Here is a 120,671-nt window from a genome sequence, read left to right on the forward strand (position 1 = left end):
TTATAAACTTTCCGACTTCTCGGAGTTGGTAAAACGCGATTTAAATCGTTAATAAATGAGCTTAATTGGAAAGGCATAATTGTTTTCTTTTTTTAATTTAAATAATGGAGAGAAATCAAAATAACATTTACGAAATAATTTCCTTATGTAGGCTCTATTCAACCTCAAAACGCGTTTAGCTTATTATGGGACTATGCAACCTTGCATAAGTTTTGTAAATAGCATTTTTGCGTTTAGAGGAATTATAGAGATTACATAACTTTATGTAGGCTCTATACAGCGTTTTTAAATAAGACTGCCAATGATTTTCGTCAGACATGCTGAAAATTGAATATACCAGAAAATAAAATCCCGTTTCATCGAACACACCTTAAAAATTAAATTATTTGTATTGAGTAATCGAACGTAACTTTTGGGCGAATTCATAAATAAAACTTTTGTTGTTGTTGACAATTTGATTTAATCTGACAAGTGACATCACACCTATGAGCTGCGAACTGCAAACCACCCTACCCAGCTAAATCCGTCCAAATCTATTTGTTTTTGTTTACTATATTTTTTCTTAAGATTTTATCAATTTGTTAAAAAAATTGACCTTATAAATAAACCATATTTTTGCATTTATAATTAAAAATACTAAGAATTATCGTATAACTTACAAAAATAAAAGTTAAGTTAAAAGTAAGTAAATTTAATATAGGCACCTAATTAATATGACGGCATCAATTTTCTTTTAAACTTTTATAATTAATTATTCACAAGGTCTATACTGTTGTTTGCTTTTCATTAATATAATTAGAAAAGCACTTGATTTAGGAGCATGAATCTTTGAAGAAAATATGATTCTAACCAAATACAATTGGGAAACAATTGAATATTAATTTATATTACTAAATGCGCTCTTGAATATAATAGAGGATTGGATCAATGATCTTTATCGAAAATGATAATGTTGATAGGACGATATAATTAGAAGGTGTTTTGAAAGCATAATACAACAGTTTAAAATTCTACTTTGTTAATTTAGCTTAGCGAATACATTTTTATTGGTAGTCCATCTCAAAGGATATGAAATAAAAAAAAATGTCTTGTAGTACTTACATCCTTTAAAAAACGATTTTATTGTTAAGTTGCAACCAAGATGTAGAATTAAAGTCGAGCCCGACTTCAAAATATCTCCATGCACCTAGCTGATTACAATAGGAACAATTTAATTCTTCATGAAATATATAAAATATAAAACATTTGATCCTAGTTTATTTAAATTTGAAAAATGTTTTTTTTTAAGTTTTCGGTAGCTCATTCAAGCAAACTCACATTGTATACCTTATACTTAATCATTTATATAGGTCTCTTTTCTGGACCCTTGGTAGACCAGGTCCCAGGTGTCATTTCTCCTTTGTCCAAAATATTATTTATGGAATCACAAAAGGTGCAAAATTGAAACTAGAAACAATAATTTACATAGTTGCTTGTTAAATTTTGCATAGATAACTCTTATTTTTGAAACAAACCCTATATCTTATAAAAACACTACCGGCCAATTTCTTGACAAAGTTCTAGTCTTTAAAACTCGCTTTATTGATAAATAAGAACTCAAGTTCTTAAGTTCTAAAACTTTAATTAAAATAGACATAAGAGCTATTTAAATTATTACTAAACTTTTAGCAATAGTGTTGCATTTTTCTTATTCTGAATTTACTGATAGTAGGATTTCTTGAAACTTTAAAAATAATTCAATTAAATTATTCCATAATTTCCATAAATTTAATCGCTTTCTGAAATAGTTTTAATTTATCTGGAAAGTGCTTTCTATATCCTTATATTCTAAAAGCCAGCAGCAAATTTTGTGAGTGGAGTAATAACCAAAATTCATTCACATGTATCTGTAGATATTCGTAGCATTATATCAGATTTAATAGTATGATAGGTTTTTTTTTTCAGCCGTGGTCGGAGGTCGAATGATAGAAACTTGTTTTATACATAAAAAAATCATCTTTTAAGTATGTATGAAACGTATTTTTGACCTAATAAGAATGGAAGACCAAAATACTAGAAAACTTTTCCTGATTACAAAAAGGTGTGGCCAAGACGCTTTGGTTGCAGCCTCTTTCTTGTCAGACTCATTTTTATTAATTTTTTAATTGTAAATCTACGTTACTTTATTCCTACATTAGAACACTTCTCCTGGTTGAAATGTGCATCTGAGACGATCTTAAGGGATGCATCTTTTATACATACAATAATCAAATTACATCATGGCAATCACACATTTTATTTGTAAATTAATTTTATATAAAAAACCATTCATCATCAGATTATCTTTTACTTTCGATTACAAAGATATTTTCAATAGTTTCTGGGGCTAAGCCACTTTTACAAAGTTATTCTCCATTGTCCAGCCACAGGAAATGGCTTTATTCCTGTTTTTTTTGTTTTCTTTTTTTTTCTCCAAATTTGGGATACTTTTTTTAACTAACTTCTATTGTTTTTAAACTTCTTTTCCGAAGTAGGTTTGCAAGTTTTGTAAAACAACTGATATCGTGATTCATTTACTTTAAAGGTTCTTTTATTTAATGTGCGAACAAATGTTTGTACTATCAAAATGTCATCAGCGCTTATGTAGGAACACTTTCGAATAATGTCAATACTTTGTATCAAAGTAAAACTCGTAAGACGCAAAAGTTTTTATCGGAAAATGGCTCAATTTAAATAAGAAACAAAATGCATAATTAAAATTAACATTTATTACAGGAATTGCACATCAAAGCTAAACTCTAAATTTTTAACCCATTCTTCCGGAAGCAATTTTTTGACATTATTTTTATTGGAAATAAGAAGCAGTCCTATGCTGTCCTCCAAATAACTCCATACATTTTTAATTACATTAATGTCTGATATACAAGTTTCCCACACCTAAATTAACGGTTGCTTTAACATTTGTTTCCATTTGTTCCAGCTTGAATAATAAATCTTAATTTTTTCACAAATCGTTATTCAATATGGCAAACTTAAATAAAAAATACTGTTTCTTAGAGTTTAACTTTTAAGTTGTTTTTTTTTTTTTTTTTTACTAATTTTGAAAGTCCTAGCTAATGGTACTTTCAAGATGGATTTTCTTTAAGTGACTGTTCTAACTGTTAAACAGCTGTATACAAATGATCTAAAATATATCCGTTTCATATATCTTATTTTTTCGTTTTGCTGTATGTCTAACAAAATTAGGTCCTAATGAAAAAAGTCTGTTTGTGCAAAATCATCAATTCGTGTCCAATGAAAAGTAAATAACTTCATTGTTAAGTTCATAAATTATAGGAAACAGCATTCAAATTTCAAGTCTATTGGATAGATGCTCGATCAGGGAAACATCGTAGTAGCACCGCAGTCGATGCGGAGAATATGGAAAGACCACTTCTCCAAATTATATAACGGCGATGACCTAGGCAACGTAGATCAATATTTCCGTCTATCCGACCTTGACGAAGTGAAGATAGCTATATCTAAATTTAAGTCAAACAAAGCTGCTGAAGCTGGCTGCGGTATCGCTGCCGAACTATTCAAAGCAGCAGGCGATGATTTGGTAGGGAGCATGCACCAACTCATCTGCAAAATATGGTCGGAAGAAAGCATGCCCGATGAGTGGAATCTCAGCATAGTGTGCCCGATACATAAGAAAGGAGATGCTCTAAAATGCGCCAACTACAGAGGCATCAGTCTCCTTAACATTGCATATAAGATCCTCTCTGCTGTATTATGTAAATGTCTGAAGCCGTTCGTCAACAACCTGATAGGTCCTTATCAGTGAGGCTTCAGACCAGGAAAGTCCACTATCGACCAAATATTCACACTACGGCACCACCTCTTCATCGATTTTAAAGTCGCGTATGACAGCATCTATAGGGAAGAGCTCTACAGAGCAATATCTAGTTTTGGCACCCCTGTCAAACTTATCCGTGCAGAATGACGATGGAGAATGCACGCTGCTCTATCAAGGTCGGAAAAGATCTCACCGATGCATTTGATGTCGAAAAAGGTTTAAGACAAGGCGATGCACTGTCATGCGACATCTTCAACATCGTTCTGGATAAAATTATGCAAAACTCAACCATCAACACTAGAGGCACAATCTTCCAAAGGTCCATCCAATTACTCGGATACGCAGATGATATTGACATAATTGGAAGATCAAAGCGTGATGTCAGTGGAGCGTTTTTGAGCATTGCGACGGAAGCGAAGAAGATGGGTTAAGTGGTCAATGAGGGCAAGACCAAGTATATGCTGTCATCAAAAAAGGACATTGAACAACGACGTCTTGGACAAAAAGTCACTATGGACAGCTATAACTTTGAGGTAGTTAAGGACTTTTGTAGTACCCGTGGCATGATGGTTAGTGCGTTGGACTGTCATGCAAGGGGTCTTGGGTTCAATCCCTGCCTGTACCACCTTAATTTAAAAAAAAATAATGTTCGCGGGTACTACCTCTTGCGAGGAATTGACAAATCCCTTAAGAGTAATCCTTGTCATGAAAAAGTGCTTTCTCAAACTAGCCGTTCGGATTCGGCCTTAAATTGTAGGTCCCTTCCATTCCTGACAACAGTACTCGCACACAGGAATGGTTGAGAGTTGTAAGTCACTAGGCCCTGGTTCACAACGGACTGTTGCGCCACCCCATTTGATTTGATTTGAGTTAAGGACTTTGTCTACCTAGGCACCGCTACTAACACAGACAAAGACCCCAGCGCTGAAATCAAACGAGGAATAACTCTTGCAAGTCGCTGCTTCTTTGGACCCAGAAGGCATCTAAAATCGCCATCTATAAGACACTCATCATTCCGGTTCTCATTTATGGCGTTGAGGCCTGGACCCTGTTAAAGAAAGATGAGAGCGTCTTAGGATGCTTCGAGAGAAAAATTCTTGTTAGTAGAGTTAAAATCCAACGGCTTAGATGGCTAGGTCATGTATAACGAATGGACATCAACGATCCAGCCTGGAAGGTCTTCGAATCCAATCCCGAGGGACGACGCAGTAGAGGAAAACCGCGACTCAGTGGCGCACCAAGGTGGGAGAGGACTTCAACCAACTTGGCGTGCGAAACTGGAGACAGCTAGTTAGAGACCGAGCTGGCTTTAGACGCATGTTGGTTGAGGCCAAGGTCCGCCCGGACTGTAGCGCCACCTTAAGTAAGTAAGTAGGATAGATGCTCATTGTCAGGACACTTACAAAAAAAAAACATTTCGAAAGAAACGAATTTAAATAGATATTAGAAATGCGGCCTCCAAATTTTAACAGAATATTCTTAAAAATATACAATCCAAAAAAAATCTGATACTTTGAAAATTCTACACTGGTTGCACCAAGAATGCTATAAAGTAATAATATGCATGTGAGGCAATCATGCTTTTAAAATTACCTTACTAATGCACATTTCTGGTCAAGACTCTAAAATACACGAATTCGCTACTAAATAAATACATACCTTGAGTTTGTTATACTTTATTATTTGGGGGAAATAAAATGACCACAACATAAACATGTTTTGACCCATCTACAAAAAGTTATATTCCTCTTTACATACAAATATATTTCAATTAACATTAAAGTGTTTTGACTTTAATATTGTAAACTCTACAAAAAAGTCCAGTTTGTTAATTTTTCTTGAGTTTCATTAGTACTTATTGTTATTATTCATTTTACAGTAAATTAAACAAAAAAATGTCAAATGAAAATTGGATGGGTCAATTATCGGAAAATGCCAGAAGCTTATCAATTATAAACATAGCGATACCAGGTAATAATATAGAATCTTTTGAATTCTGTAATTATTAATGTGTTTTTTAAGGATCGCACAATTCGATGACTTATGGCATTAATTCAAAATCAAAACCTGCACCTGATGCTGAACAATCTACACGACGATTAAATTATATATTTCCATGGTTTGTTCGACGTTGGGCTATAACGCAGTCTGCCGACGTATTACAACAACTTAAACTAGGAGTCAGGTAAACAAAATTAGACTTTCGATATTTCTTCAGAAAAAAATTAATACATTTTATATATTTTTCTAATAAAGATTCTTCGATTTGCGTATTTGCCAGAATGAAGAAAAATTTTACTATTGCCATGGATTATATTCCATGACAATCATCGATCCACTTTTAGAAATCATTAATTTTCTAGAAAGTCATCCAAAGGAATTTGTAATTTTGGATTTTCAGCATTTTTACGCAATGCAACCGCAGCATCATATCCGATTACATAATTATCTGAAGCAAATGTTTGGATCACGGCTATATACAAGAAACGACGGACCACTATCTAAATGCACACTTAACTATTGCCATCCAAATGGCAAGCAAGTAATAATAATTTATCGTCGTTTTGTTAATTTACCTCAAGATTTTTGGCCGAGTTTGAGTTGGCCAACACCATGGCCGAATGTTTGCAGTGTCAAGAAGCTTGAAGAATATCTGGACACAGCTTTGTTAACACGTCAGCCAATGAATGGATATGTTTCACAGTGCATTTTTACACCGACCGTTAGATACATAACACTCAGGTATGCAAAGAGTATACAAAATTAGTACAAATTCCGAACAAACACCTTTTAAATAGCATAAAATAGTTTTCTGTCTGACCAACGCACAGTGGGGTAGATCGCAAATTCAGCTGCACCAAAAGTTAAGCCACATGACTTCTGATCATTTGTTTAGCTTCTCAATACAATAGGTAACTGTTATTCATGTTTTGTTTTTTTATTTTGTACACTGATTAGGAAAAATTAAGATTCAAAGTCAGTTGTTGTCAACAGGTGCATTCACATAACAGAGAGAAGTGTTTTTTGGTATAACTTTGGTTTACGATTAAAAAGACTACAGTAATTTTATTGTTATAATTTTGTTTGTTATTTTTAATCTATATTTCAAGGTAAAATATTATAATTTGTATTTAATTATTTTCATTGGAAATATTAAAAAAAATATTTTGGTGAGATGGCGAGACAAAATTAAATATTTTCTTTTTTTAAGTAGAGTTAAAATTAATTATTGTGTAGTACTCGTGGCATGATGGTTAGTGGTTGGACTGTCATGACAGAGGTCTTGGGATCGATGTCTGCCTATGCCATCTAAAGCCTTTTCACGGGTACTGCCTCTTGCGGAATTGACAAATTCTCCAATATTAACTCTTGTCATGAAAAAGTGCTTCCTCAAATTAGCCGTTCGAATTCGGCATATAAACTGTAGGTCCCCTGAATTCATGACAACATTACTCGCACACAGGAATGGTTGAGAGTTGTAAGTCACTAGGCCCTAGTTCTCAACGGACTGTTGCGCTACCCAAATTATTTATTTAAAGTTAATTATTTCGCATAATTCCGCTGCAAGACTATACTTAAATTAATTTGTTTAGTGTTCACTTTAAGGTAAATAAAAAATATCTTACGCGTTTTTGCGACCGCCATACATTTTTTTTCGCTTTTCCAATATGACCTCCACTCTATCTAAGCTAAGAAATTTTTGACGAATGGGAAAAAACTCCCAAAATACTTCGAAAAGACGTCGTATTGTCAATAATAATGGAAAGATATGGTCTCCAGGACATATCAGAAAAAGTTAAAACAAATCTTAAAGCAAATATTAATATTGTTTGCTTTAAGCTAAGCGAAAAATGGGAAAAAAGTAGAAGACATCGCAACCGGTTTTTTGACATCAAATGAAGTTTGGCTTGATAATCTTGATAAAGCTGTAAGAAAACCAAAAGTCTTTAATGACTGTTCTGAAAAATCAAAAAACGGAAGATTCATAGTCTTTTAGATTCAACTGACCCTCAAGAAATTGTTAAGGCTAGTGAGATAGTGCTTCGAAAAATGGGAAAGCTAGATTCAGCCAAGCTTTTGAAAGATTTGTCGGAAGCCTCGTCCAGAATTCATAAAACTTTGTAAAAGATAAAGCTAAGAAAAACTGTTATCCAGCTGAGTTAACAATCATTGAGGTATATGCAAAAAGTTAACTGCAGTCATACTATTGAGAGGCTTTGCTGGGCTCAACAAGAGGTTTCACTCGGAATAGACGAATTGAAAACTGGCGAAAATCGTATTAATATTTTGATAAACAGAAATTTGTTTTGGAGGAGGGCCATACTGATGAAAGTTTATTCAGTATTTCAATAGTGCCCATTCAAATGAATTTTAGTTCTTCTTACAAATATACAATTATTATAGATTGAACTTAGATTTATTAATCGCTTTTCAACATTTCTTCTTCATTTGGTGAGGGAGATATTAATAATTCAACGGGTTCTTGAGGCAGATATTGTAGTTTTTTAGGGAGCTTTTGCATACTTGTCAAAACTGGATCTGATAATAATAAAAAAAATTGAATATGCCTGCATTAGTGTTTTCTCTGGTATTTTTCCTTGAATGATGCTGCCTATATTTTTTAAAATCTTTATTCCGGGTTTTCAGCGTTTTCGAAAAACCTTCTGGCAGTATTTCCATCATTGGAATTTAAAAATCTAGGCTTAGGTTTGTTCACGATTAAACCCAAACGCTCTCGAAACTTTTTTTTGTTTCATTAATAATCATCTTATTTTCTTCTCCTCTAATTTGCAGTTTTTAATTTGTATGAGAGATAAAGAAGACATTCAAAAAATCGGATCCATCCACGCAACACGGATAAACCAAATTGTAAATGGTTGGTTTTTACTGGCCTTCGTATCATTTCTTCTAATAGATTAAATTCGTTTTGCTTGGCATTACAAATATAACATTTTTGGAAGGATGTATTTCCCGAAATGGCATTACACACTTTTCCGTCAACCATGAAATTGTATTGCCCCTTTCATTTACAATACTAGGTTGAAGGTCGGTAATTTCTTTACAGAAACTGATGAATTTTCTCTTAAAAATTCAATCTTTAAAGGAATACAATACCTGGTTGAGGTTGGACGAGGATTTTGCCATATTATTTTTGCACCAGATACTAAGCGAAGTGGAACGAAGCAAGTAAGAAAAACAGCAAACGTTCAATCCATGAAAGGCTTGCTTATATGAGCTGTGCCCAGAACTAATATCAAATCCCCATTTAGAGCACAAGCACACATTTTGCAACTCTTCGGTACTTAGTGTTTTAATCACGTATTTTTGGACAGTTATCAAACGCTTTACTGTTCAGTTTAACAAACTTTGCAAATCTGTACTCACAGAAGTCTCCGATACATTCATAAATTCAAGATTTGGAAAAGCAGCTTTTTTTGCAGTCCTGAAATATTTTATAAGAGGGAAATACTTAAGGAGTTTTTGATCTTATAATTTCATATTGAAAGCGAGATAAGTCTGCTCTAATAATTAAAGCTAAGACTTCTTCACCAGTCATTGAAGTAGCTTCATCAATAGGCTCTCTTAAATCTTTCCTACACGTTTCAAATTTTCCAGGACTGGTGGTTACATCGTGAATTAGTTTCGCAACTCCCGACTGCCCAGATGCTCGCAAACTCATTTCAATCGCAAGTTTTAATTCAGAAAGAAACGTTGTTTTTCTCAGCTTTTCAATTTTTTTTTTTTCAAAACACACAGACGGACGACCACGTTTATATTTTAAGGGACATTTAAAGGTGAAGAGAAGATGAAAAAAAATTAACATTTAAACACACACCTGAGCTTACTGATTCCACTGCAATAAGATTTGATTTGATACACGTAAAAAATACAAAAAAATACAAAATTTACTAAAACAACACAAGCGGCACAAAAAGGTCTGTGACGATCTCCACTGGATCACGTGATGCAAATAAACTTTTTTTTTTGTCTCACTTGTAATAATGTGTTATATCTCGGAAAGAAATAGAACGGTTATTTAAAATAAAGCTCAACTTTATAATTTGATTAAATGCCAGCTTTTTTTGGATTTTGGAAGAAAGAAAATTGTCTCTTGGGAATGGGCACGAGACGACGCGACGTTGTTCAAAATTCGTCACTCAGTCGGGAGTAGTAGGGTTGTACAGATCTTGGTCAGATAAATTCATTTTGTTTGATATTTAGATTATTACTTTGACTATAATTATTGAATTTTTTATTTATAGGTTTCTTTCATCTCTACGCAGCAGCGCAAAAAAGGTCGATAAGGAACTTTGTTCTTGGATTAAATCTCAACAACCAGGCCCATTCAATAAAAACAAGCCTACTGTTAACGTATTCCTGGGAGATTTTGTCAATTTAAAGGATGGACAATTTTGTCAGTGGGTTATTGATTTGAACTCTTGTTTAGAATGTGATACGTAAATTTGTCTCAATTACTCAAAATACTCAAAATTATGTCGAATGCAGAAAATATAATACATGTATAAGCTTTAAAGTTATAGGCTTTTTTTTAAAGGCCTTGCACTTATTTTTTATTTATAGCTTTATATTTTTTTTAAACTAACGAATTTTATACACTATATTGTTATATTGTTAACTGGGTAAATAAGCTCATTTCTATTTTATAAATAAAGAATTTTACATAAATAACGAAAATACCTTTAAGCATCTCTGAACATAAAATTACTTTAATGATTCAAATGAGCTAGACGTCAACACAAATGTTGAAATAGACAACAATTGATGATATCTTATTCAAAACGCTCAAATCATCTGTTGGTTATAAAGAAATATATAAATATTTCCTTGATGATGAATTATATTGAATTCAATGTCCATTTTGCTTACCAGATCGTTCTCAGTTAATCTTACTTGTAACTTCAAAGCAAAGAAAAAACATAAATAAAGACAATGTTTGTATAACATTCCAATAAAATTGCATATATTAATAACTAAACATTACAAAACTAGCATAAAAATAAAATAATAATAAAATAAAAAAAAACTAAACATTTATTTAGTTAGGAAACATTGGCATTAAGAATAAAATGCTCCCTTATGTATATTCTTACATAAAGTAAAATTAAGTATCAGTTCATTATTCATTCGATTAAAAATCGCACAGACTTAGGAGTCTTTGTTGGCGATGTCTCATTGTGCAAACCCTCGTTAAGCGTTATTCGTAATCCTTGCAAAACACCATCGAGTTTTTCCACTGATTTACGAACTTGATCAACAGTCGTCACTTTAGATATATTTTTGGAATTATTTTCATCTGACTCAAATGAATCACACAGTTTCTTTATTTTCATAAGTGATCGATGAATATCTCGAACTTGAACATTGACGGATGAGCTAAAATCCAATTCAGGAGCTTGTGGAGTTAATTTGCTCTCATCAACAGCACTACCGACATCTTGTTCATCATATGTGAGCATCTTCTTTGTGTTACGCAAGGAACAATTCATAACAGCAGATTTACCTAAGGTCTCTTTTTTGTTACTACTGTTCGAGGAAAATATATTCGGAAACTTTTGATAAGGTTGCTTTAACATAACTTCTTTAACAAGACTCAAGTTAAGAGATATACGACTTGAGTTTAAAGAATCACTCAGAGTGTTGTCCAGATCTTCTGCTAAGGGTTTCCAATCAATGTCCATGCATCGAAAGACATCTTTTCTATCGACTTCATTGTCTCGCAGCATGTTAAGCCAAACATCCAGACGTGCTGTGGGCCATTCAGCCTTTTGTTTTTTCTCCCGATCTATGATAAGAACAACTGCATGGAAAAATCCAAATTCATCAAGTATCTGCGATTGTTTAAAATCCAGCTGGAGACCTAGTTGTCGGCACCGTTGGGTAGCTTCTTTGACCTGATAAGAGAAATAAATAATTAATAGGTGATGATTGGTTATCACTTATCAGTGTTATCATGTTTTCATGTCAATAAGGAACCTTAAGGCATACAAGGTGATAATGACTGCATGCCGGTGCTCACTGTATTTGAACTCTCAGTGACTGATTTATTGAAACAATATCAGAAAAGATTAAGAATGTGTAATAAATAAACAAACAAAAATCTTCATGGAATTATTTGAAAATGAACATTACAATTGATAAACTCTGGTTTAATTTTTATTTCACATTGAATGAAAATGGGCAGATCGCTTTTAAAAAATATTTCAAGTCTGTGTAGGGCATTTAATTACCACATGAATTTTGAGGTATTCCTCTAAGCTCAATGAAACCAATTTGAGTCCCCTACGAAACGTGATTTTTGCAGAGACAGAGTCCAGAGACTAGATAGTTTCCTGACTATCTTGAGTAAATACGGATTTTTGTATTTGTAGACGTATGCACAGTTGTGTTCATAAAAATAGCAGTGCTGGTCACATTTTATTAGGTTGTCAATTATTTAAACAACAGAAATCCTGACAAAAAAAAATATCATACTTGCATCTAACGGTCTTTCGTTTTCATATTAGACACTTTTAGCTTGAAGTTATACTCTACTTTATCTTTAAAAACTGTTAAAAATTCAATTTTGTTTTATTTTTTGGTAAGTAATTTTTTAAAGTTTTAAATATTTGCATACACAAAATTAATAATAGCTCAAAAATTAACAATGGGAAGGTGAAGACACTGCACCAAAGAAATTAGAAAACTGCGTTTGGATGGAAAAACCTACCAAAATATTTAAGACAGCCAAGGCTGCTCAGCAAAAATTATCAGTAACGCCTTAAAATGGCAAAATAAACCGAAAACGCTTGGCCTAAAAAGTATGATTACTGAAAGAACTGACAGAAAAATTGTTCAGTTAGCAACAACTGTTAACTGTCTGTTAAGCGAAGTTACCAGCCTTAAGTCCACGGAAGGTACCATTCTTGACGAAAAGGCATGTGGTAAAAAAATGGAGTTTGCCAAAGCGCTTAGAGATTAGGCAAAAGAGAAATGGTGGAATGTTCTGTGTAGCGATAAAAGAAAAGTCGTCTTTTTTGCGTCCAAGGGTCGTCGGGAATATGTGACAAGACATTAAAATGCAGCACTCGATCCACGGTACACTATAAAAGCAGTGAAGCATGGTGGAGGAAAAATTATGATATGAGCTTGCCTTTCATATTACAGGCTCAGGCTTATTTATCCTATCGGGGGTATAAGGGATGCAACCGACTATGTGAAAATTATTGAGGAGGTTATGTTACCCTATGGTGAAGAGGAAATGCCGTTGGTTTGGGTATATATGGTTTGCGCAGAAGAAGTTATCCGTTATGGAATAGCCCTCTCGATCCCCCGACTTTAACCTCATCGAAAATTTGTGGGGGATGTTAAGAACGCAGTTCATAAAGCAAAACCCAAGAATTCTAAAGAAATGTGTTAAGCAGTGCGTGATTCGTGGAACGCAATAAAAGTCGAGAGGTGTCAGGTTTTAGTGAACTCGATGCCACGTAGATGCGAAGCAGTCATAAAAAACAATGGTTATGCAACAAAGTACTAATTGTAAACTAACATTATTTGTATACTTCCATATAACTTATTACAGTTTGTCTTACTTCTTACGTAATAGATCCAGTACTTTGTCATGCACTGCTATTTTTATGAACAGCCAACCGTTTTTACTGTGCCAAAGCTAACGGTAAAAAGTCGATAATACTTATTTTCTGTTATTATGAATAAAATATTTTAGTTTGTTATTAGAAGCTTAATGAAATATATTATAACGTTGATATTGAAGGCCTTGTTGTTTTATTTGCAGAGCACTGCTATTTTTATGAACACAATTGTATATACTTAACGAGCTTTCAATCTATTTACGAACATTTCCATTCCTTATTGAGAGATTGCAGGTGGTCAATTAGCACCACGAATCTTAAACAAACATCGTGGTTCGCATTTAAATTAATCTGTTCGATCAAATCAATCTATATACGTCCAACTGAATTAAGTCGACGGAAACAATAAAACCTATTTAAGAACACAATTTAAGGAGAATCTTAACTTCTCTTTTATGTGAAAACAAAACAAAGCTAATACGTTTGAAGAAAGAAATGAAATGAATTTAAATCTTAAAAAAAAAGACATGAAACTCATAATTTTACTTACCATAAGCTGTGTTTTGTGAAGACTTTCCTCACTGGGATGCTGCATAATTCGATTAATGTCATCGAGCAAAGTTGACTTATACGATGGTGTGTAAACAAATTGATCTTCGGTTTCTTCTTTTAAAGCTTTTTTCTCAGTCTCAAGTAATTCTTTGTTACATTTGAATTTGAATTGTTCAAGTTCTAACATTTCCATACGTTCTTTGTAGTTGCGTTCGTTAGCAGCTCGTTCCATTTCAATTTGTGATAAGGCAACACGTTTTTCTTCATCCAATTCACGTCGTAGCTGTTGTTCTTGCTTATGTAAAATTTCTTGATGTGCCAATTGGAAGTCGACTACCTATAGAGATACATTTAATACAGATAAATAAGGCTTTAATTGAAACTAATTAGAAGGATTATGAATAATCAAAGTTTTAAACTATAAGGGCAGTAAGTGAGGGTCGCAAATAATTTATAGAGGTTAAATGTTATTTATTTTTGGCTGACTTAACGCCGACTTATTTTCTTAATGTTTGTATAGTGTAACACACATTAATGATCTTAAATTAGTTTTTTTCTTTTATAAGCGCACACTTAAAGGGATATTACTTCTCTTATTATGCAGACATAGTGTGAGCACTAGGAAAGGGAGAGAGGGGTTGAAAGGAGGTGTCGATGCACATTGGTTTTGAATCCCTGAATATTGCAATGGCTGGGAAAGACAGAGTGTGGTAAGGAATTCCACATTCGCGTAGTACGGTTAAAGAACGAATCTCTGTACTTGACGGTACGACCGAAGTTGGGCTCGAGGATATACTGATGAGCATTCCTAGAAGTGCGAGTATTACGTTTGAACTGTTTAGGGGGAGAAATGCAGCTGGCTATTTCTCGAGAGCATCAACCGTTAAAATAACGGTAAAAGAGGGTGAGACAGGAAACTTTACGACGATGTTCGAGCGACGTAAATGATTCTACGATGATATTATCACCAATCAATCTAAATGCTCTACGTTCAATACTGTCCAAGAGGTTTAAGTAAGTTGCAGGAGCACCAGAGTTATACTCAAGCTTTGGACGTGTCTTGTCAATAACATCCAGATCAGAGGGAGAGAAAAACTTCTTGCATCGCCTTAGAAAACCCAAACATCTTGCGGCAGTTTTGGCGACATCGCGTATGTGATCGTTCCACAAAAGGTGGTTGGTGATACGCATACCGAGATGTACAGTCTCCTCGACGCAAGTGCCATCTATTGATAATGCCAGGGGGGGTATATCTCGCTTTAACGATACAAGACAATATTGGGTTTTGGAAGCATTAAATTCCACGCGGTTTTTTATTTCCCATTGTACAATGCTCTTTAGATCAGAATTTAATGAACTTATCATACTTTGTAGTTGCAGTTCCACATTTGAAGGTGAGGGATGTAATTCTGAAAACGAATATGAAAAGCTAAGAGTAATATCGTCAGCGAAACAATGTATTGGATTAGAAGTTGCAGACAGAAGATCTTTAATAAAAATGAGAAAGAGTGTTGAAGATAAAACAGAGCCCTGGGGCACACCAGCATTTATTTTGTGGTTTTCAAACTTGAATCCATCCAATACAACTTGTATTGAATGATTCGAAAGGTTATTAGTAATTACTAATCCAATGAGTAGTTCTATTTTTTGAGAGATAACTAAAACCCTTTAGATGAAAATATACAAAAAGCAATAGGTACTTTAATTTATTAATCAATCTTACCAAACTCTTACTCCTTCGCTTCGAACAGAAGGGATTGGATATTCGAAAGTAATGAGATCCACCAATGACCAACCGATCCCCGTGAAACATTTGCATCGATGCGGTGACTAATTCTCCATTCAAGTATGTTTCAAACTCCTCATTGTCAGGAGTTATGTAAAGTTTTCCACTTTTATTGTCGATCGTGCTGAAAAGTCAAAATATATATAATTTATTTCCTATGAAAATTTAATACTTTTCTTTGAATTATCAAGCTTACCAATGATGATAGCCAACAAGCGGTCCATCTAGTACTATGTCTGGTTGACTGCAATATATTGATGTTCTAGTTCGACCAATTTTAACAGTCCCAGGTGGCAAGATATAGAATAAGGTGCCCGATAATATTGGATCTGCAGTCAAATTAACTAAACAGGCTTGTTTTTGTTCTGTAGATAGCTCCATAGCTAAACCCTTTCTTTTTAACAATCTTAGTTCGGATTTTCTTTGATCTTCAGCTTCCTTCAAACGTTCCATCCAGGATTTCTGGGCCCGATTAAGTTGTTTTTCTGTTTCGGCCAATTGTTGTCGCAGGGCTTCTACTTCACTCTCATCCACGGAAGTTTCAATAATTATTTTTCGAGTTGGAGCCATGTTCGATGCCGAATGACGCTTTTGACGTTCATAATCTTGCCGCAGAGCTTGAAGCCTTTCAACTTCGGCACGCAGTTCTCGGATAATTTTATCCTGTGGATCTTCATTTACTTTAACCCGATTGATTATTGTACGTGCTTGGCAAGCATAACGTAATGTGGCAAGAGTTTCATCAATATGTATACTGGCAGGTGATATAGTTGCTAACATCAAAGTCTTGGAATTTCCTCCGAGGCTCTCCTAAAAGTATAGAAAATAATTTGTTTACTGAAAAAGTGGTTTCTTATTCTGCTGGATGGGACTCAATCGAACAATAACACTGGTCGACAAGAATAAAATATACTTTTCCAAAAAGTCCTTAGTTCAAATCCGTCTTAATTAATATTTCACGTCAGGATTTTGAGAAATTCGAAATAAGGCTTTTTAAGGCCACTTAAACTTGTGAAGTAGGTTTTTTCAATAAAAACCGTTTACCTCCTTTATTCAATATTCAGTTGAAATATTTATATTATTACAAATGGTATACGAAAAATCCTTATAAGTTGTTAGATTTCTTCTGCTAACTATTTATACTAAAACGGGTTTCAACAGAAAAAGGCGAAACGATTTAAAAGTAAGCTTGGTTCTTGTAATGAAAATGTTGTCTTAAAAATTCTACTATTCCTAGGTTTTGAAACATGTAAAAAAAAAATTATGCATATCGACAACGGTTATTTTTAAAACTTGAGCAAATAGTTAAAATTAAAGTTCGGATTAGAAATCAGCAAAAGCTATGAGAGTTTCAAATTCAAGGTTTTCTAAAAACTTCATATAGACTCAAAAAGAATGAGAATTTTCAAAAACTAAATGGGATACGAAAATGATGGAAATTGTATCTAGAACAAAAAGATGTGTACTTTGAAAAATGTTCATACAATAATTGTTAAGTGATAATTTTTATTTCAACTTAAACTTAAAAACTTCGGTTTTGATTGTTTGTTGATTTTAAAAACCTGGGATGGAATCGGCTAAGCTGATTGTTGATAATTGACAATCAAATAAACGTGATAGTCGTTTTCAAGCAAATATGTGTATTCCGAATAGAGCTACCAGACGCTTACACAAACGACTTGGTTAGCTTAGCTTTTATTTAGATGTTTTATAGGAATCAATTTAAAATTTTACCATTCAATCGAATTGCGTTGAATAATTTTACACAGACGGATGAAAATGGACATGTTCAACCAAGAGCGGATCCAGACTTTTCATCAGGGGGGGGTCACACAGTTAGATGAGTTTTTACTCAGCGCTTGAAAATGTTCTTCAATGTTTTGTAAAGGATCCTAACAAAATTTAATAATTGCTAAAATGACCACTTTTGTTATCAAATTATTTAGAACATTGTTGTCCAGCAAGGTATGGTCTTACTATATTTTTGCCATATTTTAGAGCTAAAATACAATAGTTTAGAGGGTTTTTGGTGCATTTCGCGCAGAAATGTAGGAAATTGTTTTAAAACGTTACTTTTTTCCAAAAACAAAACGAACTTTTCTTGTTTTCATTTCTATTAATGCAAAGAACGCTGCAAAAATTTAAATATCCAGAAAATGAGAGAGGATCTGATATGTAAAAATGTCGGGCTTTTTTTGATGTAGTTCTTTCGAAATCAATCTCCGGGAGTCTCTTATTACTATCGTTATCAATCTGCTTACTCGTATTTTGATCTTATAAAGGCGTCAAAAAAAACTTAAAAATTGTAGAGACAAACAGGTTTGATTTTCAAATTCAAGAAAATAGTTGCATTTAAGTACATAAATTCTCTAAAAAAATTAGATTTAAAAAAAGTAAGGTAAGTAAAAAAAATAAGTTGGGAAGAACATTTTTGTAGTACTCACAAATTACATTTCAAAGCTTTTATATCAAAAGATATGAAACTTTTAGGGGGACTTTTGTAGTATCCATGGCATGATGGTTAGTGCGTTGGACTGCCATGCAAGGGGTCTTGGGTTCAATCCCTGTCTGTGCCACCTTAATTCAAAAAAATTAATTTTCGCGGGTACTGCCTCTTGCGAGGAATTGACAAATCCTTCAAGAGTAATTCTTGTCATGAAAAAGTGCTTTCTCAAAACTAGCCGTTCGGATTCGGCATTAAATTGTAGGTCCCTTCCATTCCTGACAACAGTACTCGCACACAGGAATGGTTGAGAGTTGTAAGTCACTAGGCCCTGGTTCACAACGGACTGTTGCGCCCCCCCATTTGATTTGATGAAACTTTTATTATGTTTTTCACTTAGCCATTAATTTAACAAAAGTGTCACTTGATTTTTTTGGGACATTTGTATTATTGAAATTCTAGTTTGAATCTTAGTTCTAAAGCATCCAAAGAAAAATTCACTTCAAAAGTAGATTTAATTAACTTTTTAAAATCTTTTGTATTCAACAGAAAACGAATTTTGAAAGAAATGAAACGCACGAACTTGATAATTTCTTCCAAAAAGTCTGTTTTAATATTCCCTATATTTTAAGATTTAAAAATGTACCTGCAAAATAAGTTTTTCTCAAAAAATCTAGATTAACCTATTTTTTTCGAAAGTCATTTTAAATTTTGTCTTAAGAAATTTTTTGGTATAAGCATATGAACATTTTACATTAAAATTTCTTCAAAAAATGTTGTCCCTGAAATATCAAGTTTTTAGTTTAGTATTTTATTAAAAATAATTTTATAAAAAATCATCATCAATTTGATCATTGACGAGATCTTGCACAGGAAGAGAAGAATTTTGAAATCGTTCCATTAGTTCTTGAGAAAACTTAAAAACAAAATTAAGATTTTTTGAATGGTACCCTTCTGGAGCAATACGAAAATATGTTTTTCTTGTAGAAAGAAGCCAAATTAAGAACCCAAAATTTAGAGAAAGTCTTAGAAAAATCACATCTTGAACCAAAAAATGTGTGTGAGGACTGCTGTTAATGAAAAAAACGCCTTACACTAATCGGCTGAAAATCTTAATTTCAATCAACACAATTGTTTCTACTGTTGGTGCCAGGAAAGACAGACAGACGAAAGGAATCGGGGTACCCATTTTTTTCGGATTCTATACCGTCGTAATGTCATATTTGCAAGACTTGCTATATAGTTCTTATATGTAATCACTTCAATAATCACTATTTATGTGTGTCAAAAAATGTAATAATAAAATTGAAGGCTAGTTTAAGGAATTCAAAGGCAGCTTAATATAAAATTCATGATAACTTATTCAAGGTTTCTTCTTAAGAACCGGAATATTTGTTCTTTTTCTTAGAAACAATTTTTATGAAATAATTTAAAGCATATCTAAAGTTTTTTTCAAATTCTAAACTGAGCGAACATTAAAATTTGAGTTGTTTTCGACCGCAAACCACTCTTTGGAGCATTTCGTTAAATTACTAATAAATCTATAGATGAAATCCTTACTTATACAACTTAGCTGTATAAGCTTTTTGGCTCATGTGACCCCCCCCTGGATCGTCAATTGGTCAAAACTTGATGAATTTGTGCTGTGTTTTTGGAATAAGGCTGAATATCCGATTCATATTATATTCTTGGTCCAATTTTCAGTCAAAAGTAGTACTTTTAGCAATAAAATTTAAGGAAGTAAAATACAAATGTTGTTTTCATATACACAAAATAAATGATTCAAAATATAATGGGGGTCAAATCCATTAACGCAATACGATTAGTTTTGAATTGAAGGGAATTCCTACGAAAAAAGCAAACAAATGATCTCCCAGGGGGTCGTGACCCCTACGACCCCCCCCCCCCCCCCCCCCTTGGATCCGCCATTGGGTTCAACCAACATAAGGGACTTCATTTGCAGTCAACTTCATTCTTTGAACGTACATTTTGACCAAGGCAGCTAGTTAATTTTTCAAGTGACATAAATTTCAAATTCAGAACTTTACTTCACAAATCTCTACGTTTAGTTCATAGTACAAAAAAGTACCAACAAAATTACTGTCTTCAAAACACTCCTCAGACAAGCTACAAGTCCACCATGATTTGTATTTTGTATTGTAAAGAAATATTAGTTATTTCTTAAAGCATTATTAGTTATTTTCAGAAAGCATTAAATAAAGTAAAAAAAAATAAATAAAAAGAGTAATAAAGTTCAGCTTTCAGTTGAATGAAAAACAATATCAACTGTCATTTTGATAGAAGTAGCCTTTACTTGATAGTTAGGGAGATTTTTCTTGACTAACTTTTTAGTCATCTTTCAATTAAAGTTGCCTTAATTGGGAGGTAATTTTTGGCAACTTTCAAGTCACTTATGTCGTCTGAATCTGCCTAGTGAAAATGTCAATTATCACCTTAGCCCATTCCACCCCTGATTTGATAGCAAAATTTGTTCGAATTTAGGACCGTTTAATCTTTTAATGTAATGTATTGTTTTATTTGTGCTCCCGAGTAAAAACCTTTATTTTGTCCACTAATGTAATAAACACAAAAACTACAAAAGTTTTTCCGTTTCTCGTTAAACAGTTTTTATTATTCGAAGCAAAGTAAGGACGGTCTGCTTTTTTGATTACAAGTAAAATACATAAAATAAACATACAAATTTGAAATAAGCAATCTAAGAAATTAAAAAATAATTCACTTAGATCATCATAGAAGAAATAAAATATTATGTAGTTTCATAATTATTTAACTTGAGCGACCGACATGATAAGCCACAAGGAATATTTCAAATTTTGGCCTGAACTCGAAAGACCCCCTTGATAGTGTTCTGATTATATTTAGTAGTTTGATTATTTTGCTACCACGAGTTTTAGAGGTATCAAATATTAAATTAACGTCATGAACTTAACCAGATAAGTAAATATAAACAATATATGTATGTATAGAAACGTTAAGCATCTAAATATAGAGCTACGAGTACACCTTTAATACATACACTCCGTTTCAAATGAATATGCACAAACATTTTCGAAAATGATGTTTATAATTTTTAGAAATATTGAGGGTTTTGTGACATCTGTAGATGAAAACTACTCCCTTAAGATTTTGAGACAAAGTCTTGTTTGTGAGTCTTGTTTTTCGCCCAATCGTAAAGTAATTCATACTTAAAGAAGAAGTTTGTTTTTGAGTCAACCGAAAAGGTACAATGACAATTTATAAGTTGGTTATGAGCGTTTTTAAGTTCTCAATAGTTTAAACCAATAATTTTAGTGTTTTAAGTGGAATTCAGTTTCTGATATAAGCTTTGGCAAGGTTTTTATTGTTACTGCGTAAAGCGTGAGCTGTTATATTGTGACTTAAAAGATAGTCATTTCAAACAAAAAATACTTTATAAAAATGATGGTGTTTGAGAGGAAGAATACCAGAGTTTACAAACAATGGAAAGCTATGTTTATATTTTGCCAATACAATCGCAACAAAACACGTGAGTAGGGGAACACCCCAGGGTGGTGTCCTTTCGCCTCTTCTATGGCTTCTGGTCATGGATACAATTCTCGTTAAATTAGAGAGATGTGATCCTATGCGGATGGTGCTATTGGTGTCAGGAAAGTACACCTCTGTGATTAGTGAAATCACGGAGTCAGCTTTGAAGAAACTTAGCAGCTGGGCCACGAGTTGTGGACTAGGAGTTAACCAAAGTATAACTGAACTGTTGCTCTTTACCACCAAAACTAAAGTACCGCCCTTCACGCTACCTCGACTCAACGGTCAAATCCTATCATTGTCTTCCAGTGCAAAATATTTGGGAGTTATACTCGACCCTAAACTAAAGCCTATAATATTGATAAGGGTAAGCCTATAATATTGAAGAGGGTTCAGAGAACAGCTTGCGTGGGCACCACAGGCGCCATGCGTACTTGCCCAATGGACGCATTAAACGTTATTTTGGATTTTATACCAATCGACCTTTTTATTAAATACATAGTTTGGTGCGGCGCTTTTAGGCTGAAGTAATCAAACAGCTAGTTGTCAAAACCTTATGGTCACAGCAACACAACGAAGTTGATTTCCTCAGATATTATCTCGGTAGACACTGACTAATGCACTCCTACTTTGAGCCTTAGTAAGGGTTTTAAGGTTATTTTCCCATCCAGAGAAGATCGGGAGGATGACATCGTGTCGATAGGTTTCGACACAACCATCTTTACTGACGGCTCAAAGATGGAGTGTGGAGTTGCTTCTGGGATCTTTTCTGAGTCCCTTAATGTAGCCAAATCCTTTAGGCTTCCTGACTTTGCTAACGATTTTCAGGCTGAATTGCTGGCAATAAGGAAGGCATGTAAGATACTTAAACAAAACCCAAACCAAAACCGAAATGCGGCTATCTTTACAGACAGTCAGGCAGCTGTCTAAGCCATTAACTCGGCCATATCCTCATCTAAATTGGTCCAGCAATGTCGCGATGAGCTTGCGAGCCTGAATATTAACGTCGGTGTCACCCTGATCTGGGTTCCGGGCCATAGTGGTATCGTGGGAAATAACCAGGCTGACGAGCTAGCCACACAAGGATCGGCCCTTCATAGCTCACTTGCCGAAATGGTTAACATTCCTCTTGATGCTATGAAGGGTAAAATCTTTTCTATCTACGAATCAAACCGAAGGTGTAGCAATTTACCCAACTGCATTATATCTAGGAAGATATGGCCCACCTATAATAAAACCCGTACAAACGATCTTCTATGCAGGCCAAGGCAAGACATAGCCAGGATTGTTGCGGTTTGCACCGGACATTGGCCTATAGGAGTTCATGCAGAGAAGTTGGGTATCTTTTACAACACCTTTTGCCGTAGTTGTAGTGACCAAAGAGAAAGTGAAACGATAATCCATTTCCTCTGCAAATGTCCTGCTTTTGCAAACACTAGAATGAAATACTTTGGAAAAGCATTCTTCACAAACTTGATGATTAGAGACCTAATCTTTTTTCTCAATGCGACAAAATGGCTCTAACATAATCGCTATGAAGCTTCTCTATAAATCTGTCCCTTTAAATCAAAGGTCAAACGAGTTTTTGGTACCAAAACGGCGCACTACAGCGCTAATTGGATCTCAGGATAGGTTGCCTTAAGATCGCCATTTCTACCTACCTACCTATACCTACCATGTTTATATTTGCTTTTCTTCCAAATTTTTCTAATTAAGTTCTTTTGCGTTACCAAAGGAGGTTGCCAAAAATTTTTGAAACAACCATCCCAACAGATTATATCGTATTGTAGTTCCGATTGTACAAACCCATAATATTTTGTTTCCATTAATTTTCTACAACATAGTTTTTTTTTCAAATGAAACAAGATATAAGTGGTTGAAAGTAGGTATTTCTTTAATGGTTGAGTGTGAATTTTCCAGTCCATATTACTGTCAATGTATATTCCAAGATATTTATATTCGCTAACTGGTTCAATAAAAAAACAGTTTGGAGAGCAATTATTTAGCAACGCATTAGCTTGTATATCTGCGGAGGTAAAACAAGAGATACTATTTAGTGGGACTTTTTTGCAGTCATAACTATGCTAAACAAGAAGAGGAAGACTCAAATTTACAGAGTTTATGTTTGCCAAACCAATGTCTTAATAACTCTAAGTCATGAATGTTTGAAAACAAATCAAGCAATGTGGGACTAGAACAAACACACGCTATATCATCAGCAAAGCCAACTACTTTACCTTTTAAATTAAGAGCAAATATACTATTAATATAAATAAGAAATAATATTGGACCTAAGACAGAACCTTGTAGGACTCCTATGTTAACATTTTTTACTTCACTGAATTTCCACCTATTTTGACAATTTCTTTTCTATTTTTAAGGTAAGAACAATACCAATCTAACATCAAGCCTCGGAATCCAGCTTTCACTAACTTTCTTAATAAGCTATTTTTATGTCGATATGTAGAGCACATGTTAATTTGTTTTGGTTTACACTTTCATAAATTACAGTGGGCTAAGAGCGCATCTTCCGTCGATTTTCCAGCTCTGAACCCAAACTGCTTATCATTGAAAAACGAAATACTATCTAAAAAGCTCACAACTCTTGATTGATTTCACAACTTTTTCAAAAAAAAAAATTCAAAACCGGTTAAATAGAAATAGGTCTATAATTAGAAATACTTTTTTATCCCCTTTTTTTTTTAAATTGGAGTAATCTCAGCTAGTTTTAAACTATCCGGGAAAATCCCTTGATAAATACTCTTGTTAAATAAGTGGAGTAAGGTATCAACTATAGTAAGACTTATTTTTTTAATAAAATTATTTGAAAAACCGTTAGATGTAGTTGAAAAGGAACTATTTAGATTTTGAATAGCTCTGTACATTTCAAAAGAGGAAATAGGTGAGAAAAAGAAATTTCGAGACCGAAAATTTTCTTTGATACAAGCTTCAGAACATTTAAAGGTGGAGTTAACAATACCTTGATTAACGATGGTATCAGTAGCTATATTAAAAACATTATCATTAAAGATTTTTGCCATGTCACCATGATCAAATATGTTTTAAGAATCATAAGTCAAAAAAGGAGGAGTATCAGACACATTTTTTTTATCGAACAGTTAATTTATTCCAAACCATTTCTTTCTACGGTCACCTTTTGCTTTATGAAACTTATTTATATACACATTTTCTTTACAAATCGATATTTTATGTCTAATTTCTTCTTCATAATCTTTGTCTTTTACCGTCTCCTTCGACTTCAATTTTTGGATATATCTCATGGAAAATTGTTGGAATTAGTGGTAAAAGGGAAATTTTTTAATTTTTTTCTTGAGATAAAGGTGGCGGTACCACATTTTCTAAAACAAAGTTCGACCAATTTTTTCCTCTTCGTTTGAAACTTTTACGTCGAAAATCCTTTTCTTCATTTATTGTTGTCTTCAAAAACATTATTCTTGAATCTGATTTTAAATATCTTATCCATTTGATTGTTTGGAAACCAAACATATTCCCGTCTTGGTTTTTTTTGTTGGACAACAAAGTTTGAAAAATTCCAAACTTCTTCAGGTTTCAATTAATGAACCAAGAATTTTTACTTTTTCCCACATGATTTCACAAGCTGAGATCAATCATCCATATGCGTGTGACCAGGAACTAAAAATGTATACTCAGCTATTTCTATTCCAATTGTGGATGTTTGCACAGCCAGAAGAAACACCTGTCTGAATAAAACTTTACTGATTTGATTGTTGTTGCAAGATTTTTAAGATTCAGAAAAAGACACGAAGCTATTACATTTGCCCATTGCAAATCCTTCATGCCACATAATTTTGCGATTTTCCATCTGATAAGTCATGTATGGTAAGATTAAATGTCTAAAGCTGCCTTTTATAAAAGTCAACTGATGTGGATAAGCTTGGTGTTGGAAGGCATTGTTGCAAATCGAAGACAAAACAAGCTTTCGTTCGGTCTTCTTGAGCTTCAATCATGTCTCTTTTTTTCCCGTTCATATGCCATATCTGCCTCCTCATGATGGCTTTCCAGCAACACAGCACCTTGAGCAACTAAGGCTATGTAAGGTGATAACAACACAAGACATTAATACAAGACAGAAGGACAGAAGAGAAAGAACAACAGAAAGAAAGAACACATGACAACAGCACGCGGTAGGTTTCGAGACGGTGCCCCATCTTTCTACTAACCACGCTCACTGATGCTTGATTTCGGTGATCGATGGGAACCGAAGCTTTATCAGTGACTAGGCCGTTGCCCAAAGTGCGATTAGGACCATCGAATATCTTTTCAATCGGTTAAGATGGACTTTCACTGTTAAAGCCTATCCAATCGGAAACTCAGGATGATATTGGTGATGTGCAAGAAGTGATGAAGACAAGCAGTGAACTTCAACTGCAGTGAAGACAACAAGCAGTGAACTTCAACTCAGGAAAATAAGAAACTGGTCTCGTTGGTCGAAGCCAGTGAAGCTATTTGGAAGTTGGACCATAGGCTTCACAAAAATAATATAGCCGTTGCGAGCCTCTAGAGTAATATAGCTGAAGAAATGAAAAAAACCAGGTACTAACTGCTCAATAAAATGTTAATAAATAGAATTCCGGTTTTAGTTTTCATTTTGCTCTGCACTTGGAGACCGCCGCCAAACGAAAGTAATTTTTGTTTGTACAGTTCTGTATACTTAACTCAAATTTGATAAAAATGGACTTATGCCGTTTAGACCAGACTCCATAGAAATGTTCCTAAACAATCTAAAATTTGTTGACTCATAAAACTGGGTTCTCATAATAAAAGCCTGGACAGATTAGCAGAATTTGCACTTCCACCCAAATTTGCCGTTCTAATCTGATCTAAACATTATTACATATACTTGGGTATCGTTGAACCATATCCAAAGACTGTTTGGACAACGCTATTAATAGGGGAGATACAGTAAAGCATTTGACTCAGTAGAACTTGACGAAATATGAACAGCGTTGACAAACCAAGGAATTCATCCTATCTTTATAAGGACGTTGAAAATATATATACAGACAGCGTGGCGAAAATAAAAACCGAATAAAAATAAAGAAAGGCGTAAGACAGGAGGATCCAATGTCACCACCATTATTCTCTGCCATACTGGAAGATATGGAATAAATATTTGTGGACAATATTTGGGCAACTGATGATTCGCTGATGATAAAGTTCTCATTTCATCAACTTCCGGACAAATCCAAAATATGCTCATAGAATTGACAAATGAATGCAAGAAAGTTGGACTTCATATCAATAAGTCAAAAACTAAGATAATGACTAACCATACTAAAGATGACATATTGCTGGATAACGAACACATAGAATATGTAGAAGACTATACTTATCTAGGACAGACTAAGTCATTCATTAACCAAGCGAAAAAAGAAGTTTCTAGACGCATTACCCATAGTTGGAAACAATTTTGGAGTCTAAAACAAATATTACAATCGAATCTAAGGGACGAAACACGAAAATATATACTCGACTCTACTATTCTACCTGTTATGACGTATGGGTTACAGACTATATCCTTGACTTCAAGTTTACTTGACAAAATAAGAATATGCCAAACCTAGATGGAAAGAAAACTACTTAACCTACGAATTACCTAGAGAGTGAGAAATAGAGAAATAAGACGAAGAACTGGTTTAACGGACGTGGTTGAACGAGCAAAACTCCTAAAATGGAATTGGGCAGGACATATATCTAGAATACAGGACCAAAGATGGATAAAAATCATTACAAAATGGACACCACCAGAAAGCAGAAGACCAATTGGCAAGCTTAAAGAAAGACGAAGTTGGTACAATGACGTAAAAGATAGAGACCTTTGGGCAACATTGCGGGAGGCTTATGCCAGATCATAGAATTTTGACACGCATCCATTTATTTATTTAAACTTTGCTCACATATTAAAGTTGATTAAAAAAAATTATGTCAATTTATATAGTAATTAATTCAAAAGAAACAGAAAATGTAAATAAATATTGTACAAAATATCAATAATGGCAAATAAAAGCTTATAATAATAATAATATCCAAAGACTGTAGGATTCATACCTGAACTAGCTTGCGGAATGACCAAAAGTAAAGGTTTAAGCACCAACTACCAAACTTAACAGAAACTTGTTTTATTCCAATCCGATAACAATTTTAATTTTTACACCTATACAGTTAATTCAAAAAAGTATGAAATTCTTCCTAGTAGAAAGCTTTGCAAGTGTTCGAAAGAAATACTAGGGGTTGATTTTTGATAATTAATTCCTTAAAGTCTTAATGGAGTAGTTTGTAAAAGATTTGTGTACGTATTCAGTTGAAGCGGAGTGTATTTGTTTGATTATAGTTTCAGAAAACTGGGTGAGAATTATGTTTTGTGTGTGTGTTAGAGATAAAGTTTAAATTGTTATCATAATACATATGCTTCTTTTTTTAAACAAATGATTTCACCTTTAACTAATGTCGGATTAAAAAATACAGAATAGTTCTTTTATTGATTAGGTTTTGTTTTTGTTTTTGTTTTTAGTCTATTAGATTATTTGTGGGCAGTAAAAAATTATGAAGGTTTACTTAATCGAAATTCCATCAAATCAAAGCAAAATAGATTACAGGTTCTTTACACTTTTTTTAACTGATCTGCTAGAATTAAAAATGCAACTTTGACAGCTTCTTAAGCCAGGTTGAATATACAAAGAATATTTTAAAAGAAAAAAATACTTATTTTTAAGGAAAAATACCTTCACAACGACTTGAACTACAAACATTTACACTACTGTCTCTGAATGAAAATACGGGACCGATGGTCTGGTCACCATAGATATATTGCACTTGTACTGCAAACCGAAAGACAAAATAAATTACAGGAAATCCGCTTTTTATTTTTGTATTTAATTTATAAAAACACTTCACAAAACCAGTTAAACAGCCTAAAAGGTTTAAATGTATACTTTCTTTTATTGTTTAAAAATTTCTTAAATGAATTATAAGATTTACTACCGAAAAGGTTGATTTCTTTTTTACTTAACTACCGATTTTTCAACATAAGGTCTTTTTTTTAAATGTCCTTATATAACGACGTGAGTTAAGATGAAATAATAATCAGGAACTTCTCTGCCCGTTCTTTTCTACATTCAAGGTAGTACTTGTCCGACGACGACGACGCACAACCAGAAACTTCAATCTATGTAAGACTTGTCTATGGAATGTATTCGGGTTTGAGAGTCCAGAGTCAGTATTAAGGAAAGTCATTAAAAAACAAGTTGACGAGTCGTTTGAGTAATAGTTTGCATGTTTAAGGCATTTTATTTTTGTCTGTAAAAAAATATCTGAAAATAATAATTATTATTATTTTTGACATGAATTACTTGAAGGTCTAAGGAAAATTATAAATCGGACATAATATAAACGATATTCAAGGTAAGAAATATCTAAAGTTTTGAAAAGAGATTCAAAATTAGGAGAAGAGTTTGAAGCCTATCTAATATATAAAATTCTCCTGTCACAGTGTTAGTGGCCATAAGCCTCTGAAACCGCTTAACCAAGTTCAATGAAATGTTGCATATAAAGGGTGATTTTTTTGAGGTTAGGATTTTCATGCATTAGTATTTGACAGATCACGCGGGATTTCAGACATGGTGTCAAAGAGAAAGATGCTCAGTATGCTTTGACATTTCATCATGAATAGACTTACTAACGAGCAACGCTTGCAAATCATTGAATTTTATTACCAAAATCAGTGTTCGGTTCGAAATGTGTTTCGCGCTTTACGTCCGATTTATGGTCTACATAGTCGACCAAGTGAGCAAACAATTAATGCGATTGTGACCAAGTTTCGCACTCAGTTTACTTTATTGGACATTAAACCAACCACACGAATGCGTACAGTGCGTACAGAAGAGAATATTGCGTCTGTTTCTGAGAGTGTTGCTGAAGACCGTGAAATGTCGATTCGTCGCCGCCGTTCGCAGCAATTGGGTTTGTGTTATTCGACCACATGGAAGATTTTACGCAAAGATCTTGGTGTAAAACCGTATAAAATACAGCTCGTGCAAGAACTGAAGCCGAACGTTCTGCCACAACGTCGAATTTTCAGTGAATGGGCCCTAGAAAAGTTGGCAGAAAATGCGCTTTTTTATCGACAAATTTTGTTCAGCGATGGAGCTCATTTCTGGTTGAATGGCTACGTAAATAAGCAAAATTGCCACATTTGGAGTGAAGAGCAACCAGAAGCCGTTCAAGAACTGCCCATGCATCCCGAAAAATGCACTGTTTGGTGTGGTTTGTACGCTGGTGGAATCATTGGACCGTATTTTTTCAAAGATGCTGTTGGACGCAACGTTACGGTGAATGGCGATCGCTATCGTTCAATGCTAACAAACTTTTTGTTGCCAAAACTGGAAGAACTGAACTTGGTTGACATGTGGTTTCAACAAGATGGCGCTACATACCACACAGCTCGCGATTCTATGGCCATTTTGAGGGAAAACTTCGGAGAACAATTCATCTCAAGGAATGGACCGGTAAGTTGGCCACCAAGATCATGCGATTTGACGCCTTTAGACTATTTTTTGTGGGGCTACGTCAAGTCTAAAGTCTACACAAATAAGCCAGCAACTATTCCAGCTTTGGAAGACAACATTTCCGAAGAAATTCGGGCTATTCCGGCGAAATGCTCGAAAAAGTTACCCAAAATTGGACTTTCCGAATGGACCACCTAAGACGCAGCCGCGGTCAACATTTAAATGAAATTATCTTCAAAAAGTAAATGTCATGGACCAATCTAACGTTTCAAATAAAGAATCGATGAGATTTTACAAGTTTTATGCGTTTTTTTTTTTTAAAGTTCTCAAGCTCTTAAAAAATCTCCGTTTACATTCGGTAGGTCTGAGAATAGGTTTTTATCTATATTTTATATTCCTAAGTGCTATGGTTTAATTGCATCAACATCGTACATGGTGCAACGTTCTTACGATAGTGTTCAGTGACGCTATGTGCAATGAAGCATTGATTGCTATTGAGGATCTTTGCATTATCACTGCCAACTTACCCCTCAGTCTTTTTTAATAAAATCGAAATGCATCTTATTTAATAGCATTGAATTCAATCGATTGTTGCTCGCAATGTCCCACTAATTAATGAAGAACAAAGAACCATTTATGACCACATCATGCCCCCAGTTTCAACAGGACAAGGTGCATTCTTTGTTTTGGATGCACCAGGTGTAACTGCACTGTCATGCGACTTCTTCAACATCGTTCTGGAAAGAATTGTGCAAAACTCAACCGTCAACACTAGAGGCACAATCTTCCAATGGTCCATCCAATTACTCGGATACGCAGATGATATTGACATAATTGGAAGATCAAAGCGTGATGTCAGTGGAGCGTTTTTGAGCATTGCGACGGAAGCGAAGAAGATGGGTTTAGTGATCAATGAGGGCAAGACCAAGTATATGCTGTCATCAAAAAAGGACAATGAACAACGACGTGTTGGACAAAACGTCAACATGGACAGTTATAACTTTGGGGTAGTTAAGGACATTGTCTACCTAGGCACCGCTATTAACACAGACAACGACACCAGCGCTGAAATCAAACGAAGAATAACTCTTGCAAATCGCTGCTTCTTTGGACTTAGAAGGCAATTGAGAAGTAAAGTCCTCTTTTGAGCATCTAAAATCACCATCTATAAGACACTCATCATCCCGGTTCTCATTTATGGCGCTTAGGCCTGGACCCTGCCAAAGAAAGATGAGAGCTTCTTAGGATGCTTCGAGAGAAAAATTCTTCGGGTGATTTTCGGTCCCGTACGCTTAGATGGAGAATGGGAAGAAAATATAACGACGAACCGTACGGATTGTACAGCGAAACTGACATAGTTAGCAGAATTAAAGTCCAACGGCTTAGATGGCTAGGTCATGTAGAGCGAATGGACATCAACGCTTCAGCCCGGAAGGTTTTCGAACCAAATCCCGAGGGACGGCGCAGTAGAGGAAAACCGCGACTCAGTGGCGCACCCAGGTGGGAGAGGACCTCAACCAACTTTGCGTGCGAAACTGGAGACAGGTAGCTAGGTACCGAGCTGGCTGGAGACGCATGTTGGTTGAGGCCAAGTCCGCCCGGACTGTAGCGCCACCTTAAGTAAGTAAGTAGGTGGAACTGCAAAACATTTAAACACGATCAAATAGTGGTATCGCATTGGCTGTTGCATCTTCTGAGATTGCGTCAACTTTATTGGATGGAGGCAGAACACTCCATTCAGTATTTAAACTGCCACTAAATATTCCATATAACCCCCGGCAATATAAAAAACAAATCATCCATGGCCACAGTGCTGAAACAGCGTAAAATTATCATCTGGGATGAAAACACTATGTCAAACAAACATTCGGTTGAGGCTTTGAACGGGACATTGAAAGATATACAAAAGAACGGCTGACTATTTGGCGGCATTCTTTTCAGGTGATTTCAGACAAACACTTCCCGTAATTCTGCGTTCAACGTACGCTAATGAGATCAATGATTTTTGATTAAAATCATCGCCAGTACAACTGAAAGTAAATATGCGTGTTCAAATGCTTCAAGATACATCCGCTGAAACATTCTCAAAACAACTGTTAGATTTAGGCTACGGAAAAGTTACTACAGATGAAACTGCTTGCATAAAATTACCGGTCGATTTCAGCACGATTATTGATTAGATATTTCTTGATGTACACAAGCAATATGCAATATCATGAGTGGCCGGCTGAAAGAACAATTTTAGCAGCAAAAAATGTGGATGTCAACGAATGAAATCTCAAGATCAACATGTGTTACCAGGGGACTTGGTGTCATACAAACCTTTTGAACTCATTAAATTAACCGCACAATTTACAACTGACGGTTGGATCTTCGGTAATTTTTTTTGTTTTTTTGAGCCTACCACGGTTGGGCAACGGCACGCGATTTGTAATTAAAAAATTAAAGAACAAATTTATCAAAGCCATGGCAAATTCCAAGGTGAAAATATATTATTACCTCTAATCCCTATAATTCCCACAGATGTGCCAATTTAATTCAAACGCCTTCAATTTCCAATAAAATTGGCATTTGCAATGACTATCAATAAGTCTCAAGGCCAAACGATGTCTGTCTGTTTGTTGATTTGTTATTTTAATATTTTGTCACCGTTTACAGTGCTCTATACCTCTCCCACTTATATACCACATCCTTACACACTTACAATAAGTTATTAAGTTATTTATTTCTAACAAAATATTCTCTAGAAATTATTTATATGACAAAACAACGTTTGTCGGGTCAGCTAGTAAGATTATAAAAACAATTGTGAAACGCACTGGAGTCAGTCGAGACCATATTAAGGTCATTCCCGTTTTCTAGGGCTCTTAGGGTTAATAGTAGTAAGTCTCCAAGGTGGAGTCTTCGTCTTTGAGAGAGGGCAGGACATTAACATAAAAAGTGAGACACTGTCTCCTTTTCTTCTTCAAAGACGCAGCTTTTGCAAAAAACGTTTGCAGGAGCTCCAAGTCGAAAAGCATGCCTTGTTATTAACAAGTGTCCTGTAGAGATTCCTACAACAGACCTAATGCGCAATCTTCGAACCGCAATGATCGTTTAGCATAAGAAGATGCGTACACATAAAGGTAGTCGATATCACGTTTTCTCGGATCTAAGGGAAGGCTTTTTTGATGGCCAGAAGTTCTTATTGAAACACGCTACAGTGATTGTGAAAACGAAAACGTTGAAGTACACGCCTCCACCAACCTATTCAAAAACGCTGCTTCAGTTTACTCCATCTTGAGGATTTGTTGTCTTATCTTCGTTTGTTTCAGAAAATCCCGAACTAAATATATGTTAAACCCTCTACCACATCTCTATCGTACACCTTTTCACATTCGTTCGCAGGAATGACAAAATGGGACAATTTGAAAAAAGACTTCTCAGAAATGTTTCATGCGATTTTTGTGTTTTAAAGTATCGAACAATATTTTTTTAGTTTTATAAAACTACTCTTTTACTTACTTCGGTTAACGTACATTTTTAGTTGTATTTTTAATTTTATTTTTAATTTATATAAAATTGACATGTTCTACGAGTAGATTTTAAGCACGAAAAGTCAGATAAGATTTGTTATCACTAAATTATTAAAAAAGTGTTTTTTTTTTATATACAATTCGCACGTCAAGTTGTTTACAAAAAATAAACAACCAGTGTAACAAAATTTATAATTTTATAAATGGTGAGAAGGCAAAACTTAAGTGTATGAAAGCCTAACATTTTGACCAAGATCACTGTTTTAACGTATGCTATGTACAATGTACATACATACCAGAGGCCCTTTTCCCTTGTAAAAAGATATTGGTAGTAAAAGGAGTCTACAAACCCATATCTCGATTATAAGGCCGATACTTAGAAATGGAGTAGTACTACGGTCCACTGCGCTGGACGAAGCAACAAGCTGTGACAAACTCAGCAAAGTGCAACGAACAGCCGGCTTATATAGGGTCCACCATCTAACTTTTTTTTCAACTAGTGCTTATTTCGTGAATGGTAACACCTTAGCTCATGTCTTATTTGAGAGATAATTAGTTTTAACCTTCCGCTGAACGAATATGGTGTCTATACGCCTGAAAAAGGCTTAGAAAAGATGCCGATTTTGCCAAAAAAATCATCTTTTCAGATGAAGCTCATTTTAATCTTGGCAGATATGTTAACAAGCAAAATTGTCGCATTTCGGGCACAGAAAACCCGCACGCATACATTGAAAACCCGATACAGTGGCATAATTGGGCAATTTTTTTTTTTAAATGAGCAAGGAGTGGCCGTTACAGTCAATGGCGATCGTTATCGAGCCATGTTCACCGAATTTTTGTTCACAAAACGAGGAGGATATTGTTGGCAACATTTGGTTTCAACAGGACGGCGATACGTGCCCCACAGCCGAAGCTACACTCGATGTTTTTAAACCTTTTTTTAAAAAAAAGAAGTAATTTGGCCGACCCACTATAGTATGTTCAGTAAGGCTTTTATTTTTTGTAGGCCCTTTATAAATTCGCTTCAAAGAATTCTAAAACTTATCAAAAATGGGAACGGGACTACTTCTTTACTATGATGAAAGAAAAATGTTGCTGCCTTATATGCAATGCATAGTAAATATCAAGCCGAATTTCCACTTAACAGTGAAACAAGAAAGAGTAAATTGCAACATTGAAATCGCTTACATGTTTTCTGGGCCAATTGAGCAAAGTAAAGCTGCAACTGAAACTTCTTTCCAAGAATTGCACAAAAGTGCAAACCTTTTTCCGATGGAGAATACATCAAGGAAATCTTCGAAGCAGTGTCAGATTCGATGTTCATGAATTTCAAAAACAAAAACGAAATTAAAAAAGCTATTCAAATTTATTAATTTATACACCTGTCTCGAAATACTGTGATGCGCTGCATAGAAACGATAAGTTAAGACATAACAGAACAACTACAAAAAATATCGTCCGCTGCGTTGCTTTTTCGCTACAACTTGATATAACTGATACTGCACAATTACTTATTTTTATTCGGATGGTCTGCGATGATTTTCCGAAGAAATAGGAACTCCTTAGTATGATTTCCTTAAAGGGAAAAACTCGCGGCCTTGATATTTTCACGGAATTCAAAACATATATATTCACCAGATTAAACTACCTTTGTTTAAACTCGTATCAATCGCAACTAATGAGGCTCCTGCAATGACAAGTATTCATAATGGTTTATTGCTCTTTTTCACAAAGACGAATATTTTCTAGACTTCATTAGCTACCACTGCATTATTCATCGACAAGTACTGGCGAGTAAGCGACTAAACACAAAGCATGTGATGGATACTCTTTCAAGATTGTAAAATCCATAAAAGGAAAATCTCTTCAATGGCGGCTTTTTAAACAACAATTAGATGAGAAAGAACCAGATTTGGCATTAAACACTCGCGTAAGGTGGCTAAGTCAAAGCTAGTTTTTACAAAGATTTCGAGAACTATTGGATGAAATAATAAAATTTCTTGATGAGAGGGGTGATGATTATCAGCAATTGCATGATTTTGACTGGAAATGTGACTTGGCGTGTTCAGAAAATTTTACTGGAAAACTGAACATATTAAATCTGGAACTACAAGGCAAGAATAAAACACTAACAGAAATGATGAGTTCTATTGCAGCTTTTCAAACTCAGGCAGCGACTATGATAGTTGACCTAGAAAAGTAAAAATTTCAACAATTTTTAAACATCAAGGATCATATGGAAAAACCTACTACCTACAATTTTATTCCTCACAAGTATACAATTAAGGCAGTGGTATCAGACTTCAAAATTCGCTTTAGTGGTTTCAAAAAAAATGCGAGAACTTGGTGGAATTTATTAGTTTCCCTTTTAATACTTCAATTGATCGCAGTGATATCTATGAATTGGATACAAAATTTCCAGATACATTTCAAGTGGACCACATGACACTTCAAAACCAAATTATTACTCTGCGCTGCGTCATATTTCTAAAAAGATCGCGTCCTCGGGTCTAGATTTCTGGGTATTGGTCTCAAACAAGAAATATTCAAATTTGAAGAAATGTGTTGAACAGCTGCATTCTTGTTTTGGTCCAACATATTTATGTGAGTTAGCATTTTCCTACCTAAAACAAACAAAAAATAAGAACCGTGCTCGCTTAACAGACGCTTATACATTGGATTCTTTAAGGGTGGCAACTTCAAACTACAAACTTGATTTTGCTAATCTAACGGAAGATGTTGAGACGAAATGCTCACACTAATATTATTAATAAGTTAGAATAATTTTGAGTTTTATGTTTTTACTAAAAAAATGACATAATTGTGTAAGAACTATGCTGTTTCATTTAAGATTTCAAGAAGTATGAATTTGATTCCCGGATAGCTCCCAATCCGTTAATACAACAAACAGTCCTGGGTCGGATATTAAGTTAATTTTTCCTCAAGGTCTGGTTACAAAAGAAAAATTGACATGGGCTCTGAATAGTTTCAAACCTTACAAATCTCCAGGTCCAGATCAAATCATACCAGCTGAGCTACAATATACCATTGATATAACTTCGCCCATCATTGAGATGATCTTTAATAAAAGTTGTATAAATCTCTGGTCTATATACCTCATCGATGGAGAGATATAAAGGTAGTTTTCATTCCCAAGGCGGGCAAATGATCGCATGTCAACCCTAAGGACCAACCCTAAGACCTATTAGCCTATCATCTTTCGTTCTCAAAACTATAGAACGATTGATCGATATCCATATGCGTAACAACATTGAGAAGAGACTATCAATGTCTCAGCATGCTTACTGCAAAGGGAAATCGGTAGAAACAGTCTTGCACACTCTGGTAAGAACTATCGAATACTCCCTAGAGAAAAAGGAATACACTATGGTGACCTTCTTGGATATTGAGAGCGCTTTCAACAACGTTGACACATCCGCTATCACTTCTGCTATGACGACCTTAAACGTCGAATACTCAATCTGTGAGTTGATTAATCTAATGCTAAAAAGCAGGATGATCAACTCTAGTTTGGGAGATTTTTGCACGAAAAGGTCTGTCAGTAGAGGCACTCCGCAAGGTGGTGTTCTGTCCCCTCTCCTGTGGAACATAGTGGTTAACCAACTACTAATATCTACAGAGTGGTTGCGTATGCCGATGATGTTGCTATCGCCATCACAGAGAACATCCTAATACACTGAGAGACCTCCTCCAAAATGCACTCAATATGCTCACTAGATGGGCTGATCACTGCGGACTTAGTATTAATCCTAAAAAAACAGACCTCGTCCTTTTCACACGGAAATACAAGATCCCAGTAATTGTACCTCCTTTAATAAAAGGTATACCACTAATTTTTACCAATGAAGCCAAATACCTTGGTCTGATATTGGACAACAAATTAAGTTGGAAATCCAATATTCAGGAAAGAGTTAAAAAAGCAACAGTAGCTCTTTTCCTTTCCAAGAAAGCTATAAGAAGCAAATGGGGTTTTTAACCTCGCATAACTTACTGGCTATACACATCGGTCATCCGACCAATACTTATGTATATACGATCGATTGTCGATCGTCTCTTATGGAGATGGCGCAGCAATTTAACATTCACCTATGTTGGGTGCCGAGTCACAGAGACATCACAGGTAATTGTAGAGCCGATGAACTCGCTAAAAATGGAACCGTCATACCTATTTCACCTAAAGGGAGAAGATAGGTATACCGATAGCTACATGTAAACTTCTGCTAAAAAAACAGCTTTTGTGATAGCTAACTCTAATTGGCACAATTTACCAACATGCGCAGTAACAAAACTCATATGGGCTTCACTGGACCTAAAGCGCTCTTAAGACTTGTTATTTCGAAGCAGACTTCATATAAGCTCCCTAAAAGGTGTCCTTACGGGACACTGTCTTATAGGCAGACACGCAATACGACTTGGCGTAGCCTCAAATGACTTCTGTATGAGCTGTATGGACGAAGAAGAAGAGGAAACAATCTCTCATCTCCTATGCACTTGCCCTGCTCTTTCACTCAGACGCAAACTTAATCTGGGGGACTACTCTTTTGATAATCCCAGTGAACTAGCTTAAAAGGATATCAAATATCTTCTTCGCTTTATAAAAAGCTCAAAATGGTTCGGCTAGTTAGAAGTTATTCTCTAGATTCATGTGGTATCACAACGGGCCTTTCTCTTGGCGTAAGTGTGTGGATTTTTAATCCGCAGCCACGTTAACCTACCCTAACCTAAGCTAGCCTTAAAACATAGTTTTTGGTTATCTTATTCGTTTTTAAGAAGGTTTATTTTAAAAACATTATGCGATAAAAAAATTGTAAACCGAAATTTAAATCTCAAACCTTTAAAAACGTATTGTTTTGTTTGTAGGAATGAAAAATAGTTTATTTTTAAAAAAAATCGAAATAATATTTTGACATTTAAAGTAACAGCTAATTTTTAAAGGTCTTAAATGTCAGATGCTAAAACTAGAAACCACGAATTGGATAACCCAATATCAACAAATAAATATTATAAATAATAAGTCTGTAATTCTGTAGGAAACTGGGCAAAGTAGCCTCGTCCAACGATACATACAATTTTCGAATGTGTTCTTCTTTAAATAAAAAAATATAATTTAAAAAATTTAGTTTTGAACAAACAATTAGTTTAAGAACTAATTCTCTTCTTCTAAATAAATTGGGTGGCGTATCAGTCCGTTGAGAACTAGGGCCTAGTGACTTTCAACACCCAACCATTCCTGTGTGCGAGTACTGTTGTCAGGAATGGAAGAAACCTACAGTTTATATGCCAATTCCGAACGGCTAATTTGAGAAAGCACTTTTTAATGACAATAGTTACTCTTGGAGAATTTGTCAATTCCTCGCAAGAGGCAGTACCCGTGAAAAGAAAAGGCAGGGATCGAACACAAGACCTCTGACATGACAGTCCAACGAACTTTTTTTGTTTTTAAATTCATTTTTATTAATTCATTCTTAAACCTATCTTAAAGCTAGACAAAAATTCTTAAAACTAGTCTAATTATCCATAACTTACAACTATTTTTAATTTTTTTTTTTAATATTTTTTTTATATTCCATGTTTTTTTTTTTAAATTTTATTTTTTGTATTTTTTTTTTGTGTGCCACCATGCCTATTCTATTTAAAACTAAACCCTAAAACTTTAAAACAAGTATGTAGCCGGCTCAGGTTTAAAACCCCATCCCGACTACCCACTATCAAGTGCCGATTGAAGCCACCAAAACTGATTTTCCTGCTTCACCCTATCAGTTCGGTCACGTTCGGACACAGCCCTACTGAACCGAAGGAGCTTCGCTCCACCTTGTGCCATGACGTCCCGATTGTACAGGAGTCGCCTATCCACGGTTCGTCGTCTGACGTGGTAGATTAACTGAACAGCCAATCTATCCTGTATCAGACCGCATCTATCTAAAAAGAGGAATGCCTCTGGTGGAATACAGCCTCTCAAGCGTGCACTTTCAAAATACTCGTCGTTCGGATAGAACGCCCCGAAAATTAAATTTTTGGTCGAAGACATAGCTCTCTCTCTCTCTCTATCTGGGAAGGGGCAACGTTGAACCACACAGGACAACCATAAACGATCATTGGCCCTATGAGGGCCATGTAGCAAATTACCTTCACTCTGGGGTCAAGCCGACTGCTAAAAAACAGCCGTTTCGTCAGAGCGAAGGCTCCTCTGGCCCTGGTCAGAGCAGCATTTATATGTCTGTCGAAATATAAATACTGATCTAACCAGATACCGAGGTACTTCACTACACTTTGGCTCACTAATGGCTGCCCGTGAAGATCAACGATGACCATCTTGCGCCAATTCTTACACGTATCCCCCGTGGCCCTAGCCAACGGAGTCCGGAACAGAATTGTCTCAGATTTCTGGACATTTATTTTCAGTTTCCAGTCGTCGCAATATCGCTGAATCTTGTCGAAATCACGATGCAAGAGAATTCTAATAACCTCAACCTTTCGGTTGCCTTTGTAAGACTACCTATCAGATTGCTGGGTTAAATGCTGAAGAGAATCGGCGAATTCACCGCTCCCTGCTGAAGACCATTTTTAATTGAGAATGTTGTGGCAGAAGTTACATTGCCACTTTTGACAACAAACTTTCTACCGTTAAGCATATCATATACAACAATGGCTTGCTAATGCCAAGCCTGCTCAGTTTTAGGTAAAGACCCTCTAACCATACGGTGTCAAAGGCCTTTTCCAAATCAACCAGAACAGCACCTGTGCATTGTTGTTTTGATTTATTTAATTGGATATCAGAAACGAGTTTAGACGCAGCATGAATTGTGTCATGACCCGCCTTGAACCCGAACTGTTTATCCGGAATAATTTTGTTGTCCGCAGCCCACTTAGTCAGATCTCTTTTAATGATCTTTTCGAAAACTTTGCTGATGCTCGAAAGAAGACTTATCGACCGAAGATTTGACGGGACAGTCCAACGCACTAACCATCATGCCACGGGTACTTATTCTCTTCTTGCTTAAACGTTTTTACTTTTAGACTAACCTACAAGTTTGTCGTTTCTAATAAGATAATTTTATAGATGTAGGCAAAAGCTCTCATCCATACATTTCCTTTCCAATTCATGGTCCATACTTCGCAGGCATTAATAATTTCAATACTCCTATCTGCAAAATTATATCGGTACGCAAATTAAATCTTTCCAAGTCACAAAATTTTATGTGCAAAAGAAAATTCATAAATTAGTTCTTTAACTTCTTCAAATAAAAACAAATCAAATTTGTGTGATAATTTTTAATTATCTATCTCAAAAAAAAAAATAATAAATTGTTTTTGTTCTTAAGTATTTGTTGTTTAATCTTGAAGCGAATTAAATTAATCATAAATAAACAAAAGCTATAAATTATATTATAATATAAAAATATAATTGCTCAACAGTAACAACAACAACAACTGATAAAGATGTACATAATAATAAAGTAGAAAAATAAAAAATGAACCAGAGCAAAACAGGTAGGTATGTAATCGATAAAGACGTTTGTTTTTCATTTTCAACACAAAGCTTTTCGCTTTGAGTGTAAATAACACAATAACAACAAAATAAAGTACATTTTTCTTTAAAAATAAAAAAAAAATTAAAAAAAAGTAAGGCACAAGTATCAGACTTAGTTTAGAGCGATACCAGCTCTTAGTGTTGTTCAAGCTCAAAACATGAAATCATCATCACACTCTCCATGCCCACTCCAATGTGTCTACTTCAATGGACAATCTCGTTCCAGATACGACTTTCACATTTCATAGCAGTTACGCTACTTAAAAGAACAAAAATCAAAAAAGGGCGCCAGGAACAAAAACTGGAAACACATTTTAGACTATTCAAAAGAGAGCCTTAAAACAATGTCATTTTTCCATTTTTTTCATGTGAAAGATCAGAGGTGTTAGCCGAAATTTTAATAGTTATAAAAGTTTTACAATTTTGCTCAAACAGAAGCAATTTTAAAATTATTCGTTCTTCACAATGTAGTTCAAAAACGAGCAGAGATATCGACTACCAACACATTTTACTCTACAAATAATTGCATCAAGATTTAAAGAAAGGGATTTTAAAATTTTTATTATTACAGATAATAAACAAAATTTAAATCTTAGTTCATCCGGAATATGTGACGAATGCAAACAACAACATTATTTGGGGCTAAGTAACTGCCCTATAGTTAAAAAAAATATTTAGATAAAAACTATAAAAATAAAATCAAAAGTGTACTTACTACAAACTTTAACTTAAAATTCAGCTTATTTAGAAAAATATCAGGGGGGTAATTCCGTAAAACGATTATCTTCAAACGATAACGTTTTGACGATAGTCTCACTTCACCTAAGACGATAATCGTGATATTGCCAAAACGATAGTGTTTGCTTGATAGCTAAATAGGTATCAACTGTCATTTGATGAAATGTTTCGGCGTTGTTACAAAGTAAAAATGAAATCTCAGAAAAAAAATGAAAATGGTTATGGAGGCAATAAGGAGATAAATCAGACCCTCTATTTCTTCTAACCTATGTATATGTAAGCATTTATGTTTTTTTTTCTCACTTGTAAAATAATCTAAACCATTACAGTTTTGTTTAAAGTTTTTCAAAAAAGGCCTTTATAATTTCAATATCAGACTTAAATAACATCGTCGACGGAAAATATAAAAACAGTAACAGTAACAATAACAATAACAATAAACACCACAAAATAGTTGGTTCAGAACTACTTATAGACAAAAACCAAGTTTAATAACATTTTCAAGTTATTTTGACATTTCTGTAATGAAAATAACGAAAACGATAGACGAGACGATAGTGACAAAGTTACGTAAAGCAAATTATTGACGATATCGTTATTAAAACTACGGAATGACTCCCCATGTAAAAGTTTTCACGTTGGTGCGTTTAGATAGTATTGAGCTTTTTATAAGTTCAATAACGTCAGTCGAACATCACCTTTTTTACCGTTAATCAAACGTACTATTCTTTGACAAAATAGCCAGTTGCATTCATCCTCTTTAACATTTCAACAAAATGCAGATATTCGTTGTTGAACCGTACTAGGCGAATGTGGAATGCCTTACCACATTCTTAGCAGCGCTTCTTGAAAATTTTATCTCTACAGATTGGATTTTTCTAAAACATTTGTCATACCTTAATTTATTCACGAGATATCGAGAATCGAACATCAATTTTTACCAATTTTGCGTACTACTTTTTTGGATTTTAAATTTTGGCAAGAGTACGATAACTCAGGCAGCAAAATATTAAAACAGATTTTTGAAGAACAATTATTTTCAATTTTCTGAAGAACTAGAAAACGTAAAATTATCTTGCTTCCAGTTTTTGATAAAAAACAAATCAGAGCAATGAATTCTAAAAAAAGTAGCAGGTAATCTGAAAGTTTAAAAAAATAACACTTTGAAGCTTTTTTTTTAACTTTTTTTGCACAAATTTTGAGTTAAAAACAATTTTCTTCAAAAACTATGCATAGTTTTGACTTGTTTTAAAAACAAGCAACAACTTAATTTTAAGTATTAAAAAAAAAATAAATTGGGTGGCGCAACAGTCCGTTGAGAACTAAGGCCTAGTGACTTACAACTCTTAACCATTTTTTTCCTTTCAACGTACATATTTTTTTAAATTGCCCTTACCGCTTAAACGTGGGGAAATAGACCCCCCTCCCATAGTAAAAACTGCTTGTTTTTAACTGTTTTATATAAATCCGTCATTAAATTTTGTCGTCTGAGTTATCGTACTCTCCCCTTAATTTGTATAAAAAAAAAAAACTGAACGTAGAATTTTTATAAAAATGTTACAGTATGTCGAAAAAAAATGTTTTCTACAATATGAAATTAGTTTAAAGCCAATATTTAATCTTTAACAGATATTTAAGTCGAAAAACAATTTTAAATAGGAATGGGTTACATATTTTGATTTTTTGTAAAAGAAACTGTCAATATTCGAGGTGACAATTATTTTTTTTTACTTTTATTGATTTGTAAAAAAAAGGTAAATTGCATTTTGGAAAGTTGGATTTTATCTCACAGTACCGCTCACCATTCACAGTTACGTTACGATTGGCATCATCTTTGAAGAAGTACGGTTCAATGATGCCACCAGCCAAAAAAAACCGCACCAAACTGCGACTTTTCCTGGAAGCATTGGTAGCTCCAATGCTTCTGGCTGATATTCACTCTAAAATTGACAATTCTGCATTGACGTAACTATTGAGCCAAAAAATTAGCTTCGTCGCTGAACACAATTTTTCCGTGAACCAAAAATTTTACGTAGCAGTAGGTCGTTAGGCTTTAATTCTTGCACCAGCTCTATTTTGAAAGGCATCACACCTAAATCGTTCCGCAAAATTTTCTACGTTGTTGAGTCACAGAGGCTCAATTGCTTTTAACGGCGACGAATGGATAATAACTGATGGTCATCATTAACACTGGGGTGCCAGCACGTAACTTGATACAACCGAGTTAAGTCGATATAATCGAGCAGTCCTCGATTGTTTCGCCAGATTTGGCAGCACACGAACTTCAAATTGACGTTTGAAACAAAAGTTTTCACTCGACAGAAATTAGTTATCGTTTCCGATAACTAATTTTTGTATGAGAAAAATGGAAAAACTAAATAATATGTAAATAAATTAAAAACAGACTGAGATTTTGACCAATTATATGAAATCTGACGTTGTTTTAACGAGGGGAATTCTTAAAACTGCCCAAGGGAGAAAAAATAGCAATATGCTGTGGGGAAAACTGATTGAATCCCTAAAGCGGTAGAACTGTTGTTCTTCTTCTGTCTTCTGGAAGATCTAACGAGCTGTGTATCGTGTGAAAACATTGTTTTACAAATGTTATACATGATCTTTCTTTTCTTTTTGAATATATACTCATTTTCACTCAATTCGAATGTGTGGCTATTATCTCTCAACTATCTTCTTTTGATTTTAATACAGGACACTTCTTCGTCTTCACTTTCACTCTCCGTATTAAAACATTTCGAAAAAAAACTTAAAATTGAAACTAGAATGAAATAAATTAATAGAAAACCCATTTTTCATTTTATAGTTCACAATGACTTTTTTAAGCAAAAGTCACAATGGAACTCGTCACAAATTATGTGCTGTCAAAAACAATTTGTTTCGAGTTGATCGACGATCGACAATCCTCGATTATTACGTGCTGGCACCCCTGGCCGATACAGCTGCGATATTTTTTTCAGTTCGCACTCTACGTAGGCGTCTTGGTGGTTTAATGTCCAACAATGTAAATTTGGTGCAAAGTTTAGTCACAATAGCCTGATAGCCGCTTCAGTGGATCGATTAAACCGACTATAAAATGGACGAAACGCGCGATGAACTTTTTTAACAGAGCACGCATTTTGATAATATAGTTCAATAATTTGCAAGCCTTGTTCGCTTGTAAGACGATTCATGTTTAAATTATAGATCAAACTGAAGATTTTTGACAGTGAAACACAACATGAAACGCGCGTTAGCTGTTTAAACCAGTGTTGCCAAAAAGATAATAGCTAACAAATCATCTAAACGTAAAAACGTACCTACTCTCACACACACACACATACAGATATGGACATTAAAATAGAAACACCAAACAGAGTCGTTTTAAAAATTAATTTTTTTATTGACTTAAAAAGATTTTTTTTTTAAGTTTGGTCTTCATTTTCTTTCTTTCAAACTTAAATTATTCATTATTTTTAGAAAAATTATTACGTAAAATGTAAAATACATTCATAAATGGAAAAAAAGGAATTAATTTCGTGGACATTAAAATAGATACACTGATTTAAAAAAAAAAATTAAATGCAAAGCTATTCTGGATTTCAAAATAATTTTAATATTTGGTAGCCTGCCTGGCCCTTAGCTTTAATTACAGTGTGATATCTTTTGGACATTGAGTCAAATAATCGGCGGCATCTGTCATTTGAAATATTGTACCACTCCTGTTGAACCAACTTTCACAGTTCGGCTTTATTTTTTGTTAAAGGTTTCACAACCGGGCATTTTAAATCTCCCGCAAAATGTTATATGGGATTTAAGTCAGGCGATTGGGATGTCCACTACAATGCGCTGAGTTTTTGGTCTTTAAAATACTTTTGAGCAGATTCGGATGTGTGTGCTAAGGGTCGTTGTCCTGCTGTAGACAACTTTAAGAGGCATGTTCTCGTCCGTATAAGGCAGCATTGTATACTTTATGATATGCACCTTCATATTTTGATCCATTTTACCCTCAATGAAATGTATTGGTCCAACGCCATATCAACAAAATTAACCCCAAAGTATGAAACTACCGCCATCATTCTTGAACGTTTTCTAGAGAATTTGGGATACCGTTCTTTCAAAGGAAGCCTTTTAACGGTTTGTCTACCATCACTTCCGAACAATTTTATCTTTGTTCCGTCCATTCACAAAACATTCCTCCAATTTTTGCTTTCTTTTGGCCCTCTCCAAACAAAATGATTGTGTGCGACTTTGAACCGCGTTGTTATATTTTTTTTTCTTTAGAAAGGGTACTATTCTTGCGATCTTTCTGAACAAGTTAGCTTCAACAAACAATTCTGGAAGATATTAAAAGCTGTATTTTGTTTTTTATTTCCCTTGAAGACTTCCAAGTATGCTTGGTTTTCCCAGCTGTTTTTTTGCTCAATTTGTCAAATTGCTTTTGCAATCAACTTGAGAGATTTGCTCATTATTCTTACAGCTTTCTCTTCTAGGGAACAATGCTAATGCTAACGCGACCCATGTTTTCCTTAGAATTAATTGTAATATTATTAAAATAATGTAAATTTACTTCCTTAAGTGATCTTATTATACAGGGTGGGCCAAGAAATCGTTGACATTTAAATGTAACTTAACGCGCAAACTATTGCCGCGCGGAGCGCGGCCGGGGGCACTAGCTCGCTTCTTGGAAATTTAGTTGCAATGGATCGCTTTGCGGAAGCGCAACGCGCTTACTGCGTGAAAAAGTTTTATTTAAACTACTTTTCGCTCATTACTGTGAGACGCTTATTTCGCGTTGAATATGATTTACACGACTTAAGTCAGTGTCCAAGTGCTCCTTTAATAAAGAAATGGGTGAAGGAGTTCGAAGAGACGGGATCTACACTAAATGTGAAACAAACCGGGTGGCCCGCGGACTTCTCGGAGCGAAGAGAACGTGCAGCAAGTTTCTGCTTCTGTTCGACGTGATCCAGATTTATCGACGCCTAAACGTTCGGCTGAATTAAGATTATCCCGCACATCATTACGCCGTATTTTGAAATTAGATTTGAAATTACATGCATATAAGATCCAGGTAGTGCAAGAACTAAATCCTAATGATTTAAATTTGCGTAAGTCATATGCCGAAACAATGTTAACTCGATTTAGTAATTTTGACAACATCTTATTCTCTGACGAAGCCCATTTCCACCTAAATGGACATGTAAACAAACAGAATTGCAGGTGTTGGAGCAGCGAAAATCCTAAAGCTAAAAAAAGAGAGGCGACTTCACTCTCCCAAGGTAACTGTATAGGCTGCAATTTCAGCAAAAGGAATCATCGGACCTTATTTTTTGAAGATTCTCGAGGCCGTTCAGTTACTGTTAATTCTACCGAGTATGTGAAAATGTTACTAGAGTGCTTAGCACCGATGCTACTGGAATTTGCTGGCTATATTCGTAACACATGGTTTCAACAAGATCGAGCCACATGCCACACATCGAACGAGTCCTTGCCCGTGGTCAAAGAAATGTTTCCGGAAAAGCTGATTTCCAGACGAGGTGACATCCCATGGCAACCCAGAAGTCCAGAACTATCCCCAGCAGACTTCTTTTTATGGGGTTGTTTAAAGAGTAGTGTCTTCATTGATAAACCGAATACACTCCGTCAAATTAAAGAAAAAATAATCGAAAAGATGGCGGTGATCTCGCGATCTCTTCGCAGAAGAGTATTCGAAAACTTCAGGACTCGCTTAGATGAATGCAAAAACCGAAACGGTGGCCATTTTTAAACGATATAATTTTTAAAAAATTACAACTAATTAGCTTTCTCCTAAATTAACTAATTCATGGCCCACCCTGTATAAGTAAACAAAATTATAAATACTAATATTTTTGATCCTAGTTAAAAGTGTTACAATGTATTTCTATTTTAATGTCCACTTAAAACATAGTCTTTCCAAAGGAACGGTTCATCTCCCAACAAGCAACAGACAAAAAAAACGTAACGGTTAAAACTACTTCTAATGGATGTTGTTGTTTTAAATAACTTCCCATAAGGAAGTTATTGTAATGGGTCCGATTTGTCAAATTGAAAATTTTGAAATTTCTCGACGTTTCAACGACATCCCTAGAGTCGAAATAAAAGATTTTTAGAAAGATGTACGTGCGTCCGTACGTTCGCGACGTTTTTTTCGTTCTCCATAGCTCAAGAACCAGAAGACATATCGACTTCAAATACATTTTGTTATACAGATAATAAGGCAGAAAGATGCAGAAAGGGCTCTCAAGAAAATTGCGTGGGTGGTTTTTTTTACCATAGCATTTTGAAAAAAAGGTGAAAATCTTGGTTAACCCTAAATATCTTACGAACCAAAAACGCTAGGGACTTGGATTAAATTTTATATAAGATATTGTAACGTGATATCAAAGGAATATATTTTTTGAAAAAAATCTATTTAACGGTTTTTTTATAAACCAAAAAAAAAACTGAAAACAAAAATTTGTCACCTTCAAAATTTTACGACTAAAATATGATTTCATTTCTAAAACAATTTTGTGCAACGAAAAATAATGTTTTGACATCTCTTAAAATTTTGAAAAAAATCGAAGTGACAGTTTTTTTATAAAAAATAAAAAAACAAAAAAAAACATTACTCAAAGTTAGTAAAAATTGAATATCGACTCAAATATCTTTTCAAAAATTTGAGATATTGGCTTTAATTTACTCTTATCTATTGTTGTCACCATTCAGTCACATTTTGAAAAAAAAAACGAACTGACAGTTTTTTTTACAAAAAATTGAAAACTGAAAAAAAAAAATTAACAAAAGTTGGTAGAAAATGATTTTCGACTCAAATATCTTTTCTAAAATTTTATATTTAAGGCTTCAGACTAATTTTTACTTATAAAAAAGATTGTTTTCAACATTAGGCCAAATTTTGAGTAAAATCGAATTGACAGTTTTTTTTACAAAAAATAAAAACCTAAAAAAAATGTATAAAAGTTGGTAAAAATTGTTTTTCGACTTAAATATCTTTTCAGATATTGTAGATATTGGCTTTAAACTACTTTTATCTTTCAAAAAATATTGTTGTCAACATTCAGTCAAATTTTGAAAAAAATCGAATTGACAGTTTTTTTTACAAAAAAATGAAAACTGAAAAAAAAAATAACAAAAGTTGGTAAAAAATGATTTTCGACTCAAATATCTTTTTAAAACTTTGAGATATTGGCTTTAATTTACTTTTATCTTTCAAAAAATATTGTTGTCAACATTCAGTCAAATTTAAAAAAAAAAACGGATTGACAGTTTTTTTTACAAAAAAATGAAAACTGAAAAAAAAATTAACAAAAGTTGGTAAAAAATGATTTTCGACTCAAATATCTTTTCAAAATTTGTTTATAATAGCTTCAGACTAATTTTTACTTATAAAAAAGATTGTTTTCAACATTAGGCCAAATTTTAAGTAAAATCGAATTGACAGTTTTTTTTACAAAAAAATAAAAACTTAAAAAAAAATTGTATAAAAGTTGGTAAAAATTGATTTTCGACTCAAATATCTTTTCAAAAATTGTAGATATTGGCTTTAAACTACTTTTATCTTTAAAAAATATTGTTGTCAACATTCAGTCACATTTTGAAAAAAAATCGAATTGACAGTTTTTTTTTACAAAAAATTGAAAACTGGACAAAAATTAACAAAAGTTGGTAAAAATTGATTTTCGACTCAAATATCTTTTCAAAAATTTGAAATATTGGCTTATTTTATTTTACAGAAAATATTGTTTTAAATTTTCAGTAATTTTTATATAAAAATCCAACAGTCCGTTTTTTCATGAAAAATTAAATCTACATAAAATAGTACGCAAATTTGGTAAAAATCGACAAATGGACAAATCGACAGACGGGATGGGAAGTTATCAGTGTGGGTCTCACCCAAGCCTCTTTTTTGGTTTAATTCCTAGCAACTGTCTCTGTGTCTATTTAAATGTCCATATCTGTATCTCTAACAATCTTATAAAGGGTGTCCCAAAATTAACGCAAGATTTGAATTAAATAGAAAACGCCGTTTTTAGTCTTTTGATAGTTATATTTTTATTGACTCGTAAAGTACATAGGATAGGGTTATGTATGGAATAACACATCGGACAAATGGCCTCCACGGCTTTGCATGCACATGCGCACTCTTTTGTTGAAATTTTCCATAACCATTCTGCATAAATGTGGCTGAATTTCGTTGATGCAGCGTTGAATCTCCTCCTTTGATGCACGGGTGGTTGTGGGCTTGTTGACATAGACTTGTAATTTCAAATAACCCCATAAAAAGAAGTCTAATGGTGTTAAATCACACGATCTAGGAGACCAATTTTGATCACCGAAACGAGAGAGTACACGACCTGGAAATGTCTCATGCAGTAATTGAATTGTTTCGGCTGTATGATAAGTGGCACCGTCTTGTTGAAACCACATATTGGACACATCAATATCATCCAATTTTGGCAGAAAGAACTGTGTAATCATGTCGCGATATCGAGCACCAGTAACAGACACTGCTTGACCAGCACCATTTTCAAAAAAATATGGCCCAATTATGCCTCCAGCCCAAAATCTACACCATACAGTCACGCGTTGTGGATGCATTTGTTTTTCAACAATCACATGTGGGTTCTCCGAACCCCAAATGCGGCAATTTTGGCGATTGACAAAGCCATCAAGATGAAAATGTGCTTCATCGCTTAGGATGATTTTGCTCGAAAAATCAGGGTCCATTTATTGATGTTCAATAATCCATTCAACGAACTCTCTTCTCTGTCCATGGCCATTAGGCTTCAATTGTTGTGTTAATTGAATTTTGTAAGCATGAAGACACAGATCTTTGGTGAGTATACGCTGTAGAGAGGTTCTTAAAATTTGCAATTCTTGTCCACGATGTCGAATTGAGGTTCCTGGATTGTCAGCAACACTCTCACGCACTGTTTCGACATTCACATTTGAACGGCTTGTTTTTGGACGACCAGTGTGTTTGGCGTCTCCAACGGATCCAGTCTCCATGAATTTTTCAATTAATCTCTTCACAGTTGACGAAGTTAAAACACTATTCCGACCATAAGCTTTCACTATTTTTTAAAATATTCTTTAATAATGAAGACACGTTGTTTTATCGTGTAACGCTCCATTTTTAATAACCCTATACTGTTAGCTGTCAAATTGCTTTTTTTCAGGGTTGCCAACACTTCACTGCACAAATGGCGGCAAATTCAAATCTTGCGTTAATTTTGGGACACCCTATATTTAGATTTAAGGGACCTTGAAACCTCGAGAAATGTAAACAATATTAAATTCTACCGATTACAATAAATTCCTCAGGGGAAGTTCATAAATACCACCCATGGGAAGATGTCTGTTTAGTCAACAGCCTCTCTTCATGAATAAAAATAAAAATTGCACTCAAGGCGCCGACATCCATATAACCACCTCTGGCATCTTACTACATCGCCATCTTTCTCTGTCTACCAATTTTTCTCTCTCACTTCAGCCCCTTCATTCTTTAGGGTTCAAAAAGAGTCTTCCATCTGCTCAAACCTACACGTCTCGCAAACCATTTATCCGTTTCTCTATCTACCCACCCAGAACCGAGGTCCACCACTGCTTAGCTCATATTCATATTATACGAGGGCGATGATGATGACGACGACGACGACGACGAGCGACGCCACCACCACCGTCCAACAAAAACAAAAAAACATTATTTTTCTGTACAAACAAAACGCGGGATTTTATTCCGTAGCAAATGATTGTAGGCTTTCAGTTTCAATAAAACTTTCGATGGTGAACTACAACGCCGCCGAGCCTCAGTTAATCTTTAATAGAAAACAAACTCAAACCAAGAAAACACGAAGAAAATAATAAACAACATTTTACTCAAAGTGGAATTTAAACAACAACAAAAAGAAAAGTTCTTTTTTGTGCATTGTATTTTCTTTAAAAATAAATTAAATTTTCTTTTTTTTTATTTGTTTGGTATACAAAAGTATCAAATAACTTGAGTGCCAAATAAGAGAATTAATATTAAAACAGCTTAAAGGAGTCAATGAACGTTTGTGTTACGTTACGTGTGTCCTAAATTCAGTTGAAGAAAGAGAAACTATAAATAAAATAAAAACTTAAAAACTCTTGAATTAAAGTGACAATTATAATTTTGTTATAATTTGATATCAGTTTAGTAGCAGTGATGGATGTTTGCGGAGTTTATGTCGGAGACGGGAGCATGGCCTTTGGCAGCATGCGGAATACCTACTATCGAGACTATGAACAATTTCCTTATGGATCTCTCGAAAATCAGCCTAGTCTGATGTTGAAGGATTCCTACAGTAAAGTTAAAGGTACACATTTCACCTTTTATTCTCAAAGCTTAGTACATTCAAAACATCCATAACATATGTCTATCCTTGCATTGCCTCCAAAATAGCATCTCTTATAAAAATAGAACTTTGTTTCGAGATTAGCAGATGTTATAGGAATTTATTTTGCGTCTAATGTTAACAAAATAAAGGGGTGTGGTCTTGGATTGCCTCAAAGATTTGTTTTTTTTTTCTTTTGTTTGGTTTCTACGACGCACAAAGTTAAGAAAAAAACAAAAACATGACCAACTTTTTGTTGCATTTTTAAATATACATTTTAATGGTCGTCTTATTTATGAAAGACTGTAGGTAGGTGTTTTATTTTCAAAATGCACACAAGTTGATTCGAAAACAGGTTTTTTGTGCACAGCGGGTTTAAAAAACAACGACACATTTTATGTAGACTGTGTAGTGAAGTTTGGGATATAAATAAAACTCTAATGTGGATGACCTTTCTCAAAACATACTGGTACACAGTTTTCGAAAGGAAAGAAATTGTAGCAGAGAAATAGGTATACGGCTTGGCTTGGTTTTTGTATGACTTTAGCATAAACAAAACATATACCAAATTTAAGTTGGTGTATTCTGATAACTTTTGTTGTTGTTTTTGAGGTAGGTACATTACCAGAGCTTAGTTATAGCAATCTATTAAAAGTTTTGGACTCACAGTAATGGAAAAAATAATAGAAACAAGCTTCGTGTTCATTCTTTTTAACACATAAAAAGGTGTTTGTGATGAGTAGGAAAATAAAAAAAGATTTTTAATGTTGCTTAAATGCAACAATTTTTTTAACAATATAATAATGGAAAAAAAGAGGCTGGGATGCGACCCACACTGATAACTTCCCATCCCGTCTGTGGATTGTCTTGCTTAAAAGTTTGTCTATATGTACTCGTATCAATTTTAACCAAATTTGAGTACTTTTTTATGTAAATTTAATTTTTTATGAAAAAACAGACTGTTGGATTTTTATATAAAAATTACTGAATATCGAAAACAATATTTTCTGTGAAATAAAATAAGTTTGAAGCCAATATTTCAAATTTTTGAAAAGATATTTGAGTCGAAAATCAATTTTTACCAACTTTTGTTTAATGTTTTTTAGGTTTTTAATTTTTTGTACAAATACTGTCTATCCGATTTTTTTCAAAATTTGTCTTAATGTTGAAAACAATATTTCTTATAAGCAAAAATTCATCAGAAGCTATTATATAATATTTTTGAAAAGATATTTGAGTCGAAAATCATTTCTTAACAACTTTTTTATAATTTTTTTTCGGTTTTTAATTTTTTGTAAAAAAACTGTCTATTCGATTTTTTTCAAAATGGTACTGAATGTTAAAAACAATATTTTTTCAAAGATAAAAGTAGTTTAAAGCCAATATCTACAATTTTTGAAAAGATGTTTGAGCCGAAAATCAATTTTTACCAACTTTTATAAATTTTTTTTTAGGTTTTTATTTTTTGTACAAATACTGTCTATCCGATTTTTTCTCAAAATTTGTCTTAATGTTGAAAACAATATTTCTTATAAGCAAAAATTCGTCAGAAGCTATTATATAATATTTTTGAAAAGATATTTGAGTCGAAAATCATTTCTTAACAACTTTTTTTTAATTTTTTTTTCGGTTTTCAATTTTTTGTAAAAAAAACTGTCTATTCGATTTTTTTCAAAATGGTACTGAATGTTGACAACAATGTTTTTTGAAAGTTAGAGGTATATTAAAGCCAATATCTTAAAGTTTTAAAAAGATGTTTGAGTCGAAAATCAATTTTTACCAACTTTTATTCATTTTTTTTAGGTTTTTATTTTTTGTAATAAAAACTGTCAATTCAATTTTTCTCAAAACTTTATCAGATGTCAAAAACATTATTCTTCGTTGCACAAAATTGTTTTGGAGAAGAAATCATATTTTAGTAGTAAAATTTTGGAGGTGACGCATTTTTTTTTCAATTTTCTTGATTTATAAAAAATCCGTTAAATGGATTTTTTTCAAAAAATATACTTCTTTGATATCACGTTACAATATATTATATAAAATTTAATTCAAGTCTCTAGCGTTTTTGGTTCGTAAGATATTTAGGGTTAACCACAATTTTCACCTTTTTTTCAAACTGCTATGGTGAAAGAGCCCTTTCTGCGTCTTTCTGCCTTATTATCTGTATAACAAAATTTATTTGAAGTCGATATCTCTTCTGGTTCTTGAGCTATGGACGACGAAAAAAACGTCGAGAACGTACGGACGTACAAACGTACGTACACACGCACGCACAGACATCTTTCTAAATATCTTTTATTTTGACTCTAGGGACCTTGAAACGTCGAGAAATGTCAAAATTTTCAATTTGACAAATCGGACCCATTACAATAACTTCCTATGGGAAGTTAATAATGATAAAAAGTAGATTTGTTACTATAATGTTGTTTCATCCTGGAAAAATAATAGAAACAAAATATTAGAATGGCACTCATTTTGTAGCGAGAAAATAACTTGAAAAAAAAAAAGAAAATAACGATAAAAGTATGTGAAATTCTTTGAGTATTTTGTAGTGGCCCACTTATTAATCAAAAATGCCTATACTGTTCGGGACATCGAACCAATTCGGCACATGTCTCTACTGGTATGGAGTAATATTCGCTTTAAATTTTCGACCATAACTCGTATTTCTTTTTGGTTTTACAATCTTCGATCCTTCGCTTTAAGATGCCCCTTAGTGTCCAATTGGGTTTAGGCCGGGGGATTGTGATGGCCAATTTTGAAGGGTGCTTCGCGTCATTATCCTGCAATAACTCTCATTTGATTGGTACCGCCTCTTTAATTAATGTTAGCATAACTGAATTTGAGATGTAGAAAAAATCCACATCGCCCATTTTAACCTTGATCCAAAATATTAGACCTACACCAGATGCTGAAAAGTACCATCAAATCATTATATTCAAACCACCAAAAAAAATGGCAATTTTCGTGGACTTCTACTTGGAAGACTTGCTTCTATAAGTTTTTGAGTTGTCTTAAAGAAAGAAATTGTTTCTTCTTATATATTCTTACCAATGGTGTATCAAAACGCGAAGAAGTTTATCTTTTGTAATCAAATACTTGTTTCTTCAAACAGTTTAGGGTTTTTAAAATTTCAACCATCACTTTTCCAGCTTGTCCTATTTTTTTCATCACTTCGCGTTCAAAATGAGTAGAATGTAATTCACGAGCCATACTTATTAAAATTATGGACTACTTTTAAAAAATTCAGTTAGTATCGAAAATGAAATATCTGACAAACTTATAAACAAAGTCAAAAACCCTGTTTGCATAAATTAAAAACTGACCCTTAAGTTAGAATAGCAGTTAAAATAGCTTGTTTCTATTATTTTTTTAAAGGCGAAATCATTATTGGCCTCAAACTTTTTACCATCCACACAACAATTTTGCCATTTGAGAGCATTATTAGGTACGATTAAAATATAGAAAGACTAACGACAAAAGACTTAATTGCTAAAAAAATATTGTGTATCGAAAATGATGAACACGGATGTTTCTATTATTTTTTCCATCACTATACTTATATTAAAACAAGATTCTGATTAATTTATGTACCATTCGATTTTAGAGATAGATTTTATATCTGAATCTTTAGCATTTAAAATTTGAGTGTAGATTAGAATTAAAATGCACGACTGGGTTGTACGAACTTCCTCATGTATCCTAAGAGCCTGTTTAAACATATTTCTTGTATTTTAAGGTTTAAAAATGTGCCTGCAAAGAAAGCTTGTTTTCAAAAATTTAAATGCCATTTGATTTTTCAATTTATTTTTGAAAATCATTAGAGCAGTTTTCTTGAAATTTATTTTTCATATGTACATTTTTTTAATTAATTAATTAAAAAATATTGGTAATAGTTAAAAGTAAGGTTTATACATTTTTTCTGTTAGTTTGTTTTTAAATAAAGTCAAAACTATGCAAAGTTATTTAAAAAAAAAAATGTTTTAAACTCAAAATTTGGACAAACAAAAGTTAAAAAAAGGGTTAACGTGTAATTTTTCAAAACCTTAAAATTATCTTCTATTGTTTTTGTAGAAGTCATTGCTCTTATTTGTTTTTGATTAAAAACTGAAAACTAGATGATTCATGTCTTCTAGTTCTTGAGAAAATTTTGAGTTTAAAATTAAATTTTTCAAAAACTATGCACAGTTTTGACTTGATTTAAAAACTTAAACTAAACTTTAATAAAACAGAATGTTGGCTTTAAAAAAATTTTAATAAATACCATTATTTTTTAATCCTGTAACAATCCTGTCTAAACGGGGTGAGATAGACCCCCCCCTCTCATAGTAAAAAATGCTTGTTTTTAACTGTTCTATACTAATCGGTTGTTATATCTTGTCGCCTGAGTTATCGTACTCTTGCCTAAAAAAGTGATGATTCATTTTTAAGACATCGAATTTCGAAAAGAAAAATCTTAGTATTTTTTGTCATAACTAAAAATAATTACAATGACATTCTTGATCATCAAGTATTATTGAGACAGTATAAGAGCTGTGCGGTTGATAAGTTCTTAAGAAAACTTAAAGACAAAATAATGGTTCTATGGGAGGTACCCTTCTGGAGAATCACAAAACATTGTATTTTTGTATATTGGAAGAAGCTAAACAAAGACAAACAAAATATTAACCTAAATTTAAAAAATAAAAGTCAATATTTTTTTTTTAGTTCGAATTTTCGGTTTTTGACCACAAAATTTGTATGGGGACTACTGTTATTTTTGAGTCTTAATACAAAAATGAAAAAAAAACTAATAATCCGAAAGGGCTAAAAACCTTAAATTCGGAAAGTAGAGTCAATGCTTTAAACTGTAGGGGCAAGGACAGGCAGACAGACGGACGGAATCGGGGGACTCACGAATGCAAAACCTGCCAAATACACAGTTCCTATACGTGTCGCTAGTAAAAATGTAGATAATTATGGTTTTCTAAAGCGAGCAGGTCGAAATGCTGTATTTCAGAATCTTGTATGAACGAAATTTTGTATGATACTGTTTCACCTTAATGATGTACCTTACATACAGATATGGACATTAAAATAGAAACACTAAACAGAGTTTTAAAAATTCAATTTTTAATGACTTCAAATTAGGTTTTACTTTTCTTATTTTTTTTTTCTTTCAAACTAAAATAACACATTATTTAAATATAAAAATTTTAACTTAAAATATTTTAAATTAATAAATGTAAAAACACAACCAATTTTCGTTAAATTAAATGCAAAGCTATTCTGGATTAAAAAATTATTATAATATCTGGTAGCCTGGCCCTCAGCTTTAATTACAGAGTGACATCTGTTGGGTATTAAGTGAAACGCTGCTTTTGAACTATCCTCCAAAGTTCGTCTTTATTTTTTGCTAAATGTTTCCAAACCGTTCATTTTTAATCTCCTTTAAAATGTTCTGTGGGATTTAAGTCAGGCGATCGGGATGGCCCTGTTTTTTTTTGTCCCTAAAATACTTTTGAGCAGACTTGGAAATATGCTTAGGCTCGTTGTTCGCTGTAGAACATATTTGACAGTCATGTTCTTGTCCCCATAAGGCAGCATCGTATCCTCCATGATACTCACTTTCATATTTGGATCCATTTTACCCTCAATGAAATGTATTGGTCCAACGCCATACAAAGAAAATTAACGACAACATTTTTGACCGTTTTCTGACTGTATTTGGGATTAAGTTCCCTCAAAGAATGCCTTCTTACGTTTTGTCTGGCATCACTTCCACTCCTATCAAAATGATCGTGGGCGAATTTTAACCGGCCACCCTTCTGAGCAAGTTAGTTTCAACAAGTCTTCTAGAAACAGTTCTGGAATTTATTGAAGGCTGTAGTTTTTTATTTTCCTTGAAGACTCACAAGGATGTTTTTTTCGAGGCACAAATGATCATTCAGTCTACTCGTGGCGTTGTTTTGCTTGTTTTTCCCAGCTGTTTTTGGCTCTCAGCGGTCAAATTGCTTTTGCAATCAACTTGAGAGAGATCTGCTGATTATTCTGGCTATTTCCCTCAAGATTTTCCCCCATTTCGAAGAACTAAACATGTTTTATTTAGAATTAATTGTAGTATCATTAAAATAATTTAAATTTACTTCCTAAAGCGAATTTATTGTTTTATAACTCTTTTCGTTCCCAATTTAATTGCCCGGCATATTAATTGCTTGCGAAATTTTTAAGTTTAATTTTTTTTTATTGAAAAAAAATATTTACTCGTGACTTTCGGTGTTTTGACTTTGATTTATATTTGATTCAAAATTTAAAACAAAATGGATTTGTCTAGTGTGTTCCAACAATACATTTCTGAATCGGAAACTCAGGATGTTGAAGATGTTATTGGTTTATGTGCAAGAAGTGCTGAAGACGAGCAGTGAACTTCAACATCCAAACAATAAACCGAAGAAGCAAACAATTTATTTCTCTTCGGAGGAAAAAAGAAACTGGCTTCGTTTAGTCGAAGCCAGTGAAGCTATTTGGAAGTTGGAAAAATAATTCAGCCGTTGCGAGCCTCTGGAGTAATATAGCTGCAGAAATGGAGAAACCATGTACTAACTGCTCAACAAAATGTTAATATATATAAATCTTTTTCACTTTTGTTTACCAGCAGCAGACTGTCAGAACTTGTCAATTGTTTTTGACAGCTGACAGAACACTCCACAAATATTTGTCCGCTGTGGTTTTCGTTTTCATCATGCTCTGCACTTGGAGATCGCCGAAAAAATTCGTTTCACTTCAGCTGCGTACTAGGCTTAAGAAATAAAAACTTGCAAAAAATACTTCTGAAATTGGTAAAAAATTGTTTTCGACTAAAAATCTCGTTAACAAAACTAGATTTTCAAACTAAGCTATTTCCTTATATGAAAAATAATGTAAGTATTTTTAAAATTTTTAAGAATAATACAACTGGCAACTTTTTTAACCCAACACGAAAACCTACAAACTTTTAAGCAAGACAAATCGATAGACGGGATGGGTAGTTATCAGTGTGGGTCGCATCTTAGCCTCTTTTTTAAAAAAGCAATTAAAACATGTAAACAAATTTGTTTATATCGTACAAAAATGCATTTGTAAAACATTCATTATATACCTTTATTCTTGTAAAGTATCTCATAATGTTATTTAAAAAAATCTTAGAATATCTGCTTTTCCAAATTATATTATTCTGTAAATAGGCTCAAACTGATTTTTCATTTTAAGTCTATTGTGACCATACAAAATTTTGAAATACAGATTTGTGTCTTTAAGAATTTTCACCGAAAACAGTATTTTTTACATACGGTATTATGATCCAAAAAATATTTCAACCCCAATCTTTTCAATTAAATCAACTGATTAATAAATGCTACTAAATAATTATATGGTTCAAATATTTTGGTTTCTTTGAATTCTTATTGGGTTTAAAAATAAAATATTCTTAAATCCAATTAACTTCTTTAAGTGTTTTTTCCTTTAAGTTGTTGTTTTTGAAAAAAGATAAAAATATTAAATAAAACTTAACTTGTTTTGAATTTTCTGTTCAAGAACACACATTCATGTGATTCAATTTTATATCAAAACAAAAAACCAACAACGGCGCAACCTTTACACAACATTATTTGTTCGTAATTTTAAGATAAAAAAAACAAATAGCTGACGACGACAACGACGGCGACGTGCCCCCACGCACATCCTCTGAGATAACATCTGTTTACTTGTCGAAACACAAGGGGCTATAGAGGCTACAGCCAAAGCCACACTACGAGCCAAGTCTCACGTCACGGAAAAATGAAGAGAAACATGAGAACCGAGAGAAAGAAAATGGTCGAGCATAAAAAAGACACACATTTTATTACATACGTGCGTCCTTGCACGTATACCAAAAATCGTCTATCTAAGTATGCGTCAGCTGACACACATTCAAAATAAAATAAATAAAATTTCTGTTTTTGTTTTTGTTATTCAATAATAAAAATAAACACCTTGGATTGAGCAATCACAATCAACCAGTTCTCGATATTTGTTTTGATATGCATTTGATAAGCAAACAAGCTACTACCTATCTAGTTCACATGACCTCAGACACCTGAACCTGGTGCGTGTGCATCTATGAAGTTGCAAGATTTCTATCAACAATAATTATTATTATAAACAATGGATATCAGATGCAAAGATACAAAACAACTTCCGCAAAAATAAAAAAAAAATTACCACCATACACATTTTGCGTTTTTCCATTGTAAAATTAGTAAAGTTAAGTAATGGAGGTCGTGCATGGTTTATTATTAGAACTTCCGTGTTTGTATTCAAATTTGGTGAATAATAAGTAAATTTAGTTTTGCTTAGGAAAATTCAATTGAAAATGATACTAGGGTGTAAGATGGAAGGACTTAGCATTGTCAAACAATAAATCGGGGTTACTTATAGTTTCACTAGTGGAAAAAGGTTTTCTTACTGGCAATACATTTGAACTTTGATAGTTTTAATCGAAATCCGACTTTATAGCATCACGTCAGGTTTTTAAGATATTCAGCCCTATTCTGCTATTCGATTCCTTTTCACACTGCCTTTGCATTCTGCTATCCATCGGGTGAACTACATTATCCCAAACCAATTTGACATTCACGTTAACCGCTGTTCATGCAAAAATCTTGGGAATGTTGGATAAATTGTTTTGAATCATACAAAAATTAAGTTTAATCAATCCACCTAAACCGAAAAGTTTGTGTAATTTTTGGAAATGGTCGGTATTGGAGTTTTTATTCCAATTGTAAGCAGAGGAATAAGAGAATCCTCAAACAGAGAGCTTCGTAGAATGTTAAAAAGTGTCTTCCTTCCTCTAAAAATGTTAATATTATTTTATTTATAAAAAAAATGTTCTAAATTTAGCAATAAATAAGGTTTTCACTTACATTTTTTTATAAAAATTAACAAATCAGACATCAAATGAAAAATCCGCTGAATTGTATAGAATGAATGCTTTCACGAAAATAGAAGAATACCGCGCAGTATTACCGACATACACAGATTCACTTTGAATGAATACCAGAATAATGATAAGAGAAAATTCAAGTAAAATTCCCCCCCTGATGAATAGCAGAATAGGCCTGATTACTTTTTAAAATTCGAAAAATCATGTATGTAAGGCTTTTTAAGACTAACTAAATTTATGAAGTAAACGGTGATTTTTTAAGAGCTTGAGAACTTTTTAAAAAAAAAAAAAAAACGCATAAAATTTGCAAAATCTCATCGATTCTTTATTTGAAACGTTAGATTGGTCCATGACATTTACTTTTTGAAGATAATTTCATTTAAATGTTGACCGCGGCTGCGTCTTAGGTGGTCCATTCGGAAAGTCCAATTTTGGGTAACTTTTTCGAGCATTTCGCCGGAATAGCCCGAATTTCTTTGCAAATGTTGTCTTCCAAAGCTGGAATAGTTGCTGGCTTATTTGTGTAGACTTTAGACTTGACGTAGCCCCACAAAAAATAGTCTAAAGGCGTCAAATCGCATGATCTTGGTGGCCAACTTACCGGTCCATTCCTTGAGATAAATTTTTCTCCGAAGTTTTACCTCAAAATGGCCATAGAATCGCGAGCTGTGTGGCATGTAGCGCCATCTTGTTGAAACCACATGTCAACCAAGTTCAGTTCTTCCATTTTTGGCAACAAAAAGTTTGTTAGCATTGAACGATAGCGATCGCCATTCACCGTAACGTTGCGTCCAACAGCATCTTTGAAAAAATACGGTCCAATGATTCCACCAGCGTACAAACCACACCAAACAGTGCATTTTTCGGGATGCATGGGCAGTTCTTTAACGGCTTCTGGTTGCTCTTCACTCCAAATGCGGCAATTTTGCTTATTTACGTAGCCATTCAACCAGAAATGAGCCTCATCGCTGAACAAAATTTGTCGATAAAAAAGCGGATTTTCTGCCAACTCTGCCAACACAAACCCAATTGCTGCGAACGGCGACGAATCGACATTTCACGGTCTTCAGCAACACTCTCAGAAACAGACGCAATATTCTCTTCTGTACGCACTGTACGCATTCGTGTGGTTGGTTTAATGTCCAATAAAGTAAACTGAGTGCGAAACTTGGTCACAATCGCATTAATTGTTTGCTCACTTGGTCGATTATGTATCGGACGTAAAGCGCGAAACACATTTCGAACCGAACACTGATTTTGGTAATAAAATTCAATGATTTGCAAGCGTTGCTCGTTAGTAAGTCTATTTATGATGAAATGTCAAAGCATACTGAGCATCTTTCTCTTTGACACCATGTCTGAAATCCCGCGTGATCTGTCAAATACTAATGCATGAAAATCCTAACCTCAAAAAAATCACCCTTTAGAATAAATGCGTTCACGTGAATAGTAGAATACTGCGCAGTATTACCGACATTACCGACATAAACAGATTCACTTCGAATGAATAACAGAACAATGATTAGTGAAAATTCAAGTAAAATAGCAGAATAGGCCTGATAACTTTTTAAAATTCGAAAAAACACGCATATAAAGCTTTTTAAGGCTAACGAAATGTACGAAGTGGCTTCTGGTTTAAATAAAATCCGTGGTGGTTTTCCAATTCCAGATTTTTAATCCCTTTCTTTAATATTAAGAAAAATCTTTATAAATTGTTAGATTTCAACTGTTTGACAAAAATTTTGAAAGAAACGCTTATCGCTGAGACACAAACACGCTTCAGATCGGCTTCGTCTGCGTTACGTTGGACCTGCTTCGAGGTTGCTTTGAATGACACTTCCAATATGAAATTTCTAAAATGGCACTTCTGTCATTTATTTTTGTTGTTATTTTTTATCAAATTAAAAAAAAATGAGTTTTGAAATCGAAAAAATTAAATTTATCGTGAAAGTAGCTTACACACCCAATTGGAATCCCTCCAAAAGCAAATGTATTTTGTTTGTTGACTTTTCTACAGCTGTTGAGCTGTCAGACAAAGCAAATGTTCAACAAATGGAGTCACATTACGTTATTTCCTTACGATTGTCAAATGAAACATGAGGTCGAATTTTCATTGGCTGCGTTCAATCTCAGACAGAAAGGGTGACCGGATATCTTTTTTTTGTGTAAAATAACAGCTGATCAAAAACTGCTAAGATGTCAAAAAAGGAATCCAAAGGTATCTAACAATTTCTGGGGTATGTAGGTATCTGACAGTACAGCTGACTCAACACATGGTTTAATTTCAAGAAACTTGAAAAATGATTTCAGCTTCTTGTATTTTTTGATACAAAATGTAAGTTGAAGTTGAACTTTAGAAGGTAATTATGATGTATTTTGACTTCGAAGCTTAAATGTTTCTCTGCTTTTTGTGAACAGCTGAAAGTTGTTTTTATTTTTTTGTAAGCTATTTTTTTGTACAGCTATCCAACTCGTTCAACAAGGTATCTTGAAATCTACCTATCCAAAAAACCTATCCAACGAGAGATTGAACGTAACCGTTGTGTAGTATGCATTAAATTCCTATGGTCAGGTGAAGCCGAAGCTAAAGCGTGTTTGTGTTTGAGCCATTAAGCATTTATGCAAAACGGTTTTCAACATAAAAAAAATAGTTCTTGTAACGAATCTGTTGTTTAAACAATTCTATTAAACCAATGTTCAAATAATAATAACAACTTGAGCAAATAGTTAAAATGAAAGTTTGAGTTCGAAATCAACTCTTTAAACTCACTCCAAAACATATTTTTCAAAACTATTAAAGTATTGCTCAAAACTTGAAATATAGAGCCAAATAAAGGCTCATAGCTAATGAGAATATCCAGAAAGTAAGTAAGATACTAAAATGATACAAATTGTTCCTGGAACAGAAAGATTTATACTTTGCAAAATCATCATACAATTTATTGCCAAGATATATTTTGAATTTTAACTTGGCCTTAAAAACGCCGTTTTTTAAAATTGTTTTTAAGCCTTTTACGGCCAATTTCTTGACAAAGTTCTAGCCTCCAAAACTTAGTTTATTGATAAATTATAACTCGATTGAGCTCTAACTTATTTCTTGATTAAGTTGTCAAGCGTTAGAACTCTGATTTAAATCTCAGTCTAAAATGGAATTTCTATTAAGCCTCTCAAATTTGGACCACAATGCCATCTAAATAAATAAATAAATTGGGTGGCGCGACAGTCCGTAAAGAACCAGGGCCTAGTGACTTACAACTCTCAACTATTGCTGTGTGCGAGTAATGTTGTCAGGAATGGAGGGGACCTAAAGTTTAAATGCCTAATTTGAACGGTTAATTTGAGAAAGCACTTTTTCATGACAAGAATTACTCTTGGAGGATTTGTCAATTCCTCGCAAGAGGCAGTATCCGTGAAAAGACTTTAGATGGCATAGGCAGGGATCGAACCTAAGAACTTTGGCATGGCAGTCCAACACACCTACCATCATGCCACGGGTACTGACACTCAGGCTGCTATTAAATCTCTTGACGGTGTTTCAAACAAATCTCAAACGGCTCTCGATTGTCGATCGTCTCTTATGGAGATGGCGCAGCAATTAAACATTCACCTCTGTTGGGTGCCGGGCCACAGAGACATCACAGGAAATTGTAGAGCGGATGACCCCTCATACCTATTTCACCTGAAATGGAGAAGATAGGTATACCGATAGCTACATATACACTTCTACTAAAAGAAACAGCTTTTGCGAAAGCAAACTCTAGGTAGCACAATTTACCAACATGCGCAGCCACAAACTATATGGCCTTCACTGGACCTAAAGCGCTCTAAAGACTTGTTATCTCAAAGCACACTTCACACAAGGGACACTGTCTTATAGGCAGACACGCAATACGGCTTGGTGTAGCCTCAAATGACTTCTGCAGGAGCTGTATGGACGAAGAAGAAGAGGAAAAAATTTCTCACCTTCTCTGCACTTGCCCTGCTCTTTCACTAAGACGAAAACTTCATTTGGGAGACTACTCTTTTGATAATCCCAGTGAACTAGCTAAAAAAGATATCAAATATCTTCTTCGCTTTATAAAAAGCTCAAAATGGTTCTACTAGTTAGAAGTAATTCTCTAGATTCATGTGGTATAACAATGGGCCTTTCTCTTGGCCTAAGTGTGTGGATTATAAATCCGCAGCCACGTTAACCTAAACCTAAACCTAACCCCTAAAGTGAAGTTTTAGGAAAAAAGTTAATACGTGAAAAAAGTGAAGAGCATGTCTAGTTGTAAATGATAGAAAAGTATAAACTAGTTTTGTACTAAACATAAAATATTTATTTAAAAACACAATAAAAGCTCTAAATTGAGTTTTCATCAAAAAACCCTCCTTTAAATTCAATAATTTTTTTTTACAATTCTGGCAATCTTCTTACAAGGTTTTGAATTTTTTCTTGTGGAATATTATTCCAGCAATTTTGTAGAGTTTCCCAAAGAGCAGATTCCGATGTCATGTGGTGATTCCGACATTTCTGTCAAGCTCATTTCTCAATAGAGCTTTACCATTACTTTTAGAATTTCCTCATCTTCTTTTTGTTTTAGGTATCCCGGGAAAAGTTTTTGAGTGTGTTTCGGGTCATTGTCTTGCTGGAATACAAAACCTTAACCGATGAATCGGAGTCCAGAAACCAAAACGTCGTCTTCCAATATCGTTTTATAGACTTCTTTATCCATTCTTCCGATCACTCGTGTGACATCTCCTCCTCCATCGAAGGAAAAACATCCCCACACCATTACTGAACCGCCTCCATGCTTTACTGTTGGGACCAAACAGTCTGGTAGCATCTCCTGTTCAGCACTGCGCCTGACGTATACTCTGCAATTTGACCCAAATATCTTAAACTTGGACTCATCGCTCCATAAGACTGTGTTGAAGTCTTAATCTGTCCAATTCTTATGGGGTTTGGCCCATTCCAACCGTTTTATCTTGTTTTGGGGTCGTAGTCCAGAATGCCTTAGCCTTCGTTGAATCGTTGATACAGATAATGGTTCTTCCCAGATTTCATTGATCTCGGTGCGTATTTTTGGTGCTGTTTTCTTCCTAGAACGGTTGCTTATGGTGATGATATGCAGATCTTCGGTTTTTGTCGTAACTCTAGGTCGTCCTGACCTCGGTTTATCCTTAAAACCGCCGGTACTAGAGTAACGCTATATGGTCCTGTGAACTGCTCCTTTGGATATCTTCAGTTTTGTGGGGATTTCTCTTTGAGAATAGCCTTCTTCAATAAGGGTCATAATCGCCCATCGAGTTTCAATAGTTAATTCCTTAACTATTCTCATGATGCGCACTTTGTTTACTGGAGAAGATCACAGTCTCAAATAAATTAAAATTGGATCTAACCGAGCATTATATTCAAAATCCTGAATATGCGGGTATTCAAATTTTACATTTGTTTACCCTTTAATATTACCCCAGTCATAAAAAAATTCAAATTGAATGTAAAAAGTCATACAAAATAAAAACTATGGGAAATCCAAATAGAAGCCAAAAACCCATTTTTTCATAAAATTCCTCATAATTTACAGAAAAGGATTAATATCTGGGGTTTTTCCACTTGCACTTTCTATGAATGGTCTAAGTTAACAATGCAGTAAAAAAAATCCTTATTCATTCATAAACCCAAGCGCCAGGTACAAATAAAGCAACCCTTTGAAAGTGGTCTCAAACTTTTGACCGGTAGTGTACTTATGCATCCTTGTTTTAGAAAATGTAATTTTTTCATTAAATAATTGAGACCATTAAGGACGCTATTTGAGCATAATACTCCAATTTCGATGGGTAGCTATTGAGTACAAATAAAAGAGCATGGGTTTTTACTAGGCCATGCATTTTCGAACAAATAATCAGAAACGATATTTTGACGTATAAAAAATAACCTGTAAAATAAGCCTTTTTCATTATTTTCTAAAAAGTTTTGATTTTTTTACCTTAGCTGTTGACTTCTAAATTGAATATTTTCTAAATGTAGAAGGAAAGTTGCAAACTTGCAAACTATTTTGTACTAGCGGCCCGACCTGGCTTCGCACGGGTACACTAAATTAGAAAAAAATGTTATGCTTATCTTAAAGCCTCCCTGTACACTACGTTAGCTGTGGTATTTGTAGGTGGCAAAAAACGTTTTGATTTTCAGCAGATCCTAATGGAGAAAGTGCCACAAGTCGATACCAACTATGGGAAAAGTTTGTCCCTGGGATTAATTTATTGTTAGGACAAAGGATATTTTTTAAGAGAACTGTAACCTTTTAAAAGATATGGGCAAATCAGTTGGTATCACTTGGATCCGCGGAACATGTGCGAGCTGACCGCCCCCGGGAACCGTAATGATAGTTGGTACAATCACATTATCTCTTAATTCTCCGATCAATAGGCTTGAACCATTACATATATTGGGAGGGCTTAAATTTCTTTAAAGCATAACAGGCGCAACGTTACAAATGGTAGAGTTTGGCGAAAGTCTCCAGCGAAAACAAAAGTTACGCCACCCATCATATTGCATGAGTTTCTTATATCTTTTAATGGGCGGTTCACTGCTTCTGCATGAGCTCTATGGCTGATAGTGCACTCATCAAAAATTATCAGCGAAGTGTCCTGTAAGAGCTTTGCTAGTGGACTATTTTTACGGATTCAACATACAGACTGTTGATCTAAAGAAACAGCCAACGGTAATTTAAACGTAGAGTGAGCCGTTTTCCCATCATTTCAGCAGTTCCTGATGATGTCACTGCCATTGCTTTTCTTTCGTATAATCGTACTTTTGACAATACTAAATTGACAAGAAAGGTTTAACCCGTGCCACCGGGCACGTCCAAAAAAAATAGTTGACCACTGTTATTTTCCACACTTTCAATTATAGCTTCGAACGCTATTTTTTGATCTGCCACTAACTTGAATGACAAATTCTGACAACTCGTATTCTATCATATTGTCGAACATTTGTTTGTCCTACCATTAATACTCTTCGCAACGTTTGCGATAATTTAGGGCCACGAGGGATACGTGTAAGAATTGGCGCAAGATGGTCATCGTTGATCTTCACGGGCAGCCATTAGCGAGCAAAAGTATAGTGAAGTACCTCGGTATCTGGTTAGATCAGTATTTATATTTCGACAGACATATAAATGCTGGTCTGACCAGGGCCAGAGGAGCCTTCGCTCTGACGAAACGGCTGTTTTTTAGCAGTCGGCTTGACCCCAGATTTAAGGTAATTTACTACATGGCCCTCATACGGCCAATGATCGTTTATGGTTGTCCTGTATGGTTCAACGTTGCCCCTTCCCAGATGGAGAAGTTTCGGGTGTTCGAGCGGCAGTGTTTACGACGCTGTACCGGTTTATATCGAACAGCCGAGTCTTCTTATGTGCATTACTTTTCCAACGCGGTCCTATACAACGGGGCTCGAATCAAAAGAATTGACAATTTCGTGATAAAACTCGTTCGAGGTCACATTGCAAGAGCTATGTCTTCGACCAACAATTTAATTTTCGGGGCGTTCTATCCGAACGACGAGTATTTTGAAAGTGCACGCTTGAGCGGCTTCATTCCATCAGAGGCATTCTTCTTTTTAGACAAATGCGGTCTGATACAGGATAGATTGGCAGTTCCGTTAATCTACCACGTCAGACGAAGAACCGTGGATAGGCGACTCCTGTACAATCGGAACGTCATGGCACAAAGCGGAGCAGAGCTCCTTCGGTTCAGTAGGGCTGTGTCCGAACGGGACCTAACTGATAGGGTGAAGCAGGAGAACTAGTTTAAAATTTAAATGAAGTAAAATAGATCTTAGGGCCGAAAGGCATTAGTTTTAAGTGTTATAGTTTAACTTAGAGTGTCCGTATGAGACCATTAAGTTAGTTGTAAGTTATGGATAATTAGGCTAGTTTTATGAATTTTTGTCTAGCTTTAAGATAGGTTTAAGAATGAATTAATAAAAATGAATTATAATAAAATAAAAAGCGTTTGCGATAAAAGACATTTTATGGCTATTTTTTTTCACCTTCGGTTAGTTTTAATAGGAATTTCTGAAGGTTTCTATAGTAAACTGTACTAAATATAGCCCATGTTACTCAGTGATAATGTAGATTTCTAATGAAAGAAGAACTATTAAAATCGGTCCAGCACTTTTTGAGTTTATTTGTTCCATACAAAAATACAAATCTTTCCTCTTTATAATATTGGTTTAGGTTACAAGATAATTAAAAACGCAAGTATCAAATCAAATTTTTGTCCAAACTGACTAAAAATTGTATTTAATCAATATTCTTACTTTCAACCTTTAAACTTTGACTCCATGCATTCAGAAGCATTGATTTTGAGTCTAGGAATTTGGAATATTGTACAAAAACAAACTTTTGATGTGATCGATAAATTGGTTTCAAACAAACTCGTTTATTACAATGAAACATTTTGAGCTTTTTTTAAAACATTCCAAAATGTTCTAAGAAAACAAAAAACACGTACAACTTGAATGTTTTATCATAAACAGATTGTGGGGTTATACCAAAGAAACCTTTGTTCAGCATTTGTCCTTTTGTCCGATTGTTGAGCAAATTTTATCAACTTTAACCATCGCTTCAAAAAGTGCCTTCCTATTTAATTTTGATTAAATATAAATTTTTTTGACAATATATAAATCTGCTATAAAAGCTTGATTATTATATCAATTATTTATAAATACGTGTCAAATTTCAAGGTTTTATTTGTTTCAAATGTTATCTTCATTTTAACCATGAACATTCTAATTTAAAAATACACTTATGATAATTCAGCTTATTATTAATTATTTTATTTTTGACAATTATTGTATCTTCTATAAATAAATTAAAAGTAGATTTTTAAATTTGAGACTTATCATATTTTTCATTTTTATTTAAAAACAAACAAAAAAAAAACAATAAATTATATTTTTCTTACAGAAAAATGCCAACAAACCAAGGTTACGAAGTCATCAAAGAAGGAGTGTCCATTTTGCAAGGAAAACAAAAAACGCCCATTAACAAAATACCTGCGAACCCGTGTTATGCGAAAACATAGCGAGAGTATTTGCGAAGAGAAGGAAGAAGATGAAGAAGAACAAGAAGGTGGACATCAAGACGAAACCGAAGAACACAACCATGGCGATCAATACACGAAATAATAACGTCAAAGCCAGACATTTTAGCATTTTCTTGTTTTTTATTTAAGCACTATGAGCAGCTTTACAAAAAGTTTCAAGATTTAATGAAGCTAATGCTTTTCATAATTTAATTTAATTTTTTTTCATAATTATCTTATTTAAAATATTATATTTATATTTAAGACTGAAACGACTAATAAATTATACATTTTGGGAAAAAATATCGTTGATACGATAAAAACAAAACATAACCATAAATTTGATTAACTCTTCTTTTTATTATTATTATTATTATTACTCTGATTATAATTATTGCTCTATTTTATTTGTCTATATTAGACACAAATGCATTAAAATAATTTATATATATTCGATTTAAATTAAGAGAAGAGAAAATTGTTAAATTTAGATTTAAGAAAGTACCACTGTGTACTTAAAGTTTAAACAAAATTATTAGCTGTAATAATATAATAATATACGAGCAGATATTAAATTGTTACAATAAATAGAAACAAATAAAGATGTGGTATGTCTTTGTTATATATTTATATTGTATATGAAAAAATAATTTTAATATAGTCTTGTATACATTTTATACATAATGTTAAATAAATTTGTTAAAAAAATCTTTTATTTAACGTCAAAAATAAATGAAATGATCTTATAAGACTTTATTGTTTTACTTATTTTAGTGATTGATGATGATGAATAAATATTATAAACTTTGATTCTATTTTGCAAGAAGAAGAAAATCTAAGGTTAAGTGTTAATTTCTTGACAAAGTTCTATTCTCTAAAACTCGGTTTATTGACAAATTTCAACTCGATTGAGTTCTAACTCATTTCTTCATTTAGTTCATAGGCGTTTGAACTTTGATTGAGATAGAACATCGATGTATTAGACACTCAAATTTGGGCTTGTAGGATATTAAAACTCGGTTAAGCAAATTTTTTAATTCTTGTAAAGGTCTAATTTTTAGATTGAAACCGATTTTGGATTAAATATTAAACTACAAGGACATTTTAATAGGAACTGCATAAAGGGTGTCCCGACAATTTTTTTTGCATTTTCCAAACAAAATGATTTCTCAAAGCTTGCTTAATTGGACTAAGATTACAAAAATATATAAAAACAAATATTAAAATTTGTCTAGGGGGTTGTACCCACCCTCAAAATTTTGACAAATTAATATTTTTTTTTATGCGATGTTCAAATGGTAGACATGTGCATTCAAGAGGACACAAGCGTCCACAGGTTTTTCTCAAAACCCACCTCTGTCTATCAACTCCTACTCTCACCTCCCCGCGGTGAACATCGGGTGCCCAGTACTTCAACTGGAGATTGGGTTCTAACCCCAGTAGAAAGTTGTTGGGGGCAGCAAACGAGAGGAGGGAGAAGTGTTTCTACTTAGGCACCTCTCCTTATCCAGATGGCAGCGGAGGAATTCCCGAGATGGAATCAACGGTGGCGTCTACAGTTCCAGTAAGGTTGAACTACTTAGTGAACACTTTATAGGGCTTCTACGAAATATTCAGAGCTCAGGCCTATAAGGAGCAGTTTTATCCCATCCTTGGAGTTATACTTAGGATTTGGCCCTCCAGGTTGAGGGTTGTGCGTCGGGGTGATTTTCTGGCCACGGAAAAGCTTTCATAGTTGCGAAGCACCAACAAGCCTCGGATAACGGATTTACTATTGACAACCAACGCAAACGAATAAAGGACAACGAACTTCGGATATGCACGTGGAATGTTAGGTCCCTTAACAGACCACGTGCGGCCCAAAAATTAGCGGAGGCCCTAGACTGCTATAAAGCAGATATCACCGCCATCTAGGAAATACGATGGGATGGGCCGGGCAAAAAGAGGATGGAAAACTGCGATATTTACTATGGTGACTGCTACCACGAAAACCAACAGCGCTTATTTGGATGCGGCTTCGTCATTGGACCCAGACTCAGGCAAGAAGTCTTGAGCTATAGGTGCATCAATGAGCGCCTCAAGACCATACGCATCAAGGCTAAATTCGCCAACATTAGCCTGATATGCGCCCCCCACAGAAGAGAAAGACGACAATACCAAAGATATGTTCTTTGGGCTCCTAGACAAAACATATGAGCAGTGTCCTAGCTACGATATTAAAACTGTCCTGGTCGATTTTAATGTCAAGCTAGGAAGGGAAGACATCTTTGGTGGAATAATGGGGAAGAACAGCCTGCACGCCAACACTTCCGACAATGGATTCAGGCTCATAGATTTTGCTGCGGTGCAAAACGTCATGGTATCAAAACGCGTTTTCCACACCTCAACATCCAAAAAGGAACTTGGACTTCTCCAGATCAATCTACCGTCACCCAGATTGACCATATTGCCATCGATGCCAGACACGCTTCCAGCATCATGGATGTCCGAACCGATCGACTCGGACCACTTCCTCGTTGTAGCCAAGGTACCACTTCGAGTTTCCAGACCCAAGGCAAAACAGGGAGGTGCTGGGAGAAGGTACAACGTCGAACGGCTACAATCGCCAGAGATCACCAAATCCTTTTCCGACCGAGTTACAAGTAACCTCTCTCGAAGTTCTCTACCGCCAACACAATGTATCGAAAACCAGTGGCAACATTGCCAAGATGCAATCAGAGAAGCCGCCTCTGATGTGCTGGGTTTCAAACAGCCACCAACAAGGAACCCCTGGTTTGATGAGGAAAGTCGGCAGGCAAATGCAGCCAAACAACAGGCACGCAAAGCGGCGCAGCAGAAAAGGACGAGAGGTGCTCATGAGCTCCATGAGCAAAAGGGGAAAGAGGAACACCGACTTCTTAGAAGGAAAAAGAGACTGCTGAAAAGCGTGCGGTCGAAGATGTTGAGAGGTTTAAAAGCAGGAATGAAGTTCGAAAGTTTTATGAACAGGTGAAACGAAATTCACAGGTACAGAAACCTAGAACCGAAGGCTGCAAAGACGAAAGTGGAAACATCATAGTGGAACCGCAGTCAATGCTGGGGATATGGAAGGACCACTTCTGCAGACTGTATAAAGGCGACGACGAACCGAATTCTGGTGTCAGGCAGGATGATGATCTATTCAACATAGATGACGAAAGCCAACAATCCCGTCCTCTCGACTTAGACCGAGTAAAGATTGCCATATCTTAGTTGAAGTCTAATAAAGCCACTGCTGGAGCTGATGGCTTGAATGCCAAGCTCTTTAAAGCAGCTGGAGATAAGTTGGTTAGGAGCATGCACCAACTTGTCTGTAAGATATGGTCGGAAGAAAGCATGCCCGATGAATTGAACCTCAGTTTTGTTTGCCCGATCCTGAAGAAAGGAGACCCTCGAAACTGCACCAACTATAGAGGAATCAGTCTCCTTAACTTCGCCTATAAAATAAATCCGTAATTTGTGAACGTCAAAAGCCCATCGTCAACAACCTGATAGGTCCTTATCAAATATTCACATTACGGCAGATCCTGGAAAAAACCAAGAACACCAAATCGACACACACCATCTTCTCATCGATTTCAAGGCCGCATATGACAGCATCTACAGGGACAGAGCCATGTCTAGTTTCGGCATCCCTGCCACACTCGCCCGTTTGTGCAGGATGACCATGAAGAACTCACGTTGCTCCATAAAGGTTGGAAACAACTTAACAGAACCTTTCGATGTCAAAAATGTCATCACTAGAGGTACTATCTTTACCACAATGAGTATTGAGTACCACAAAGGCACTCCTATAAAGACTCTTCACTTCATCTAACTTGGTTATCCAGTTATGCGTCGGCAGGGATGGATTACAAACCTTGATCACCTCAATAATGTCCTCGATACCAGCAGGTTTGATTGGAATCCAAATGCAGGCTCTAGGTCTGCTAGGAATGCCTTATCGACAACCTCGAGCTTCGCACCTGTCCAAACTTCACCTAACCGGCTGACAGCAACCTTGATGCCAACCCTCATCGCTTATGGAAGGAATAATCTTGGGAGCGCTCTCAAAATGCTTAAAAAGCCACCAGAGAACTTAACCTTGACCAACTGCCAACGATCAGCCGATATTGTGCCATCATCATCGCTTCTGTTAATGACCGCAACAACGACTTTGCCCTTCGTGACGTCACTGAAACTGGCTTGTTTCCTGATAGGATTGAGGGGAGTGCTGGTGTTGTGCACACGAGGCCGTTTTGGCCCCTCAAGAGACCTTTCGCATTTAGACGTAAAGTCTTTACTGGGCCTTGTTGCAGCAAGAACATTGTCTGCCCATTCAACGCGAACGGTTTAGCGGTTTCCTTTCAGCCCCCAATGATGCACCAGAGGCTTTTTGGATTCTCACAGCTTTCCGCCTCTGTTTAATACAATAATAAGCCAATACGGCTTTTCGAGAGTTTCCTCTTTCCATTTCTCAGTAGCAGTGGTAGGGCCATTATTCACAACCCTGCCACTACTGGAATTAGGTATTGCTACCTTCCCACTCTCGTTGCTGCCAACAGCACAGGAGGGTCCATGGATTGCCACTACTCCCTTCTCTGTGGTGGCCGCAGGAGATACGGCAAACGCTTTTGACGCCAAACTGCGGCCCGGTTTTGAAGAGATACCGTTCACATTATTTTTTTCATTTTTGTTTTTGTTCATCTTTGGTCCCACGAGTTGCGAACAAAGAGAGGTCCGTTTGTACAGAGATTCGCATATACAGATAAGGCTAGTTAATCCGGAGATAGCCAGGTATCCGGATACTCCTCTAGAGACCGAGCTATTTTTTGAATTGGGCCCCCAGCCAGGCTGACCATCGGAACGGGTCGTTTAACACTTTAGATCCAGGCCACTAAAGATAAGATGTAGTTGGAAAGGAAGAGATAGGGTAGGGAGTCAGTTGATGTTAAGAACATCATTCTGATATGTTGAGACATTATTAGGATAGTTAAACAGCAATTGAGCTCGGTTACCTATGATGGGAAGGAGAACCGGAGAGAGGAGCGCTGTCAAGTTTTTTGCCAGTTGTTGACATAAGCTTTGGCTTGTATGCATTGTTAATTTGGGAAGGGGTGATGATTCTGGAAAGGTAGAGGGATAAGAACGTCCTTTAGTTTTAGGATTCATCTGTAGAAAATTTTCGAGAATCATTGACCTTACTCAGCTTCTACAACTCGACAACTTTGACGTTCAAAGTAGAATGTGTTAACCTGTACCAATTTTGGCGAGTTCAGTTCAGTTACAGTTTCCTGGAATGTCTATGGCTTGGAACCCAGCAAAGGTGAATATTAAACTCTTGTGCCATCTTGATTAGAGATGATTGACAGTTATGAACTGTTATAGAGTTTGTAGAGACAAAGTCCAGAGAATTAATAGCAGCCTGACTATCTGAGAAATTACGGATATCAGATGTTAATATCACGTTTTCCTTAAGCCAGGACAAAAATTCTTTTATCGCCAAAAATTCCGCTTGGAATACGCTACAGTGTTTGAGAAGGCGGGAATTGGAGACTTAATTTCAGTCGTTCAGAGTACACACCTCCACCAACACCTTCCTTATAATCTCATCTGTGTAAAAGTGGGTTGACTCGTCTTCCAGGAATGACCTATCCTCCCAGAAAGATCTGGAAGGTACAGAAATCTTGAAGTTTATGTCAGTTAGGAGATAGTGAAGCCAGTGTGCTTTGGAATTGATTCTAAATGCTTAAAAATTACGGATTGGTCAATGTTGTTGTTTATCCACTGCTGATAAAGCTTTTTTAATATAATCTAATATTGCTTTGGCGAATCAAACAAAATTTGAAGCAATTGGTCAATTGCTTTTAAAGATGATGAACTGGAGAACAATTTTTTTTCTTAGAAATATTGCATAGATTAAAGTTTTTTAAATGTTCATTAAGCAGTAATATATTCAGCTCAATAAAATAACGCTGGTACAACCGATTTTGCCAAACCTTAATTTCTGAAATCGTACAAAAAGAAAACATCGTTAAGACTTATTTATACTGACTGCTATCTTGCTACTCTTAAATAAAAAATATATTATCAAAACTAAACAAACTTTGCACCTTATCTAAGATATCTTTAATAAAATACTTTTATTGTATCTTAGTACATGTGACTTTCTTGTTTTTATTCAACTACATATAATGTACATATGTATTTTAGAATTTTATCAGCTAATGATTTAAATAGAATGTTGTCCTGAAATAAACAATAAATAAAGCTACGTTCTAACAAAATGAAATTAACAATAACAATAACAATAACAATAAACTTGGGCCATTTTGAAATGTTCTTATTTTGTTATCAATTATCATTTTGAAATATTAATCAAGAAAAGATTAATAATAATCAACCTTTTAATATGGTGTTTATAAGATTTAATGTGACGTTTGTACCAAAGTTTTCGAGGCTTCGACACCAATGACCGATTCCAAAGAACGTTTTTAAGGTTTCGACATCAATGATTAATGTAAAAAAAAAAGATATAAAATAAATTAAACACAGCTAAGAGTGTTCGTTTCTAGATTTAAGATTTGATTCGAGGACTGTGATTTCAAGATTACATCGTTTGTTTTAATTGGACCTTGATGGATTGTCAGCGTAGGCATACTTGAAATGTATCACCCATAAGGATCAAATGAAGCCAAAAGATGATTTCAGAAAATTGAATGCTTTACTTTTGAAAATACATTTCTTTGGTGTCTAAATTTTTGCAGTGTTACTTTGCAAATAGAAAAAATACAGACATTCAAACACCATAGCTTGTTTTTTTTCAATTAAGAAAATTATTTGACTACTTTTAGGATATTATAAAGTTATTTCCTAATAAGAAGATGCCAAACTTAACATTAATATATGACAAATAATAAGCAGAAGCTGACAAAAAAGAAAGTAATGTATTAGGTAATTTAAAATTTGCTGAAATTTATAGGCATTCCACATTCGCGTAGTACGGCTAAAGAACGAATCTCTGTATTTGTCAGTACGGCCGAAGTTGGGCTCGAGGGTATACTGATGAGCATTCCTAGAAGCGCGAGTATTACGGTTGAACTGTAAGGGAAGGAACGCAACTGGCTATTTAACTAGAGCATAAGCCGTTAAAATATCGGTAAAAAAGGGTCAGACAAGAGACCTTACGACGATGTTCAAGCGAAGTAAATGAACTTATGATGATATTATCATCTATCAATTTAAATGCTCTACGTTCAATAATCTCCAAGAGGCTTAAGTAAGTTGCAGGAGCACCAGCCCAGAGATGGGAGTTATGCTCAAGTTTTGGACGTATATAAGTTTTGTAGATAACAGCCAGATCAGAAGGTGTGAAACATTTATTGCATCGCCTAAGAAAACCTAAACACCTTTCGGCAATTTTGGCGACATCGCGTATGTGATCATTCCACAAAAGGTGGTTGGTGACACACATACCGAGAATATTGAGGTGTTCAGTTTCATTGATGCAAGTGCGATCCATGGATAATGGCAATGGGGGTATATCTCGCTTTAACGATACAAAACAGTATTGGGTCTTCGAAGCATTAAATTCCACGCGGTTTTTTATTCCCCAGTGTACAGTGCTATTTAGATCAGAATTTAATAAACTTATCATATTTTGTCGTTGCAATTCCACATTCGAAGGTGAGGGATGTGATTCTGAAAACGAATATGAAAAGCTAATAGTACTATCGTCAGCGAAACAATGTATTAGTTTAGATGTTGCAGACAGGAGATCATTAATAAAAATGAGAAAGAGTGTTCAAGATAAAACAGAGCCCTGGGGCACACCAGCCTTTATTTTGTGGTTTTCAGACTAGAATTCATCCAATACTACTTGTATTGAACGATTCGAAAGGTAATTACTAATCCAATGAAGCAGGGATTCATGAAAACCGAATGCTCGCATTTTCGATAACAGAGCCTGATGCCAAACCCTATCAAATGCTTTTGAAATATCAAGTGCAATAATCTTACTTTCTCCAAAACGATGTTAAGATTTGTTCCACTGTTCGGTGAGATAAACCATGAGATTAGCAGTGGATCTATTGCAACGAAAGCCATACTGCCGGTCATTAAGAAGCTTTCGATCTTCAAGATATTTCTTAAACTGATAATTAACCTTGGAAAGAAGGGACGTAAGTGCAATCGGTCGGTAGTTAGAGGGCGATAAAGATTCGCCTTTTTTGGGAATAGGCTGGACAAATGCCGTTTTCCATCCGCTCGGGACGAGACCTGAGGAGTAGGACAGATGAAAAAGCTTACGCAGTGGTTTTGCCAGCGTTGAAGAACACCTCTTCAGAACAATCGCGAGGATACCATCCGGACCAGCGGATTTATGTGTGTTTAGGATCTCTTAGGACTCTTGCCACAGTACGAGTGCGAAAAAAGATTAGTCCCATAGAATCACTAACTCGCTCAAGTACAGGCGGAGTCATAACACTCACTGGCAGCGTAGAATTGGCGGCGAACTGCCTAACAAAGAGATTAGCTTTTTTTAAAAGCTAACAAAAGGAGTGTCATTGACAACAAGCGTAGGAACCGAAGAAGAGGAACAATTTTTCATGTTTTTTACAAATGACCAAAAAGTTTTACTGCCCTTGGGACATTGCAGTATTTTTTGCCGTAACTTTTGGAGTTTTTACAACAAAGTGGTCTTGTGGAGATAGAGGCTAGTTCCTATATGCACTACATGATTGTGATCGGCCTTGATTCAAGGCGCATTCCAAGCATAATTTAAATCGTCCATCTCCAGCATCGATTGACAAACAATCAACATTGCCTTCAATGGAATACAAATTTTCACCAGTCCAATGGAGTACTTTGTAACTGGGATTGGATTTGTACAATAATGACTCTCTGATACCATAAAAATGATCACATACAGTATGTTACATAAGAGCGTGGTCACTGTTGAATAATAACAACAATTGATTTTTCGTCAATACTCAATGCAAATACCTCAGAAGCAAATCCAATCTCCTGTATTGTCAATTATGGCCTGGCACCGTGGGGGCATACTTTCCACTTGTTTTTCTGCATATTCTACTGGAAAAGACCTCCAAATATTACGAATTTGTCGATAAAGTTGATCATGGCAAGCTGCATTTTCATCAGAGCCCAAACATTATCTATGGGATTTGCATCCGGTTACTGAGATGGTCAATATAAAGTAAGAACTCCGTTTTGCACCTTCCACTCGCTACACGCTCGACTCCGATGTTTTAGATCGTTGTCCTCTTGAAGGATCCAGCTTTCATTTTTCTTAATATACCATTGCTTAGTAGTTGGTGACAAAGCCTGTTTAATCATTTTTTCGGCATTTAAATTTTCGGTAAATAAGAACAAAGTACCGAAACCTTTCTTTGAGAAGCACCCCCAAACATGGACCTTGACGGGGTGTTTAACAGTCCATTGAACATCCTACTGCTCGGAAATGCACAGAGCGAAGATTCATCAGAAAAAATTACTTGCACTCAACATTGTTTTTTTCCAAAGTACTGCGATATTTCAGTTTATTGGCAAGCAAGTGGCTCCAAATCGTTCCGTAAGATTTGTCAACACCTTTTGCTTTCAACTTCACAGCAGGTTAGTCTGTTGGATTTTTCGAGAGCAATGCAATCTTTTTTTCGTCTTTTTGTGAGACTTTGCTTGCACTTCCGCGATCAGGAAAATCATCAACGTTACCGACCTTTTTATAGCGATTTATTCACTTGCTAACGAACTGCTTCGACTTTTCCATATATTTCGCTGCTGCATGCAAACATAGAAAAACGCCCCGAAAATTAAATTGTTGGTCGAAGACATAACTCTTGCAATGTGACCTCGAACGAGTTTTATCACGAAATTGTCAATTCTGTTGATTCGAGCCCCGTTGTATAGGACCTCGTTTGAATAGTAATGCACATAAGAAGATTCGGCTGTTCGATATAAGCCGGTACAGCGTCGTAAACAATGCCGCTCGAACACCCGAAACTTCTCCATCTGGGAAGGGGCAACGTTGAACCACACAGGACAACCATAAACGATCATTGGCCGTATGAGGGCCATGTAGCAAATTACCTTCACTCTGGGGTCAAGCCGACTGCTAAAAAACAGCCGTTTCGTCAGAGCGAAGGCTCCTCTGGCCCTGGTCAGAGCACCATTTATATGTCTGTCGAAATATAAATACTGATCTAACCAGATACCGAGGTACTTCACTACACTTTTGCTCGCTAATGGCTGCCTGTGAAGATCAACGATGACCATCTTGCGCCAATTTTTACACGTATCCCTCGTGGCCCTAGCCAACGGAGTCCGGAACAGAATTGTCTCCGACTTCTGGACATTTATTTTCAGTTTCCAGTCGTCGCAATATCGCTGAATCTTGTCGAAATCACGCTGCAAGAGAATTCTAATAACCTCAACCTTTCGGGCCGTTCTGTACGCAATTAGATCATCGGCGTACGCAATTGCCTTTGTAAGACTACCTATCAGATCGCTGGTGTAAATGCTGAAGAGAATCGGCGAATTCACCGCTCCCTGTTGAAGACCATTTTTAATTGAGAATGTTGTGGTAGAAGTTACATTGCCACTTTTGACAACAAACTTTCTACCATTAAGCATATCATAAAGTATATATAACAATGGCTTGCTTATGCCAAGCCTGCTCAGTTTTAAGTAAAGACCCTCTAACCATACGGTGTCAAAGGCCTTTTCCAAATCAACCAGAACAGCACCTGTGCATTGTTGTTTTGATTTATTCCATTGGATATCAGAAACGAGTTTAGACGCAGCATGAATTGTGTCATGACCCGCCTTGAACCCGAACTGTTTATCCGGAATTATTTTGTTGCCCGCAGCCCACTTAGTTAGAGCCCTATTAATAATTTTCTCGACAACTTTGTTGATGCTCGCAAGAAGACTTATCGACCGAAGATTTGACGGGTTGGAGTTGTCCTTTCCCTTTTTCAGGAGAGGATGAACCACAGCGGTCTTCCAATGCACTGGATAATATGCATTATTGAAGAGTGTGGTGTAAATGTCAATTGCCTCCATCGGTAAATATCTTAGTAAAACGTTGGATATACCATCGACACCTGCTGACTTTTTGCTTTTTATTGAGTTGAAGATGAGCTCAAGCTCAACCTTCGTCGCTAACAAGGGACTTGGACCCGTTTGCTCGGCGATTATAGCATTTGCCAAGGAACCGCATGAAACCGCGGTTCTCAGATCGCCATTGTGTCATATTATTTCGAAGGTAAAAGTGATTAAATAGGGCTTTGTTTTCCAGGTCGTGGTTGGGGCAAATGCTAACATTCACCTTGCGCACTTGCTGGGAAGCAGCTCCCACCACCTCCACATTTTCCTTCGGATCTTCAATTATGTAGAAGTCATCGTCAAAGATGGCTTCTTCTGGATCTATTTGCGCTGTCATGAGTACGTCTCTGTTCTCTTCAGTTCTTTGGAGTTTCAGACACGGAAGGTCATTATCGATCTTTTTCCTAAACATCTTGTTGATTTTAGGGAACATACTAGGGTCACTGGAATTAAATGACCGGATCTTACGGTCCAGTACTTGTTAATTGATAACCTGTAGTTCTCTTTAATCAACAGATTGATATTTTTTTTGTGGGTCTGTAAGTCGTCTGTACAAGTTTTTGAGTCTTGTCTACTCTTGTGCCTACGTAGTGCGTCAATAGTCGCGTTTCTGTAAGCGTCCATTTAGTCCCGTTTTTTATACTTTGGTATTGTCCGTTCCATCTTTCGTTTTATTGTTTCGTCCACCTGTTGTAAATGTTGGTCAAATTCTGTATTTGTCAGGTTTCTGTTGTTTGGTGGGGCTATGTCGCTCGAACGAAGTTCTCTCGCTAGGGCGTTGGTGAAACGAGGCCAACGCATCTTACTGTAATTGTAAGAGTGCGTTGCAACGTATTCCTCCAACTCCACGCGTTCGTTCGGAATCTGCATTACAGCAGCTAGTCTGCAGTGATCACTGTCGTACTCGACTGTCTGTAAGCAGTTTCCAGGGTGATTACCCGCTTTGTCTGTAACTGTCCGTCTTATGTCGTACAGCAAAAGATCCAGAAAGGAGCCGCTTCTTGGATACGATGGCTTTTTAGTAGCCAGCAGATAGTCCAACGCACTAACAATCACGCTACGCTTACGGAACAAAGTGTTAGAGCTCCGAAAACATTTTGATATGTGATTACAAATACTATAAGACTTTTTAGCCTCTAAATTTTTCTGTTAAAAAATTGAAGAATGCGATACCAATAAATGAACGCCTTGAGACACCTTTGGATAGGCACTTTCATTAGAGTCAACATTATTTGGAGCTGATTCAGTGTCAGCGGACATTCTCATGCCACTCATACTACTGACATTGCCACTACTTTCACTTGTAAGACCTTCTTCCCAGGTAAGGGGGAGGTTTCTCATTTTGACTCTGGTTGGGTAATTGCTGTTATAATGAATAATTTTTAAAGATAAAACATAATTTTAATCACTTAATCAAACATTGTCACACGCATAATTAAATTTACCAACTTTTCATTCATACAAAATTAAAGAATTAAATTGTTTTACCATAAAAATTGTTGATAACAAACTACAAAATTTTTTATAAAATAAAAACAAAACAGATTGTATAAAAATGAGTAAGTTACGAATATTTGATGTTTTAAAAAACATAATAAGATCATAAAACAACGTCTGCCTCGTGAAATCTATAAAACTTTTATGTAAGTAGTTTAGTTAGGTTTTGTGATAGGAAAATTGCAACAGCAAGGGTCAGATCACGTAGCAGCATTTTTGGCGGATGTGATATTTCCACCAGAGGTGATTGGGTTTTCAGTCTCCTTGACGCAAGTGAAACTCATCGATGGAGGCAATGGATGTTTCGACGATAGTAGGCAGTATTGAGTTTTTGAAGCATTAAATTCTGCTCGATTTTAATTCCTAATTTAACAATGCTGTCTATGTCTCGTACATCGCCGTCGAAAATCCAGCTAAGTACATAATTCATCAAGGTCAGTTTGGAAGAACAGGCAATAATTAACACTGGAACTTACTTACTAAAGGTAACGCTACAGTCTGGGGCGGAACTGGGTCTCAATCAACATGCGTCTTCAGCCAGTGTATAAGTCGCGGTCTTCCTCTACTGCACCGCCGTCCCTCGGGATTGGATTCGAAGACCTTCCGGGCTGGAGCGTTGATGTCACTTCGCTCTACATGACCCAGCCATCTAAGCTGTTGGACTTTAATTCTTCTAACTAGGTCAGTGTCGCTGTACAGCCCGTACAGTTCGTCGTTATATCTTCTCCTCCATCTATGCGTACGGGACCAAAAATCACCCGAAGAAGAAAGTTATAGCTGTCCATAGTGACGATTTGCCCAAGACGTCGTTGGCCTTGCACTCATTGACCACTAATCCCATCTTCTTCGCTTCCGTCGCAATGCTCAAAAACTCTCCACTGACATCACGCTTTGATCTTCCAATTATGTCAATATCATCTGCGTATCCTAGTTATTGGGTGGACCTTTAGAAGATTGTGACACTAGTGTTGACGGTTAAGTTTTAAACAATTCTTTCCAGAACGATGTTGCAGAAGTCGCATGACAGTGCATCGTCTTGTCTTAAACCTTTTTTGACATCAAATGCATCGGTGAGATCTTTTTCGACCTTGATAGAGCAGCGTGCATTCTCCATCGTCATTCTGCACAAACTGATAAGTTTAACAGGGATGCCAAAACTAGATATTGCGGCCTTAAAATCGATAAAGAGATGGTGGGTATCGATTTGAAGTTCCTGGTTTTTTTCCAAGATCTGCCGTAGTGTGAATATTTAGTCGATAGTGGACTTTCCTGGTCTGAAGCCACACTGATAAGGACCAATCAGGTTGTTGACGACGCTCCCATAATACGGCAGAGAGGATTTTATATGTAATGTTAAGGAGACTGATGCCTCTGTAGTTGGCGCAATATAGAGTGTATCCTTTCTTATGTATCGGGAACACTATCCTGAGATTCCACACATCGGGCATGCTTTCTTCCGACGATATTTTGCAGATGAGTTGGTGCATGTTCCCTACCAAGTAGTCGCCTGATGCTTTAAACAGTTCGGCAGCGATGCCGTCAGCTCCCGCAGCTTTTTTTGACTCCAGTTTAGATATAGCTTTGTTCACTTCGTCGAGGTCGGGAAGTGGAATTGTTGATCTGCGTCGCCTAGGTTGAGTTGTTCTATCTCCCTTACAGTGGAATTCGGTTCGTCATCGCCGTTATATAATTTGGAGAAGGGGTCTTTCTATATTCTCAACATCGACTGCGGTTCTACTACGATCTTCCCCTGATCGTCCTTACAGGCCCTTGGGAGTTTTTTTTACCTTTTGGTAAAATTTACGAACCTCATTCCTGTTGTGACATCACTCTATCTCTTCGAGCGCGCGCTTCTCATGCTCTCTCTTGTTTTTCATCTAAGAAGCCGGTGTTCCTCTCTCTTCTTCTGCTCGTAGAGATCGCGAGCAGCCTTGGACCTTCTGTGCAGTGCCGTTTTGCGTGCCTGTTGTTTCGCTGTGTGCGCTTGCCGGCATTCGTCGTCAAACCAGGGGTTTCGCTATGGTGGCCGTGTGAAACCTAGCACTTAAGAGTCGACATCTCTGATGGCTGCAAGGCAATGTTGCCACCGGTTTTCAATGCTTAATGCAGGCAGCTTAGGACTCCTTAAGAGGTTACTAGAGACTCGATCGGAAAAGGACAGGGCAGTTCGGGCATCCTGTATACTGGAGAAGTGTCGTCCGTCGATCGCAATGTGGCCAATCTGGTTGACAGTTGATTGATCAGGAGATTTCCATGTCTCCTTGTGGATATTAAGATATGTGAGCTGCGTACTAGCTACCAGAACCTCTCGCCCTGCAGCGAAATCAATAAGACTGAATTCGTTGCCATAGGTGGTTCGCGCAGGCTGTATCACCCGATTGTGCTACCAAACAACTTAAATACATTATTTATATAAATAAGAAAGATAGGAGGACCTGGATGGCTTCCTTCAGGAAAACCAGAGGTAACTTGGATAATTTTAGAGCAAATTTTATCAACAATTACAAATTGGTTACGACCAAACAAATATGAACCAATAATTTAAACAATGGCACACTAATTCTATAGGACTCAAGTTTACTACAAGCTTTTGTAAAATCAATGTATACTGTATGAATTGGATTATTATCTTTGAAAGAGTTTATACAGAAGACGAATCCTTCAAAATAAAAAAAAAGAATTTTCGATTTAGTCTTTTCTTTCGACCAGAATCTAGATCAGGAATTACTAATATTGATAAATATCACCACCCCCCCCCCCCCTCTTTTGGACATTTTTTTTGACTTAAGTAATCATTTTACTGAAAACAGTAATTCCTTTGATTGCTAATTTAATTTTGCCTTCAGAAGAGCTAATTTCCATTTGTTGTCTGAAGATTTGACTATTTCTGGAATTGCTGATACTTTAGCATCTTCTAATATTGACGAAGCAGTTTCAAAATTTTATATAAGATCCTTAATAATTGTTTAGAAAAAAATGTACCTTTGAAGAAATGAAGAAATAAAAAATTTAGCCACTCTTGGTACATGAAAGAATTGCATTTACTGCGTAATAAAAGAACTGAGGCCTGGAAAACTTATCTCCAAACGCTGTCTCCAATCAAGTTCTCTTTTTATGTTGATTTTTTTAACGAATTTGAGTCTCTTTCTAATTTTTAATATGCAATTTGTATTACTGATATTGACACCTCTTTGAAAGAGAATCCTAAAAAATTTTGGAAACTTTGTAAACTTAAAAAAAAAATCAGATGGCTTATCAGTAGTTAACTTCACTTACAAGAACTTTTCATTAGATAAAACTGTTGATATTTGTAACGCTTTCGCAACAAATTTCCGTGAATCATTTGTTAATATAGCTCTGAAGAATTTGACGAAGAATATTTTCATAAACTTTACTATTTTTCGCAAACTAGCTGTAGTCACAACCTGTGCTACAGAGTACGGTCCTTGATCTTTTATCCGCGTTGAATGATAACTGCTCTCCTGATAGTATTAAAAAAGTGTGGTAATGCCTTAGTCGAACCCCTTACGTTCTTATTCAAACTTTCTCTAAAAACAGAAAAATTTCCCAGTGTATGGAAGAACTCATTTCTAACACCAATTTTCAAGAAAGGTAACAGGTTGGAAATAATAAACTACAGGCCCATTGCAAAGCTTTCTTGCATTTCTTAATTGTTTGAACAAGTTGTTTGTGAAATTGTAACATTTTTTTGTAAAATTCTCATTTGCGAACAGCAACATGGTTTTGTGAAAAAAGATCAACCGTTAATAATCTCCTCACATTCTCAAACATATGTTCAACGCTTTAGAACAAGATATTGCAGTTGATGATCTAAGCTTTTGACCAACTTAGCCACGGACTTATTTTATTTTAACTTAAGGCTCTTGGTTTTCCACCATTTTTCTTAGCTTGGATTAAGTCATACCTTGAAAACATATCCTACGAGGTAAAATTTAGAAATTGTCATTCTGAACCTTATGTTGCTCAATCTGGTGTTCCTCAAGGAAGACATCTTGGCCCCTTTCTGTTCATTCTGTCTATTAACGACGTATCGTCATGTCTACGTTCAAGTGAACTTCTCATTTTTGCTGACGAAAATTTTCGAGATAATAAAGTCCACCCAAGATCGTATCCTTTTACAGGCCGATATTCATAGTTTCACATTTTGGTGTGGCAAAAATAGCCTTACCCTCAACCCTTTAAAATGCTAGACGATAACTTTTACTAGGCAACGAATTGTTAGTGTTTTTGATTATTGTATATCACAGCAAAAACTCTGTCGTGTCTCCACATTTAAAGATTTAGGTGTTCATTTCTGTTCCAACTTAGAATTTACACATCACATTAATTTTATTTTAAATAAAGCAAGTTCTATGCTTGATGGAACCTGGACAGCCTCTCCAGTCGAATCTCTTGAGCTACTGATGAAGACGCACTTTCCGGGTTGCGAGAGTGATAACCCCGAATCGCTTGAAACCACAGAGCTAAACGTAGCTCATGTGGAGCAAGTCAATTCCGTTATAACCAGAGAAAATATTTTATGGGCCATCAATACTTTTTCTCCATATAAATCCCCAGGCATGGATGGCATACTGCCAGTTATGCTTCAAAAGTTGCATGTAGTGGCAGCTCCATGGCTGGAACAAATTTTCAAAAGATGTCTCCTTCTCAAACATGTGCCCATGTCGTGGAGACAGGTCAAAGTAGTTTTTATCCCGAAAGTGGGTAGGCGAGGTCACGAATCCGCGAAGGATTTCAGATCAATAAGCTTAACATCTTTTGTGCTTAAAACCTTGGAGCGCATTCTTGATTACCATATTAGAGAAATCCTAGTTGGACGACCTCTCGAAAGCTCTCAGCATGCTTATCTTAAGGGGCTATGCGTACTTGCCCAAAGGACGCCTTGAACGTTATTTTGGATCTTCTACCAATCGACCTTTTTTATTAAATACATAGTTTCCTGCAGCGCTATTAGGCTGAAGGAATCAAATAGCTGGTTGTCGAAACCTTATGGTCACAGCAACACTACAAAATTGATTCCCTCAGATATTATTTCGGTAAACACTGACTACTGACTCCTACTTTGAAACTTAGTAAGGGTTTTAAGGTTATTCTCCCATCGAGAGAAGATTGGGAGGATGACATCTTGTCGATAGGTTTCGAAACAACCATCTTTACTGACGGCTCAAAGATGGAGCTCAGAGTTGGTTCTGGGATCTTTTCGGAGTCCCTAAATGTAGCCAAATCCTTTAGGCTTCCTGACTTTGCTAGCGTTTTTCAGGCTGCACTGCTGGCAATAAGGGAGGCATGTAAGATACTTAAACAAAACCCAAACCAAAACCGAAATGCGGTTATCTTTACAGACTGTCAGGCAGCTGTCAAAGCCATTAACTCGGCCATATCCTCATCTAAATTGATCCAGCAATGTCGCGATGAGCTTTCGAATCTGAATATTAACGTCGGTGTCACCCTGATCTGGGAACCGGGCCATAGTGGTATCGTGGGAAATAACCGGGCTTACGAGCTAGCCGCACAAGGATCGGCCCTTCATAGCTCACTTGCCGAAATGGTTAACATTCCTCTTGGTGCTATGAAGGGTAAAATCTTTTCTATCTACCAAACTGAATCAAACCGAAGGTGGAGCAATTTACCCAACTGCATTATATCGAGGAAGATATGGCCCACATATAACAAAACCCGTACAAACGATCTTCTATGCAGGGCATAGCCAGGATTGTTACGGTTTGTACCGGACATTGGCCTATAGGAGTTCATGCAGAGAAGTTGGGTATCTCGTACAACACCTTTTGCCGTAGCTGTAGTGACCAAAGAGAAAGTGAAACGATAATCCATTTCCTCTGCAAATGTTCTGCTTTGGCAAACACCAGAATGAAATGCTTTGGAAAAGCATTCTTTCAAGAACTCGATGAGCTATCTGAGACAAAGATTAAAGACCTAATCTTTTTTCTCAATGCGACAAAATGGCTCTAACATAATCGCTATGAAGCTTCTCTATCAATCTATCCCTTTCAATCAAAGGTCAAACGAGTTTTTGGTATCAAAACGGCGCACTACAGCGCTAATTGGATCTCAGGCTAGGTTGCCTTGAGATCGCAATTTCTACCTACCCATGCTTAGTTTTTTAAAACGCTGGCAAAGGAGTTCAAAAATGTTAGGAGCTATAAAAAGTTTATAAATTCACCCAAATACATGTTCTTCGCATTTATGTATTTAGACTATGAAGACTGAAGAGATTCGGAACAAAACACCAAATTCTTCGTGTCATTTTGAATCATAACCAAACTTTATGTTCCCATGGGATTTTTGGCGCATTTGTATAGTTTTTTAAAAATGATGTTCCAATTTACATCAACATTAATATTTTTCGGGAGCAATATTTCCTTTTAATTGGGCTTTACCAGCAAAATTGTGTTTTTTCGTTAAATTAAAACTTATTGATAAATGTGTCGTCTTTTTGCTATTTAACAAAAAGGGATTAAAAACTAAGTTTAAATTAAAATCAATTCTAAATTTACGATTCTAATGTTAAATATTCTAAAATAAAACAAAATTAAAGAAAATAAAGTACACATACGCCTGAGTATACCATTCGAACTTTTGTCTTTATATAAAGTGACCATAATCAGAAAAGCCAACATGAACATTATGAAAAACAAAGCCAACAGCTGGAGTAAAAGTACTTAAAAGATATGCTTTTAAAAAGTAATACCTTAAGGCGATAAGGTTAATGGACTTCTGGCAAAGACCTTCAATAAAAAGATTGTAGTAACAGAAATTAGCAGCACAAATTTATTTATCTGCCCCCGGAGAACAGTTGGATACCTTTGAGAACAAAATTATTGGTTTAGTAAAGTAGAAGTTCCAATTTGAAATATCAGTCGATAAGCAAAAGGTTTTCGTTTTTAAGATTCGTGTTACGCCAGTAATTACAAAAAGTAATTAGATTAATTAAACATTCAATTCAATGTATTTGCTTCTTTTTATTATCTTTTGTTTTATGAAAACGCAATGGAATGTAAATTTAAACACTCAATCGCGTTTGTTAACCAACTTTTTATAACGAGTTCATAGTGTGAGACCTTAATTATGGAATAAGATAATCATGCGATTTCGATTGACCTTAACATATAATATATACACTTAGTCCAAAGAAGTATTTTGAAAACCACAATCACATTTTTTTTTTAAACTTTGGTAAAAAGGTGAAGGTGGAAACAAACTTTTTTCAATCTTCCCACTTTTTTCAACAAAAAAAAAGCTAAAACTAGGCTGCTGTACGGAGACTTTTTGGACTATGTGTAAATGAACATTTCAGTTAGACAAATTATTAAAAATAAGTACCAGCAATCTAGTTTTAAACATGTGTTGTATGAAGTCGAGAACCTCTATGATTTGCAATAGTGCTAGATTCGTTCAGCTTTTAGGCATTGGAGAAATCTTTATATTATATATGCTTCTAATTATTAAATCATCTGTTTATTCAAATGTTAATCATTCCAATAAACATATCAACTAGCCTGTTAACCTCAACGTTTTTACATACAGTACTGTGCAAAACATTTGTTACTAGAACCTCCAATATTTTGCTTAAAAAAAAAATGTGTAGAAAATCAAACAGCAAAATTCTTTTTTAGTTTTCTAAACTGTTTTGATATTACGTTGTAATTGTTGGAAACAAAATTAATACTCTTTACTTACTTACTTAAGGTGGCGCTACAGTCCTGTGTGAACTAGGGCCTCACCCAACAAACTTCTCCATCTAGCTCGGTCCCTAGCTAGATGTCTCCAGTTTCGCGCTGCAAGTTGGGTGAGGTCACCTTCCACTTGTACGCGACACCTGATCCGCGGTCTTTCTCTACTGCGCTGTCCTGTGGGTGCGGATTCGAAGACTTTCCGGGCCGGAACATTGGGTTCCATGCGTTCTACGTGACCCAGCCATCTTAGTCGTTGAGCTTTTACCTTTCTGGCTAAGTCTACGTCGCTGTACAGCCCGTACAGCTCGTCGTAGATCACACGAAGAACTTTTCTCTCGAACCGACCCAAGGTGCTTTCATCCGCTTTTGTCATAATCCATGCTTCTGCACCGTACAGCAGGACGGGGATGATAAGAATCTTATATAGCGACACTTTGGTCCTTCGAGAGAGGACTTTTCCACTCAATTGCTTTCTTAGCCCAAAGAAACAGCGATTAGCAAGAGTTATTCTGCGTTTGATCTCAGCGGTGGTGTTGTTTTCTGCGTTTACAGCGGAGCCTAGGTAGACGAAGTCCTTGACTACCTCAAAGTTACGTCTGTCGATGGTGACGTTTTGACCAAGACGTCGGTGTTGTATGTCCTTTCTTGACGAAAGCATGTACTTTGTTTTGCCCTCATTAACCGTTAAACCCTTTTGCTGCCTCTGCTTCAATACTTACAAAAGTCCCATTGACTTCACGCTGAGTTCTTCCGATTATGTCAATGTCATCAGCATATGATAGTAATTGGACAGACTTTTGAAAGATAGTGCCTCTAGTGTTGACCTGTGGCTCTGCACTATTCTTTCAAGCACGATGTTAAAAAATCACATCACAGCGCATCACCTTGCCTAAAACCTTTTTTTTATGGAGCAGCGTGAATTCTCCATGGTCATCCTGCACAAACGGACAAGTTTGGCAGGGATGCCAAAACTAGACATGGCTCTTTACTGCTCGTTCCTGTAGATGCTGTCATATGCGGCCTTGAAATCGATGAAAAGATGGTGGGTGTCGACTTGGGGTAGACTGATTCCTCTATAGTTGGTTCAGTTTAGAGGGTCTAAATTTTCAGGATCGGGCAAACAATACTCAGGTTCCATTCATCGGGCATGTTTTCTTCTGACCATATCTTATAGATAAATTGGTGCATGCTCCCAACGAACTTAACTTCAACTTAGATATGGCAATCTCTTCTTAATCTAAGTCGGGAGCACGGGATTGTTTGGCTTTCGTCGTCTATGTTGAATGGATCATCCTGCCTGACAGCGGAATTCAGTTCGTCGTCGTTGTAATACAGTCAGCAGAAGTGGTGCTTCCATATGATCAGCATTGACTGCGGTTCCACTATGATGTTTCCTTTTTCGTATTTGCAGCCTTTGGTTCTAGGTTTATATAACTGTGAATTTCGTTTCACCTGTTCATAAAACTTTCGAACTTCATTCCTGCTTTTAAACCTCTCAACATCTTCGACTGCTCGCTTCTCATGCCCTCTGTTTTTCCTTCCCAGGAGTCGGTATTTCTATCGCCTCTTCTTCTCATAGAGCTCATAAGCAACTCTCATCCTTTTATGCAGTGCCGCTTTGCGTGTCTGTTGTTTAGCTGCATTTGCCTGCCGACTTTCCTCATCAAACCAGGGGGTCCTTGTTGGTGGCTGTTTGAAACCCAGCACATCAGAGGCGGCTTCTCTGATTGCACCTTGGCATTGTTGCCACTGGTTTTCGATACATTGTGTTGGCGGCAGAGAACTTCGAGAGAGGTTACTTGTAACTCGGTCGGAAAAGGATTTGGCGATCTCTTGCGATTGTAGCCGTTCAACTTTGTGCCTTCTTCCAGCACCTCCCTGTTTTGCCATGGGTCTGGAAACCCGATGTTAGCTCCTCGGAAAGTTCGGACATCCATGATGTTGGGAGCGTGTCTGGCGTCGATCGCAATAATGTCAATCTGGTTGACCAAGGTGTGGAGAACGCGTACTGGCTACCATAACGTTTCGCCCCGCAGCAAAATACATGAGCCTGAATCCGTTGTCGGAAGTGTTGGCGTGCAGGCTGTTTTTCCCGATTATTCCCCAAAGATGTCTTCCCTTTCTAGCTTGGCATTAAAATCGCCTAGGACCATTTTAATATCGTAGCTATTACACTGCTCATATATTTTGTATAAGAGCTCGAAGAACATATCTTTGGTGTTGTAGTCTTTCTCTTCTGTGGGGGCGTGCGCGCATATCAGGCTAATGTTGCCGAATTTAGCCTTGATGCGTATGGTCATGAGGCGCTCATTGAGCGCTCATTGATGCACCAAAAACTTCTTCCCTAAGTCTGGCTCCAATGACAAAGCCGCATCCAACTAAGCGCTATTGGTTTTCGTGGTAGCAGTCAATATAGTAAATATCGCAGTTTTTCATCCTCTTTTTGCCCGGCCCATCCCATCGTATTTCCTGGATGGCGGTGATATCTGCTTTATAGCGGTCTAGGGCCTCCGCTAATTCTTGTCAACAGTAAATCCTTCCGTATCCAAAACTTGTTGGTGCTTCGCAACTATCAAAGCTTTTACATGGCCAGGAAGTCACCCCGACGGCACAACCTCCAACCTAGAGGGCCAGATCCTAAGTATAACTCCAAGGATGGGGAGCCCGATAAAACTGCTCCTATAAGTCGAAGAAGCCCTATAAGGTGTTCACTAAGTAGTTCAACCTTACTGGAACTGTAGACGCCACCGTTGATTCCATCTCGGGAATTCCTCTGATGCCGTCTGGATAAGGAGAGTTGCCTTAGTGGAAACACCTCTCCCCACCTCTCTCGTTTGCTGCCCCAACAACTTTCCACTGGGGTTGGAACCCAATCTGCAGTTTAGGTACTAGGCACCCGATGTTTACCACGGGGAGGTGAGAGTAGGAGTTGACAGACCGAGGTTAACACTCTTTACTTGAACAAAAAATAAATAACTAAATACTTTCATAGTTGGTAAAATTGCTGTGCAAAACAAAACAACTTAGATTTTACAACTAAATTTCAAATTATTTTCTTACTTCAAGGCAAGAAAATGTTAATATTTAATTCTAAGCTATAGGGTTATTAATAACCGTTTTAAGAATGTCATTCATGTTAACAGTTTTAAATACTTGGGTGTTCTCATCGATAGAAATTTGAGCTGGTCTGAACACATTTTAGGGCTTAAACAATATTTCCTTTCAACAATCCAATGTTTTTATCGCCTTAGAAAGTATTGTTCTGATAACACCATGAAAACTGTTTACTATGGGATCTTTCATTCTCCAATACAATACGGTATAAGCTGTTCTGCTGCAAAAATGCGCTATAAGAAAAGCGTGTAACTCACCCCGTCTCTCTCATTCCATGGAGGTTTTTAGGCGTATAAAGATTTTGCCTGTCAGACAATTATTCTATTACAAGGATCTCAACTTTTTCTTAATTAGAGGCGGGTACTTGCACAGTCCAATAAGTGAAGGCTATATCTTACGCAGTAATTACCAATCCTTAGTTGCCATTTGATCTTTTCGTACTACAAGCTTTAGAAACTCGTATCATGTTGTCTCCTGCTAATTGTATAACCGCCTTCCAGCTAGCCTATTGTATAACCGCCTTCCAGCTAGCCTACGCAACCTACCAACTGTATTCGCCTTCCATTGCTGTTGTGATCGCCTGGTAACTGACGTTGTTGAAAGCTCCTTCAATATCTAGGAACGCTATTAAGTTATATTCTTTGTATTCGAGGGAATGTTCAATAATACGTACCAGCGATTGAAGTGCTGATTATGTCTGATGTAAATTTCAATCAATCTTTCCAAGGTTTTAAGAAGAAAGGTTGATAGGCTGATTGGTCGTAGATCTTTAGGGTTAACGTGTGAGGGTTTCCCTGCTTTAGGAATGAAGACTACTTTTGCCATTCTCCAGGCTTTGGGAATATATCTCAACCTTACACAGCTTATCAGAATGATTTCCAATGGTGGAATGATCCTGTCTGAGCATTTTTGTAGTTCGGCCGGAATGATTCCGTCTGGTGCTGGAGATTTATATGGATCAAAGCTGTCTATGGCCCATTGCAGTTTTTCCCGCGTTATTAATTTAACTAAATCGCTTGTATAAGCTATAGACTCTGATCTTAAGTCATTGGTTATGTTAGAGCTACCTGGAAAGTGGGTGTCTAATAACAGATTAAGAGATTCTTCATCTGTGATAATCCACGTGCCTGTTTCTGTCTTTAAAGCATTGGGTATTGTTGGACTTTTTGAGAGAATTTTCCTGAGTCTTGAGGTTTCTGAAGTATTTTCTATTTTACCACAAAAGTTTCTCCAAGAAAACCTCTTACTCTTCCTTAATTCTTTTTTATATTGCTTTAGAGCTTGTTTGTATAAGTCCCAGTCAGAAGGAGATCTAGTGTACTTAGATCTGTTGAAGAGTTTGCGAAAGCTCTTTCTGAATGGTTCTTGTTCTTTACGCCACCAATGAGGTTTCTTTTTACCCTTTAAAATTGTTACAGGGCATGAAGATCTCATTGATTCATTTAAGGCTTCGGTGAGATGATTTACAGAAAGGTCTAGTTCATCTTTACTGGAGGATGTCAATGAATTTGAATTTGTTTTATCTTGTCTCTTTTGAAAATGCATTTTGATTTAATTCTTTTTAATTTGTTAACTTAACTTTCCTTATATTGTACACCACACGCTGCACTATTAAGTGGCATTATCTCCATTTTTATGAAATACCAATGTCACTAACTATTCTCTCTTTAAATCACTATTGTAATTTTGTTAGAGCAATCTTAAGATTTATCAAATGTTACAGTTATTAAGATGATAGTTGCAAAAGTTTTGCACAGTACTGTATATGGACAAGACTAGACATACCTAACTACCCCAATTACCTACTCTAGCCGTCTATAATGATTTTATTTGTTCCTACATATACATACATAAAAATTCAAATCAAGTTCCATAAACGGTCGTCAAAATTGTCGTTGTTTTTGGTCTGTTATCATTTTTTTAGAACCAATAAAAATTTGCAAGTTACTATAAAAAGTCATGTGCTTGGATGGAATTTTTTTATATCTACTAAATGGCTTGATAAGGGGAAGCAAACAATTTATCTTTGCACTAAAATATCATTTATGCTATTTGGATAAGCGAATACAGTGAATAACAGGCAATCAACGTTCCCATAAAAGTTAATTATGTGCATTATGTTTGTATGACGTATGACCAATGTACGTCGTAAAACTATAAATAATATCAAACTAGAAAATATGGATAAACATACATATGGAGGTTATAAAATTAAATACATTTTAAGACTTTATTCATTTGTTATTTTTTTGTTTTGTTTTATAATAAGCGCACAATCAAGGGGATAATACTACCCTCATTATGTAGACACAGTGTGAGCACTAGGAAAGAGGGGTTGAAAGGAGTTGTCGGTGCACATTGGTTTTGAATTCCTGAATATTGCAATGGTGTGGAAAGACAGAGTGTCAAGACGAATCTCTGTACTTGACAGTACGACCGAAGTTGGGCTCGAGGGTATATTGATGAGCATTCCTAGAAGCGCGAGTATTACGGTTAAACTTTTTAAGGGGAGGAATGCAACTGGCTATTTCTCTCTAGAGCATAAACCATTAAAACAACCTTAAAAGAGGGTCAAACAAGAAACAATTCGACGATGTTCAAACTATTTAAATGATCTTATGATGGTAATATCACCAATCAATTTGAATGCTCTACGTTCAATAATCTTCAGGAGGCTTAAGTAAGTTGAAAGAGCACCAGCCCAGATATGGAAGTTATACTCAAGCTTTGGACGTATATAAGTCTTGTAGATAACAGCCAGACCAGAGGAGGAGACAAGCTTCTTGCATCGCCTTAGAAAACCCAAACATCTTGCGGCATTTGTGGCGACGTATGTGATCGTTGGTGATACACATAACGAGAATATCCAGATGTTCAGCCTCCTCGATGCAAGTGCCATCTATGGATAATGGCAAGGGGTTATACCTCGCTTTAACGATACAAGACAACATTGGGTTGTCGAAGCATTGAATTCCATGTGGTTTTTATTCCTCATTGTACAATGCTATTTAGATCAGAATTTAATGAACTTATCATATTTTGTCGTTGCAGTTCCACATCCGAAGAAGAGGAATGTGAATCTGGAAACGAATACGAAAAGCTAAGAGTACTATCGCCAGCGAAACAATGTATTGGAATAGAAATTGCAGACGGAAGATCATTAATAGAAATGAGAAAGAGTGTTGGAGATATAACAGAGCTCTGAGGCACACCAGCACTTATTACCAATGAAATAAAGATTAATTATTTTCAGTTGATTGAGGGTTTGCAATTTGTATTTTCCAGATAAGTTCAAATATATTTTTCTTAGGAAACTAGTCGAACAGTTTTCAAAGGAAACAAAATAATATTTTCCCTTGATTCTTCGTTTGAAAGGGTACTAAATAAATAATATGAAATAAGCTGACGGCAATGCCATAGCAGCAAAATTCATTCAAATTGTAAACAATATACTAAAAGCAAAATAAAACAAAAATGAATGAATAATATGAAATCATCCTCATATAAATAAAAAAACATGTACAGTCAAACTTCCTTAGATATTGTTAATTATTTAAAAAAAAGCTGGGTTTGGTACTTTTGATAGTTGGTCCGATGAAGATTCGTTTTCACTGTCAACGATACAATCATAAATATTCGAGAACAACTACAGCTTTAACAGAGTTTTAAGAAGTAATGATTATCTTATTACATTTAACGATTATGTTGCAGTGGATGCAAATGTTGGTACCATGGGCTTCTTACAGACGAAACAATGTTGAATGTTATTACATCTGAGGAATTAGACTGAGTAAAAGCTGCATTTGATAATGTTTGAAGTTTCATTGAAAGAAGAACCAACCTGATTTCTGAGAAAACTTAAGAATGTCTATAAGTATTTTCTAATATTGTCATTCTTCTTTTGGCTAGGCTTGGAAATTCGAATAGAAAGTAGAAGGTATTTTGCTCCGTCTCTTCTTCATCACATCCTCACATCGGATGAGCCGATGCCCATATTTTGTTCATGTGGGAGTTGTGATCGATTAGGATACCTTTTAGTAAGGAAAGCTGAGGGCTACCTGGTTGCAATAGGAATTTTTTTTAACTTTGTAAATTTTGACCAAATATATCTAGAAACTGCAAGTTTCAAGAGCTGTCTACATGCTGTTTACGATTTTTATAAAACTTTGGTAGATTTGTTAATTTACCTGCTCTCTTGGGCGGTATATCATTGATACTATATGGCTTATGCTGAGGATTAATCCGATTTCGGCCAATTTGTCTTCCTTTTCATTACCGTCAATGTCAAAGTGTCCTTAGACCCAACAGAGGGTAACAGTGTTAGTTTCCCTGTGTTAACGTAGCTCCCTACGGCAGTGTTGTACTAGTCTGGACTTGGTGACAGGACAGTCGATAAATATGTCTATGCATTTATCTTCCAAATTGTAGGAATAAATATCTTTAGCGGCCAGTATTTGTGCTTGAAAGACACTGCAGTATATGGAAGCTTTATTGATCTTTATAGGGGAGGATTACATGAAAAGGTGCCAGGCCCTACCTCCTCTCCCGTTTTTAAGGAATCCATGAAGACAGATACATGATTTATTTGTATGACCCTGTTCTCCATCCAGTCCTTCCTTTTGGGAATATCAGTTTGTGCTACAAAAGTCTATGTAGCTTTAAATAGTCTGTTTGCTTTTTTTATTAATGAAGTTAGGAACTCCTGGATACTTAATGGAAGTCGTTAAGAAGTATAGAAAGAATACAAGTATTTGGCAGTTATACTAAATCCAACCTTGGATTATAGCACCTTGTAGAAAAAGCAAAAACTTCATAAAGCTTAAATAATGTTGTGAATAAAGCAATCGTGAAATGTTCGCTTTATTGTGCGGCACAAATATGGGGTATGCAAGAATACGAGGAAATTGAAAAATATTCCTTAGCCGCACCAAACTGATCAATTTATTTGGAAACTGGCCTGCCAAAACTTTTTACTTTAAGTCTAAAGTTACAGGCTGATTATTTAATTAAAGTGCTTGGTCTACGGGAAACTCGGATATGTAAAATAATGATGCTCTACGAAATTCGAAATAAGGACTGGTGGATGAGAACATGGGAAAACATTGCTGCTTCCTGTGGAGAAGTTGTGCAGATCAATCTCAACAATATTGGTCAAATGAAAATGAAGTTCTAAGAAATCATCCAAAAACTTGAAGAATCTAAATAATATAGAAATAAGATGATTGAAATGCCCGTCAATCGGCGAGCAGTTTACGTTATAGCCAACTTAATCATAACTTGGGTGACAAGAACTACTTCCAAGATTATCTGTCCTGTAAAGATATTTAATTAATTTGTAAATCAAGATGCGAACTTCTACATTTAAATAGAAAACCATACAACGGAAGCTTTGACCAATTTTGCAATTTATGTAACTTTCATTTCACCAGTGTGGGTCCAGTTTTTAACCAGCAAAAAAGAGTATGCTTTAGTAAATAATCCCTATCAGTTCAGGAAACGTTTAAAATTTCAATAACGGAATATACATAAATCATCAAATATTATTTTAATTGTATACCATTATAAAATTACCAATCGAGCTTACGGCTAAGCAAACGCTTAAAAATTCGTAAAAGCTTTTGTAAAATTTATAATGATTACTTGCAACTTGCAATAAATAAATATCTGAACTGAATTGATTAGTCTGTCTGAGTGCCAATGTGTATGCACTGTACTGTAGAAATGAAAATCCCAGTCAAAATAAACATTTCACCCTGGAATAATTCGCATATTTATGAAAATTGATACAGATACTAAGGACATCGTTCTTTACAAGTGACAAAAATTTTACAAAAATCACAAGTGAACATAAAATGTTATTTAGGTTTTTTTTTTAAAGACTACAAGGCTTTGTAGAGATGTACTACATAATAATTTTGGTAGAAACTAAGCCTTTTCAATCAGAACAATTTTCTTTTACAAGAAAATAATTTCTATTTTATATTATTAACATAGTCAAAAATCATAATCCTTTCGAAAAATTACTTTTCTGCATTTTTCCATATTTCCACTATTTGGCCTTTAGTTCCAGCCACAAGTCATGATGTTTAAGGTTTAAATGTTGGTAATAATTTTTTTTAAGAGTGTTAAAAGCTGAAACGTCAACAAAACGTACGATTGAAATTTATATTTTACATAAATATAGAACGCAAAATAGAACTCGAACAAATTATACGAAAATGAAAATGAAGTCAAAAGGTAACAGACATTTCTTAGTTGTTAGAATGCTGCAGGAAGCTGGTTTATAATGCCCTTTGTCATTTCAAAAAGTTTGGAGCGATTGAAAACGTTAAACAAAACCCCCGGGCCAGAAAGACAACTACAAATAAAAATAGAATTATTTATAGGTTATCGACCAAGGATCCGTTTAAGACCTCCAGTGACATTCGAAGCGAACTTTCAACGAACTATGGAGTAAATGCTTCCTCAAGGACCATAAGACGCCGATTATAAATGAAAACAATCTACGTGGGTGCGTTGCTCTAGGTTACAATTTGCCAAAACTCACCTAGACAAACGAATTCGTTTTTGGAAAAACGTGTTCTGGAGCGATGAACTCAAATTTTAAGCGTTCGGATCGGATGGGAAAAAATATGTATGGCGTCCAAACAACAGGGAATATGATCCAAGTTACACCATTAAGAAGGTGAAACACGATGGAAGCAACGTTATGGTCTGGGCTGCTTTTTCATGGCACGGCGTTGGCCCCATCGTAAAAATTGACACCAAAATGGACCAGAACATGTACAGAGATATCGTGTGTACGTGTACAGAGCTTATCCTTTTGTAAGCCTGTATGGTATACCATAAATCTATAATTTGTGACAGTCAACATGGTTTTGTTCAAAATAAGCCAACAGTTACTAACCTCTTTCATTTCAGTTCTTTTTGTTTAGATTCGTTTGAAAAACGGAAACAAGTTGACTGTGTCTTCACAGAATTCAGTAAGGCCTTTGATAAATTGTGCCATCAAACATTAATTTTCAAACTTAAATCTAAGGGCTTTAACGATAAATTTGTTAGTTAAGTTTCGTCGTACTTATATGTATAATAGATCAGGCAGCGTACTTTTTAGGAATGAGCGGTCATCATATTTGTATACCAACTCTGGCGTTCCACGAGATTACTTAGTATAGCTTCATGTTACGGATCTGTAAATTGATCTCAAGAATTTCGAAATAAGAAAAAGTTGTTCTTTTCGTTTAAATCAAATACATACGAGTATAGGTTCATAGACAAGGTATGTCAATATCCAGATTTATAGTATCATTATATTTTTTGTATTAACTGAAAACCCCAAAGCAAGTTGAACCAGTTGAAAATGCTAACTAAATTCAAATGAAATGTACGAGAGTTATGATTATGACTAATTGAATGAGTTAAATGTGGGAAAATTGCATTGAATATTTAACATAAAAACCCATGACTCTTTGCATTTTTAATTGATAATTACATATTCATAAATGATATAAAATTTGAAGAGCAACAGGAGACGAGATTAAGTTTCAATTATGAGCACATACATGTAATGCTTTAAGAATTTAGAACATATGCTATTTGAAAGAGAATTAGAAAATTATAAAACTTCAACGTGTTTTTGTTTATACATGATTCTAGGCATCACATTTTCAGTATTTTAAATTTTGTCATAAAACATTTTGTATTACTATTGAAAAAAAAAACTTTTGTATGCTCCTCAAAAAATGTTAATGAACATTTATTCAAACCATCGTCGGTTTCGACGCTTTTTTATAATAAAACTCCTTTTGTAAGCTCGATTGAGAAAGCCAATTGAAAGTTTGCTATTAATTGATGCTGCCAATGAGTGACATGACTCTTTCTGCACTTGAAAGCGTAAACGATTCTAGAACTAACGCGAAACCTCCTATCCCTATAGCTATCGTCCAATTGAACTTCTTTCCAAGGTCATGGAAACGTTTATCAATTTTCAGCTTAAGAAATATCAAGAAGAACGAAAGCTTTTTAAAAACCGGTAGTATAGTTTACGTAGCAATAGGTTCACTAGTGATCTCATGGTTTATCTCACCGAACAATTGAACAAATCCTTACATCGTTTTGCAGAACGTAAGAATATTGCAATTGATAGAGTTTGACATCAAGATCTCTTATCGAAAATGGGTGCATTTGGTGCATTTGACGAATTTACCTTTACGAAATTACCTTTCGGAATGTTTAATTCATATATATTCGGATGTGGACTAACAACGGCAGCTTGTGATGAACTGATTAGATTCTGATCTTGACAGCGTGGGGAATTAAAAACCGTGCAAAATGTAATGCTTCAAAACTAAATGCTGTCTACTGTCGCAAAAGTGTAACCCTTCCCAATACCACTATAAATGGGTGATACATCGAGGATACTAAACAGCTTTCAGTTCTAGGTATTTGCATCACAAACCACTTGTTGTGTAGTGATCACATATTCGACATCCACGAAAATGATGGTAATTGTTTAGGTTTTCTCCGACGATGCAAGAAATATTGTACCCCTTCTGACCTGACCATAATTTATAAAGCCTATGTTCGTCCGAAACTCGAGTAGAATTCTCATATGTGGGCAGATGCTCCAATAACTCGCTTGAGTCTGTTGGACAAAACTCAAAAGATATAATAAGCTTAGATGTATGTACGACGACTTTCCAGACTTTGTATTCCAAATAACTGGCACCTGGTTTTATAAGGTGGAGTATCAATCCTCCAATTTAATTTAAAAAAATGCATATCTTGTTAATTTCCTTTGTTTCGATTCGCTTACACGAGTTTTTATCAGTTGGATTTCAAACCATATTGCAGTACTCAGGCACTGTTCTAACCAAAGAATTAACAAGAGATTTAATTCTTCAGTGTTTCCCTTAATGAACCCTAGCATTTGATTGGATTAATTGATTATGTAATCTATGTACGGCAAGAAGGAAAGTTTTGTATCGAGTACAACTTCGGATACGGAAACAGAACATAAATTGACACTTAGAGACATTTAAGTGTAGACAATTTTTGTCACACCAATGAGCCAATCTATTTAAATCATCATTCAACAAAGTACAATCTTGAATGGATTTAGTGGTGCTATACAGTTTCAGATCATCCGCAAATAGGAGACATGATGAATTTTTGAATATGTCAGAAATATCATTGATAAATAATAGGAATAATAGTGGTCCCAAATGGCTGCCCTGAGGGACACCAAATGACACTAAGATCCGTTCAGAAAAAAATCCTCAATTTTAACAATTTGAATCCTTCGAGTTAAATAAGATGTTAACCAATCGAAAAGGTTAGAGTGAAAATCAAACTGCAAGCGTTTATTCAAACGACCCTTTGAATAACGCGATCAAAAGCTTTGGCGAAATCTGTAAATATAATATCCGTTTAAACATTTAATTTAAAATTGTTTATTTGATTTATTTGATTATTATATAATCATAAACGATAGATTAGTTACCGTAGATCTTCTAGATATAAAATCATGTTGGTATACTGAAACAATGACTTTTGTTTGAAAAGATAGACTATCTTTTCAAATAACTTTGGCAAAGCTGAAATTTTACAGATTGGTCTATAATTAGTAACATCCTGTTTAGATCCTGACTTACATAAATACTGGTGTTATGTAAGAAAATTTACAACACTCTAGGAACTGACCCTGAGAAAGGAACAAATTAAAGATGGTTGTTGATATATTTAAGAAATTCATACAGCTTGCATAACAGTTTAGAGTTAAAAAAATTCCAAAAGCTTTTACTATTATTTTCTATATTAGAATCTATAGGATCGATACAACAATTTATTGAGGGTATTGAATTCCTTTTGTCAATTTAATAATCTCGATCGAAATTCAATACTTTCGCGCTGCACAGAAGGACCAGAGCTGCTCGTGTTCTCTAGGAGCAGAAGAGTAGAGAGGTACACCGGCTTCTTAGATGGAAAAAAGAGAGCATGTCACAACAGGAATGAGGTTCGTAAATTTTACCAAAAGGGAAAAAAAACTCCCAAGAGTACCAGCCACGAACTGAAGCCTCTAAGAACGATCAGGGGACATCGTAGTAGAACCACAGTCGATGTTGAGAATATGGAAAGACCACTTCTCCAAATTATATAACGGCGATGACGAACCGAATTCCACCGTCAGGGAGATAGAACAACTCAACCTAGGCGACGCAGGTCAATCATTCCACCTACCCGACCTCGACGAAGTGAAGATAGCTATATCTTAACTTAAGTCAAACCAAGCTGCTGGAGCTGACGGCATCGCTGCCGAACTATTCAAAGCAGCAGGCGTTGACTTGGTAGGGAGCATGCATCAACTCATCTGCAAAATATGGTCGGAAGAAAGCATGCCCGATGAGTGGAATCTCAGCATAGTTTGCCCGATACATAAGAAAGGAGACCTTCTTAATTGCGACAACTACAGAGGCATTAGTCTCCTTAACATTGCATATAAGTTCCCTTCTGCCATATTATGCGAGCGTCTGAAGCCATTCGTCAACAACCTGATAGGTCCTTATCAGTGTGGCTTCAGACCAGGAAAGTCCACTATCGACCAAATATTCACACTACGGCTGATCTTGGATAAAACCCAGGAACTTCAAATCGATACCCACCACCCCTTCATCGATTTTAAAGCCACGTATGACAGCATCTATAGGGAAGAGCTCTACCGAGCAATGTCTAGTTTTGGCATCCCTGTCAAACTTATCCGTTTGTGCAGAATGACGAAAGAGAATGCACGCTGCTCTATAGAGATCGGAAAAGATCTTACCGATGCATTTGATGTCAAAAAAGGTTTTAGTCAAGGCGATGCACTGTCATGCGACTTCTTCAACATCGTTCTGGAAAGAATTGTGCAAAACTCAAGCGTCAACACTAGAGGCACAATCTTCCAAAGGTCCGTTCAATTACTTGGATACGCAGATGATATTGACATGATTGGAAGATCAAAGCGTGATGTCATTGGAGCGTTTTTTAGTATTGCGACGGTAGCGAAGAAGATGGGTTTAGTGGTCAATGAGGGCAAGACCAACGACGTCTTGAACAAAACGTCACCATGGACAGCTATAACTTTGAGGTAGTTAAGGACTTTGTCTACCCAGGCACCACTATTAACACAGATAACCACTCCAGCGCTGAAATCAAACGAGGAATAACTCTTGCAAATCGCTGTTTCTTAGGACTTAGAAGGCAATTGAGAAGTAAAGTCCTCTCTCGGGCATCTAAAATCACAATCTATAAGACTCTCATCATTCCGATTCTCATTTATGGCGTTGAGGACTCTTTCCTGTCAAAGAAAGGTGAGAGCGTCTAAGGATGCTTCGAGAGAAAAATTTTTCGGGTGAGTTTTGGTCCCGTACGCATAGATGGAGAATGGGGGAGAAGATATAACTGCACGGTCTGTACAGCGACACTGACCTAGTTAGCATATTTAAAGTCCAACGGCTTAGATGGCTGGGCCATCCAATCCAATCCCGAGGGACGGCGCAGTAAAGGAAGACCGCGACTCAGGTGGCGCACTCAGGTAGGTGAAGCCATCAACCAATTTGGCGTGCGAAACTGGAGGCAGCTAGCTAGGGGCCGAGTTGGCTGGAGACGCATGTTGGTTGAGGCCAAAGTCCGCCCGGACTGTAGTGCCACCCTTAGTAAGTAAGTAAACTTTTTTTTCCTACTTTTTAAATTAACAAGTCTCTTATAAAACCAAGCTGGATTTGATTTTTTAAGTGGAACAAATCTACGTACAGCTTCATTAATAAAGGATAAAAAATATTTATTTGCGTTACTAAAATTGACTTTTGAAATATATGAATTCCAAGGAAAGCAAGAAAGATATTCGGTCATTGCATCTAAGTTCACTTTTTTAAAGTTTGGTACACATTTTTTTTGTTATTATGATTTTTCATATAAAAGTTTATGGTTTCTTCAAGGGCAATATGATGGATTGAGTTTTGAATAATTGGGATACCAGACTTTTCAACATAAGTTTTCATAAAAAATGTCTAGTAAAATAGCTAGTGGCATTTCCTCCCTCAATTAATTCTAATCAGTTTACCCTTGAACCCAAGTTGTGAATATATTGTGAAGTACAGAATGTGGAATGCTTCTGCACATTCCCAGTCATTACAATGTGCAGACATTAAAAACCAGCCAATTGGAATCTCCTTTTCAATCATTTCTTAGTGCTAGCGACTCTGTTATAAAAATTCTTGAAATTGTCGAAGTTATCACATTGCCTTTAAAGAAACAAAATAACATCTTTCAATTACTATTCTCGATCAAAATCAAAATATAATAAATAAATGCGACACCAAGGGTTTTCATAAAATAGCAATAAAAAAACGCAACACAAAATAAAAATTATATACACATTACATGATTTTAAAATATTGTTGATTTGTTATAAATCTAGGTTGTTGCTTTCCTGTTTGAAATTATTTTTTGGTGGTAACCAGAACTTATCAAACAACAAATATTTTATCACAAAATTATGTGTAAACGGGAGCTATATGATATAGTTGGGTCGTATTTTTTTAAATCTACCACATCGACCACACAAATTGTTGAATAAACTTTTGCTTATAAGTCCCAGTGAATGCATGTTCATTCAACAAGAACTCATCAAGTCAATCAGAGTGAAACTAAATATTCCCTCATAATTACAACTCACCCAACCATTCAGCTATTTGAATAAAATACTAATTAGATCAATAAATTAATAACATATATGAGATCAAGTAACGAAGGTCAACCAGTGGTTTAATTTTTTTTTGTAAACAAGAATTCTAAAAACAAATACGTTAGATAAACAACAACAGGTAATATTTATTTTAAACTGCGCACAAAATGTTTAAGAAAATCTTGAGAAATATAAGTCAGCAATCAAAGTCAGAGCGAACAACAAAAGTTGGCGAACGAAAAAGAGGTAAGTTTGTTTTTGTTTATCATTATAAATTATTTATTTAATGCGACAATTGAAAAAGAAACAACAATATAGTAAATGTTGAGGTAGTCCCTTTAATATAAAAAAAAACCATATGCACACATGTTGGAAACCAAAAACTATTTCTATTGTTTCGGCGAGAGAAAAATCATTAATTTACGATGAGAGCAAATATCTCTGAGAATTTCTAACAATCGCTGATATGTTCGCGGCTGTATCTCTTACCATTAACAACAAGGGACACAGGCTTAAGGGGGGCAAGTAATAAATAAAAGAAACAAGTTATTATAATCAAATGTTCCGAAGTAGAAATTATTTAAAGAGTCGTAAAATACCAAAAATGCCATTTGAAAACCTGGTTTTTCGATGTTTGAATAAAAAAGACGCCCCCATTCATAAATTTATTTAATTGTTTCTCCATATTTTAAATTTAAAGTAAATTATTTCGATGAGGTGAATGATCATTGCTCAGATCGAGTTTATTAAGTTCGAAGATAATTTCGCGAAATAGCATATTTCCATATTACACTAGGATAAAATTGTCTTTACACCATAACCCAACAATGTCCGATGTTCAAGGAAGGGTAGCATGTAGCATTCACACCGTATCGTGTGAAAGAGGCCATAGTCTCAAGAAAGACTTTAAAATCAAAGAAATGACACAGGTTAGGTTAGGTTACGGTTAATGTCCCTGATGGAGTAGGACACACTTAGGCCAGTTAAATGGCCTTTTGTGATATGTACCTCATGAATCTTGAAGCTTTTAATGAAACCAGATTGAATCACTCACGAAACGTGAAAGACTGATAATGTGCATATGATTGAGATTGTTTAGATCGGTATAGAAGAATTTTCGTAGTTAAGGCTAGAGCAGGGCATGTATAGGAGGAGGAGGACTGTTTCTTCATCTTCTTAATCCATACAATTTCTGCAAAAATCATTTGAGAATACGCCTAGCCACGTGGCGGGCTTTGCTATTAAACGGTGTCCGGTTATGACACCTATTATCGAGCTTATATGCGATCTGCTTAGAGATAGCAAGCACCTTGAACGTTTTACATCTAGTGTTGGCCAGATGTTTTTTGTGACCTGACACGTGGTGATGTTGTTTCAACTGGTGTTTGCCTTCTTCATAGCGTCTTACATTAGTAACAGTTTACAAGTAGCGATTGGTATGCCAGCATTAGCCAAAGGTGGTAGAATCGGTCGTACTGTACCATTTCTGGGAGTTCATCTGCTCTACAGTTTCCTGAAATTTCTCTATGACCTTGCACTCGGAAAAGGTGAATATTAAACTTTTTATAAGAGATGATCGACAGTTGTGGACTCTTATAGAGTTTGTGGAGATCGATGCCAGAGTTTTCATAGCGGCCTGACAATCTGAGAAAATACGGGTAGCAGATGTTAATACCACGTTTTCTTTAAGCTAGGACTAGACTTCTTTGGGAAGGACTAATGTGAGAGACTTAATTTCAGTCGTTCAGAGTACACACCTCCACCAACCCCTTCATTTGTTTTTGATCCATCTGTGTTAAAGTGGATTGACTCGTCTTCCAGGAATGCCCTATCCTCCCAGAAAGATCTGCAAGGCATAGAAATCTTGAAGTTTCTGTCGAATTGCAGTTGGGGGATGGAGTAGTCTGTGTGCTTTGGAATTGATTCTACTTATTCAAGAATTACGAAGTATCAATTGTTGTTGCTAACCCACTGCAACGAGGCTTTGAGGCGATCAGTAGAGCTTGCAGGTATTTATTTGCTAAGTATATCAAAAGCTGTTAGGTAGAGTAGAGTATCCATTGCCGTAGATGAGGTCGCGCGAAGCCATCCGCCTATACGTAGACAAGTTGAACGCTGGACTTTATTTAGTTTGTCGCGGTTTATAGCTCTTTCTAAAGCAATCCACCATACTGCCACACCGTACATTAAAATCGGTCAGAATATTGATGTGTAGAACCAATGCGTAAATCGGGGTTATAAGCCCAATTTATTACCAATAGTTTGTTCGCAAGAGAAGAGAGCTACAGTAGCTTTTTTGACTTTTTCTTGAATATTACGTTTCCAATTAAGTTTTTGTGTAAAATAAGACTTAGATAATAAGCCTCGTGTAAGAAATTTCATTGGATACCTTTAATAACATATGGAATTTTGTATTTCCTTGAAAATAGCAGAAAAAGATGTTTGCCTATGTTCTTAAAGCCTTAAAGCTTTACATAAATCATACATTTTGAATAAAGTTAACACTTTATATAAACACTCTTAAAAAATATTTGTTTACATTTGTCTATCTATTTGGTCTATCGACACAAATGAGTCATAATGATTTGTCATGAAATCGTTAAAAACAAAAAGACCAATTACAACAATTTCCAATAAATATGAATGATAAAATACAAAAAAAAACATAAAGAAAATAAAACGCATTATTCTTTTGTTTGTGGTTTCGAAATATTTCTTTGTTTCTGGACACGACATTAAATTGTTAAGAAGTCAACAAACTTGTAATTTTTCTTTCTTTATAAATGTTGCATGTCTGATGATAATAATCTTTCAAATCGTTTTACTGTTAAGACTGTACTTCCGTGAATGAGAGCAGAGAGTAATAGTTATGAAGAGAATAATATTATATTATTAATAACCTTGTTTAGTCCCCAAGATTTTTTTAAATTTTAAAGTCATTTTCATCTTAAATAACTGATGTCAAAATGTCGTCAAATTGTTTTGTTTAAAAACTAGAGGATTGTACACATATGTATAAAACTCTATTCAAAATACAAAACTGCAAAATATAAAATCAGTAATTTTTCATGTTTTATAATTTTTTTTCAGATGAACAAACGATAAAAAAACAACCCATCTCAAAGTGCAAATGTATTCCTAAGCTATGCAAATGTAAAAAACATCGAATGATTGTTCAACGTCTCAGAGAGCGGCTAAATCTAGTTCCTGATATCATTTATTAAACTTAAGTTTTAACTTTGTTGTAAATTTAATAGAAAAAAAAACATAAAATACATATTTACAGTTCCTTTAAATTTTACCCTCACCGATTCCTTTGTTTAATTAAGGTCAGCACTAAATCAAAGTAAGCTGGGTTAAGTAATTATTTTTATTTCAAATGAATGCAATAATTTGTTAATGTTCAAATGGTAGACATGTGCATTCAAGAGGACACAAGCGTCCACAGATTTTTCTCAAAACTCACCTCTGTCTATCAACTCCTACTCTCACCTCCCCGCGGTGAACATCGGGTGCCTAGTACCTCAACTGGAGATTGGGTTCTAACCCCAGTGGAAAGTTGTTGGGCAAGCAAACGAGAGGGGGGAGAGGTGTTTCCACTAAGGCACCTCTCTTTATCCAGACGGCAGTGGACGGAATCAACGGTGGCGTCTACAGTTCCAGTAAGGTTGAACTACTTAGTAAACACCTTATTGGGCTTCTTCGACTTAATCGGAGCCCAGGCCTAAAATGAGCGGTTTTATCCGGCTCCCCATCCTTGGAGTTATACTAAGGATCTGACACTCAAGGTTGGTGGTTGTGTCGTCGGGGTGACTTCCTGGCCACGTAAAAGCCTCATAGTTGCGAAACACCAACAAGCCTCGGACACGGACGGATTTTGTTGACAACCTACGCAAACGAATTAAGGACAACGAACTTCGGATATGCCCGAGGATATGTAAGGTCCCTTAACAGACCACGTGCGGACGAAGAATTAGCGGAGGCCCTAGACCGCTATAAAGCAGATATCACCGCCATCCAGGAAATACGATATGATGGGCCCGGCAAAAAGAGGATGAAAAACTGCGAAATTTACTATGGTGACTGCTTCCACGAAAACCAACAGCGCTTATTTGGATGCTGCTTCGTCATTGGAGCCAGACTTAGGCAAGAAGTCTTGAGCTATAGGTGCATCAATGAGCGCCTCATGACCATACGCAGCAAGGCTAAATTCGGCAACATTAGTCTGATATGCACGCCCGCCCCCACAGAAGAGAAGGACGACAATACCAAAGATATGTTCTTCGAGCTCCTAGACAAAACATATGAGCAGTGTCCTAGCTACGATATTAAAACTGTCCTGGGCGGTTTTAATGTAAAGCTAGGAAGGGATGACATATTTGGTTGAATAATCGGGAAAAACAGCCTGCACGACAACACTTCCGACAACGGATTCAGGCTCATGTATTTTGCTGCGGGGCGAAACGTCATGGTAGCCAGATCAATCTACCGTCAACCAGATTGACCATATTGCGATCGACGACAGACACGCTTCCTGTATCATGGATATCCGAAATTTCCGAGGAGCTAACATCGAATTGGACCACTCCTTCGTTGTAGCCAAGGTAGCACTACGGGTTTCCATACCCAAGCCAAAACAGGGAGGTGCTGTGAGAAGCTACAAAGTCGAACGGCTACAATCGCCTGTGATCTCCAAACTCTAAATCCTTTTCCGACCGAGTTACAAGTAACCTCTATCGAAGTTCTCTGCCGCTAACACAAGATATCGAAAACTAGTGGCAACATTGCCAAGGTGCAATCAGAGAAGCCGCCTCTGATGTGCTGGGTTTCAAGCAGCCACCAACAAGGAACCCCTGGTTTGATGAGGAAAGTCGGCAGGCAAATAAAGCCAAACAACAGGCATACAAAGCGGCGGCGCTGCATAAAAGGACGAGAGCTGCTCATGAGCTCTATGAGCAGAAGAGGCGACAGGAACACCGACTTCTCAGAAGGAAAGAATAGTGCAGAGTTCCCACGTCAACACTAGAGGCACTATCTTACAAAAGTCTGTCCAATTACTAGCATATGCTAAGAAGAACTTAGAGTGATGTCAATAAGGCTATTGAGACAGAGGCGGCAAAAATGGGTGTAACGGTTAATGATGGCAAAGTACATGTTGTCGTCAAGAAAGGACATACAACACCGACGTTTTGGTCAAAACGTCAACATCGACAGACGTAACTTTGAGGTAGTCAAGGACTTCGTCTACCTAGGCTGCGCTGTAAACTCTTATAACTCTTGCTAACCGCTGTTTCTTTGGGCTAAGAAAGCAATTGAGTGGAAAAGTCCTCTCTCGAAGGACCAAAGTGTCGCTATATAAGCCCCTTATCATCCCCGTCCTGCTGTACGGTGCACAAGCATGGATAATGACAAAAGCGGATGAAAGCACCTTGGGTCGGTTCGAGAGAAAAGTTCTTCGTGTGATCTCCGACGAGCTGTACAGGCTGTACAGCGACGTAGACTTAGCCAGAAGGGTAAAAGCTCAACGACTAAGATGGCTGGGTCACGTAAAGCGCATGGAAACCAATGCTCCGGCCCGGAAAGTCTTTGAATCAATACCCACAAGACAGCGCAGTATAGGAAGACCGCGGATCAGGTGGCGCGCACAAGTGGAAAGTGGCCTCACTCAACTTGGAGCGCGAAAGTGGAGACAGCTAGCTAGGGACCGAGCTAGATGGAGAAGTTTGTTGGGTATGGCCCTAGTTTACACAGGACTGTAGCGCCACCTTAAGTAAGTAAATAAGTTTAAAAATGGATGAGTGTAATCCAGCGATGACCCAAGTAAGTCGAGAAGAACAAAATTCAAAGATTTAAAAAATGAAAGGATCAGTTCCATATCGATAAGCTGTTAGAACTTGATATACCTGTCAGCAGCAACTCGGCCTGATATCGCTTTTGAAGTAAGTTCTGCAGCAAGAAAAGTTTTACCTAGACTGATTGGGAAATGTAAACATGCAGTTTAAAGTGATGCTGATTATGTAGGTGATCTTCAAACAAGACGATCAACGACTGGAGTAGTTTCAATATTTGCTGGATGACTTGTTTAATAGATAAGTCAACTTCAACGTACAGCAAGTGAAGGTGATAAATAAGCCATGTGGCTTAAAAAAGAGAACTTAGCATTATGAAGTTCAAATTTTGTATGTTCCGGAACGTTTTCTTGCAGGAAAGGAATACGTATCTAAAGACTTGGAAGAATTTCTGAAGAACGAATACATCATCAGTACGCGGTTCCATACACACCACAACAAAACGGTGTAGCTGAACGCAAGAACCGAACCCTAACTGAAGCAGCGAATTGTATGTTACTTGATGCAATACTTCCAAATCGTTCTTGGGGAGAAGTCGTGTCAACAGCAGCCTATTTGCAGAATAGGCTACCCAGTAAAAGTCTCGAGAAGACTCCAATTGAGTTGTTTACTGGAGAGAAACCTGATCTGAGCCATATTAGAGTTTTTGGATCCAAATCGTTTACCTTAGTTCCAAAACATAAGAGAAAGAAGTGGGATGACAAGGCAGAAGAAGGCGTTTTTGTTGGATACGATCTCAACTCAAAAGGATGTCGTATACTTTATCTAAAATCTAATAGAGTTTGGATATCCAGATCTTTGAAAATTAACGAAAATGAACCCAAGAATCAGCAACCCACAAAAAGCCAAGAATCTAGAACTGTACACCATTATGAAACGGAAGATACTTCTCCGAAAGAAAATTCAGAATATGTTTCAATAAGACTGGGAAGAGACGAAAGCATCTCATTTAATGACTCGCTTGTCATTAAAGAGGAGCAAGTGTTTGAAGAATATGAGCCCCTCGTTATAGAAAAGTCAGTAGCCCAAGGCGTGAAGACATTCTAGATCAGACAGAAAATCAGGAAATTCCAATTTCAAAGCGTTCAAATAAAGGCATTCCTCCAATACGTCTGTCGTACAAAGCCCTGGTTAGTATCTCGAAAGAACCAGAATCCTGGGATGAAGTATTGCGTTTACCACTTGCCGAAGCTGCACAAGAGGAAATCAAGTCAATGAACGAGCTTAAAGTTTGGACACTTACAGATCTGCCGCCTGGAAGAAGAACAGACGGAACCATTAGTACTCATAAAGCCCGACTTGTTGCAAGAGGATTTTCTCAAAAATTCGGTGAAGATTACGATGAGACCATTGCGCTAGTGGTTAAACACGAAACTATAAGAACTCTTCTAGTGGTTACACAATTGAGACGTTTGCATGTGCGGCATTTTGATGTGAAAAATGCTTACTTGAATGCAACACTGAGCGATGAAATTTTCATGGACCAACCCTCAGGGGTCAAAACGTTGGGTCATGAAGAAAAGGTGCTTAGACTTAATAAAAGCATATATGGTCTAAAACAATCAGACCAGGAATGGAACAAGAGAGTAAAAAGAAAAGCATCGACAGCTGATTCGTGTCTGTTTTCAATGAAAGAAAGCAACGGTCAAACAATATTTATGTTGATTTATGTTGATGACATTCTGGAATTCTGGATGACAAAAGGAACTTTAATACCAATTGAAACAGGTTTCTTGAGTCCAAGTGAAGAAACAAGTCCGAAGTTACCAAATAATAACTTATACCGTAATGCTATTGGATCATTACTTTATATTTCAACCGTTTCAAGACCAGATGTATCCTTAGCTGTTAATATTTTAAGCAGAAAAATAGAATCTCCTACTTAAAGTGACTGGAAAGCTGTAAAAAAGGTTCTGCGATACCTTGGGACGACTGTTGACAGTTCTTTTAGGCTTCAAACAAATGAAGACAAAACTTTGGTGTGCTCTGTAGATGCTGAAAATCAACCAGTGGGTTTGTATTCCAATTTGCAGGAAGTAGCATAGCTTAGTCAAGTCGTAAACAGACCTCAGTAGCTATGTCTTCAACCGAAGCGGAGTATGTAGCGGCATCACATGCAAGTCGAGAACTAATTTGGCTACGAATAATCTATGAAGATTATCAAGGATGCATTCCTAATTGAATCCGACAAGTGTGGAACTCGAACAAAACATATTGATATTTGCCACCATCATAGAAGAGACCTAAGAGAGAAGAAGATCATCGAACTAAGATACTGTCCATCAAATGAAATGAGAGCTGATATTTTGACAAAACCACTTTCAAAAGATGTTTTCCTTAATTTTACGAATCTTTTAGCAATTCGAAAGGATGACCAATCGAAACCATCTGGAGCGAGAGGGGTTGTTGAAAATGCGCTCTTAGACTATTCAATACTTTGAATTAATTTATACTTTGTTTTTATATATTGTTTCAAGTAAATTTTCGTTAAATGTTTTTATGAAAATTAAATAAATATTATTAAATCATAATCATCGTTACTAGAAAGAAGTCCTTGTTTTTATTTCTAAAGGAAATATATATTGAAGAGGATACTTTCAATATTTATAAAAAACAACTTTAATTTTTAGATAATCTCTAAACAGTAAATTGCAAAAGGGTCATTCCCTACACCCTTTTTCATCATCCAAACATCAGTAGACCCTAAAACATCAGCACACTCTTATAACAGTAACAGTAAAATTTTAAAGTTACAACCTAAATTTTAAAAAGAAAAACAAACTAATAAAGCGAATGGACTATTTACCCGTTGAATGCGTTTTTTATCTATTCGTGTCACATCAATAAACTAATCAATACAAAAATTTGTAATCTCTTTTACGAAACAAAAAAAAATTAACATTGATAAGGAAATATACGTTAAATAGATAGAGACTTACCCTCAACAGCCAAGTCAGCACGCTTTCCCGATATGGCACAAAGTTTGATTGTTTCTTAGACTCTGCCAGTTTAGAAATCACTTTTCCAAGGGTCAACAAACTCTTGTTGATACTAACTCCTTCTCGCACTCGATCACCATTTGAACCTGCAGTGTGTGTGATGCGTTCGCTGCCAGCCAAGTCCACTAAACTTATCTTGCTTCGACGAGTCTGTTTGACCTTTCCCTCGGCGTCAGTACCATTTGCATCGACCTCTGATAAATTCAAAACAATATTGAATATAGAATGGGATCTAGAGCTCTTATCATTCATTCCTGTTGCTGCGGTAGCACGTTGACTATTTCCCACAGCCAGCCAATTTCGAAGGGCGGAGTAAGACTCCACTGGGTGAATGCTAAGATCGACAACGTAGGGGCCGCAAACTGGGTGCTCACGCACTTTGAGAGCGTTTCTGTGAGTGCTACTATGGGATTCGCTATGATCAGAAACACACAGCAGATCATGGATTTTTTCATTGTAGATCTCGAAGTAGCTTACTTCGATCTCGGCTTCAAGTTTGTCTTTAGACGATTCGATGCGACGGAACAACTCGTGACAGAATCTGGGTATGATACCGGCCTCAGTATTGGTTGCTATGTCGTCGCTGTCATCAACTTCTATGCCCATCATGCTGTAGCTCTTCCCAGAACCGGTTTGTCCATAGGCAAATAGACATGTGTTATAGCCTTCGAATGCTCTATCTATAAGTCCCATACCCGTGCCGTTGAAAACGGTTTCTTGATTAGCATAGTTGCTGCTCTCCATATTGCAGGAATAGAATGCCTGGTCGTACTGGAAGCAATGACTCACTCCTGCCGAGTTATCTGCAGTCGTCCCAGTGTACACGGTGACTTCGTTGTCAACTACTTTTACAATATTCGTGACTCCGGGATTTGTGCACTCTTGTGCATTTAATGGTCTTACCCGGACAGCCACTGTAAGATTACTTATTTCGACGTCTTTCATGGACTTGGACATTATTCCCGAATCTTCCATAGTCGAGGCTTCTGATCTTCGGGAGGAATTTGATATTTTTGAGGAGCATTCCGGGGTGCTTGTTGAGATATGCTTGACAGTACTTCGAGGCGTCACCAGGGCACTACGAGGAGTACTCTTTGTCGATCTAAATAGAGAGGAAGGGGTGTAGCATGCATTTAGAGTTGTACATGTCTTTGGCTTGAACTTTTGACTTGAACCAGGAGTTTTGGCAGCAGACGATGGCAAGAATGGTGTATTAGCTCCCGAATTACAATCACTAGATAGGCTATCAGTCAATTTACTCGTAAAAAGTGGTCGCGCCAATTTCTTCTGAACAGAATTCGGTGTAGAATTACTCTTCGGTGTACTACCTTGAAGTATTTTGTGCAGCCTTAAATTTGCTGGTGTATTTTTTGAGGACATTTTGTGAGTTTAATAAAAGCGGTTTTGATTGTTAATATAAAAGTTTAACATTAAATAAATGAAAAATAAAAAGTGCAGTTTTTGTTTGGTATTCGTCCGTTTATTGTTTTTTAATTTTAAGTTTGAATTGAACTACATAGGCGGTTGCAGTTTACAACCACGACGTCAGTTTCAGTGCTGGCTGAGTGACATTTGTGCTGAATTGTTGTCGTCATATGGTTGAATGGTAAGGTAGTGCGTGGAAAATAATTATGGTTAGTACACATTTGGCATAGACTAGATGTGTTGGTCATTTCAAAAAACTTGTATGTTGAGCATGCATAAAAGTGCCATTTAGTGACTTTTCCAAAATATAAAAGAAGAGTCGTAGTAAAGTAGCTTGAAACCTCAGCACCAAAATTCACATGAATGTTTCAAAATAACTGGGTAGGGCTTACTAGAAGTTTATGTGTCAAGAAACTTATTCCGTGCATTAAGTACTAAACAGCACAGACAACTGACAGTTAACAGTGTGAAAACTTAAAAGTGCAACCGTGAAATGCAAAGATGTTCGATATGTTTTTTTTTAAATCAAAACGTATTTTCTTTTTGATAGTTCAAAGTATGAACTCGATAAGTTTTTCTAATAGCATTATGGAGGAACAAAGAAATTGCTTGTTTGAAATGAAAATAAACTAAATGAAATCTTTGGACTAAGTCAACATTCATTTTCGTATTATAAAAGTAATTAAGAGCTATCTCCTTTGTTTCATACAACAAAGGGACAACATTTCACCGCTAAACAAAGGCATGTCGAAAAACATTCGAATGTGTACAAATCACATCCTAACATAATTATTAAGGTGGACATATACTAGTGAGCCAGTTGGGTCCGAACCATTTGGACCCAGACCATTTTGACTTGATCCAAATTTCCCCGAAACTTGTAAACAGAGTAAAATGGCTAATAATGGCTATAAAATATAATTGAATTTTTGTAGGGAATATACTGAAATAGTAAGATATTTGTTAAGTTCGAGAAAACATCTCACTTGTACTACCTAAAAAAGGGAAAGGATTGTGTCGTTTTTGGGAAGATTGATGCGAATTTAAGTCGAGGGAACCCCCATAAACCATTCTGTTTTTTGGGAAAATTTAAGAATTCAAGGTGGCAATATTAGCATTCTTCTTTTGGCTATAGGCTTGTTCATTCACATAAAAAGTGAAAGGTATCTTCCTTGGTCTCCTCGTCCTCACATCCTCTACATTATCGGATGATGTTCATGTGGGTGTCTAATGAGCTGTGACTCTTTGAGATACAAATTAGTAAGGACAGCTAAGGCCGATCTAGTTGCAAATCGAATTTTGTTTAACCTTTCATAATCTTAGCCGTAGATTTCTACAAGCGCTGCAAGTTTCAAGAGCTGTCTACCTGCTGTTTGCGATTTAAATGAAAAATTGGTGGGTTTGTTCATTTACCTACTTTATTGGCCCTACAACATTGCTGTACCAGCCTTGACTTTGAGACATTGGCAGATGTGGCCTTGATTACGGCTTGGCTGTCGATAAATATGTCCATGTCTTTGACTTAAAAATTATGGAAAGAAGGATCCTTAGCTGCTTTAGAAACCACCAGTACTTCTGCTTGAAAGACTCTGGAGTAATTGCAAGCTATATTGATCTTTCTGTCAGACCCTAGCACCTCTCTCGTTTTGGTACCATCCGTAAAGAAAGATACCTACAAGATTTATATTAATGACCCTGTTTTCCGTCCAGTCTTTCTTTGTGGGAATTCCTGTTTATGCTACTGGGATAAAATCTATAAAAGGCTTCTGAGGCTGAGTGCCAATGTCTATGTTAATAGAGTTCTTAATGTTCATTTGACCAAAGTAAGCCCTCTTCCAGTAACTACACCATTTTAGACCTAATGCGCTTTTGGCCGCTTGCTTCTTCACGAATATATTGAGAGGGCAAGCGAGAGCAATGTTTTTAGGGCTGCAGTTCGTTTAGTCCTCATGTAGTTGTACATGCAATTCTTTGAATTTTTGACATATTCTTAAGATTGGTAAGCTTTTGAAAGGATGACCACTATGCCAAACATGCGTATGTTAAAATTGGTCTTACAGTGGCCGTGTAAATCCACAGAATGGTTTCAAGGCTTGAACCCTATTTTCAAAATTCTACTGCAGGTACAGAATGCAAATGAGGGTTTTTTCTCTCTTTCTTTGATGTTGTCTTTCTAGTTTCATTTATGATCGATATTTTGCAGTACCGCTAATATGTAAGCAAAGACCATTAATAGTAGAGCAGGCCATAATTAAAACAAGATAGAATAGAAAAGAATAAATATAAAGCTTGGGCTTCGCCTGACGATTACGAGTTCAGCCATAGGAATTCAATGCATGCTATCACAATGGAGCTCTACCTCACGTTTCGTTTGACACTCGTAAGGAAAAGACCGTAATGTGACTCCTAACGGAAGCTCTAGTTCAATTATCTGAACATTTGCTTTGTCTGACAGCTCAACAGCTGTAAAAAAAATGTCAACAAAGAAAATAGACCCATTAGTCTAATATCGTTTATTTTGAAAACTTTTGAAAGGCTAATTGATATAAACATACACCCTTGCAACGTTCTTGGATATTGAGGGAGCCTTCAATAACGTGAAGAACGAAACAGTGAAGCAAGCCTTGGACGACCACGAAGTCGAAAAGGCAATAGCACAGTGGATAATGTGTATGCTCAGAAAAAGACAAATTAACTCTGAGCTAGCGGAAGAAAGGGTGAGAGTAACCACCTCCAGGGACAGGGGTGGAGTTCTCTCACCGCTACTTTGGGTTCTTGTCGTGAACGGCATACTCTCTAAATTGAAATTAAGTGGAGTAAGGATAATAGCCTACGCTGATGATCTTGCATTACTAGTGACTGGCAAGTGCCTACCCACTATCAGTGAACAAACCGAATACGCCCTCTCGTTGGTAAGCAAATGGACTAGGAACTGTGGGCTTACAGTCAATCCAGCTAAAACAGAACTAGTGCTATTTATTAACAAACGCAAAATACCTGATTTTGAAATTCCTTCAATTGAAGGCTGCCTCTTAAAATCTCTGGTCATGCAAAGTATCTCGGTGTGATTTTAGATACAAAACTAAACTGGGGCCTGAACACCAAAGATAGATTCAAAAAGGCATCGATTGCCTTTTACTCCCGCAATAGAATTTTCGGGGACCAAACCCTAAAATTATCAGATGGATGTATTCGGCGATAATTAGACCAATACTAACCTATGGTAATTTGGTATGGTGGAAAGCTTTAGAAAAGAGCATGAACCTGGAAACTTTGACAAAAATTCAAAGACTGGCGTGCACTGGCATTACGGGAGCAATAACATCCACTCCAACTGAGGGACTGGAAGTTACGCTCAATCTAATCTCCTTAGTCAAGAATCTGAGGCCAAAAGTGCCCTGAAACTTAGTCAAACTAAAGCCTGGATAAACAGTTCCATAGCACATGCCCAGATCCTTCATAAAGTTATGGGTCATAGTACTACAACAGACTATAAAATACCCGAACTTGATTTTCATAAACCATTCTAGGCTGCCATCGAAAGCAGAGAGGAATGGATAGATACAGTGAGTCATCAATAGCTATCTATACTGATGGCTATAAAATGGACACTGGTGTAGGGGCAGGCTTCTGTTCTGAATCTCTCAAGTTAACCGTCTCGCTTAGGCTTCCAAACAACATAGCTTGTTTCATGCTGCAGCAAGGAGCTCAAGGTTCTTGGCGCACAGCACAACATTAGACTCTACTGGGTCCCAGGCCACAGCGATATACTAGGCAACG

The 120,671-nt window shown here is 35.8% G+C and overlaps 3 protein-coding genes and 1 long non-coding RNA gene across 4 annotated transcripts; 3 read left to right on the top strand and 1 right to left on the bottom strand.

Moving 5' to 3' along the window:
* The first annotated feature begins 476 nt into the window (after positions 1 to 476).
* LOC129948897 (PI-PLC X domain-containing protein 2) lies at positions 477 to 10,507 on the top strand. The gene is made up of 5 exons (XM_056060047.1): positions 477 to 681; positions 5,697 to 5,788; positions 5,840 to 6,002; positions 6,074 to 6,559; positions 10,081 to 10,507. Exons 2-5 carry the CDS (start codon positions 5,713 to 5,715, stop codon positions 10,277 to 10,279), a joined length of 924 nt encoding a protein of 307 aa, XP_055916022.1. The 5' UTR covers positions 477 to 681; positions 5,697 to 5,712; the 3' UTR covers positions 10,280 to 10,507.
* A 253-nt stretch (positions 10,508 to 10,760) lies between these two features.
* Positions 10,761 to 116,958, bottom strand: LOC129948896 (kinesin-like protein KIF14). Its single transcript, XM_056060046.1, has 5 exons — positions 115,407 to 116,958; positions 15,942 to 16,555; positions 15,683 to 15,869; positions 13,958 to 14,296; positions 10,761 to 11,730 (listed from the first exon to the last, which is right to left on the bottom strand). Exons 1-5 carry the CDS (start codon positions 116,844 to 116,846, stop codon positions 10,960 to 10,962), a joined length of 3,351 nt encoding a protein of 1,116 aa, XP_055916021.1. The 5' UTR covers positions 116,847 to 116,958; the 3' UTR covers positions 10,761 to 10,959.
* LOC129948898 (uncharacterized) lies at positions 51,810 to 71,199 on the top strand. Its single transcript, XM_056060048.1, has 2 exons — positions 51,810 to 52,419; positions 70,333 to 71,199. The coding sequence occupies exons 1-2, from the start codon at positions 52,269 to 52,271 to the stop codon at positions 70,551 to 70,553; spliced, it is 372 nt and encodes a 123-aa protein (XP_055916023.1). The 5' UTR covers positions 51,810 to 52,268; the 3' UTR covers positions 70,554 to 71,199.
* On the top strand, positions 106,549 to 109,906 carry LOC129948899 (uncharacterized). The gene is made up of 2 exons (XR_008781972.1): positions 106,549 to 106,864; positions 109,709 to 109,906. It is a non-coding gene; the product is annotated as an uncharacterized LOC129948899 (long non-coding RNA).
* Positions 116,959 to 120,671: the final 3,713 nt, after the last annotated feature.

Source organism: Eupeodes corollae, chromosome 3 (assembly GCF_945859685.1).
Source record: "Eupeodes corollae chromosome 3, idEupCoro1.1, whole genome shotgun sequence".
NCBI classification, from domain to species: domain Eukaryota; kingdom Metazoa; phylum Arthropoda; class Insecta; order Diptera; family Syrphidae; genus Eupeodes; species Eupeodes corollae.

What these genes read in the sequence shown, in the direction of transcription:
- LOC129948897 (XM_056060047.1), top strand. Translation starts at nt 5,713, where the DNA reads ATGTCAAATGAAAATTGGATGGGTCAATTATCGGAAAATGCCAGAAGC. An exon ending in TATAAACATAGCGATACCAG is followed by an intron (nt 5,789 to 5,839) that starts GTAATAATATAG and finishes GTGTTTTTTAAG; the next exon opens with GATCGCACAATTCGATGACT. An exon ending in GTTAGATACATAACACTCAG is followed by an intron (nt 6,560 to 10,080) that starts GTATGCAAAGAG and finishes TTTTATTTATAG; the next exon opens with GTTTCTTTCATCTCTACGCA.
- LOC129948898 (XM_056060048.1), top strand. Translation starts at nt 52,269, where the DNA reads ATGGATGTTTGCGGAGTTTATGTCGGAGACGGGAGCATGGCCTTTGGC. An exon ending in TTCCTACAGTAAAGTTAAAG is followed by an intron (nt 52,420 to 70,332) that starts GTACACATTTCA and finishes TTTTTCTTACAG; the next exon opens with AAAAATGCCAACAAACCAAG.
- LOC129948896 (XM_056060046.1), bottom strand. Translation starts at nt 116,846, where the DNA reads ATGTCCTCAAAAAATACACCAGCAAATTTAAGGCTGCACAAAATACTT. An exon ending in TGCTGACTTGGCTGTTGAGG is followed by an intron (nt 16,556 to 115,406) that starts GTAAGTCTCTAT and finishes CTATACTTTTAG; the next exon opens with GAGAGCCTCGGAGGAAATTC. An exon ending in AGCGAAGGAGTAAGAGTTTG is followed by an intron (nt 14,297 to 15,682) that starts GTAAGATTGATT and finishes GTATCTCTATAG; the next exon opens with GTAGTCGACTTCCAATTGGC.